Source organism: Nerophis ophidion, linkage group LG28, assembly GCF_033978795.1.
Source record: "Nerophis ophidion isolate RoL-2023_Sa linkage group LG28, RoL_Noph_v1.0, whole genome shotgun sequence".
In the NCBI taxonomy this organism is placed as follows: Eukaryota; Metazoa; Chordata; class Actinopteri; order Syngnathiformes; family Syngnathidae; genus Nerophis; species Nerophis ophidion.
Window position 1 is genome coordinate 28753844 of NC_084638.1, and position 144179 is coordinate 28898022.

Here is a 144179-nt window from a genome sequence, read left to right on the forward strand (position 1 = left end):
CTCCTAAAACTGTAATACATTTGTATTTTATATTCCTTCTCACTTTACCTATTTCAAAAATCAATATCTCCCGTAAATGATACAAGCTGGAAGGCTGTTGTTCTTTACTCCAAACATCATTTCCATTGTTTTTAAAAACACAATGTCTGAACATTTTAATACATTTGAACTTATAAATAATGGATTGGCATGTTCATAGTAGCAGGCTTTGTGTATTATTCTAATGACTCTTTTTCGAAATGTTATTATTGGGTCTATGTTTTTTTTATAAACATTTCCCCAAATTTCAACACAATACGTTAAATATGGAAAAATAAAAGAATAATACAACATATGCAGGCATTTCTTATTCAGCATGTGTCTTATTTTATAAAGAATAGCAATAAATTTGGATATTTTTCCCTTTCTATATTCAATATGCGGTTTCCAACATACTTTATGATCAATTATTTATTCCCAAGAATTTTGTTTCATTAACTCTATAGATTTCCGCTTCATTTAATTTAAATTTTGCTTCACAATTTGTCCTTGCACCACTAAACGCCATAAATTCAGTTTTCTTATCATTTAATGATAACTTATTAATATCAAACCATTTTTTTAGCTGAATTAACTCAACCTCTATTATCCTCACCACTTCCTTCAAGTCTTCTCCTGAACAATATACATTTGTATCATCTGCAAACATAATACATTTCAATTTATTAGATACTGAACAAATATTTAAATAAAGTATAAATAACTTCGGTCCCAATACTGAGCCTTGTGGAACCCCACAAGTTACTCTTCTTGGCTGTGATTTAGTCTTATTCATTTCCACATATTGAGATCTGTTACTTAAATAACTACTTAACCATTGTTGTGAAACACCTCTTATGCCATAGTTTTACCATGTTTGCAGAAGTAAGGAATGATGGATTGTGTCAAAAGCTTTACATAAGTCAATAAATACTGTTTCTATTGCTGTAGCTATGTTTTCTACAAAGTCCATCACTGCTAGAGATGTAGATGGATTACTCCTGAAGCCACACTGATGCTCATTCAATAGCTCATGTTTGTCAATCCACTTATCAAGTCTATTTACAAATCATTTCTCAAGAATTTTTGCAAGTTGAGGTAGTAAGGACACAGGTCTGTAATTTGAGACCATATGTTTATCACCATTTTTATAAAGTGGAATAACTTTAGCGATGTTCATTTGTCAGGAAAAATTCCAGTTGATAAAGATTTATTGCACATATAATATAAACGGCTTCAGGACACAATCCATCACTTCTTTAACAAGTGACATATCCACTTTGTTACCATCCACACCTTTTTTGTTTTTCAACTTTCTGACCACTTCTGACACATCACTTTCACAAACTCCACCAAGAAACATTGAATTTTTTATGTGAGATATACGCTTTAACTTTTTCTCATGCTTCATTTTTAAATTAATATTTTTTGTCAAATTCGGGCCAACATTCACAAAAAACTTATTGAATTCCTCAGCTATTTCTTCTATATTTTCATTAATTGAGTTGTCATCTCTTACCAGATATGCTGTAAAATAATTTTTGCTCGATTTTTCAATCATAGTATTAAGCACATGCCAGGTTTCAATGATATTATTTTTATGTTTATGCAGCAATTGTTCATAATAGTTTTTTTGTTGCAGCCTCATGATACATGTCAATCTGTTTTTATACTTGTTATATTTGTCCTCATTTTCCTTTGTTCTATTCTTAATAAATTCCTTGTAAATCCTTTTTTTTTTTTACAGGCTTTTACTAAACCCCATGTTATCCATGTTTTTTCCCTCGTTTTAGTATTTTGCTTATATTCTCTCAATGGACAATGATGGTCATAAAGTGTCAGAAATATATCCAGGAATGTATCGTATGCTTCATTAGTATCCTGCACAAAAACATTTTGCCAATATTGATTTAAAAGATCAGCCTTGAATGCATTAACTGCTTCTGGTGATTTTATTCTAACAAAAATATTTATTTGTCTTTTTGATTGTAAGTTTGGCTGGTTGTTCATTTGGATCACTGTAAAAACAGGCAAGTGATCACTTATATCAGTCACAAAGAGTCCACTTTTTCTCTTCCCATCAAGTACATTTATGAAAATATTGTCAATTAGTGTCAAGCTGTCCTTTGTTATTCTGCTGGGTTTTACAATTAGTGGAAAGAAACTCAAGCTAAACATAAGATGAACAAAATCAGTGGTTTTCATGTGATCATTAAATTTCATCAATTCAATGTTAAAGTCACCACAAATCAAGATCATCTTATCATTATGTCTTTCATAGAACTCAAACAATTTCTTATTAAATTGATGAATGCATGTTTCCCACGATTCGATAATATATGGATTTTTTTCGATTCGATTCTCGATTCAAAAACGATATTTTTCCGATTCAAAAGGATCGTGTATTCATTCAATACATAGATTTCAGCAGGATCTACCCCAGTCTGCTGACATGCTAGCAGAGTAATAGATTTAAAAAAAAAAAAAGCTTTTATAATTGTAAAGTACAATGTTTTATCAAGTGATTGCAATAATGTAAATTTGTTTTAACTATTAAAACTATGACTTATTTTATCTTTTTGAAAACATTGGACACAGTGTGTTGTCCAGCTTATGAGATGCCATGCAAGTGTAAGCCACTGTGACACTATTGTTCTTTTTTTTTATTATTATAAATGTCTAATGATAATGTCAATGAGGGATTTTTAATCACTGCTATGCTGAAATTATAACTAATATTGATACTGTTGTTGATAATATTCATTTTTGTTTCACTACTTTTGGTTTGTTCTGTGTGGTGTTTGTGTCTCCTCTCAATTGCTCTGTTTATTGCAGTTCTGAGTGTTGCTGGCCCAGCTTTGCTTTTGGAATTGGATTGCACTGTTATGGCATTGCTGTGTAGTGGTTTGTTGGATTGATTAAAAAAAAAAATCGATAAAAAAAAAAGAGAATCGATTCTGAATCGCACAACGTATTCGATTCGATTTGTATTCGAATCATTTTTTCCCCACACCCCTAATATATATATATATATATATATAGCCAAAAGTATGGTTGCCAGCCATCCAAATGATGAGAATTGGGTGTCCTAATCACTAAACCCGGTGTATCAAATCAAGCACTTAGGCATGCAGACTGTTCCTACAAACATTTGTGAAAGAATAGCCACTCTGGGATTTCCAGCATGGAACTGTCATAGGATGCCACCTGTGCAACAAATCCAGTCGTGAAATTTCCTCGCTCCTAAATTATAAATCAAAGTCAACTTTATTATAAGAAAAGTGAAGAGTTTGGGAACAACAGCAAGTCAGCCACCAAGTGGTAGGCCAGGTAAACTGACAGAGAGGGGTCAGCGGATGCTGAAGCGCATAGTGCAAAGACTTTCTGCACAGTCAGTTGCTACAGAGCTCCAAACGTCATGTGACCTTCCAATTAGCCCACGTACAGTTCGCAGAGAGCTTCATGGAATGGATTTCCATGGCCAAGCAGCTGCATCTAAGCCATATGTCACCTAGTCCAATGCAAAGTGTCAGATACAGTGGTGTAAAGCACGTCTCCACTGGATTCGAGAGCAGTAGAGACGCCTTCTCTGAATTGATGAATCACACTTTTCCATCTGGCAATCTGATGGACCAGCCTGGCTTTGGAGGTTGCAAGGACAATGCTACCTTTTGGACTGCATTGTGCCGAGTGTCAAATTTGGTGGAGGAGGAATTATGGTGTGTTTTTTAGGAGTTGGGCTTGGCCCTTTAGTTCCAGTGAAATGAACTCTGAATGTTCCAGGATACCAAAACATTTTGGACAATTCTATGGGATGGGACTTCAAGTTTATATGTGAGTAAAGGCAGGTGGCCAAATACTTTTATCAACATAGTGTGTATATATTATTGTTCATGTATGAGATCTAGGGCTGCCAACTATGGCCAAAGTAATAATTAAGGTTATTGTTATCAATATTGAAACCATGATTGTTGATTGTTAGGTGAAGCATTGTTGGGGTGTGAACGTAATACCATCATGTCATTTGTAATGTCTAATAAAAAGACTAGATAAACGTTAACCATATATTTATGGACAAATATTAGTTTTTTTATTCTTTAATTACATCAATTGGTCAGCTGTTTGTCATTACATGATGCCTTTATCTCTATCTTTACATTTTGATACAGAGACTATTTCTATTTGTTGTTTAAAATGATGTACATCATATAAATGATGTATTGGGACAGATTCATTGAGTTTGAGCAGAAGTATGTCGTAGAGAAATTAACTATATGCAATAACGCATTAACAAAATGATTGTTGAATTAACATGAAAAAAAACAAGTAATGTAAAGAAAAGCTGGTGTTTACTTTTTGATATCAAAATAAAACACAAAGCTTTTTGGCTCATGAAGATGAAGTCTAATAAACAAGCTTTGTTTTTCTCTAAGGCCTCCATAGTGTTTCAGTACAACACTTTGGCCAACAACAACAACAAAAAAACTGTGATACCTCTCACATCAAATAAACAATCTTCACCGCCTATGACAAAACATTTGAGCTAGTATTGATGTTATTTGAACATTGATCCAGTTTACAGTTAAATACTGGAGAAGTGAACATCCCAGTAAACAAAGTAAAGACTTTCTTAACAAGTTGTAACAACCTTCACAACACATCAGCTGCTGCAAAACATCAAACAGTTTTCTCCTTCGCTGTATACTTTTAGTGTGGGGACAAGTGTCTCCAATATTGTCCACACCTGTCTCCATCCAAACACAGATGTGTCTCTTTAAAGTGGGAAGTGAGGGAAAATGAGGTTAAACCAAGCGCTGGGCTCCGTTTACTCTGAGGGGAAATCTCCGCAGCAAAGTCTGTGTCGTTGGTCCGCCTTTTATTATCCAGCCAAACCACGCTAGTGCACATGCGCCTTACTGTGTTGCCAAAAATGCATTAATATCATTATTATTATTATCCAGCCAAACCACGCTAGTGCACATGCGCCTTACTGTGTTGCCAAAAATGCATTATCATTATTATTATTATTATCCAGCCAAAGCACGCTAGTGCACATGCGCCTTACTGTGTTGCCAAAAATGCATTAATATCATTATTATTATTATCCAGCCAAAGCACGCTAGTGCACATGCGCCTTACTGTGTTGCCAAAAATGCATTAATATCATTATTATTATTATCCAGCCAAAGCACGCTAGTGCACATGCGCCTTACTGTGTTGCCAAAAATGCATTAATAAACAACGTTTTTTTGGTCATTCTAAAAAATTAAACGGTATTACTAACCGTTGGGAATTGTCGCAAATGATCATTATACTGTTCACTGTTACATCCCTCCTCCATTAACAAGTTAAAAAGTCAAGGGCGGTCACGGCATGTTCTTGCCGCGAATGTTGGTCAATTTTTGGGGCATTACAGCAAATGACAAGCGTGGTAGCGGCTTTTGTTGAGGTGCCGCGGTAAGATTTGAGCGCTACATAGATGCATGAAAGATAAACTTGAGTTAATGAAACATGTAGAATAGATTGTTTTACACCCTCTGTTGTTTAAAAAGGCTACAGTTAGGGCTGGACCATTATTAGATTACATTAGATTAGATAGTACTTTATTTATTCCTTCAGGAGAGTTCCTTCAGGAAAATTAAAATTTTCAGCACAATCCAATTCAAGATCAGACAAACGTTACAGGGAGACAGAACAGGATCGCTGACAGGTCTGCCGGCTTCCAGCGCCCCTTACAAAAAAGGTGAGGTACAGGTAAACAAGTGGGGGGAATGGGAGAAAAAAATTGAAGATTAAAATAAAATAAAAAAATTGGTCTAAGGCTGGGTCCCTGGAGAGGGGGTCCAGACTGAGGCCAAGGGAAAGAACAACAACAACTCATAGCCATAGCACACATCCCTCTCACATGTGTGTGTAAGAGGGAAACATCAAACACTAAAGAACACAAAAGACATTAAAGCAGCGGATACAACCAGACACTTCTACATACACACATGAATAAAAATGTAAAAGAAACATATACACTGTGGCAAAAAATAATAATCTTGATTGATATTGTAATCACGATTACACCATTTAAAAATAATTTAAAAACACCAGTATTTATTTTACCAGCAAAACTCAACTTTAACTATAGTTTAGAAAAGCGGATATTAGTTAGTAACAAATAAACCACAACAAGTAAAATAATAGTACAAATGCATTTAAATAAGAATGGCAAAATAAAAAAAAAACCTATAAAATGAAGTTTGATCTTTTAATTTTTTTAGTTAAATTTTTCACCTATTACACTTATTTGGCTACCTTTTTGTGTCAAATACAAATGTATAAAATGTTAATTAAATGCAGAATCTCTCACATTTATTTGTGTAATACATCTTTGGACAATTTTGACCCGTACTTTGGGTCAAAGCATAATAATTGTGTAAATGCATCAATAAGTTCATTATGCTTGTGTGAGGTGCTTTTTTGAAACTTTTTTTTGTTAGCGCAGTCAGACCTATTATTGTGAAGGGGGAAGTGTGCCGCTGTTCTCAGCTTGATGTGTGGAGGCCACTTGAGGCTCCTTGAAAAAAGGAGAGAGAAGGAGAAACTCTCAAGTTTTGACTCCTGTCCTGTTTATACATGAATCCAACATTGATGATGTCGTTCACAACAACACAAGCAGATGAGATGTGTTGTGGCTTTATGGATTTTCCTTGCTAGCTTTAGCTTCATGGTTTAGTCGCTATTTTGAATGACCGCCTCAAGGACGGGACGGTTGCGTGTTTAGAGAATGAATGAGTGGTCCAGAACACATTATTTTCCCCAACCAATGCTGTTTTTTCCTCACAATGACAACATTGCTCTTACATTTATGTCAATTTCCCTGATATTCTGCAGTGAACAGCAGATTTTCTTATATTAGCCAATTCTGTGACTCCTTAAGTCATTTTTGAAATAATATGCCTTATTTTTTTGTTGAGTTCAGTGATTATTGACTAGATTATTACTTTGGGAAGGTGAGAGAAGAAGACTTGTGGTCTTTTGAGAATTGTCTGGTTTGTCCATCCTAGACCACCTTAGGTCACGTGCGGTGCATCACCAGACCTGCTAATGTTAGCCAAGTTAGCTGCTCATGCGTGTTGGAGTGGAGACGGCTGAGGGGAGTCCTTCAGGAGGGTTCCTTCAGGAAAATTATGAAACAAGCTCAGCTTCCTCATGAAGGTGAGGTGATGATGTCACATAAGGACTACACGCCTACACTCTCAAAAGAATGCCAACGTTTGGGCCCCCAGACCTGCTTTATTTTGGCCGTATCGAGGCAGCGCTTTTTCACGCTTTGGGACCAAACGAACAAAAGAAGACCTTTTGTATGCAGTTTGAGAGCCGCAGCCGGAGAAAATAAACACAGAGTGTATCCATGACTGCAAAGTTCATTGATTGATTGACTAATGTTTTAATACCTCCGGACATTGACTTGAAATATTTCTGTCAATCACACAAACATGCTTGTGGGGGAGTTTCCTGTGTCTACGTACCTTCCACACATACGTACACCCACCGGAGTGACATTTGTCCAGGTTGCACCATCCCCAAGTTTCCTGTGTCTACGTACCTTCCACACATGCGTACACCCACCGGAGTGACATTTGTCCAGGTTGCACCATCCCCAAGTTTCCTGTGTCTACGTACCTTCCACACATGCGTACACCCACCGGAGTGACATTTGTCCAGGTTGCACCATCCCCAAGTTTCCTGTGTCTACGTACCTTCCACACATCTATACACCCACCGGAGTGACAAGTTGCACCATCCCATCATTTTTCCTACCTATTCAAACCATTTCAACATCAACACATTCCACTCATCCTGGACATTCAAACTAAAATGTTCCCAAGTTCCAAACCAAATTCCCGTTTTCCTGGAAGTTCAAACTCTTCAACTTTTAAACCATTCCAACATTCAAACTATTCTTACATTCATACTACATTCTGTCAACATTTCGGTTCAATTTGAGCATTCACGCGCAATTCCTTGAACAATTCCCTCATTTACATATTATCATTATTATTATTCTTCTTCTTGAGGGTGCATGGGAGTTTGCCTAACCAGTCTACATGTGCTTTGTGGACTTGGAGAAGGCATTCGACCGTGTCCCTCGGGAAGTCCTGTGGGGAGTGCTCAGAGAGTATGGGGTATCGGACTGTCTTATTGTGGCGGTCCGTTTCCTGTACGATCAGTGCCAGAGCTTGGTCCGCATTGCCGGCAGTAAGTCGAACACATTTCCAGTGAGGGTTGGACTCCACCAAGGCTGTCCTTTGTCACCGATTCTGTTCATAACTTTTATGGACAGAATTTCTAGGCGCAGTCAAGGCGTTGAGGGGTTCCGGTTTGGTGGCCACGGGATTAGGTCTCTGCTTTTTGCAGATGATGTGGTCCTGATGGCTTCATCTGACCGGGATTTTCAGCTCTCGCTGGATCGGTTCGCAGCCGAGTGTGAAGCGACCGGAATGAGAATCAGCACCTCCAAGTCCGAGTCCATGGTTCTCGCCCGGAAAAGGGTGGAGTCCCATCTCCGGGTTGGGGAGGAGACCCTGCCCCAAGTGGAGGAGTTCAAGTACCTAGGAGTCGTGTTCACGAGTGAGGGAAGAGTGGATCGTGAGATCGACAGGCAGATCGGTGCGGCGTCTTCAGTAATGCGGACGTTGTACCGATCCATTGTGGGGCAGAAGGAGCTGAGCCGGAAGGCAAAGCTCTCAATTTACCGGTCGATCTACGTTCCCATCCTCACCTATGGTCATGAGCTTTGTGTCATGACCGAAAGGATAAGATCACGGGTACAAGCGGCCGAAATGAGTTTCCTCCGCCGTGTGGCGGGTCTCTCCCTTAGAGATAGGGTGAGAAGCTCTGCCATCCGGGAGGAACTCAAAGTAAAGCCGCTGCTCCTTCACATCGAGAGGACCCAGATGAGGTGGTTCGGGCATCTGGTCAGGATGCCACCCGAACGCCTCCCTAGGGAGGTGTTTAGGGCACGTCCAACCGGTAGGAGGCCACGGGGAAGACCCAGGACACGTTGGGAAGACTATGTCTCCCGGCTGGCCTGGGAACGCCTTGGGATCCCCCGGGAAGAGCTAGACGAAGTGGCTGGGGAGAGGGAAGTCTGGGTTTCCCTGCTTAGGCTGTTGCCCCCGCGACCCGACCTCGGATAAGCGGAAGATGATGGATGGATGGATGGCATTATTATTATTATTATTATTATTATTATTAAATGTAGCTTACCATATTGCTGAAAAAAAATCATTTCTCCTTGGGAATTAATAAAGTATTTCTGATTCTGATTCTGATTGAATGTGTGGACTGCATGAATGATGCTTTCTCAATTCTCACTCTAACGTAATTTGACTGTCTAGAAACGCACTAAATTAATCCACTATTAATATTATTAATAAGATAGAAAAGTTATCTTTTGAAGGAGTAGTCAGTAATCTGATTACTTCTTGCGAGTGTAACTGTGGCGACACTATCTAAATAAAAGCAAACAGATGTCATGTTTTTTGGCCAACATGCGTGACCCCGAACGGGACAAGCGGTAAACAAATGGATGGATGTTGATTATGCTCATGCTATTTTTAGAGCAGACATGTCTCTAAAGATGAATGTAAAAATGACAATAATTTTAGTCCACCAGCAGGGGGTGCTCATCACTAGTACTACTGCGTGGAGGCTGGCATGTGGTACATTATTTCCTGTGTGTGTATGACTTATTCAGAGGGAGAACAGCACAATTTCACGTATGGCGTCTACCATTAAGGATTGCAGGAATGACTTTTAGGATGTTTTTATATGAATAAGGTGGATTGGACGTTGGCCTGGGAAGGCATTCCCCTGAAGGTCTTCTTCATGTGTCAGCTGGAAGTAACCTGACTGCTGTGAGGGGAAACTGATGGGATTGTGAGATCATATGTTGGTGCAGGACAATGTCTCATGTGACTGAGCAAAGCTGGACTTTTCTCAAGAATGTTTGTTTTCTCCTGTCTCGCAGATGTCGAAGAAGAACATCTTTCTCGTGAGCAGGAAGCGGAGCCACAGTCCCACCGCATTAAAGAGGAAGAAGAGAAACCACATTCACAACACATTAAAAAGGGAGGAGAGGAGCCACAGTCCCCCCACATTAAAGAGGAAGAGGAGGACCCACTGACCCTTCACATTAAAGAGGAAGAGGTGGTGCACATTAAAGAGGAAGAGGAGGAAGAGGGCATCAGTCAGCCTAAATGGTTGGAGGAGTTCCCAGTGAGTGTGAAGAGTGAAGATGGTGAAAGTGAGGAGAGGGGAGGGGGGGAGCCTCCAAGCAGCAGCTCAACACAACACATGACAACAGAAGCTGATGGAGACCACTGTGGAGGATCACAAGCAGACAAGCTCTTAGCTCCACTATCAGATAGTGAGGACACAACCTCACACTCTCCTCACACTGATGATGAAGATGATGCAACATGTCACACTGACAACACTCACTTCACATGTCCTACCTGTCACAAAACTTTTAAATACCATAGTCTTCTGAAAAGACACATGAGAACACACACTGGAGAAAAAACTTTTTCTTGTTCAACCTGTGGTAAAGGTTTTACACGAAGTCATGATTCTAAAGTACACATGAGAACACACACTGGTGAGAAACCTTTTTCTTGCTCAGAATGTGGTAAAGATTTTGTTCTAAGTAAACATTTGAAAGTACACATGAGAACACACACTGGTGAAAAACCTTTTGTCTGTTCAACCTGTGGTAAAGGTTTTGTACAAAGTCCCCATTTAAAAGAACACATGAGAACACACACTGGTGAAAAACCTTTAGTCTGTTCAACCTGTGGTAAAGGTTTTACACAAAGTCGATGGTTGAAAGTACACACGAGAATACACACTGGTGAAAAACCTTTTGTCTGTTTAATCTGTGGTAAAGGTTTTACACAAAGTCGATGTTTGAAAATGCACATGAGAACACACACTGGTGAAAAACCTTTTTCCTGTACCACCTGTGGTAAAGGTTTTACACAAAGCCAATATTTGAAAGGACACATGAGAACACACACTGGTGAAAAACCTTTTTCCTGTTCAACCTGTGGTAAAGGTTTCACAGAAAATCGGTGTTTGAAAAGACACATGAGAACACACACTGGTGAAAAATCACATTCCTGTTCAATCTGCAACAGAAGCTTTGGTGAACGATCAAACCTTGTAAGACACATGAGAAGACACCCAGGAGAGAAAGTGTTGAGTTGCAGTGTGTGTGGTGAAAGATTGTCTTCTAAGTACCAGTGTAAGAAACACAAGTGTGCTGGTGAGAACAGCAGCAGCAAATGAAACTGCAGGATTTGAAATAAACTGTCCAGACTTTCATTTGGACTTTCTAACATCAGCACATATAACATGTGTGACATTGTTGTTTGTCTAACAATCTCTTTAATTAATTTAGCATTAAACAGGCACTGAGTGAGCACAATATGTCCATCATGTCCTCATGTGTAATGTTTACATTCTTTTTCTATTTTTTGGGACTACAATGTGCAATAATGTTATATGTATGTGTGTATATATATTCATATGCATGCAGATATGCATGTGTGTGGATATATATATACATATACAGAGATACATCTCTCATCTCATATCTTTTTTTTTTTACTATTTATACTACCATATTGTATATGCACCTTAGGAGGATCTGCTCCAATTTCGTTGTTCTTTGAACCTGTTCATTGCAATAATGACAATAAAACTATTCTATTCTATTAATATGCTTCTAGATTTATAGATTAGATATTTTATATTAATGCTTTTTTCAGTCAAGTACATGCATTAATATACAACATTGTGTACTTTTATTAAAAAATGGACAGCGATTTGAGTAAAAAGGTGAGAGTAAACAGTAAAATACAAATTTTACATGCAATAAACATTTTGTGCCATCGAAGACGGCGCTGGCTGAGAAGAGAGTTCATGCTATGGCTATTAGCCCACTGAAGAATGACACTGTGTGGAATATAGTCCTGCCAACTACTACCAAGTATACGTTTGATACACCGCATGTGGAAAGCGTTAAGTCGACGCTCTTGTCTCATATCAAACGTATCCTTGGTATTAGTTGGCAGGACTATATTCCACACAGTGTCATTCTTCAGTGGGCTAATATCCATAGCAAGAACTCTCTTCTCAGCCAGAAAATAAATATAAAAACAAGTTAACTCATATTATGAGGTCAAATAAGAGAGTTTATTATAAGAAATTACTAGATGATAATAAAATAATATCAAAGGAATATGGAATTTATTAAATAGTATAAGAAACAGAATACCTCTTCAAATAACTATCCAACGTATTTCATGAATGATGGTAAAGAAATGATAATATTGAAGATGTGGTTAATGCCTTCAATACATTCTTTGTAAGTATTGGATCCGAACTTGCAGCAAGAATCCCAGATCCACGGACAACTGGTAAAAATATGGAGGGATTGTTGGAGAGAAATCTTAATTCTATGTTTTTAAATTTAGAGGGTGAAGAAGAAGTGTTGGATGTTGTAAACAAATATATGAACAAAATGTCCACAGACTCCAATGACATTAGTATGGCATCGCTGAAAAATGTCATTACAGGAATATCAAAACCATTAACATATATCTGTAATCTGTCATTTCAAACCGGCACATTTACAAACGAAATGAAAATAGCTAAAGTTATACCTCTGTTTAAAACTGGGAGCAAAAACCACTTCCATATTTGAAAAACTATTCAATAACATCTTAGATGCATTTATAGAAAAACATAATTTACGCCATCCATCCATCCATCCATTTTCTACCGCTTATTCCCTTTCGGGGTCGCGGGGGGCGCTGGCGCCTATCTCAGCTACAATCGGGCGGAAGGCAGGGTACACCCTGGACAAGTCGCCACCTCATCGCAGGGCCAACACAGATAGACAACATTCGCACTCACATTCACACACTAGGGCCAATTTGGTGTTGCCAATTAACCTATCCCTAGGTGCATGTCTTTGGAAGTGGGAGGAAGCCCACGCATTCACGGGGAGAACATGCAAACTCCACACAGAAAGATCCCGAGCCTGGATTTGAACCCAGGACTGCAGGAACTTCGTATTGTGAGGCAGACGCTCTAACCCCTCTGCCACCGTGAAGCCCCATAATTTACTCCCTGACTGGCAATATGGGTTTAGATCAAAGAGACCTACATCAATGGCAATCATTGAGACAATAGAGGACATCACAAATGCCATAGACAAGAAACAATATGCAATGGGAATATTTATTGATCTAAAAAAAGCATTTGACACAATTAACCATGATATCTTAATCAATAAAATGTAAAAGTATGGAATCAGGGGAGTTGTACTAGACTGGCTTAAAAGTTACTTAAATAAGAGACAACAGTTTGTGAAGTTGGGGGATTGCTTGTGGTGTCCCCCAGGGGTCAGTGTTGGGGCCAAAATTGTTTATCCTGTATGTCAATGATATCTGTAAAGTGTCTACATTATTGAAATTAGTCTTATTTGCTGATGACACTAATAGTTTTTGTTCAGATGATGACTTAAATCAATTACAGGAAGTCATTTGGAAGAAATGAGTAAACTAAAAGCTTGGTTTGACTATAATAAATTGTCATTAAACCTGACTAAGACTAAGTTAATGCTGTCTGGAAAGAGGACACGTGAGACAATGGTACAGATACAAATAGATGGGGTGGATATTGAAAGGGTTTTTGAACTAAAATTCCTTGGAGTTACAATTGACTATCAAATGAACTGGAAAGCACATATAAAACATGAACAGTCTAAGCTGTCAAGAAGCATCTCAGTAATAAATAAAGCAAAGCAGGTTCTGGATCACAAATCACTCCACATTCTCTACTGTTCATTAGTTTTACCATACTTAACCTACTGTGTGGAAGTTTGGGGGAATAATTTGAAAAGCTCATTAAAGTCAATAAGTATACTTCAGAAAAGAGCTGTACGCATCATCAACAAGGTTGGATATCTGGACCATACTCATTCACTATTCTTACACTCAAGAATATTGAAGTGTAATGAGATGATTTTGTATCAAACTGCACAAATAATGTATAAAGCCAAAATAAATAAACTCCCAGGAAGCATTCAAAAATTGTTCAGCACACGAAAGGGGGATTACCATGAATTGATTAACGTGGACCCCGACTTAAACAAGTTGAAAAACTTATTCGGGTGTTACCATTTAGTGGTCAATTGTACGGAATATGTACTGTACCATGCAATCTACTAATAAAAGTATCAATCAATCAATCAAATTATAATTTCAAAATGCTTAGTTGTAGAACAAACATCAAAAGTTTTTGTATTTCAATCTGTGGAGGGAAACTATGGGATGGTTTGAATGTGGAGTTAAAGCAATGTCCAAACATAAAGCAGTTTAAAAAGAAGTAGATGTACATGGTCTTCCAGAGGTACACACATGAAGAAGGGCTTTCATGTTGGCTCTCTTGTGTTACGAAAGAGTTTGGGGCTGCCCATTGAGGCACTGGTACTGCTGTTTAGTGCATACCACCTTTTCCAGCAGCACTTGGGGTAACGGTGTGCACATGTATGTGTGTAGTGTGTATATGTATGTATATATTTATCATGTATGTGTGTAGTGTGTATATGTATGTATATATTTATCATGTATGTGTGTAGTGTGTATATGTATGTATATATTTATCATGTATGTGTGTAGTGTGCATATCTATGTATATATTTATCATGTATGTGTGTAGTGTGCATATCTATGTATATATTTATCATGTATGTGTGTAGTGTGTATATGTATGTATATTTTTATCATGTATGTGTGTAGTGTGCATATGTATGTATATATTTATCATGTATGTGTGTAGTGTGCATATGTATGTATATATTTATCATGTATGTGTGTAGTGTGTATATGTATGTATATATTTATCATGTATGTGTGTAGTGTGCGTATGTATGTATATATTTATCATGTATGTGTGTAGTGTGTATATGTATGTATATATTTATCATGTATGTGTGTAGTGTGTATATGTATGTATATATTTATCATGTATGTGTGTAGTGTGTATATGTATGTATATATTTATCATGTATGTGTGTAGTGTGCGTATGTATGTATATATTTATCATGTATGTGTGTAGTGTGTATATGTATGTATATATTTATCATGTATGTGTGTAGTGTGCGTATGTATGTATATATTTATCATGTATGTGTGTAGTGTGTATATGTATGTATATATTTATCATGTATGTGTGTAGTGTGTATATGTATGTATATATTTATCATGTATGTGTGTAGTGTGCGTATCTATGTATATATTTATCATGTATGTGTGTAGTGTGCGTATCTATGTATATATTTATCATGTATGTGTGTAGTGTGCATATGTATGTATATATTTATCATGTATGTGTGTAGTGTGCGTATCTATGTATATATTTATCATGTATGTGTGTAGTGTGCATATCTATGTATATATTTATCATGTATGTGTGTAGTGTGCATATGTATGTATATATTTATCATGTATGTGTGTAGTGTGTATATGTATGTATATATTTATCATGTATGTGTGTAGTGTGCGTATCTATGTATATATTTATCATGTACGTGTGTAGTGTGCATATGTATGTATATATTTATCATGTATGTGTGTAGTGTGTATATGTATGTATATCTTTATCATGTATGTGTGTAGTGTGCGTATGTATGTATATATTTATCATGTATGTGTGTAGTGTGCGTATGTATGTATATATTTATCATGTATGTGTGTAGTGTGTATATGTATGTATATATTTATCATGTATGTGTGTAGTGTGCGTATCTATGTATATATTTATCATGTATGTGTGTAGTGTGCGTATTTATGTATATATTTATCATGTATGTGTGTAGTGTGCGTATGTATGTATATATTTATCATGTATGTGTGTAGTGTGTATATGTATGTATATATTTATCATGTATGTGTATAGTGTGTATATGTATGTATATATTTATCATGTATGTGTGTAGTGTGCGTATATATGTATATATTTATCATGTATGTGTGTAGTGTGCGTATTTATGTATATATTTATCATGTATGTGTGTAGTGTGTATATGTATGTATATATTTATCATGTATGTGTGTAGTGTGCATATGTATGTATATATTTATCATGAATGTGTGTAGTGTGTATATGTATGTATATATTTATCATGTACGTGTGTAGTGTGCATATCTATGTATATATTTATCATGTATGTGTGTAGTGTGCGTATCTATGTATATATTTATCATGTATGTGTGTAGTGTGCGTATCTATGTATATATTTATCATGTATGTGTGTAGTGTGCGTATCTATGTATATATTTATCATGTATGTGTGTAGTGTGCGTATTTATGTATATATTTATCATGTATGTGTGTAGTGTGTATATGTATGTATATATTTATCATGTATGTGTGTAGTGTGCATATGTATGTATATATTTATCATGAATGTGTGTAGTGTGTATATGTATGTATATATTTATCATGTACGTGTGTAGTGTGCATATCTATGTATATATTTATCATGTATGTGTGTAGTGTGCGTATCTATGTATATATTTATCATGTATGTGTGTAGTGTGCGTATCTATGTATATATTTATCATGTATGTGTGTAGTGTGCGTATCTATGTATATATTTATCATGTATGTGTGTAGTGTGCGTATCTATGTATATATTTATCATGTATGTGTGTAGTGTGCGTATCTATGTATATATTTATCATGTATGTGTGTAGTGTGTATATGTATGTATATATTTATCATGTATGTGTGTAGTGTGCGTATCTATGTATATATTTATCATGTATGTGTGTAGTGTGCGTATCTATGTATATATTTATCATGTATGTGTGTAGTGTGTATATGTATGTATATATTTATCATGTATGTGTGTAGTGTGTATATGTATGTATATATTTATCATGTATGTGTGTAGTGTGTATATGTATGTATATATTTATCATGTATGTGTGTAGTGTGTATATGTATGTATATATTTATCATGTATGTGTGTAGTGTGCGTATGTATGCATATATTTATCATGTATGTGTGTAGTGTGTATATGTATGTATATCTTTATCATGTATGTGTGTAGTGTGTATATGTATGTATATATTTATCATGTATGTGTGTAGCGTGCGTATGTATGTATATATTTATCATGTATGTGTGTAGTGTGTATATGTATGTATATATTTATCATGTATGTGTGTAGTGTGCATATCTATGTATATATTTATCATGTATGTGTGTAGTGTGTATATGTATGTATATATTTATCATGTATGTGTGTAGTGTGCGTATCTATGTATATATTTATCATGTATGTGTGTAGTGTGCGTATCTATGTATATATTTATCATGTATGTGTGTAGTGTGCGTATCTATGTATATATTTATCATGTATGTGTGTAGTGTGTATATGTATGTATATATTTATCATGTATGTGTGTAGTGTGTATATGTATGTATATATTTATCATGTATGTGTGTAGTGTGCATATCTATGTATATATTTATCATGTATGTGTGTAGTGTGCGTATCTATGTATATATTTATCATGTATGTGTGTAGTGTGCATATGTATGTATATATTTATCATGTATGTGTGTAGTGTGCGTATCTATGTATATATTTATCATGTATGTGTGTAGTGTGCATATCTATGTATATATTTATCATGTGTGTGTGTAGTGTGCATATGTATGTATATATTTATCATGTATGTGTGTAGTGTGCGTATCTATGTATATATTTATCATGTATGTGTGTAGTGTGTATATGTATGTATATATTTATCATGTATGTGTGTAGTGTGCATATCTATGTATATATTTATCATGTATGTGTGTAGTGTGTATATGTATGTACATATTTATCATGTATGTGTGTAGTGTGCGTATCTATGTATATATTTATCATGTATGTGTGTAGTGTGTATATCTATGTATATATTTATCATGTATGTGTGTAGTGTGTATATGTATGTACATATTTATCATGTATGTGTGTAGTGTGTATATGTATGTATATATTTATCATGTATGTGTGTAGTGTGTATATGTATGTACATATTTATCATGTATGTGTGTAGTGTGTATATGTATGTATATATTTATCATGTATGTGTGTAGTGTGCATATGTATGTATATATTTATCATGTATGTGTGTAGTGTGCGTATCTATGTATATATTTATCATGTATGTGTGTAGTGTGCATATGTATGTATATATTTATCATGTATGTGTGTAGTGTGCATATGTATGTATATATTTATCATGTATGTGTGTAGTGTGCATATGTATGTATATATTTATCATGTATGTGTGTAGTGTGCATATGTATGTATATATTTATCATGTTTGTGTGTAGTGTGCATATGTATGTATATATTTATCATGTATGTGTGTAGTGTGCATATGTATGTATATATTTATCATGTTTGTGTGTAGTGTGCATATGTATGTATATATTTATCATGTATGTGTGTAGTGTGTATATGTATGTATATATTTATCATGTATGTGTGTAGTGTGCATATGTATGTATATATTTATCATGTTTGTGTGTAGTGTGCATATGTATGTATATATTTATCATGTATGTGTGTAGTGTGCATATGTATGTATATATTTATCATGTATGTGTGTAGTGTGTATATGTATGTATATATTTATCATGTATGTGTGTAGTGTGCATATGTATGTATATATTTATCATGTTTGTGTGTAGTGTGCATATGTATGTATATATTTATCATGTATGTGTGTAGTGTGTATATGTATGTATATATTTATCATGTTTGTGTGTAGTGTGCATATGTATGTATATATTTATCATGTTTGTGTGTAGTGTGCATATGTATGTATATATTTATCATGTATGTGTGTAGTGTGCATATGTATGTATATATTTATCATGTTTGTGTGTAGTGTGCATATGTATGTATATATTTATCATGTATGTGTGTAGTGTGTATATGTATGTATATATTTATCATGTATGTGTGTAGTGTGCATATGTATGTATATATTTATCATGTTTGTGTGTAGTGTGCATATGTATGTATATATTTATCATGTATGTGTGTAGTGTGTATATGTATGTATATATTTATCATGTTTGTGTGTAGTGTGCATATGTATGTATATATTTATCATGTTTGTGTGTAGTGTGCATATGTATGTATATATTTATCATGTATGTGTGTAGTGTGCATATGTATGTATATATTTATCATGTATGTGTGTAGTGTGCATATGTATGTATATATTTATCATGTATGTGTGTAGTGTGCATATGTATGTATATATTTATCATGTTTGTGTGTAGTGTGCATATGTATGTATATATTTATCATGTATGTGTGTAGTGTGCATATGTATGTATATATTTATCATGTTTGTGTGTAGTGTGCATATGTATGTATATATTTATCATGTATGTGTGTAGTGTGTATATGTATGTATATATTTATCATGTATGTGTGTAGTGTGCATATGTATGTATATATTTATCATGTTTGTGTGTAGTGTGCATATGTATGTATATATTTATCATGTATGTGTGTAGTGTGTATATGTATGTATATATTTATCATGTTTGTGTGTAGTGTGCATATGTATGTATATATTTATCATGTATGTGTGTAGTGTGCATATGTATGTATATATTTATCATGTATGTGTGTAGTGTGCATATGTATGTATATATTTATCATGTTTGTGTGTAGTGTGCATATGTATGTATATATTTATCATGTATGTGTGTAGTGTGCATATGTATGTATATATTTATCATGTTTGTGTGTAGTGTGCATATGTATGTATATATTTATCATGTATGTGTGTAGTGTGTATATGTATGTATATATTTATCATGTATGTGTGTAGTGTGCATATGTATGTATATATTTATCATGTTTGTGTGTAGTGTGCATATGTATGTATATATTTATCATGTATGTGTGTAGTGTGCATATGTATGTATATATTTATCATGTTTGTGTGTAGTGTGCATATGTATGTATATATTTATCATGTATGTGTGTAGTGTGTATATGTATGTATATATTTATCATGTATGTGTGTAGTGTGCATATGTATGTATATATTTATCATGTTTGTGTGTAGTGTGCATATGTATGTATATATTTATCATGTATGTGTGTAGTGTGCATATGTATGTATATATTTATCATGTTTGTGTGTAGTGTGCATATGTATGTATATATTTATCATGTATGTGTGTAGTGTGTATATGTATGTATATATTTATCATGTATGTGTGTAGTGTGCATATGTATGTATATATTTATCATGTTTGTGTGTAGTGTGCATATGTATGTATATATTTATCATGTTTGTGTGTAGTGTGCGTATGTATGTATATATTTATCATGTATGTGTGTAGTGTGCGTATCTATGTATATATTTATCATGTATGTGTGTAGTGTGCGTATCTATGTATATATTTATCATGTATGTGTGTAGTGTGCATATGTATGTATATATTTATCATGTATGTGTGTAGTGTGCATATGTATGTATATATTTATCATGTATGTGTGTAGTGTGCATATGTATGTATATATTTATCATGTTTGTGTGTAGTGTGCATATGTATGTATATATTTATCATGTATGTGTGTAGTGTGCATATGTATGTATATATTTATCATGTTTGTGTGTAGTGTGCATATGTATGTATATATTTATCATGTATGTGTGTAGTGTGCATATGTATGTATATATTTATCATGTTTGTGTGTAGTGTGCATATGTATGTATATATTTATCATGTTTGTGTGTAGTGTGCATATGTATGTATATATTTATCATGTATGTGTGTAGTGTGTATATGTATGTATATATTTATCATGTATGTGTGTAGTGTGTATATGTATGTATATATTTATCATGTTTGTGTGTAGTGTGCATATGTATGTATATATTTATCATGTATGTGTGTAGTGTGCATATGTATGTATATATTTATCATGTATGTGTGTAGTGTGCATATGTATGTATATATTTATCATGTTTGTGTGTAGTGTGCATATGTATGTATATATTTATCATGTATGTGTGTAGTGTGCATATGTATGTATATATTTATCATGTTTGTGTGTAGTGTGCATATGTATGTATATATTTATCATGTATGTGTGTAGTGTGCATATGTATGTATATATTTATCATGTATGTGTGTAGTGTGCATATGTATGTATATATTTATCATGTTTGTGTGTAGTGTGCATATGTATGTATATATTTATCATGTTTGTGTGTAGTGTGCGTATGTATGTATATATTTATCATGTATGTGTGTAGTGTGCGTATCTATGTATATATTTATCATGTATGTGTGTAGTGTGCGTATCTATGTATATATTTATCATGTATGTGTGTAGTGTGCATATGTATGTATATATTTATCATGTATGTGTGTAGTGTGCATATGTATGTATATATTTATCATGTATGTGTGTAGTGTGCGTATCTATGTATATATTTATCATGTATGTGTGTAGTGTGCATATGTATGTATATATTTATCATGTATGTGTGTAGTGTGCGTATCTATGTATATATTTATCATGTATGTGTGTAGTGTGCATATGTATGTATATATTTATCATGTATGTGTGTAGTGTGCGTATCTATGTATATATTTATCATGTATGTGTGTAGTGTGCATATGTATGTATATATTTATCATGTATGTGTGTAGTGTGCATATGTATGTATATATTTATCATGTATGTGTGTAGTGTGCATATGTATGTATATATTTATCATGTATGTGTGTAGTGTGCATATGTATATGTATATATTTATCATGTATGTATATACAAGTTCAATAAGTTTGTACATAGGGTGAACAGGTAGTTCTAGCTCAGGGTAATTTATGATTTAAAGAAAAGGAGTGGGATTAAAAGAGTGTATACTTATTGTCACTCCTTTTCAAATATGTAAGGGAAAAAAAAGAGAAAGTCCAATGCTCATTTGCTTTCGTTTTTCTTTTTTAATTCTCAATTGTTTTCATTTTGTTATACTGGCTGTTAACGCTATAGCACTGTATTGGATCATGCCTGCTCTTGTTTTGTTTTTTGCATATTTAAAAAAATATATATCAATCAATTCTAGCCGTCCGCATGGCGACATACACCACTTCATGGGGCTACCGCGCATGCTCGTCATTACTGTTGCATGCTGGGTAGTGTAGTTCTCATACTCCCTAGCTCAAAACTTCACAGCTGTGACTCATTGGCCCCGCCCCTAAGTGACGCATGCGTGGAGGATATGTTCCCCGCAGCAAAGTCCTCCTTTACTCCACACACGCTTCTAAGCCTTGGCACATCTACTAACTACACTTTATTCATCCTCCGTGTCAGCATCAACTCCACTCGTCGCACTCAACTTTGGACATTGTTAGGCCCGCTTAGCTTGCTCCTTGTTTTAGTGCACTAGTTAGCTTAGCATGCTAGTTAGCTTAGCTGGTTAGCCGCTAACAAAGAGACGCGGATTTGATCAACACATCGCTTAGTTCAGATCAAGTGTGAGTGTAAAGTGTTGAGATTGTGTGAAAATGTGTGAAAGAACCATAGCAGAGTACGAGGAGGAACTTTGTTGTGTGAAAATGTGTGAAAGAACGATAGCAGAGTACGAGGAAGAACTTTCTCGGACAAAAGAGGAGAACAAGAGACGACGTCAACTATTGGAGGCTGTTTTCAAGAAACCTCAAGTTGTGTTACACAGAACAGGTTTGTTTACTCTCACATCTTTACTAACTTTATATTTCATCATGAACATGACGTGTTAGACTAATAATTTATCAATAGGTGTACTCAGACACATGATTGTTATTGTGTTATTAATGTGATTATCAGACAACAGTCAGGATAATGTTCAAATATACATGTTTTGGCAAACTTATAATCAACAAAACAAAATGAATGTTGTTTTTCATCAGATATGTACTAGTATTGTATATGTGGATGGGGGCCCTGCTTTGGAAATAATGTGTACCCCTTTCAGAGATCACTTTTAGTTCCACTTCAAACATTCACATGTTGCACAGTGAGATGAGATGGTATAACGTGAACACTTCTGGAACTTTCTAACTCGGGGGAAAGAACGGGGTCTCGTCGGAAGCGCTTTGTATGAGCAGACGCCGTTTGGTTATAACAAAATGGTGGCTGCCAATGTACTTTACAATGTCACTACGTCAGTAGTAGTCAAACTTTTTTCACCAAGTACCACCTCAGAAAATACTTGGATTTCCAAGTACCACCATCATGTACAGTATTAAAGTACAGTAGCATAGTAGGCCTTAATTATTCATTAAAAACAAGGAAGACACATTATTTAACAAGTATGTTTAAAGCCCTACTGAAAGCCACTACTACCGACCACGCAGTCTGATAGTTTATATATCAATGATGAAATATTAACATTGCACCACATGCCAATACAGCCTTTTTAGTTTACTAAATTACAAATATGAATTTCCCGGGAGTTTCGTCTTGGAAACATGGTGTATTGTTCCCTGTGACAGTTTTTTGGAGATGTGTGTTGCTGAATCTTTTACAATTTGTTCAATTAATATTGGAGAAGTCCCAGTAGAAAGATGGAGTTGGGAAGCTTTAGCCTTTGGCCACACAAACACACGGTGATTCCTTGTTTAAAATTCCCAGAGCTGAAACTTTAATATGGATCAGAGCGCGGTCAAGCAGACATGAATCCTAACCGAATGTCAACCAGCAGGTTTCGATGAGAAAATCGTGGTTAAAAAGTCGCTTCTTACCGGATATTAGCGGAGCTTCTTTCCTGCTGCAGCTGCATGACTTCCCTCAGAGACACTCGCAGTCAAGACACCTGTGGACAACACTTCCGACTATCAGGTAATATTAAACTCACTAAAACACTAGCAACACAATAGAAAGATAAGGGATTTCCCAGAAGTATCCCAGTAAATGTGTCTAAAAACATCGGAATACGTCCCAATGACACGCATTTTTTTTTTTTTCCAAACACGAATCTTTCATCCTCGTTCAAATTACTGGTGACATTGTCGTTTTCTCGGTCCGAATAACTGTTTTTGTCGGAGGCTTCCATTAAAATCAATGTGAATATTGTGAGGAGCCCTCAACATGTGACGTCAACGTCTGCAACTTCCGGTAAAGGCGAGGCTTTTTCAGGAAGTACTAAGTTGCGAACTTTATCGTCGATTTTCTCTACTAAATCCTTTCAGCAAAAATATTTCAATATCGCGAAATATTCAAGTATGACACATAGAATGGACCTGCTATCCCCGTTTAAATAAGAAAATCTCATTTCAGTAGGCCTTTAAAGGGGAACATTATCACCAAACCTATGCCCATCCATCCATCATCTTCCGCTTATCCGAGGTCGGGTCGCGGGGGCAACAGCCTAAGCAGGGAAACCCAGACTTCCCTCTCCCCAGCCACTTCGTCTAGCTCTTCCCGGGGGATCCCGAGGCGTTCCCAGGCCAGCCGGGAGACATAGTCTTCCCAACGTGTCCTGGGTCTTCCCCGTGGCCTCCTACCGGTTGGACGTGCCCTAAACACCTCCCTAGGGAGGCGTTCGGGTGGCATCCTGACCAGATGCCCGAACCACCTCATCTGGCTCCTCTCGATGTGAAGGAGCAGCGGCTTTACTTTGAGTTCCTCCCGGATGGCAGAGCTTCTCACCCTATCTCTAAGGGAGAGCCCCGCCACACGGCGGAGGAAACTAATTTCGGCCGCTTGTACCCGTGATCTTATCCTTTCGGTCATGACCCAAAGCTCATGACCATAGGTGAGGATGGGAACGTAGATCGACCGGTAAATTGAGAGCTTTGCCTTCCGGTTCAGCTCCTTCTTCACCACAACGGACCGGTACAACGTCCGCATTACTGAAGACGCCGCACCGATCCGCCTGTTGATCTCACGATCCACTCTTCCCTCACTCGTGAACAAGACTCCTAGGTACTTGAACTCCTCCACTTGGGGCAGGGTCTCCTCCCCAACCCGGAGATGGCACTCCACCCTTTTCCGGGCGAGAACCATGGACTCGGACTTGGAGGTGCTGATTCTCATTCCGGTCGCTTCACACTCGGCTGCGAACCGATCCAGCGAGAGCTGAAGACCCCGGTCAGATGAAGCCATCAGGACCACATCATCTGCAAACCTATGCAAGCGTCCCTTTTTAGACCAGTTGATCTGCCGTTTCTTTTCTTTTTCTTCTATGTCCCACTCTCCTTTGTGGAGGGAGTCCGGTCCGATCCGGTGGCCATGTACTGCTCGCCTGTGTATCGGCTGGGGACATCTCTGCGCTGCTGATCAGCCTCCGCTTGGGATGGTTTCCTGCTGGCTCCGCTGTGAACGGGACTCTCGCTGCTGTGTTGGATCCGCTTTGGACTGGACTCTCGCGACTGTGTTGGATCCATTATGGATTGATCTTTCACAGTATCATGTTCTCATATGTTCTCATAGTCATCAGTATCATCAGTATCACAGTATCATGTTCTCATAGTCATCATTGTCACCGACGTCCCACTGGGTCATTATCGTCACCGGTGTCCCACTGGGTGTGAGTTTTCCTTGCCCTTTTGTGGGCCTACCGAGGATGTCGTAGTGGTTTGTGCAGCCCTTTGAGACACTAGTGATTTAGGGCTATATAAGTAAACATTGATTGATTGATATATACCTTGATGTTGCAGAAAAAAGACCATGTATTTTTTTAACCGATTTCCGAACTCTAAATGGGTGAATTTTGGCGAATTAAACGCCTTTCTGTTTATGGGTCTTGTAGCGATGATGTCAGAACGTGACGTCACCGAGGTAATACAGCCGCCATTTTCATTTTTACATTACAAACACCGGGTCTCAGCTCTGTTATTTTCCGTTTTTTCGACTATTTTTTGGAACCTTGGAGACATCATGCCTCGTCGGTGTGTTGTCGGAAGGTGTAACAACACTAACAGGGATGGATTCAAGTTGCACCACTGGCAAGAAATCTGTCGCCAACCCCCATTGAATGTGCCAGAGTGTCTTCACATTTGACTGGCGATGCTAAGACAGACATGGCACAGAGATGTATGGATAACCTGCAGATGCATTTGCAACCATTAAGTCAACCAAATCACAAAGGTGAGTTTTGTCGATGTTGTTGACTTATGTGCTAATCAGACATATTTGGTCGCAGCATGACTGCCAGCTAATCGATGCTAACATGCTACGCTAATCGATGCTAACATGCTATTTACGCTAGCTGTATGTACATTTGAAACTAGATACCCACATTTAATGAAAAAAAAACACTTACCAATCCACGGATTTAAGTTGCTCCAGTGTCACAAGATGCGAAAGTCCTGATCGTTTGGTCCACACATTTTACCGCCGATGCTAATAAGGCCGCCATGCTATGGGCCACTTTATTAGGTACACCCATGCTACGGCCGAATAGCGTCAATAGCTATTCGCTCAGTAGCTTCAGTTTCTTCTTCAATTTCGTTTTCGCTATCTGCCTCCATACTCCGACCATCTGTTTAAATACATGCGTAATCCGTTGAATCGCTTAAGCCGCTGAAATCCGAGTCTGAATCCAAGCTAATGTCGCTATATCTTGCTGTGGTAACCGCCATGTTGTTTGTATTGGCAGCCCTGTATGACGTCACAGGGACATGGACAGTCGCATCGCAAATAGCGAAAATCAAGAACTTTAAAGCTTTTTTTAGGGCTATTCCGGGACGGGTAAAGTTTTGAAAAAAACTTTGAAAAATAAAACTAGCCACTGGGAACTGATTTTTATTGTTTTTAACCCTTTTGAAATTGTAACAATGTTCCCCTTTTAACATTCTTAGTTACTGTAGCATTACACACAGTTTGAACAGTAGCACTGTGTTTGCATGTAAGAAAATAAAACACTGTACTTAAATAATGAAATAATATTTGGCGTACCACTGGGTGATGCCCAAATACCACTAGTGATACAAGTACCACAGTTTTAGAATGCACGGTGGGTTCAGGAAAGATAAGGTCACTTCCTTTTTACTTGTTTTACGTCAGTTATGTTCCTGCATGTTGTCACTACCATAGTTTTTTTTTTTGCTATCTTTATTTGAATAACAATGTCATATAAATGATGACATACTGATCATTTAAAAAATAAGTAAGTGGCTTGTTTGAAAAAAAATCAACATTTAAAAAATAAGTCACATGATGGGAGTCAATGGCGCCCCCTTGCGTCATTCATTGCAATGACAGAAGAGTGAAAGTGATTGAAATTGTGGCCATAATACTCCCTGATTTTTTAAATCATGTTTATATTCTTGTTCCCTTTTACTCCAAGGTAAGTTAATTCTTATACAAAACACTGAATATGTAGTTAGTGCTTATGCATTTTCAGATATCACAGAATGTGAGGTTTCAAAATCACCTTTGTTAAAAATGTGTAAGTCTAGGAAGTGACGTAGTCTTCCGGTACCTAGGGAGTAGTGACATTGACCACCACCACCGGAATATGTTTGATTTATTTCATTACAGCACGTCCTAAACGTTCAAGCATAATCTAGTCTAGGAAGTGACGTAGTCTTCCGGTACCTATGAAGTAGTGACATTGACCACCACCACCGGAATATGTTTGATTTATTTCATTACAGCACGTCCTAAATGTTCAAGCATAATCTAGTCTAGGAAGTGACGTAGTCTTCCGGTACCTAGGAAGTAGTGACATTGACCACCACCACCGGAATATGTTTGATTTATTTCATTACAGCACATCCTAAACGTTCAAGCATAATCTAGTCCAGGAAGTGACGTAGTCTTCCGGTACTTATGAAGTAGTGACATTGACCACCACCACCGGAATATGTTTGATTTATTTCATTACAGCACGTCCTAAACGTTCAAGCATAATCTAGTCTAGGAAGTGACGTAGTCTTCCGGTACCTATGAAGTAGTGACATTGACCACCACCACCGGAATATGTTTGATTTATTTCATTACAGCACGTCCTAAACGTTCAAGCATAATCTAGTCTAGGAAGTGACGTAGTCTTCCGGTACCTATGAAGTAGTGACATTGACCACCACCACCGGAATATGTTTGATTTATTTCATTACAGCACGTCCTAAACGTTCAAGCATAATCTAGTCTAGGAAGTGACGTAGTCTTCCGGTACCTATGAAGTAGTGACATTGACCACCACCACCGGAATATGTTTGATTTATTTCATTACAGCACGTCCTAAATGTTCAAGCATAATCTAGTCTAGGAAGTGACGTAGTCTTCCGGTACCTAGGAAGTAGTGACATTGACCACCACCACCGGAATATGTTTGATTTATTTCATTACAGCACGTCCTAAACGTTCAAGCATAATCTAGTCTAGGAAGTGACGTAGTCTTCCGGTACCTATGAAGTAGTGACATTGACCACCACCACCGGAATATGTTTGATTTATTTCATTACAGCACGTCCTAAACGTTCAAGCATAATCTAGTCTAGGAAGTGACGTAGTCTTCCGGTACCTATGAAGTAGTGACATTGACCACCACCACCGGAATATGTTTGATTTATTTCATTACAGCACGTCCTAAACGTTCAAGCATAATCTAGTCTAGGAAGTGACGTAGTCTTCCGGTACCTATGAAGTAGTGACATTGACCACCACCACCGGAATATGTTTGATTTATTTCATTACAGCACGTCCTAAATGTTCAAGCATAATCTAGTCTAGGAAGTGACGTAGTCTTCCGGTACCTAGGAAGTAGTGACATTGACCACCACCACCGGAATATGTTTGATTTATTTCATTACAGCACATCCTAAACGTTCAAGCATAATCTAGTCCAGGAAGTGACGTAGTCTTCCGGTACTTATGAAGTAGTGACATTGGCCACCACCACCGGAATATGTTTGATTTATTTCATTACAGCACATCCTAAACGTTCAAGCATAATCTAGTCTAGGAAGTGACGTAGTCTTCCGGTACCTATGAAGTAGTGACATTGACCACCACCACCGGAATATGTTTGATTTATTTCATTACAGCACGTCCTAAATGTTCAAGCATAATCTAGTCTAGGAAGTGACGTAGTCTTCCGGTACCTAGGAAGTAGTGACATTGACCACCACCACCGGAATATGTTTGATTTATTTCATTACAGCACATCCTAAACGTTCAAGCATAATCTAGTCCAGGAAGTGACGTAGTCTTCCGGTACTTATGAAGTAGTGACATTGACCACCACCACCGGAATATGTTTGATTTATTTCATTACAGCACGTCCTAAACGTTCAAGCATAATCTAGTCTAGGAAGTGACGTAGTCTTCCGGTACCTATGAAGTAGTGACATTGACCACCACCACCGGAATATGTTTGATTTATTTCATTACAGCACGTCCTAAACGTTCAAGCATAATCTAGTCTAGGAAGTGACGTAGTCTTCCGGTACTTATGAAGTAGTGACATTGACCACCACCACCGGAATATGTTTGATTTATTTCATTACAGCATGTCCTAAACGTTCAAGCATAATCTAGTCTAGGAAGTGACGTAGTCTTCCGGTACCTATGAAGTAGTGACATTGACCACCACCACCGGAATATGTTTGATTTATTTCATTACAGCACGTCCCCAAACGTTCAAGCATATTCTAGTCTAGGAAGTGACGTAGTCTTCCGGTACCTATGAAGTAGTGACATTGACCACCACCACCGGAATATGTTTGATTTATTTCATTACAGCACGTCCCCAAACGTTCAAGCATATTCTAGTCTAGGAAGTGACGTAGTCTTCCGGTACCTATGAAGTAGTGACATTGACCACCACCACCGGAATATGTTTGATTTATTTCATTACAGCACGTCCTAAACGTTCAAGCATAATCTAGTCTAGGAAGTGACGTAGTCTTCCGGTACCTATGAAGTAGTGACATTGACCACCACCACCGGAATATGTTTGATTTATTTCATTACAGCACGTCCTAAATGTTCAAGCATAATCTAGTCTAGGAAGTGACGTAGTCTTCCGGTACCTAGGAAGTAGTGACATTGACCACCACCACCGGAATATGTTTGATTTATTTCATTACAGCACGTCCTAAATGTTCAAGCATAATCTAGTCTAGGAAGTGACGTAGTCTTCCGGTACCTATGAAGTAGTGACATTGGCCACCACCACCGGAATATGTTTGATTTATTTCATTACAGCACATCCTAAACGTTCAAGCATAATCTAGTCCAGGAAGTGACGTAGTCTTCCGGTACTTATGAAGTAGTGACATTGGCCACCACCACCGGAATATGTTTGATTTATTTCATTACAGCACATCCTAAACGTTCAAGCATAATCTAGTCTAGGAAGTGACGTAGTCTTCCGGTACCTATGAAGTAGTGACATTGACCACCACCACCGGAATATGTTTGATTTATTTCATTACAGCATGTCTCTAAACGTTCAAGCATATTCTAGTCTAGGAAGTGACGTAGTCTTCCGGTACCTATGAAGTAGTGACATTGACCACCACCACCGGAATATGTTTGATTTATTTCATTACAGCACGTCCTAAACGTTCAAGCATAATCTAGTCTAGGAAGTGACGTAGTCTTCCGGTACCTATGAAGTAGTGACATTGACCACCACCACCGGAATATGTTTGATTTATTTCATTACAGCACGTCCTAAATGTTCAAGCATAATCTAGTCTAGGAAGTGACGTAGTCTTCCGGTACCTAGGAAGTAGTGACATTGACCACCACCACCGGAATATGTTTGATTTATTTCATTACAGCACGTCCTAAACGTTCAAGCATAATCTAGTCTAGGAAGTGACGTAGTCTTCCGGTACCTATGAAGTAGTGACATTGACCACCACCACCGGAATATGTTTGATTTATTTCATTACAGCACGTCCTAAATGTTCAAGCATAATCTAGTCTAGGAAGTGACGTAGTCTTCCGGTACCTAGGAAGTAGTGACATTGACCACCACCACCGGAATATGTTTGATTTATTTCATTACAGCACGTCCTAAACGTTCAAGCATAATCTAGTCTAGGAAGTGACGTAGTCTTCCGGTACCTATGAAGTAGTGACATTGACCACCACCACCGGAATATGTTTGATTTATTTCATTACAGCACGTCCTAAACGTTCAAGCATAATCTAGTCTAGGAAGTGACGTAGTCTTCCGGTACCTATGAAGTAGTGACATTGACCACCACCACCGGAATATGTTTGATTTATTTCATTACAGCACGTCCTAAACGTTCAAGCATAATCTAGTCTAGGAAGTGACGTAGTCTTCCGGTACCTATGAAGTAGTGACATTGACCACCACCACCGGAATATGTTTGATTTATTTCATTACAGCACGTCCTAAATGTTCAAGCATAATCTAGTCTAGGAAGTGACGTAGTCTTCCGGTACCTAGGAAGTAGTGACATTGACCACCACCACCGGAATATGTTTGATTTATTTCATTACAGCACATCCTAAACGTTCAAGCATAATCTAGTCCAGGAAGTGACGTAGTCTTCCGGTACTTATGAAGTAGTGACATTGGCCACCACCACCGGAATATGTTTGATTTATTTCATTACAGCACATCCTAAACGTTCAAGCATAATCTAGTCTAGGAAGTGACGTAGTCTTCCGGTACCTATGAAGTAGTGACATTGACCACCACCACCGGAATATGTTTGATTTATTTCATTACAGCACGTCCTAAATGTTCAAGCATAATCTAGTCTAGGAAGTGACGTAGTCTTCCGGTACCTAGGAAGTAGTGACATTGACCACCACCACCGGAATATGTTTGATTTATTTCATTACAGCACATCCTAAACGTTCAAGCATAATCTAGTCCAGGAAGTGACGTAGTCTTCCGGTACTTATGAAGTAGTGACATTGACCACCACCACCGGAATATGTTTGATTTATTTCATTACAGCACGTCCTAAACGTTCAAGCATAATCTAGTCTAGGAAGTGACGTAGTCTTCCGGTACCTATGAAGTAGTGACATTGACCACCACCACCGGAATATGTTTGATTTATTTCATTACAGCACGTCCTAAACGTTCAAGCATAATCTAGTCTAGGAAGTGACGTAGTCTTCCGGTACTTATGAAGTAGTGACATTGACCACCACCACCGGAATATGTTTGATTTATTTCATTACAGCATGTCCTAAACGTTCAAGCATAATCTAGTCTAGGAAGTGACGTAGTCTTCCGGTACCTATGAAGTAGTGACATTGACCACCACCACCGGAATATGTTTGATTTATTTCATTACAGCACGTCCCCAAACGTTCAAGCATATTCTAGTCTAGGAAGTGACGTAGTCTTCCGGTACCTATGAAGTAGTGACATTGACCACCACCACCGGAATATGTTTGATTTATTTCATTACAGCACGTCCCCAAACGTTCAAGCATATTCTAGTCTAGGAAGTGACGTAGTCTTCCGGTACCTATGAAGTAGTGACATTGACCACCACCACCGGAATATGTTTGATTTATTTCATTACAGCACGTCCTAAACGTTCAAGCATAATCTAGTCTAGGAAGTGACGTAGTCTTCCGGTACCTATGAAGTAGTGACATTGACCACCACCACCGGAATATGTTTGATTTATTTCATTACAGCACGTCCTAAATGTTCAAGCATAATCTAGTCTAGGAAGTGACGTAGTCTTCCGGTACCTAGGAAGTAGTGACATTGACCACCACCACCGGAATATGTTTGATTTATTTCATTACAGCACATCCTAAACGTTCAAGCATAATCTAGTCCAGGAAGTGACGTAGTCTTCCGGTACTTATGAAGTAGTGACATTGGCCACCACCACCGGAATATGTTTGATTTATTTCATTACAGCACATCCTAAACGTTCAAGCATAATCTAGTCTAGGAAGTGACGTAGTCTTCCGGTACCTATGAAGTAGTGACATTGACCACCACCACCGGAATATGTTTGATTTATTTCATTACAGCATGTCTCTAAACGTTCAAGCATATTCTAGTCTAGGAAGTGACGTAGTCTTCCGGTACCTATGAAGTAGTGACATTGACCACCACCACCGGAATATGTTTGATTTATTTCATTACAGCACGTCCTAAACGTTCAAGCATAATCTAGTCTAGGAAGTGACGTAGTCTTCCGGTACCTATGAAGTAGTGACATTGACCACCACCACCGGAATATGTTTGATTTATTTCATTACAGCACGTCCTAAATGTTCAAGCATAATCTAGTCTAGGAAGTGACGTAGTCTTCCGGTACCTAGGAAGTAGTGACATTGACCACCACCACCGGAATATGTTTGATTTATTTCATTACAGCACATCCTAAACGTTCAAGCATAATCTAGTCCAGGAAGTGACGTAGTCTTCCGGTACTTATGAAGTAGTGACATTGACCACCACCACCGGAATATGTTTGATTTATTTCATTACAGCACGTCCTAAACGTTCAAGCATAATCTAGTCTAGGAAGTGACGTAGTCTTCCGGTACCTATGAAGTAGTGACATTGACCACCACCACCGGAATATGTTTGATTTATTTCATTACAGCACGTCCTAAACGTTCAAGCATAATCTAGTCTAGGAAGTGACGTAGTCTTCCGTTACCTATGAAGTAGTGACATTGACCACCACCACCGGAATATGTTTGATTTATTTCATTACAGCATGTCCTAAACGTTCAAGCATAATCTAGTCTAGGAAGTGACGTAGTCTTCCGGTACCTATGAAGTAGTGACATTGACCACCACCACCGGAATATGTTTGATTTATTTCATTACAGCACGTCCCCAAACGTTCAAGCATATTCTAGTCTAGGAAGTGACGTAGTCTTCCGGTACCTATGAAGTAGTGACATTGACCACCACCACCGGAATATGTTTGATTTATTTCATTACAGCACGTCCCCAAACGTTCAAGCATATTCTAGTCTAGGAAGTGACGTAGTCTTCCGGTACCTATGAAGTAGTGACATTGACCACCACCACCGGAATATGTTTGATTTATTTCATTACAGCACGTCCCCAAACGTTCAAGCATATTCTAGTCTAGGAAGTGACGTAGTCTTCCGGTACCTATGAAGTAGTGACATTGACCACCACCACCGGAATATGTTTGATTTATTTCATTACAGCACGTCCCCAAACGTTCAAGCATATTCTAGTCTAGGAAGTGACGTAGTCTTCCGGTACCTATGAAGTAGTGACATTGACCACCACCACCGGAATATGTTTGATTTATTTCATTACAGCACGTCCTAAACGTTCAAGCATAATCTAGTCTAGGAAGTGACGTAGTCTTCCGGTACCTATGAAGTAGTGACATTGACCACCACCACCGGAATATGTTTGATTTATTTCATTACAGCACGTCCCCAAACGTTCAAGCATATTCTAGTCTAGGAAGTGACGTAGTCTTCCGGTACCTATGAAGTAGTGACATTGACCACCACCACCGGAATATGTTTGATTTATTTCATTACAGCACGTCCTAAACGTTCAAGCATAATCTAGTCTAGGAAGTGACGTAGTCTTCCGGTACCTATGAAGTAGTGACATTGGCCACCACCACCGGAATATGTTTGATTTATTTCATTACAGCACGTCTCTAAACGTTCAAGCATAATCTAGTCTAGGAAGTGACGTAGTCTTCCGGTACCTATGAAGTAGTGACATTGACCACCACCACCGGAATATGTTTGATTTATTTCATTACAGCACGTCCCTAAACGTTCAAGCATAATCTAGTCTAGGAAGTGACGTAGTCTTCCGGTACCTATGAAGTAGTGACATTGGCCACCACCACCGGAATATGTTTGATTTATTTCATTACAGCACGTCTCTAAACGTTCAAGCATAATCTAGTCTAGGAAGTGACGTAGTCTTCCGGTACCTATGAAGTAGTGACATTGACCACCACCACCGGAATATGTTTGATTTATTTCATTACAGCACGTCCCTAAACGTTCAAGCATAATCGTCACGATTGAACCCAGCATCCAGCAGTGGAAACATGGCTTTATTTACTATCAAGTTCCTATTTTTCATTGTTGAAATGAAATCAGCAGTGACGGACTAGTTGTTTTTTGATAGCGGCTAAATTAGCATGTGGCGATATTTGTAGATGGGATCAGGTCTGCGCCGAGTGCATGCGCAAAGGTTTGAAACAGGGCTTGTGTCTTCTAGATGGAAGTGTTGGGTCTTTATCAGGCTTTAGCAAGAGACTGATCATGGCAGAGTTCATATTTGGAGGAAGGAATGAGTTTTCTTTAATCTCTAAAGCCATTTTTGTAAATATTGGAGAAAGCAGTGACCAAAATGTTTTGTAGAACTCCACAGGGAACCCATCAGGCCAAGGGCGTAGAATTGGGTAGGGACGCTAGGGACACGTCCCTACCAATATCCAGCCGCTACTGTGTAGTCACTATCAATACAAGCGCTGCCCGTAATGTTTAGTCAATGATTATGGCACAGAAAGGGTTAAATGTCCGTCTCTGCTAGAAGTCCCTCCTCTAACCTAAATATCGCTCCCTGATTGGTTGCCGCTTTCAAGCTAACTTACGTGTGATTGGCTGTCCCCGCTGTCACTCCTTCTGCTTGTAAAAGCTAGCCTACATGCTAGTTGCTAGCGAGGTACCAGAAGCAGTTAATGCATTCAAGGCTGATCTTTTAAGGCAAGACTGGGAAAATGTTTTTGTGCAGGATACTAATGAAGCATACGATACATTCCTGGATATATTTCTAACACTTTATGACCATCATTGTCCATTGAGAGAATATAAGCAAAATATTAAAACCAGGGAAAAACCATGGATAACAAGAGGTTTAGTAAAAGCCTGTAAAAAAAAAAAAAAAAAAAAGGCTTTACAAGGAATTTATTAAGAATCGAACAAAGGAAAATGAGGACAAATATAAAAAGTATAAAAACAGATTGACATGTATCATGAGGCTGCAACAAAATAACTATTATGAACAATCGGGATGGCGTGGCGCAGTGGGAGAATGGCCGTGCGCAACCCGAGGGTCCCTGGTTCAAATCCCACCTAGTACCAACCTCGTCACGTCCGTTGTGTCCTGAGCAAGACACTTCACCCTTGCTCCTGATGGGTGCTGGTTGGCGCCTTGCATGGCAGCTCCCTCCATCAGTGTGTGAATGTGTGTGTGAATGTGGAAGTAGTGTCAAAGCGCTTTGAGTACCTTGAAGGTAGAAAAGCGCTAATCAAGTACAACCCATTTATCATTTAATTGCTGCATAAACATAAAAATAATATCATTGAAACCTGGCATGTGCTTAATACTATGATTTAAAAAATCTAGCAATAAGGATTTTACAGCATATCTGGTAAGAGATGACAACTCAATTGATGAAAATATAGAAGAAATAGCTGAGGAATTCAATAAGTTTTTTGTGAATGTTGGCCCAAATTTGGCAAAAAATATTAATTTAAAAATGAAGCATAAGAAAAAGTTAAAAGCGTATATCTCACATAAAAAATTCTATGTTTCTTGATGGAGTTTGTGAAAGTGATGTGTCAGAAGTGGTCAGAAAGTTGAAAAACAAAAAAAGGTGTGGATGGTAACAAAGTGGATATGTCACTTGTTAAAGAAGTGATGGATTGTGTCCTGAAGCCGTTTATATTATATGTGCAATAAATCTTTATCAACTGGAATTTTTCCTGACAAATGAACATCGCTAAAGTTATTCCACTTTATAAAAATGGTGATAAACATATGGTCTCAAATTACAGACCTGTGTCCTTACTACCTCAACTTGCAAAAATTCTTGAGAAATGATTTGTAAATAGACTTGATAAGTGGATTGACAAACATGAGCTATTGAATGAGCATCAGTGTGGCTTCAGGAGTAATCCATCTACATCTCTAGCAGTGATGGACTTTGTAGAAAACATAGCTACAGCAATAGAAACAGTATTTATTGACTTATGTAAAGCTTTTGACACAATCCATCATTCCTTACTTCTGCAAACATGGTAAAACTATGGCATAAGAGGTGTTTCACAACAATGGTTAAGTAGTTATTTAAGTAACAGATCTCAATATGTGGAAATGAATAAGACTAAATCACAGCCAAGAAGAGTAACTTGTGGGGTTCCACAAGGCTCAGTATTGGGACCTAAGTTATTTATACTTTATTTAAATGATATTTGTTCAGTATCTAATAAATTGAAATGTATTATGTTTGCAGATGATACAAATGTATATTGTTCAGGAGAAGACTTGAAGGAAGTGGTGAGGATAATAGAGGTTGAGTTAATTCAGCTAAAAAAATGGTTTGATATTAATAAGTTATCATTAAATGATAAGAAAACTGAATTTATGGCGTTTAGTGGTGCAAGGACAAATTGTGAAGCAAAATTAAAATTAAATCAAGTGGAAATTGATAGAGTATATGAAACTAAATTCTTGGGAATAATAATTGATCATAAACTGTGTTGGAAACCGCATATTGAATATAGAAAGGGAAAAATATCCAAATCTATTGCTATTCTTTATAAAGTAAGACACATGCTGAATAAGACATGCCTGCATATGTTGTATTATTCTTTTATTTTTCCATATTTAATGTATTGTGTTGAAATTTGGGGAAATGTTTATAAAACAAACATAGACCCAATAATAAAACTTCGAAAAAGAGTCATTAGAATAATACACAAAGCCTGCTACTATGAACATACCAATAAATTATTTATAAGTTCAAATGTATTAAAATTTTCAGACATTGTGTTTTTAAAAACAATGGAAATGATGTTTGGAGTAAAGAACAACAGCCTTCCAGCTTGTATTCTCAGGCTATTTCATTTAAGAGGAGAAAACTATCATTTACGGAAGATATTGATTTTTGAAATAGGTCAAGTGAGAAGGAATATAAAATACAAATGTATTACAGTTTTAGGAGTTAAATGGTGGAACAAGCTCAGTGATGAGTTGAAGACATGCACTTCTTTGGTAAGGTTTAAGAAAACCTTGAAAGGTGAAATAATTGAAAATTATAAAATATAGTAACAGTTACTTTCATCCCATTGATTTTTTTAATTTATTTTTTTTACGTTGATGTTCCAGGCAATCTAATCTTCAGTGAAGGTATAGGATAGGCAAATATAAACTTTGGCTTCAGCCTATTCCTTTTTTGGTCATTCTTTTTCTTTTCTTTCGTGTGTAAATGTGCATAATTGTATACATATAACATGTACTGTAAAACTGATCACACAAAATGGTTGATTGATTTGATTGATTATATGACCGAAATAAACTTCTTTCATTCATTCAGTTCATTTATGTTTATTTATATTGTTGTATTGCATGAATGTATATCCGATGTTGTTGATGGACAGTAGGCTATGTTGATTGACAGTAGGCTATGTTGATTGACAGTATGATGCACAGTTGCACTACAGCCCTACACTAAAGAGTAAAGAGGAGAACTCTTCCAAGTTGTCTCCTTTGCTTTCATTTTAGTTGCTTTACCTTTTATAACATCTGCATGACCTGAAATTATGATTGCTAATCTAAAAAAAAAAAAAAGTAAACTTTCAGAGTGCTGCCTTGGAGCACCTTTGTGTCCCCACCAATCTCAAAATCAAACATACTCCCTTGCATCAGGCCCTGGTGCTTTATTGTTTGGCATCTGTTGAAGTGCGTCGTGAAGTTCATCTGCAGAAATAGCAAGATCTAAATTTGATACTTGCCTTGAATTTAATTTAGGTAAGTCTATACCATTAAGAAATGTCTCGATGTCTGAAGGAGATGGGACAATCTGGGGTGTATACAAGTTCCTGTAAAAGTGTCTAAAGATGGAGTTAATTTCTTCAGGAACATGCTTAATTTTCCCAGCTGAATCCTGAATGGATGGTATAGAACTTTTTTCTTTGTTTAATTTTAATTGGCTAGCCAAATATTTGCTTGGTTTATTATCATGTTCAAATTTTTCCAAGCGTAACCTCTGAAGCAGGAATTGACTTTTCTTATCAATTATTTCTCTTAAATCCAATTTGAGTTTTCTCAATTTGTTCAGAGTTTGTTCATTTTGTGAGTTAGCATACACTATTTCTAATATTTTTATTTCATTTTCCAGTTCCTGCTCTGATAAACGTTCTTTTTTTTTTCTTGTATGATGAATAAGAAATAATTTTTCCTCGCATAACTACTTTCGCCGTCTCCCAGAGAACGCACGATGTGATTTCTGGTTGATCATTAAAGTCTAAAAAAATCTGTCCATTCTTTCTCAAAATAGTTTAGGAAGACTGGGTCCTCTTGTAATGATATATTAAGTCTCCATTGTTTCATAGGTGCAGTGATAGTTTTGTTAGTGAGACAGGTGCATGGTCACTGATGGTGATAGGATGAATGTGAATGTTTGAGATGTCAGATAGAATTGAGCTACTTGTTCAAAAGTAGTCAATGCGAGAAAATGAGTGGTGAACTGGGGAAAAATAAGTGTATTCCCTAAGAGTGCGGTGATAAGAACGCCAGGCCATAATCCTTCATATATTGCTTAAGTATTACCACTGACTGAGACTCACAATGACTCCCAGTCACTCTGGACCCATTTATATTTGGATTAAATACTAAGTTGAGGTCCCCTCCTAGAATCAAGCAGTGGTTTGAGTGAGGAGAAAGTGAAGAGAAGAAAGTGTAAAAAAAGGAGGGGTCGTCAAAATTTGGGCCATAATTGTTGGCGATACATAAGTTTCTCCCGTCAACGGAAATATTAAGAATGATGTATCTTCCCTCAGTGTCCGTAATGGAGTTATGGAGTGTAAAGTTGACTTTTCTACTAATGAGAATGGCTACACCTCTCTGTTTGGAGTTGTAACTAGCAAAGTATGTGTGTGGGTATTGTGATGAGTGCACTTTTGACTTGGAGAGGTGAGTCTCTTGTAGTAAAGCGATGTCTGCTTGCATGCTCTTGAAATGATTAAGAATTTTTATATTTTTTGCCTTAGACCCGACCCCACGCACATTCCAAGTGACAAACTGTATAGTGGACATACTAAACTAGACTGTAACTAAGTGTGTGGATGTATGTGTGTACTTTATATGTATGTCTGTATCTAAATGTAAGCCTATCATGCATGTATTGAAGTGTGCAGAGTGTGTATAGTTGTTCATGTAGTAGCTGTGACGACAAGGGGATACGCAACAGGAGAGGAAATAGAAAGAGAAAAACAAAAAAACATTAAATAAAGAGAAAAGAAGAGCGTGGCTTGTTGTATTTTTGTAATTTTTTTTCAAAATTTTACCGGTCCCGGAATATCCCTAAAAAAAGCTTTAAAGTGCCTTTTTTTCGCTCTGTGCGAAGACACTATCCATTTCCCTGTGACGTCACACAGTGCTGCCAATGTAAACAAACAATGGCTGATACCACAGCAAGATATAGCGACATTAGCTCGGATTCAGACTCAGATTTCAGCGATTTAAGCGATTCAACAGATTACGCATGTATTGAAACAGATGGTTGGAGTATGAAAGTATTGAAGAAGAAACTGAAGCTATTGAGCAAAAAGCTATTGACGCTATTCATAGCTGCGTTTGCATCGCCGACAAAATGTGCGGACCAAACGATCAGGACTTTTGCATCTTGTGACACTGGAACAACATAAATCCGTCAATTGGTAAGTGTTTTTTTCGCATTAAATGTGGGTGGAAGGAAACGTATTATAGTTGCAAATGCATCTACAGGTTATCCATACATCTCTGTGCCATGTCTGCTTTAGCACTGCCGGTAAAAAGCATGTTAGCATCGATTAGCGTAGCATGTTAGCATCGATTAGCTGGCAGTCAACATCAACAAAACTCACCTTTGTGATTTCGTCGACTTTATAGTTGCAAATGCAACTGCAGGTTATCCATACATCTCTGTGCCATGTCTGCTTTAGCACTGCCGGTAAAAAGCATGTTAGCATCGATTAGCGTAGCATGTTAGCATCGATTAGCTGGCAGTCAACATCAACAAAACTCACCTTTGTGATTTCGTTGACTTTATAGTTGCAAATGCAACTGCAGGTTATCCATACACCTCTGTGCCATGTCTGCTTTAGCACCGCCGGTAAATAGCATGTTAGCATCGATTAGCGTAGCATGTTAGCATCGATTAGCTGGCAGTCAACATCAACAAAACTCACCTTTGTGATTTCGTTGACATCATTGCAAATGCATCTGCAGGTTATCCATACATCTCTATGCCATGTCTGTCATCGCCGGTCAAATGTGGAGACACTCTGGCACATTCAATGGGGGTCTGGCGGCAGACACTTTGGCATCTTCGGGCCAGTGGTGCAACTTGAATCCCTCCCTGTTAGTGTTGTTACACCCTCCGACAACACACCGACGAGGCATGATGTCTCCAAGGTTCCAAAAAATAGTCGAAAAAACGGAAAATAACAGAGCTGAGACCCGGTGTTTGCGATGTTTTGAAATTGAAAATGGCGGCTGTATTACCTTGGTGACGTCACGTTCTGGGTGAAGTCACCCATTTAGAGTTCGGAAATCGGTTAAAAAAAGATATGGTCTTTTTTCTGCACCATCAAGGTATATATTGACGCTTACATAGGTCTGGTGATAATGTTCCCCTTTAACCGCTGATTTGTATTTTTCATGAATTAGTTGTCACGACAGCCAACTGTGTCTTCTTACATCACACCTTCAACCATCCTCCATTGCAGCAAATATATTACATTTCCTACAGGTATTATTATCACTGAAGGACTGTAGAACAGGGCTAAACATGTTACACACAAAGGACGGGCAAGCTAAGAGCTAAGCTAGCCGCTAAAGTAGCTTGAAAGAAGAATAAATAAGTGCTTAATCATTTTTCCCATTCAAAATGAATTGGCTGTTGTTTAAACTTCCACCATTTCCACTTTTTTCAAGTGATTCAAATCATTCCATCTTCAACATATTTCACTAATCCTGGATGTTCAAACTATCATTTTTTCAAGTTAAAAAAATTTCAAAGAATACCCAAAATTCCCGTTTTTTGAAACCCTTTTTTGTGTCGACCACATTTTTCAACCCACTTCAACCGTTCCACCAGCAAATCATTCCGCTAATTTGGACAAAAATCAAAGTTTTTTTTTCTCTGGAAAAATTCCTGGTTTTCCCAAAATTCCAGGAATTCCATAATACTATTTCTCAACAAAAAAATATTTTTCTACTTCAACATTTCTCGACCGATTTGAAAAATTTCAACACCAACCATTCACTCATTCAGAACATTCACATATTTGAGCATTTTCTAAAAGAATTCCGCTTTTCCCAAAATTCCCAAATTTTCCTGAAATTCTCATCGAAACTAATGGTACATTTTTCAAAGTTCCACAAATCCAATATTTTTCATCCGATTTACACCGTTTCAACTTCAAACTGTTCAGCCTATCCGGTAATCACGGGCTTCTCTGACAAATTCCCAGAATTCCACGTTTCCCCGACATTTTTCCCCATTCAAAATGAATCAGCCATTTTTCAAAATGCTACCATTTCCACATTTTCAACCGATTCAAACAATTCCACTTTCAACATATTCCACTAATTCAGGAAATTGAAATTGCAACATTTTTCAACCCACTTCAACCGTTTCATCGTCAAATAATTCCTCTTAATCAAGACCGAAAACACATTTGTTTTTTGAATTGGAAAAATTCCCGGTTTTGCCGAAATTCAAGGAATTCCATAAAACCATTTCTCCATTAAGAATGTTAAGACTTCAACATTTCTCAACCGATTTGAAAAATTCGAACACCAACCATTTCAACTCATTCAGAACATTCACATTTTTTTTTAGCATTTTCAAAAAAATTCCCGCTTTTCCCGAAATTCTCAAATTTCCATGAAATTCCCATTGAAAATAATAAAATGAAAGTTCCACAACTCCCAAATTTTTCATCGATTCAAATTGTTCCAACTTGAAAATATTCAGTGTGTTCAGGAATTGTGTGCTCCCTTTCAACACTTATTACAGGAAAATCCCGCATTTTCTGAAATTCCCATTTTTAGGGAACATTTTCCCCATTCAAAATGTATTATCCATTTTTCAAATTTCCACAATTCCCACATTTTTCAAACCATTCCACCTTCAACACATTCAATTCATCCTGGAAATTCAAACAACCAGTTTTCCACATTCAACAAATTTTCAGGAATTCCCGTTTTTTTCTTACCTTATTTCCAAGCTTCTTTAGTGCGATGACTCCTTTCACATTGTTCAACCCATTTCAACCGTTCCACTGGCAAAACATTCCTCTGAGTCAGGACAAAAGACCAAGTTGGTTTAAGAACTTAAAAAAATCCCGGTTTTCCCGAAATTCAAACTCTTCAACATTCAACCTATTCTTACATTCATACTACATTCTGTCAACCTTTCAGTTCAACTTCAGCATTGGAGCTTTCACACACAATTCTTTCAGGAATTGCTTCATCTACTTAATATTATTATAATAATTAAATGTAGCTTACCACATGGAATGTGTGGACTGCATGAATGATGTCTTCTCAGTTGTCACTCTAACGCAATTTGAGTGTCTAGAAACACACAAAATTAATTAAATATTACTACAAACCCCGTTTCCATATGAGTTGGTAAATTGTGTTAGATGTAAATATAAACAGAATACAATGATTTGCAAATCCTTTTCAAGCCATATTCAGTTGAATATGCTACAAAGACAACATATTTGATGTTCAAATTCATAAATATTTTTTTATTTTGCAAATAATCATTAACTTTAGAATTTGATGCCAGCAACACGTGACAAAGAAGTTGGGAAAGGAGGCAATAAATACTGATAAAGTTGAAGAATGCTCATCAAACACTTATTTGGAACATCCCACAGGTGTGCAGGCTAATTGGGAACAGGTGGGTGCCATGATTGGCTATAAAAGCAGCTTCCATGAAATGCTAAGTAATTCACAAACAAGGATGGGGCGGCATGGCTCGGTTGGTAGAGTGGCTGTGCCAGCAACTTGAAGGTTGCAAGTTCGATTCCCGCTTCCGCCATCCTAGTTACTGCCGTTGTGTCCTTGGGCAAGACACTTTACCCACCTGCTCCCAGTGCCACCCACACTGGTTTAAATGTAACTTAGATATTGGGTGTCACTATGTAAAGTGCTTTGAGTCACTGGAGAAAAGCGCTATATAAAATATATAGATATAATTCAATTTGTAAGCAAATTGTCGAAGAGTTTTAGAACAACATTTCTCAACAAGCTATTGCAAGGAATTTAGGGATTTTACCATCTACGGTCCGTAAAATCAAAAGGTTCAGAGAATCTGGAGAAATCACTGCACGTAAGCCATGATATTACCGACCTTCTATCCGTCAGGCTGTACTGCATCAAAAACATACATCAGTGTGTAAAGGATATCACCACATGGGCTCAGGAACACTTCATAAAACCACTGTCAGTAACTACAGTTTGTCACTGCATCTGTAAGTGCAAGTTAAAACTCTACTATGCAAAGCGAAAGTCATTTATCAACAAGACCAAGGAACGCTGCCGGCTTCGCTGGGCCCGAGCTCATCTAAGATGGACTGATGCAAAGTGGAAAAGTGTTCTGTGGTCTGACGAGTCCACATTTCAAATTATATTTGGAAACTGTGGACGTGGTATCCTCCGGAACAAAGAGGAAAGTAACCATCTGGATTGCTATAGGCGCAAAGTGTAAAAGCCAGCATGTGTGATGGTATGGGGGTGTATTAGTGCCCAAGGCATGGGTAACTTACACATCTGTGAAGGCACCATTAATGCTGAATGGTCCACACAGGTTTTGGAGCAGCATATGTTGTCATCCAAGCAACATTATCATGGACGCCCCTGCTTATTTCAGCAAGAAAATGCCAAGTTACTTGTTACAACAGCGTGGCTTTGTAAAAAAAAGAGTGCGGGTACTTTCCTGGCCCGCCTGCAGTCCAGACCTGTCTCCCATTATGAAGCATAAAATACGACAGCGGAGACCTCGGACTGTTGAAGGACTGAAGCTCTACATAAAACAAGAATGGGAAAGAATTCCACTTTCAAAGCTTCAACAATTAGTTTCCTCAGTTCCCAAACGTTTGAGTGTTGTTAAAAGAAAAAGTGATGTAACACAGTGGTGAACATGCCCTTTCCCAACTACTTTGTCACGTGTTGCAGCCATGAAATTCTAAGTTAATTATTATTTGCAAAAAAAAATTAAATTTATGAGTTTGAACATCAAATATGTTGTCTTTGTAGCATATTCAATTAAATATGGCTTGAAAAGGATTTGCAAATCATTGTATTCTGTTTATATTTACATCTAACACTATTTCCCAACTCATATGGAAACAGGGTTTGTATTATTAATAAGGGAAACAAGTTATCTTTTGAAGGAGTAGTCAGTAATCTGATTACTTCTTCCCAGTTTAGCTGTGGCGACACTCTCTAAATGAAAGCAAAACTTTGGTGGCCAACATGCGTGACCCTGAACGGGACAAGCGGTAGACGTTGGATGGATAGATGGATGTTGACTGTGCTCATGCTATTTTTAGAGCAGACATGTCGCTAAAGATGAATGTGAAAATGACAGTAATTATAGTCCACCCGCAGGGGGAGCTCATCACTAGTACTACTGCGTGGAGGCTGGCATGTGGTACATTATTTCCTGTGTGTGTATGACTTATTCAGAGGGAGAACAGCACACTTTCACGTATGGCGTCTACCATTAAGGATTGCAGGAATGACTTTTAGGATGTTTTTATATGAATAAGTTGGATTGGACGTTGGCCTGGGAAGGCATTCCCCTGAAGGTCTTCTTCATGTGTCAGCTGGAAGTAACCTGACAGCTGCGAGGGGAAACTGATGGGATTGTGGGATCATATGTTGGTGCAGGACAATGTCTCATGTGACTGAGCAAAGCTGGACTTTTCTCAAGAATGTTTGTTTTCTCCTGTCCCACAGACCTCAATGAAGAACATCTTCCTCGTGAGCAGGAGGACGAAACACAGTCCCCCCACATACACGAGGAAGTACAGGTACCACAGTCCCAACACATACAAGAGGGAGAGGAGCCACAGTCCCCCCACATTAAAGAGGAAGACGAGACGCCACAGACCCATCGTGTTAAACTGACCCTTCACATTAAAGGGCAAGCGGAGGACCCACTGATCTTACACATCAAAAAGGAAGAGGAGGACCCACTGACCCCTCACTTTAAGGAGCAAGAGAACCTGCTGACCCCGCACATTAAAGAGGAAGAGGAGGAAGAAGGCATCAGTCAGCCCAAATGGTTGGTGGAGTTCCCAGTGAGTGTGAAGAGTGAAGATGATGAAAGTGAGGAGAGGGGAGGAGGGGAGCCTCCAAGCAGCAGCTCAACACAACACATGACAACAGAAGCTGATGGAGACCACTGTGGAGGATCACAAGCAGACAAGCTCTTAGCTCCACTATCAGATAGTGAGGACACAACCTCACACTCTCCTCACACTGATGATGAAGATGATGCAACATGTCACACTGACAACACTCACTTCACATGTCCTACCTGTCACAAAACTTTTAAATACCATAGTTCTCTGAAAAGACACATGAGAACACACACTGGAGAAAAACCTTTTTCCTGTTCAACCTGTGGTAAAGGTTTTACACAAAGTAACCATTGGAAAAGACACATGAGAACACACACTGGTGAAAAAACTTTTTCCTGTTCAATATGTAGTGAAGGTTTTGCAGGAAGTCATGATTTGAAAGTACACATAAGAACACACACTGGTGAAAAACCTTTTTCCTGTTCAACCTGTGGTAAAGGTTTGGCAGACAGTCACAATTTGAAAAGACACATGGGAACACACACTAAACCTTTTTCCTGTTCAACCTGTGGTAAAGGTTTTCCACAAAGTGAGCATTTGAAAGCACACATGAGAACACACACTGGTGAAAAACCTTTTTCTTGTTCAATCTGTGGCAAAGGTTTTACACAAAGTAGTAGTTTGAAAAGACACAAGAGAACACACACTGGTGAAAAATCACATTCCTGTTCAATCTGCAACAGAAGCTTGTGTGACCAATCAAACCTTGTAAGACACATGAGAAGACACACAGGAGAGAAAGTGTTTAGTTGCAGTGTGTGTGGTGAAAGATTGTCTTCTAAGTACCAGTGTAAGAAACACAAGTGTGCTGGTGAATTAGTGAAGTGAATTATATTTATATAGCGCTTTTCTCAAGTGACTCAAAGCACTTTACATAGTGACACCCAATATCTAAGTTACATTTAAAGCAGTGTGGGTGGCTCTGGGAGCAGGTGGGTAAAGTGTCTTGCCCAAGGACACAACAGCAATGACTAGGATGGCAGAAGCCGGAATCGAACCTGCAACCCTCAAGTTGCTGGCACGGCCACTCTACCAACCGAGCTATGCCGCCCCAGCACATATAACACACATGTTATATGTTATATGTTATATGTGCTGGTGAGAACAGCAGCAGCAAATGAAACTGCAGGATTTGAAATAAACTGTCCAGACTTTCATTTGGACAGTTTATTTCATATGTATATATATATATATATATATATATATATATATATATATATATATATATATATATATATATATATATATATATATATATATATATATATACGTATATATATATATATACATGTATGTATATATGTATATATATATATATATATATATATATACATGTATGTATGTATGTATATATACATGTATATATATGTATACATGTATATATATGTATACATGTATATATATATGTATACATGTATATATATATGTATACATATATATATATGTATACACATATATATATATATATATATATATGTATACATATATATATACATGTATATATATATAATATATATACATACATATATATATATATATATATATATATATATATATATATATATATATATATGTGTGTATATATATATATATATGTATATATATTTCCAGCTTTTAACTCGCTCGACCGCTCATAAAAGCAATGGGACTCTGTCTGTGAATGGAGCTTTTAGTGGCGCAGTGGGAGAGTGGCCGTGCGCAACCTGAGGGTCCCTGGTTCAAATCCCACCTAGTACCAACTTCGTCACCTCCGTTGTGTCCTGAGCAAGACACTTCATCCTTGCTCCTGATGGGTGCTGGTTGGCGCCTTGCATGGCAGCTCCCTCCATCAGTGTGTAAATGTGGAAGTAGTGTCAAAGCGCTTTGAGTACCTTGAAGGTAGAAAAGCGCTATACAAATACAACCCATTTATTTATCATTTATATTATATAAATATGTAAATATTATACAAATATGTACATAAAGTGTTGTGATTATATTCCAACTCCGCGTTCTTCTTGTCATCGCCGCCGCCGCTACCACATTACTTTGCATACATTCTTAAAATAAACTGTTTATTGTGTTTCCCAATCACAGAACCAACAAGTGTTGTCTTGAATTGCAAAACAACATCCAAAATATTATTTTAAGTGGTCAATTCCGTCTTTTTTTTTCTTAAAGGAACTCTTTTGCCTTAGAAAGAATGGATACTTTTAAGTCATGAGTATTTTTTTGTTCCAGACAAAATAAGAAGAAGAAGAAATAGAAAAAAATGAACAAATATGGTATGAAGTAACTAGAATATTTTGAATGAAAGCCTTTTTAAATTTTGTAATGTTTTTTATTTGCAGGCTGTACTTAATGAAATCTTCAAATAATAAGATATGTTTATCAGTCAATAAGTGCATCAGTGACCAAATGCCTTTTTCAAACCATTGCCGTACAAAGATGGATTTGTTTCTCATTTGAATATAAGAACAATTCCATAGTGGAGTATTGTGTGTGATGAAGTTGTGTTTGGAAATTAGTTTCCAGTACAAAAAATAAAATAAGCCACTGGGAACTGATTTTTATTGGTTTTAACCCTTCTGAAAGTGTGATAATGTTCCCCTTTAAATAGACTCCCTTTTTAGACCGGCTGATCTGCCGTTTCTTTTCTTTTTCTCCTCTGTCCCACTGGAGGGGGTCCGGTCTGGTGGCCATGGATGAGGTACTGGCTGTCCTAAGTCGGGACCCAGGATGGACTGCTCGTCCAGAGCTGGGACCCAGGATGGACCGCTCGCCTGTGTATCGGTTGGGGACATCTCTGCGCTGCTGATCCGCCTCTGCTTGGGATGGTTTCCTGTTGGCTCCACTGTGGACTGGACTCTCACGGCTGTGTTGGATCCACTTTGGACTGGACTCTCACGGCTGTGTTGGATCCACTATGGATTTAACTTTCACAGCATCGTGTTAGACCCGCTCGACATCCATTGCTTTCGGTTCCCCTAGGGGGTGGGAGGGGGTTGCCCACATATGTGGTCCTCTCCAAGGTTTCTCATAGTCATCATTGTCACCGACGTCCCACTGGGTGTGAGTTTTCCTTGCCCTTATGTGGGCCTACCGAGGATGTCATTGTGGTTTGTGCAGCCCTTTGAGACACTAGTGATTTAGGGCTATATAAATAATCATTGATTTATTGATTGATATATATATATATATATATATGTGTGTGTGTGTGTGTGTATGTGTATGTATATATATATATATATATATTAGGGCTGGGCAACGATTAAACATTTTAATCGAAGTTAATCGCACTATTTCCGATTAATCGCGATTAACTTTATTGTATACGCAAAGCCCAATAATGAATTCAAAAGTAGTGTGTAGTGCACCTTTATTGGAATATTCTCCCACATGAACAAAAGCGCCAAAACATTTGTTGTGCAAACACAATTTAAATCAGTCCTTGTTAAACAGTAGCAGTTAAAAAGCATATTTTATGAAAATCAACTCAAAAAATGTAAATACAAACATTTAAGCTTATTGCCACTGCCAGGGTATTTAAGTTATCCTGTTTGTTATGGAATATAAATATAATCTACATACAAATCTCTGAGCCACAATCATAACATCTGAACAGGCAATTTCTGAGGTAACAGCAGAAACATTTTTTTTTATCAGGGATCTTATGTTTAAAAAACCTATATTATAGGTAGTGGGCTGTTTTAGGGAATTTTTGATCAAATGATCCGTAGTAGCAATATTAATAATGTTGTGTTTATTCTGCGTAGTGCACTTAAAATAATTATGACCATATCTAGGAATTGATATGATGGGAATTTTCCGATTGTTTGCTTGGTGCTTTGATAAACTGAAGGCATCATATACATGGTACTATATTGTGATGTTATGAGCCAGGGGAAAAAAGAACTACCCTACCCAGCATGCAACAGGAGTGACGAGCATGCGCGGTAGCCCGGTATAGGTTGTGTCGCCATCTTGTATGTTGTGATATGCACGCTCTGAAAGCAAACGTTGAGAACTCAGCCAACACTCCTGGTCTGCATTATTCATTAATAGACAGACAACACATATACTCCGCTGCCTCACAGGCCGCTGGATGTAGCCGGCAAAGTATTCCCATGCTAGCTAGCCGGTCTAGCATGCACACCTCATTCAGTCCAAAACGGCCCGATCTATCCACATCCAGAATTGTCTGGCGGTCGTAGGTGATCCCGGAGTGACCACGCTGTAAGCCAGCCATGAAATTTGCAGAATTGTCCGGTATTTTTGCCAAATGTTCCATCTTTACCAAGAGCCCCTCCACGCCGAAGTACATCCGGGAGATGCCATCTTGTTAAGAAAAGGCGTTAACAAAATAAAAGCAAATGTGCGATAAAATAATTGTCGGCGTTAATAGATTGATGAGTTAACTCGTAATTAACGCATTAATCTGCCCACCCCTAATATAGATATATATATGATATATATAATGCCAAAGGAAATTTGAAAAGAAGATGAAAACCTCCCACATTGTAAAATACATTATAAAAATGATAAGCATCAAAGACAAAATAATATCATGAGTGTAATATATATGTTTTCTTTCGTTAGTTGTTTCAATACATTGTTAAATATTTGAATATTTTTACGAAAATAAGTTGTAGGTCTTTGTTTTGAAAATGTAAAATGGACAAGTTTACTTTTATTTTCAGAATGTTGAAATAGTTGCACGGGGGGGGGGGGGGGTCCTCTCTTGTTTCTCTCGCGAGATCTGACAACACTGCGCGCGAAGCAAACACGGCGAGGATAAAACAAGATGGCGTCTGACGGTGAAGACGTTATTGCAGTCATCAGAGTTCAATGTTCTTAGTCTGTGCCTCCCGGTACACATATATGTCCTTTATTACACTCTAGGAAGTAGAGTAAACATAGTTAATAACTGTTTGCAGGCGGTTATATTAGTCTGAGCGCACTTTGATGCTTCTCGAGCTAGCTTAGCTTGCTAGTTAGCTTAGCTTGTTAGCTGCTAACAAAGAGAGGCGGAAGTGATCAAAACACATCACTAAGTAGAGATCAAGTGTGAGTGTAAAGTGTTGTGATTGTGTGAAAATGTGCCAAAGAACGACAGCAGAGTACGAGGAGGAACTTTGTCCAACAAAAGAGGAGAAGGAGCGACAACATGAAAAACATCAAGTTGTGTTACACAGAACAGGTTTGTTTACTTCTTACTCTCACATCTTTACTAACTTTATATTTATTATTAACACTATTCTTCAATAGATTGTCTATAGGAAGATGAATTGTAATTTTACATTGTTGATAAGAAGGAGACATTGTCAGACACACAATATTTATGAGAGGTTGATGTTTGTAACAATGTGTATCAACATGTTTACACAAAACTCACACAGTCACCGGGGGAATATTCCAGAGAGCAGGTTAAGTGCAAAGTCCTGAATATGTGAAGTTTGAGAGTTTTACCTCCTAAAATAAGAAAGGTAACACACATTTAGAGTCAGTTACCATGGTAACTGACACTGTAAACCTAGCCTGCTAGCTGGCAGGTTTGACAAGTTATATATGTGTGTCAAAGCTATACTGACCTGTTATTTCCCTCATATCCGCATTTGTTGGTGCAGCCATTAATGTGGCAGTGATTGTTGAAAAAACAAAGCCTGATCCAAAGATGTCATCTTGGTCTCATACCATCTCAAACCAATTGGCCGTTCATTATTAAGTGAAATGTCTTATAGCTTAAATTCGTCTTTAACCAAGCAACACTATGTTTTATCCAGTTACTCGATTAATTGAAAACATTTCCCGTAGAACACTTGATTAATAACATTTTCAATAGCCACAGCCCTATATTTCATGTACGATTTAATATTTAGCATGTAGGAGTTAAAATGTGTTTTGTTTGTGTCCTGTAGACATCCATCAGCTGATTGGACACCAAGAAGAATGTCTCCCTCATCTGCAGGGGGACAGTTTCACTTTAGAGTATCCACAGCCCTCACATTTTAAAGGGGACAAGGAGGATCCACAGCCCCCCTATTTTAAAGAGGAAGAGGAGGGAGAGTGTCCTGTAGGGCAGGAGGAGGATGATGTCAGCAAGTTTCCACTGACTGTTGTCTCTGTGAAGACTGAAGAGCATGAAGACAAAGCAGCTGAGTCCTCACAGCTTCATCACAGTCCAAGTAAGCACATCATCCACATATCATCTAATACAATGTTTGTGACACATGTTCATCCGGGGGCCACATTTATCACTCAAGATGGAGATATACTTGCGTTTTATCATCACCATTTGAAGGGGAACATTATCACAATTTCAGAAGGGTTAAAACCAATGAAAATCAGTTCCCAGTGGCTTATTTTATTTTTCAAAGTTTTTTTCAAAATTTTACCTATCATGGAATATCCCGAAAAAAGGCTTTAAAGTGCCTTATTTTGGCTATCTTTGAAACCACTATCCATTTCCCTGTGACGTCATACAGTGCTGCCAATACAACCAAACATGGCGGATAGAACAGCAAGATATAGCGACATTAGCTCGGATTCAGACTCGGATTTCAGCGGTTTAAGCTAATCAACAGATTATGCATGTATTGAAACGGATGGTTGGTGTGTGGAGGCAGATAGCGAAAACGAAATTGAAGAAGAAACTGAAGCTATTGAGCGAATAGTTATTGAAGCTATTCGCTCAATAGCTATAGCTCTAGCTGTTGAAGCTATTCGGCGATCGCCTTTTAACCAACGTTTGCATATTTTGACCACTGGAGCAACTTAAATCTGTCGATTGGTAAGTGTTTGTTTGGCATTGAATGTGGGTGGAGGGAAAGGCTGGATGCAAATATAGCTACAAATGTACATATAGCTTGCCTAAATAGCATGTTAGCATCAATTAGCTGGCAGTCATGCCGCAACCAAATATGTCTTATTAGCATATACTTATAAGTCAATAACATCAACAAAACTCACCTTTGTGATTTCGTTGACTTTATCGTTGGAAATGCATCTGCTTTGAGTGTCGCAGGATATCCACACATCTCTGTGCCATGTCTGTCGTAGCATAGCTGTCGTCGGTAAAATGTGCAGAACAAACGAGGGACTTTCGCATCTTTTGACACTGGTGCAACTTGAATCTTTTGATGGGTATATGTTTGTTTGGCATTAAATGTGGGTGAAGGGAAAGGCTGGATGCAAATATAGCTACAAATGAGGCATAACGATGCAATATGTACATACAGATAGCCTAAATAGCATGTTAGCATCGATTAGCATGCCGTGCTAATCGATGCACACTCCACGCAAGTCAACTTGAATCCGTCCCTGATGATGTTGTTACACCCTCCGACAACACACCCACGAGGCATAATGTCTCCAAGGTACGGAAAACCGTCAAAAAAAATGGAAAATAACAGAGCTGGTTTGACTTGTGTGTGTAATGTGTTGGAGAAAATGGCGGATTGCTTCCCATTGTGACGTCACGGGTGAAAGGTCATTGCTCCGACAGCGAACAATTGAAAGCCATTTAAATCGCCAAATTCACCCTTTTAGAGTTCGGAAATCGGTTAAAAAAACACATGGTCTTTTTTCTGCAACATCAAGGTATATATTGACGCTTACATAGGTGTGCTGATAATGTTCCCCTTTAAACATGAATGCTCATCAATCATCAACAGTGTAATTGCTGGGGTGTAACCATGTGACCTGGAGGCCGTCCTCCTAACCTCACGTGGTCAATTGAAGGCAAACATTCAATATGGCTACTGTTTATTTACCTTTAGCAGCACATATGTCAGCATATTTCAAGGGTTTAGTGGTGAAGATTAGGGATTTATACCGAGTACCATTTTTTTAGTACTGGTTCCTAATTATGTTGTCTATGAGGACCGTGAAGATTCTGGACTAACAACACAACTATTTGTATTTTTAATTCCAGCTGACGGAGGTAACTATGACACGTTGTAACATTGAGTTCAGCTGCCGCTGCTACACATTACAATCAGCTTTGAATAATGACAAATAAGGAAGCAACACAAGTTTGATGTGTGTGTTATTGAGAAGAAGATGACATAACTGCATTTCACCTTGCACTGCACACATAGTTGACTTCCATAAGACTTCAAATAAACAGCTGTTGATAAAAGACTTCCCTGCTGTTACAGAACATCATGTTGGAGGTGTTCAACCTCTTGTGCTAATTGGAATGCTATACAACATGCCTTTTTTACACTTTTTTATTTCCACAAATGACATGTAGTCATGTTTTGAGCAATGACAGTTTGAAAGAAAAAAAAACAGCTTTGCAACTTTTTCTAAATTACATTTAACCTCCAAGCTTTTTTATTTCACTTTTGTTATGTTTTTGTTTATTTTAATAGTATGTTCAGAATGTGCCCTGGGCCTTTAAAACATTAGCTGTGGGCCACAAATGGCCTCTGGGGCACACTTTTGACAACCCTGCTATAGATAATAAAAAAATAAATCTGATAAATCAATGGATAAAAAGCAGAGCCTGGAGACGCATGCGCGTTTATCATAACTCTCTCTCTCTCTCTCTCTCTCTCTCTCTCACTGTCCCTCCCTCACCAATGCTGCTGTTGCGTGCACAATGTCTTTTGTTTTTAACCCCTTCTTAACCCTGAATGTACATTGTTAATACACGCAACCATAACTCAAAATGCCGGACATTTGAGACATTTAAGAAACTCTGCCCTGACAGCTGCACAAAAGAGGACATGTCCGGTGAAAAGAGGACATATGGTCAGTCTATCCTAGCCCGGTCGCTGCTAGCAAAAGAGGACATGTCCGGTGAAAAGAGGACGTATGGTCAGTCTATCCTAGCCCGGTCGCTGCTAGCAAAAGAGGACATGTCCGGTGAAAAGAGGACATATGGTCAGTCTATCCTAGCCCGGTCGCTGCTAGCAAAAGAGGACATGTCCGGTGAAAAGAGGACATATGGTCAGTCTATCCTAGCCCGGTCGCTGCTAGCAAAAGAGGACATGTCCGGTGAAAAGAGGACATATGGTCAGTCTATCCTAGCCCGGTCGCTGCTAGCAAAAGAGGACATGTCCGGTGAAAAGAGGACGTATGGTCAGTCTATCCTAGTCAGGTCGCTGCTAGCATGCTAGCAAAAGAGGACATATCCGGTGAAAAGAGGACGTATCGTCAGTCTATCCTAGTCAGGTCGCGGCTAACATGCTAGCAAAAGAGTACATGTCCAGTGAAAAGAGGACATTTGGTCAGTCTATCCTAGTCAGGTCGCGGCTAGCATGCTAGCAAAAGAGGACATATCCGGTGAAAAGAGGACGTATCGTCAGTCTATCCTAGCCAGGTCGCGGCTAACATGCTAGCAAAAGAGGACATGTCCAGTGAAAAGAGGACATTTGGTCAGTCTATCCTAGTCAGGTCGCGGCTAGCATGCTAGCAAAAGAGGACATGTCCAGTGCTAGACTGACCATACGTCCTCTTTTCACTGGACATGTCCTCTTTTGCGGAGCTATCAGGGCAGAGTTTCTTAAATACCTCAAATGTCCGGCATTTTGAGTATTGTTTACGCCACTTAATATGTCCGTCTGTAAACTGGTTCGGTACAACTCCGCACCGAATCAAAACCCCCGGACTGAAACGGTTGAATACAAATACGTGTACCGTTACACCCCTAGTACTGGTACTAAAATTATTTTGTTACTTTTCTAAATAAAGGGGACCACAAAAATGGCATTATTGGTTTTATTTTAACAAAAAAACTTAAGGTACATTAAACATATGTTTATTATTGCAGTTAAGTCCTACAATAAAATAGTGAGTATATTAGACAACTTGTGTTTAGTAGTAAGTAAGCAAACAAAGACTCTTAATTAGTCTGCAGTAACATATGGTGTCATTTATACACCTATTATTTTATACACATTATTAAAGGCCTACTGAAAGCCACTACTAGCCACCACGCAGTCTGATAGTTTATATATCAATGATGAAATATTAACATTGCAACACAACAATGAACACATGAAACACTTAAAGACCTACTGAAAGCCACTACTAGCCACCACACAGTCTGATAGTTTATATATCAATGATAAAATATTAACATTGCATCACATGCCAATACGGCCGCTTTAGTTTACTAAATTACAATTTTAAATTTCCCGCGAGGTATACTGTTGAAGACGTCGCGGAATGATGACGCTTATGTTGACGCGTGCTTGTGACGTTATTGGTGGTAGCGGACATATTAGCCCAGCACCACTCACGGCTAAAAGTCGTCTCTTTTCATGGCATAATTACACAGTAATTTGGACATCTGTGCTGCTGAATCTTTTGCAATTTGTTCAATTAATAATGGAGACGTCAAAGAAGAATGCTGTTGGTGGAAAGCGGTGGATTTCGGCCGGCTGTAGCAACACAAACACAGCTGGTGTTTCTTTGTTTGTTGTGAAGCTTTAATATGGAACAGAGCGGTCAATCGAACATGTTTCTGTAGCACATGTCAACCGGCAGGTTTCGGTGAGAAAATGGTGGTAATAAGTTGGATCTTACCGTAAACATGAGTGCAGCTTGTGTGGTTCTTCCTGCAGCTGTCAAAGAGGCAGCTGCGACTTTCTTGGCTCCTCCATGGCTTCACTCAGAGACACTGGCGGTCACCACACCCCTCCGACTTTCAGGTATGACTTTATAATCTGACTAAAACACTAGTAACACAATAAGCAGATAAGAGATTTTCCAGAATTATCCTAGCAAATGTGTCTATTAACATCTGAATCGCTCTCACTGCCCTCGTCTTTTTTTTCTTCTTCAAGTCCTTCACTCTCACTATCCTCATCCACTAATCTTTCATCCTCGCTCAAATTAATGGGGAAATCGTTGCTTTATCGGTCCGAATCGCTCTAGCTGCTGGTGGCCATGATTGTAATCAATGTGTGGATGTGAGGAGCCCTCACACCCGTGACGTCACGCGCACATCGTCTACTACTTCCAATAGAGGCAAGGCTTTTTTACTAGCGACCAAAAATTGCCAATTTTACTGTCGATGTTCTCTACTAAATCCTTTCAGCAAAAATACGGCAATATCGGGAAATGATGAAGTATGACACAGAATGGACCTGCTATCCCCCTTTAAATAAGAACATCTCATTTCAGTAGGACTTTATGGACAAGTGGTAGAAAATGTGTTATTAATCCACTTGTTTATTTACTGTTAATATCTGCTTACTTTCTCTTTTAACATGTTCTATCTACACTTCTGTTCAAATGTAATAATCACTTATTCTTCTTTTCTTTGATACTTTACATTAGTTTTTGGATGATACTACAAATTTGGGTATCAATCTGATACCAAGTAGTTACAGGATCATACATTGGTCATATTTAAAGTCTTCATGTGTCCAGGGACATATTTCCTGACTTTATAAACATAATATACATTTGAAAAAACGAAAGAAGACGTTGTGATGCCCAAAAATATCGACGTAAACATAGTAGTATCGGCTAGATACGTGGCGTTTGTTTACATTTTGATGCCAGTGAGCTACAGTGTAGTGAAACATGTTTAGCTGGTCCTCGTCCTCCAGTGATAATTTACCTGGAAGAAACTTACTTTATTTGTCGCCACGGAGGCGAGGATTAGTGATTTAGAAGTAGCTGAAACACTGCCGACGGCGGATGGACGTTAGCCGCTAGCTAGCTAGCCATGTCTTAAAGCACCTCTTCCTGAGAGTGTTTCAGTGTTATAACTTCACCTTTATTGTTAGTTTTTACACCAAAATGCGTCCGTTCTCCCTTTTCTGTCTCCACACTGTGTCTGCTTGTAAGTACTCGGTGATTGTGTGCCGCCGAACATGCTCGTCTGCTCGTAAACCAGCAATGTCACGACGTGACTTTGACGCGGGAGCAAGGGTTAAGTTTCAGAGACGGCATAGTACCAAAAATGATTCATTAGTATCGCAGTACTATACTAATGTCGCTATATCTTACAACCATAATAGGTGGAATGGCACACTCATAATTCAAATAACAAAATAATGTTGTTTTTCATCAGATATGTACTAGTATTGTATATGTGGATGGGGGCCCTGCTTTGGAAATAATGTGTGCCTCTTTCAGAGATCACCTTTAGTTCCACTTCAAACATTGACATGTTGCACAGTGAGATGAGTTCTGTAGCACAAGTGTGGGATAACGTCAACAGTTGTGGAACTTTCTAACGAACACAGTGGAAAGTATTTTGAGACAAATGAAAATACGCAGATATTTTTTTCTCCTTTTCCTGTTAACTCGAGATAAAAACTGGATCTCGTTGGAAGCGCGATTTATGCACATACGCCGTTTTAGGTATAACAAAATGATGGCTGCCAATGTAGTTTACTACGTCACTATGTCAGTAGTTGTCAAACTTTTTATCACCAGGTACCACCTCATAAAATACTTGGATTTCCAAGTACCGCCTTAGTGAACTGTCAGGTTCATTCAATATAGGAAACTAAAACACTGTACTTAAACAATTAGATAATATTTGGCGTTCCAATAGTGGTACACGTACATCAGTTGTGTGTGTGTGTATATATATATATATATATATAATGTGTGTGTGTGTGTGTATATGTATATAAATATGTGTGTATGTATGTATGTATATATGTATATGTATATATATATATATATATATATATATGTGTGTATGTATATGTATGTATGTATGTATATATATATACAGGGCTGCGAATCTTTGGGTGTCCCACGATTCGATTCAGTATCAATTCTTGGGGTCGCGACTCGATTATATATCGATTTTTTAAAAATTTAACGCGATTCTTGATTCAAAAACAATATTTTTCCGATTCAAAAGGATTGTGTATTCATTCAATACATAGATTTCAGCAGGATCTACCCCAGTCTGCTCACATGCTAGCAGAGTAGTAGATTTAAAAAAAAAAAAAGCTTTTATAATTGTAAAGGACAATGTTTTATCAACTGTGTAGATTCCTAAAGTAGCCTTAGCTTGACGCTCCTCTCCTTTCTCCTTCACTCCGCTTGCTGCGGCAACAACAAACAAAACTCCAGACGTTCTTCTTCGTTTGTATGGTTTACTTGTGAACTTAATAATTCAAAACGTAAAACAATCACAATGTGGGAACAAATGAATGACAAAATAAAGAGAGTTTGTTGCAGTACGAGTTAGAAAAAGTATGAGTGAGGTCAAAAAACTGTGTGGCTCAATTCCACCGCACCTGACTGCAATTACCCATAACACCTTGCTTCCAAAAAACACCCTGCCACACAGATCCTTCCGCCATAAATGCAATTAAAACAGTTTTATCATCAAATTATTTTGAGAAATGTAATAATTAGAAATAAAGTGAGCTTTATTTCTAATTATAACCCTCACTGGTGAACAAGACTCCCAGGTACTTGAACTCCTCCACTTGGGGCAAGATCTCCTCCCCAACCTAGAGATGGCACTCCACCCTTTCCCGGTTGAGAACCATGGACTCATACTGAGGAGTACCACAGTAATGACAACAGTAAAATGCACTAGCGTAGTCGGCCTAAGTAGTCATTAAAAACAAGGCAGACACATATTTAACAAGTAGATTTTATATTTTAGGCCATTGTAACATTACATGCAATTTTAACAGTAACAGTGTGTTTGAATACAGACTCTAGAGCTCACCGGTATTTAACCACTAATATAGCTAACATATATTAGCTGTACCGGACTATAAGCCGCAGATATATACTGGTATGAAAGATTTTGTAAATTTTTATTTACATACCTTAATTGTTCCCAAACAGTGTCTGTCACAAGGCAGTAAAACGGCTGATCAAACAAAACAGAAGTCATAATTATGGACCCATTAACTGCAAAAGCAAGCTCTCCAGTCAGCTAATCAGACTCAAAAGCTCTATGGTGACAGCTTGTCGAATTTACTGAGGAATTTGCTAAACTGAAACAATTAAAAAAAAATGCCATTATAAGTTAATATTACTTGGAAACGTGTTAGCATATTAGCTAATGCTAATGATGCTGCAGTCATTATATTACAATAGCACGTAAAAAAAATGCATGAAAATGCTCCTAATGAAAACACATGGGACGGTCTAGTATGTATAAACAGTTTTACTCATGCTGTAAAATTTACAAACGTTGCTTGAAGTTATGTACAAAAAAATCGATACGAGCAGAAACGCTGTGGACGGCTAGAAGACTGAACACCACTCTACTTCCGGTTGTAGGCACTAAATGGAAGAACACTGCAGAACCTGCAGTGAGCGATTTTGTCCAAAAGATTGCCATAGCACAAAGAAAAAAAACAGCCTCTCAGTACATTTGTTTATTAAAAAAAAAAAACTATTTTCGTTATGACCGCCAACGAAGAAAAATCCATTCACTAGCTACACAGTTTTATAAGCTGCAGGGTTCAAAGTGTAAGAAAAAAGTAACGACTTACAGTTAACGATCGGTGATTATTTGTCGTATGTTACTAGTACCACTAGTAATGCAGTTTGAGAATAAATGGTCTAGAATAGTCAAGTTGCAAGAAAATGCCATCCATCCATCCATTTTCTACCGCTTATTCCCTTTGGGGTCGCGGGGGGCGCTGGCGCCTATCTCAGCTACAATCGGGCGGAAGGCAGGGTACACCCTGGACAAGTCGCCACCTCATCGCAGGGCCAACACAGATAGACAGACAACATTCACACTCACATTCACACACTAGGGCCAATTTAGTGTTGCCAATCAACCTATCCCCAGGTGCATGTTTTTGGAGGTGGGAGGAAGCCGGAGTACCCGGAGGGAACCCACGCATTCACGGGGAGAACATGCAAACTCCACACAGAAAGATCCCGAGCCTGGATTTGAACCCAGGACTGCAGGAACTTCGTATTGTGAGGCAGACGAACTAACCCCTCTGCCACCGTGAAATGCATATTGCAAAAAGTTTTTTTTTCATATGGGATATATATTGTAATAATATATTTCCTATATTGTGTTTTGGCGACTGAGTTACCAAGTTTTTAGCGTAAAGTCTAAGCCATTTTTTTCCAGTGTACATTCGAAAAATATTAAATTTTGTTTAATAATATCATGAGTCAATTTCTTCGACATTAATATTCATATATTAGTCACTGTTACAAGCGGCCTTTCTTAAGGCCCTCGATAAAAACAATTCATATTTTTAAAGCGCGACACAAATCGTTATATTTGTTTTATTCAGCCATTTTGTAAGGCGTCCAACAGCTATAAAATTATAAAATGATATTGCTGAATAGACAATATGTCTATTAATTTTTTAGTCATAACAGTCCTTATGTGTTGACACAAACACGTCGGATGGAGGATCCTGTGTTCATGGTCTGCCTTTGCGGCGCCAGTGCCTCCTTTCTCACAGCCGTTTATGCACACATATTTCAAACGTGCTAAGTATGAACACAAAACGACAGTTGCGAGTGTTAAATGATTATATTTGCATCTCCTCCTCGCAGCATTGTGGCCATTCTGCAAATCAGCGCATATATATATATATATATAAATATATATATATATATAAATATATATATATTTGATGTCATGGCTGTCTTGAGTTTCCAATCATTTCTACAACTGTTATTTTTTTGTGATGTAGTGATTGGAGCACATATTTGTTGCTCACTAAAAAGCATTCATGAAGTTTGCTTCTTTTATGAATTTATTATGGATTTACTAAAAATGTGAAGAAATGTGCTGGGTCAAAAGTATACATACGGCAATGTTAATATTTGCTTACATGTCCTTTGGCAAGTTTCGCTGCAAAAATGCGCTTTTGGTAGCCATCCACAAGCTTCTGCTTGAATTTTTGACCACTCCTCTTGAAAAAATTGGTGCATCCATCCATCTTCTTCCACTTGTTCGAGGTCGGGTCGCGGGGGCAGCAGCCTAAGCAAGGAAGCCCAGACTTTCCTCTCCCCAGCCACTTAGTCCAGCTCTTCCCGGGGGATCCCGAGGCGTTCCCAGGCCAGCCGGGAGACATAGTCTTCCCAATGTGTCCTGGGTCTTCCCCGTGGCCTCCTACCGGTTGCACGTGCCCTAAACACCTCGGTAGGGAGGCTTTCAGGTGGCATCCTGCCCAGATGCCTGAACCACCTCATCTGGCTCCTCTCCATGTGAAGGAGCAGCGGCTTTACTTTGAGTTCCTCACGAATGGCAGAGCTTCTCACCCTATCTCTAAGGGAGAGCCCCGCTACCCGGCGGAGGAAACTCATTTCAGCCGCTTGTACCCGTGATCTTATCCTTTCGGTAATTACCCAAAGTTCATGACCATAGGTGAGGATGGGAACGTAGATCGACCGGTAAATTGAGAGCTTTGCCTTCCGGCTCAGCTCCTTCTGCCCCACAATGGATCGATACAACGTCCGCATTACTGAAGACGCCGCACCGATCTGCCTGTCGATCTCACGATCCACTCTTCCCTCACTCATGAATAAGACTCCTACGTACTTGAACTCCTCCACTTGGGGCAGGGTCTCCTCCCCAACCCGGAGATGGCACTCCACCCTTTTCCGGGCGAGAACCATGGACTCGGACTTGGAGGTGCTGATTCTCATTCCAGTCACTTCACACTCTGCTGCGAACCGATCCAGTGAGAGCTGGAGATCCCGGCCAGATGAAGCCATCAGGACCACATCATCTGCAAAAAGCAGAGACCTAATCCTGCGGCCACCAAACCGGCACCTCTCAACACCTTGACTGCGCCTAGAAATTCTGTCCATAAAAATTATGAACAGAATCGGTGACAAAGGGCAGCCTTGGCGGAGTCCAACCCTCACTGGAAATGTGTTCGACTTACTGCCGGCAATGCGGACCAAGCTCTGGCACTGATCGTACAGGGAGCGGACCGCCACAATAAGACAGTCCGATACCCCATACTCTCTGACCACTCCCCATAGGACTTCCCAAGGGAAATGGTCGAATGCCTTCTCCAAGTCCACAAAGCACATGTAGACTGGTTGGGCAACCTCCCATGCACCCTCAAAGACTCTGCTGAGAGTATAGAGTCCACAGTTCCACGACCAGGACAAAAACCACACTGTTCCTCCTGAATCCGAGGTTCGACTATCCGGCGTAGCCTCCTCTCCAGTACACCTGAATAAACCTTACCGGGAAGGCTGAGGAGTGTGATCCCCTGATAGCTGGAACACAGAGGTACCGCACCCGATGTCCACGCGATGCTGCAGAGTCTTGTCAAGCAAGACAGCCCCACAGCATCCAAAGCCTTTAGGAACTCCGGGCGGATCTCATCCACCCCTGGGGCCTTGCCACCGAGGAGCTTTTTAACTACCTCAGCAACCTCAGCCCCAGAAATAGGAGAGTCCACCACAGATTCCCCAGGCACTGCTTCCTCATAGGAAGACGTGTTGGTGGGATTGAGGAGGTCTTCGAAGTATTCCTTCCACCTATTCACAACATCCGCAGTTGAGGTCAGCAGAACACCATCCGCACCATACACGGTGTTGATAGTGCACTGCTTCCCATTCCTGAGGCGGCGTATGGTGGTCCAGAATCGCTTCGAAGCCGTCCGGAAGTCGTTTTCCATTGCTTCCCCAAACTCCTCCACGACCGCTGAAGCTGCACACCGCATGGCCTGTCGGTACATGTCCACTGCCTCCGGAGTCCTATGTGCCAAAAGAACCCGATAGGACTCCTCCTTCAGCTTGACGGCATCCCTCACCGCTGGTGTCCACCAATGGGTTCTAGGATTACCGCCCCGATAGGCGCCAATTACCTTGCGGCCACAGCTCCGATCAGCTGCCACGACAATAGCGGTGCGGAACATGGTCCACTCGGACTCAATGTCCAGCACCTCCCTCGTGACATGTTCAAAGTTCTTCCGGAGGTGGGAATTGAAACTTTCTCTGACAGGAGACTCTGCCAGACGTTCCCAGCAGACCATCACAATGCGTTTGGGCCTGCCAGGTCTGTCCGGCATCCTCCCCCACCATCGCAGCCAACTCACCACCAGGTGGTGATCGGTAGAAAGCTCCGCCCCTCTCTTCACCCGAGTGTCCAAAACATGAGGCCGCAAATCCGATGACACAACTACAAAGTCGATCATGGAATTGCGGCCTAGGGTGTCCTGGTGCCAAGTGCACATATGGACACCCTTATGTTTGAACGCGGTGTTTGTTATGGACAATCTGTGACCAGCACAAAAGTCCAATAACAAAACACCACTCGGGTTCAGATCCGAGCGGCCTTTCTTCCCAATCACGCCTCTCCAGGTTTCACTGTCGTTGCCAACGTGAGCGTTGAAGTCCCCCAGCAGAACAAGAGAATCACCTGAGGGAGCACTTTCCAGTACTCAAATAGGGTGGGTACTCTGAACTGTTGTTTGGTGCGTGAGCACAAACAACAGTCATGACCCGTCCTCCCACCCGAAGGCTCAAAGCCTCCCACGTGCAGGCTTTTAGCCGGGGGAAAACAAGAATTGCCACCCCAGCCCATCGCCTCTCACTGCCGGCCACGCCAGAGTAGAAGAGAGTCCAGCCTCTTTCTAGAGAAGTGGTTCCAGAGCCCTTGCTATGCGTCGAAGTGAGTCCGACTACATCCAGCCGGAATTACTCTTCTTCGCGCACTAGCTCAGGCTCCTTCCCCCCGAGTGAGGTGACGTTCCACGTCCCAAGAGCTAGCTTCTGTAGCCAAAGATCGGACTGCCAAGAGCCCTGCCTTCGGCTTCCGCCCAGCTCACATCGCACCCGACCTCTATGGCCCCTGCTATGGGTGGTGAGCCCATTGGAGGGGGGACCCATGTTGCCTCTTCGGGCTGTGCCCGGCCGGGCCCCATGGGAACAGGCCCGGCCACCAGACGCTCGCAATCGTGCCCCACTTCCGGGCCTGGCTCCAGAAGGGGGCCCCGGTGACCTGCGTCCCGACGAGGGAAATCTGGGTCCTTTGTTTTTACTTTTCATAGAGGTCTTCGAGATGCTCTTTGTCTGGTCCCTCACCGAGGACCAGTTTGCCTTGGGAGACCCTACCAGGGGGCTTAAGCTCCCAGACAACATAGCTCCTAGGATCACTAGGTAAGGTAAGGTGGCAGCTCAGAGAGGAAAAAAAAAAATGGTGTAGTTCAGCTAAATATGTTGATTATCTGACATTGACTTGTTTCTTCGGCATTGTCCACACCTTTAAGTCAGGACTTTGGGAAGGCCATTCTAAAACCTTCATTCTAGCCGGATTTAGCCATTCCTTGACCACTTTTGAGGTGTGTTTGGGGTCATTGTCCTGTTGGAACACCCAACTGCACCCAAGACCCAACCTCCAGGCTGATGATTTTAGCTTGTCCTGAACAATTTGGAGCTAATCCTCCTTTTTCATTGTCACATTTAAAGCAGCAGTTCCATTGGCAGCAAAACCGAGCCAGAGCATAACACTACCACCACCATGCTTGACTGTAGGATGGTGTTCTTGGGATTAAAAGCCTCACCTTTTCTCCTCCAAGCATATTGCTGGCTATTGTGGCCAAACAGCTCCATCTGTGTTTCATCTGACATCACATGGACAAAGATAAGACCTTCTGGAGAAAATAAAATACAATAGTGTCGGATTGAGTTTGTGATGAACCCCAAGATGCGGAGAAGGCGGCAGGCATTGTAAAGGAAAACATGATTTAATTTATCACTAAAACAAAACAAAAGCGTAGAAACAAAAGGCGCGCACGAGGCGGATAACAAACTTGGCTACGAACAAAAACACTTACTCTGACACGAAGGAACTACGGCATGAAGAGAGTAAACAGAAGTAGACACAGCTACAAGGATAAGTAATTAGGACATTGACAGGGAGTGGTGACAATAGTCCAGCACTGACTGGAGGAGAAAACAGGTCTAAATAGTGACTGGCTGACACCAGGTGTGGCCAGGTGCCAATCAGCCACAGCTGAGGGGACACAGCACTCAGGGAGACAAACAGGAAAATGGACCAAAATAAGAGTGCTGACAAGAACTAAAGACAGGAAACAAAGACAAATGCAGAGAAAAAACTAAGCCATAGACCAAACTGTCAGGTACAAACCTGACAAATAGAATAGAATAGAAAGTACTTTATTGATCCCCGGGGGAAATTCGGTGTTCTGAAAAGTTCTGTGTAATACCACAAAATAACGTGTTGTCTCTTCTTAATTTATAACCAAAAATATTGTTATTTTACCGATATTTTCAAAGCAGAATATTGTCCTTAGGGCCCTCTGACACCCCATGGGGGAACCGTAAGGTCTGGGCCTCTTAAGACCTCACTGTTGGTGCTAATCAAAATGTTTATTCTCCTTTTTACCAATTTTGAAAGCAAAAATGAGTCCACAAATAACCGAATCGTAAAGCAGAATTGAAAATGAAATCTGAATTGGTAAAATCTTACCTATATCGCTCCTAAGATGTGACTGAAGAAAGATGGACTCCTCTCGAGCATGTGTGTCTTCTTGTGTCCTGCAGACGTCTGTGAAGAACATCTTCTCTCTGAGCAACAGAAGTGGAGCTTCAGGATGGGCAAGGAGGAGCCACAGCCCTTCTACATTAAGGAGGAAGAAGCGGCGCCACATACATTGCGAATGCAGAGGGAAGAAAATAACCCACTGACCTCCCATTTTAAAGAGGAAGAGGAGGAACACAGCATCAGTCAAGAATGGTTGGAGGAGTTCCCAGTGAGTGTGAAGAGTGAAGATGATGAAAGTGAGGAGAGGGGAGGGGGGGAGCCTTCAAGCAGCAGCTCAACACAACACATGACAACAGAAGCTGATGGAGACCACTGTGGAGGATCACAAGCAGACAAGCTCTTAGCTCCACTATCAGATAGTGAGGACACAACCTCACACTCTCCTCACACTGATGATGAAGACTCTAAAGATGATGCAACATGTCACACTGACAACACTCACGTCACATGTCCTACCTGTCACAAAACTTTTAAATATCCTAGCTATTTGAAAAGACACATGAGAACACACACTGGAGAAAAACCTTTTTCATGTTCAATCTGCGGTAAAGATTTTACTCAAAAGTTCCATTCCAAAGGACACATGAGAACACACACTGGAGAAAAACCTTTTTCTTGTTCAATCTGTGGTACAGATTTTACTCAGAGGCAAAGTTTGAAAATACACATGAGAACGCACACAGGAGAAAAACCTTTTTCATGTTCAATCTGCAGTAAAGATTTTACTGGAAGGCAATCTTTCAAAAGACACATGATAATGCACACTGGAGAAAAACCTTTTTCCTGCTCAGAATGTGGAAAAAGCTTTGTAACAAATCAAAGGTTAAAAATACACATGAGAATACACACTGGAGAAAAACCTTTTTCCTGCTCAGAATGTGGAAACAGCTTTGTAACAAATCAAAGTTTAAAATTACACATGAGAACACACACTGGTGAAAAACCCTTTTCATGTTCAATCTGCAGTAAAGATTTTACTGGAAGACAATCTTTCAAAAGACACATGAGGATACACACTGGTGAAAAACCATACTCCTGTTCAAGATGCAACAAAAGCTTTCATGACCGACAAGCTTGTACAGCACACATGAGAACACACACAGGAGGGAAAGTGTTGAGTTGCAGTGTGTGTGGTGAAAGATTGTCTTCTAAGTACCAGTGTAAGAAACACAAGTGTGCTGGTGAGAACAGCAGCAGCAAATGAAACTGCAGGATTTGAAATAAACAGTCCAGACTTTCATTTGGACTTTCTAACATCAGCACATATAACATGTGTGACATTGTTGTTGTTTGTCTAACAATCTCTTTAATATGATTCTAACATTTATAGATTAGACACTTCAGATCAGTGCTTTTATTTCAGTCAAGTACATGAGTTAATATACACATTTAAAATGAACATAACAGTTTGACTGAAAAGATGAGAATAAACAGTACATAAAATATGTTACATACAATAAAAAAGTTATGTGTATATATCCATAATTCACTTTTATACCTATTCATAACAGTGGGGGGTTTTTTTTTTGAATAATGAAGTGTTACATATTTTATTTTGTAATTGTAGATGATTCCATAGATGAACTCCTTTATATGATGTACATATTTGTTTTACATGTGTTCATACCTTTGCTTTTGAGTACACATAAATCCCTCTTAGTTCATATTTACTGGTTCACATCTGAAACATCTTCTGGACCACTTCTGGAAGCATATTATTATTTACTTTATACATCATTTGAACAATTGTCTTTCATACAAGAGCATTTACTTTTAAAATGTGTGACTTAATGAATCATTTGTTGGGTCTCTATAATCCATTCTATGAATTATCTTTATTACTCCCTATTATAATCTGAATATTGTTGTGTGATTGTTTTATATATAGTTCTCCAGACCTTTATGCAATAAACAATGTATGTTTCAACTGAGTACAATAATTGTAGTTAATATTTGTGAGTATGTATTTTATTTTAATCTATTTTTTTGCACTCCATTTTTTTATGTTTTCTTTACATGACTTACATGTAGTGTCCAGCTTACTTTATCATCTATATTAAACATGTGACTACCTTTATTATTTTTATTTCAATATTATCCACCATGAATTGTGTTTTTCATTTTTACAATCTCCAGATATGATAGATTTAGTTTTATTGAAGTTTAGTGACACTTTATTGATGTGCAGCCATCTTTTTATGGTCAAGTTCTCTCTGGATAAAATAAGATGAGAGTTAAATCAAGCGGTAATGAAGGTGAAGAATGGAAGATTATTATATACATAATCATATATAATCACACTCAGTAGTGACAAAGACACTTTCATCCTGTTCATTTGAGCAAAGAAAAAGAGTAAAGACGGCGTGGCGCAGTGGGAGAGTGGCCGTGAGCAACCCGAGGGTCCCTGGTTCAAATCCCACCTAGTACCAACCTCGTCACGTCCGTTGTGTCCTGAGCAAGACACTTCACCCTTGCTCCTGATGGGTGCTGGTTAGCGCCTTGCATGGCAGCTCCCTCCATCAGTGTGTGAATGTGGAAGTAGTGTCAAAGCGCTTTGAGTACCTTGAAGGTAGAAAAGTGCGATACAAGTACAACCCATTTATCATTTATTTGTTCCAAACAATAGAAGAATGTTAATATCAGCAGTCAATATTCCAACATTGTGAAGCTGAGCTATGGTAAAAAAAAAAAACATATTCAGCTTTAAAGGCTTTATGAGAGTGATGTAATTGTCAGAATCAGAAATACTTTATTAATCTCCGAGGGGGAATTAAAATCTTCAGCACTGTTTTAAACATGTGAATATTCAATATAATAATATATGATATTAATACAATAGTAAAATGGTACGTTTGGGGATGTGTAATATTGTGTGTATGAACATCCTGAATGTTTTCATGGTAGAATAGTTTTAATTAGTAGAGAGTGGAAAAAAATGAGGCAGTAATGATAATAATGGTTTGTTTTAAGCCTGTTTATGAATAATTAAAGATAATTGAAATACCAAAAATGGAGATTACATCCTCAGTGAGCTGAACTCCAGCAGTAAAGACATACTTGCCAACCTTGACACCTCCGATTTCCGGAGGTGGAGGGTGGGGGCGGAGGCGTGGTTTGGGTGCATGGTTGGGGCGGGGGGCGTGGTTAAGAGGAGAGTATATTTACAGCCAATATTTTTATATTGGCTGTAATTAAAAAAAAAAAAAAAAAAAAAATATATATATATATATATATATATATGTATGAAATACTTAACTTTCAGTGAATTCTAGCTATATATATTTATTTTATTATATATATAAATAAAATAAATAGTTGAATTTCAGACGGCACCTATCAAAAACACAGTTGTTCTACTAACTGTACTGTGCTTGCTGGGTACTAAAAAAAACAACACTTACCTTTCACAATTTGAGTATCGTCATTTCCGAGTTTCCAGAAGATGACGCCAGTATGTGCTTTGCCCAGCCGTCTCTCGCTGTCAGCTCTGTTCATTTTTGTGTTGTTTGCGTCTATTTTGGTCTCTGTGTGTCGGGCCCGACCTGGATTAGCTGCGCCCTTGGACGTGCTGGCCACCGCCAGGTTCGGTCTTGTGAACGCAAGATTTTTGACAAACAAAACATTTATCCTGAAGGATTTCTTCACTTCCCGCGGGCGGCGTACTTGACTTCCTCTGTGTGACGGAAACATGGCTGAGAGCCGGTGAGTCCGCCCCTCTTAATGAACTTCTGCCTCCGGAGTGTTCCTACTTTAATTCTCCGCGGTTGTCCGGTCAAAAAGGAGGAGGATTAGCTGTCGTTTTTAAAAATGACTTTAAATGCCGTCAGATCCGCCTGCAATCCTCCTTTTCAAGCTTGGAACTGTGCATGTTTGAGCTGGAGGGGCGTGGCCTCCAGCTCCATCAGAGTTTTGGGAAATTTTGGGGAGAAAATTTATTCCGCGAGGTTTTCGGGAGAGGCGCTGAATTTCGGGAATCTCCCGGAAAATCCGGGAGCGTTGGCAAGTATGAGTAAAGATGAGATAAATAATTTGGAAAGGTCAGAAGTCAAATGTTTCTTCAGGTAATACATGGAGCCTCTGTTGCCACCTAGTGGCCGTTGGAAAGAATACATACATTTTGTTTTGACGTCCTCAAAGCTGTTTTTTTTACTTTCTGTCCTGTTTGTGTCCGAGTCTGTAGTGTGGGACATAGGACAGAAGGAGGACATTCTGTTAATAGCCTATGGAGGGCAGCAGTGCACCTAAGATGTTCTTCTAGTCTGCTGGAAATAGAAAGAAGACATACGTAATAAACTGTACAGAACAGGCAAGAAATAAGAGTGAGAAGATGAAAATAATGGTCAAAGCAGCAGGAAAGTTTTTAAATGTAAAAGAACTATCTTGGGAACAGGTGCAAGAGAGGAAAGAAAACAGTCATGTGACCACAATCCAACGCCATGTTGCCAGAAGTCTAATAGCAAAAAATTGTTTTTATTTAGTTTTCTTGGCTTCAGTTCATGCTGAATTTTCCTTTCGGAAGGTTGCTCCGCCCATTTCCTGTTTAGAACCAGGAAGTGTGGACAGGTATGGGACCGTTGCTATGGTGCGGTTGCCATGGTAGCCTCCTTTGATTGGCTTCAGCTGGGAACCCTCGGGGCGATTGCATGGAGGACAAACAGTTTTGGAGCGTGTGGTCAGGTCTCGCTGCTGTGACAATGTTCCATTCAAGCCAAGGTCAGCATACATCATGCTGTGACAATGTTCCATTCAAGCCAAGGTCAGCATACATCATGCTGTGACAATGTTCCATTCAAGCCAAGGTCAGCATACATCATGCTGTGACAATGTTCCATTTAAGCCAAGGTCAGCATACATCATGCTGTGACAATGTTCCATTCAAGCCAAGGTCAGCATACATCATGCTGTGACAATGTTCCATTCAAGCCAAGGTCAGCATACATCATGCTGTGACAATGTTCCATTCAAGCCAAGGTCAGCGTACATCATGCTGTGACAATGTTCCATTCAAGCCAAGGTCAGCGTACATCATGCTGTGACAATGTTCCATTCAAGCCAAGGTCAGCGTACATCATGCTGTGACAATGTTCCATTCAAGCCAAGGTCAGCATACATCATGCTGTGACAATGTTCCATTCAAGCCAAGGTCAGCGTACATCATGCTGTGACAATGTTCCATTCAAGCAAAGGTTAGCGTACATCATGCTGTGACAATGTTCCATTCAAGCCAAGGTCAGCATACATCATGCTGTGACAATGTTCCATTCAAGCCAAGGTCAGCATACATCATGCTGTGGCAATGTTCCATTCAAGCCAAGGTCAGCATACATCATGCTGTGACAATGTTCCATTCAAGCCAAGGTCAGCATACATCATGCTGTGACAATGTTCCATTCAAGCCAAGGTCAGCGTACATCATGCTGTGACAATGTTCCATTCAAGCCAAGGTCAGCATACATCATGCTGTGACAATGTTCCATTCAAGCCAAGGTCAGCGTACATCATGCTGTGACAATGTTCCATTCAAGCCAAGGTCAGCGTACATCATGCTGTGACAATGTTCCATTCAAGCCAAGGTCAGCGTACATCATGCTGTGACAATGTTCCATTCAAGCCAAGGTCAGCATACATCATGCTGTGACAATGTTCCATTCAAGCCAAGGTCAGCGTACATCATGTTGTGACAATGTTCCATTCAAGCCAAGGTCAGCATACATCATGCTGTGACAATGTTCCATTCAAGCCAAGGTCAGCATACATCATGCTGTGACAATGTTCCATTCAAACCAAGGTCAGCGTACATCATGCTGTGACAATGTTCCATTCAAGCCAAGGTCAGCATACATCATGCTGTGACAATGTTCCATTCAAGCCAAGGTCAGCATACATCATGCTGTGACAATGTTCCATTCAAGCCAAGGTCAGCATACATCATGTTCTACAACCTACATTTCATTTCATTTTCATAGCTTGGAATGAAGGGATTGTCATATCCAAACACATTTCTACAGAAGTGGACATTCAATCATGTGCACGCGTCAAAGTGGTCAACAGGGTGGCCCTCAGTATCGGCCCAAAGGTAAGGGCTGTACAATGAGAATAAAATGCCTCATAGCCCATCATACAAATGTGATTAAATCATCTTGATACTGTCCTGCCACAGTGAATAGGTTTCTCTTTGAAAGGGCAAATTCCTCCCAGGGTCTTTTGTCCTATGTGTGTGTGACAATTGGTACTTTTACTTAACTTAACATAAATCCCTCTTAGTTCATATTTACTGCTTCACATCTGAAACATCTTCAGGAAGCATATTATTATTTACTCTGCACATCATTTGAACAGTTTTCTTTCATACAATTTTAAAATGTGTGACTTTATTAATCATTTGTTGGGTCTCCATAGTCCATTGTATTTATTGTCTTTATTACTCTCTTGTGTAATATGATGATTGTTGTTGTTGTGTGATTGTTTTATATGTATATCCCCAGACCTTTATGCCACAAACAATGTTTGCTTCCACTAAAGTTGGGTACAATAAATGTAGTTAATATTAATAGACTTCATTTGACATACTCAGGAGTTTGCACTTAACCTGCTCTCTGGAATATTCCCCCGGTGACTTTTGTGTAAACATGTTGATACACATTGTTACAAACTGAGAGGAACATCAACCTCTCATAAATATTGGGTGTCTGAAACTGTCTTGTCGGCCTGCCTATATTATCGGCCGATAAATGCTTTAAATGTAACATCGGAATTTATCGGTTTCAAAAAGTAAAGTTACTGGCTTTTTAAAATGCCGCTGTACGTCGCCGTACATATCCAGTAAAACACGGTCGTAGGGCATGCTTGCCAAATCGGGAACTTGCCGACTTTCCCAATTTTCACGGGGGAGCCCAGAATTTCAGTGCCCCCCCCCCCCCGCCCCCCCAAAATCTCCCGGGGAAACCAGAATTTCAATCAATCATCAATCAATGTTTACTTATATAGCCCTAAATCACTAGTGTCTCAAAGGGCTGCACAAACCACCACGACATCCTCGGTAGGAAAACTCACACCCAGTGGGACATTGGTGACAATAATGACCCAGTGGGACGTCGGTGACAATGATGACTATGAGAACCTTAGAGAGGAGGAAAGCAATGGATGTCGAGCGGATCTAACATGATACTGTGAAAGTTCAATCCACAATGGATACAACACAGTCGCGAGAGTCCAGTCCAAAGAGGATCCAAGACACAGCAGCGAGAGTCCCGTTCACAGCGGAGCCAGCAGGAAACCATCCCAAGCGTAGGCGGACCAGCAGCGCAGAGATGTCCCCAGCCGATACACAGGCGAGCAGTACATGGCCACCGGATCGGACCGGACCCCCTCCACACGGGAGAGTGGGACATAGAAGAAAAGAAAAGAAACGGCAGATCAACTGGTCTAAAAAGGGAGTCTATTTAAAGGCTAGAGTATACAAATGAGTTTTAAGGTGAGACTTAAATGCTTCTACTGAGGTGGCATCGCGAACTGTTACCGGGAGGGCATTCCAGAGTACTGGAGCCCGAACGGAAAATGCTCTATAGCCCGCAGACTTTTTTTGGGCTTTGGGAATCACTAATAAGCCGGAGTCCTTTGAACGCAGATTTCTTGCCGGGACCCGAAAATCTCCACGGGCAACCATTCTCCCGAATTTGTAGAGATTTCCAGCGGAATATATTGGCGGTGTGCCTTAAAGGCACTGCCTTGAATCAATAAAGTACTATCCATCTATCTTTAGCGTCGTCTACCACCTGTTTCCTGCATGGCCCGCTCACATAATACATGCATTTTTTACACACACTTAAGTGAATGTAAGGTGTGGAGTTACTTAATTAAGTTAACTTAATTAAGTCAATTAGTTAACTAATTGTTGGTCAGACCGAGGAGAGCTGATTGGTCAACACTCACACTGATTAATTATTCATGTTCCTATTCCCAGCCAGGAATTACCGATGGTACACTTACCAACTTTAGCCTCAGGAGGCGCTAACCCCCGAAATTACCCTTAGACTATTTATTGTTATTATTTCCCATACTTACCTTTTTAACTATAAGTTAATTAAGCAGCTACCACTTAGCTTTACTTTGTGTGGGGGAGGTGATGCACCCCCACATTTTCCGGCGTTCCCTCTCTTTGGCTTGGCAAGCCGACGGACCTGACTAGGATTTGAACCCAGGACCCTTTGATTGGGAGCTAGCTGTTTAACCATTCAGCTATCCTTGGTCTGCTTAAGGACAGATTTCGGGCCCATCCATCATCCATCCATCATCTTCCGCTTATCCGAGGTCGGGTCGCGGGGGCAACAGCCTAAGCAGGGAAACCCAGACTTCCCTCTCCCCAGCCACTTCGTCTAGCTCTTCCCGGGGGATCCCGAGGCGTTCCCAGGCCAGCCGGGAGACATAGTCTTCCCAACGTGTCCTGGGTCTTCCCCGTGGCCTCCTACCGGTTGGACGTGCCCTAAACACCTCCCTAGGGAGGCGTTCGGGTGGCATCCTGACCAGATGCCCGAACCACCTCATCTGGCTCCTCTCGATGTGGAGGAGCAGCGGCTTTACTTTGAGTTCCTCCCGGATGGCAGAACTTCTCACCCTATCTCTAAGGGAGAGCCCTGCCACCCGGCGGAGGAAACTCATTTCGGCCGCTTGTACCCGTGATCTTATCCTTTCGGTAATGACCCAAAGCTCATGACCATAAGTGAGGATGGGAACGTAGATCGACCGGTAAATTGAGAGCTTTGCCTTCCGGCTCAGCTCCTTCTTCACCACAACGGATCGGTACAACGTCCGCATTACTGAGGACGCCGCACCGATCCGCCTGTCGATCTCACGATCCACTCTTCCCTCACTCGTGAACAAGACTCCTAGGTACTTGAACTCCTCCACTTGGGGCAGGGTCTCCTCCCCAACCCGGAGATGGCACTCCACCCTTTTCCGGGCGAGAACCATGGACTCGGATTTGGAGGTGCTGATTCTCATTCCGGTCGCTTCACACTCGGCTGCGAACCGAACCTGTCTCAGTAAACTATGATACAAAACAATAGCTTTCCTAGTTATGGATGGTCATGACTGGGATTTGAACCCTGTACCCTTTGATTGGGAGGCAGCTGCTTCCACTACTTAGCTATCCTTGGCCCACTGAAAGTGAGATTTCAGGCCCCAATAACATATTTAATTGCGAAGCGTTCACGGTAAAATATGATATAAAAGTGTGAGTGGAGATTTCCAAGTTAGCGATGGATGGACCTGACTGATGACTCATGAACTCCCTTCCCTTTGATTGGAAGATAGCTGCTTTAACCACTTGGCTTCAGACACTAAACCACAATGATAGTGAAACAAAACACTTACTCTTTACCAGAGGTGGCTAGTAAAGCGCTACATTTACTCCGTTACATCTACTTGAGTAACTTTTGGGATAAATTGTACTTCTACGAGTAGTTTTTATGCAACATACTTTACTTTTACTTGAGTATATTTATAGAGAAGAAAGGCTACTTTTACTCCGTTCCATTTATCTACATTCTGCTCGTTACTCGCTACTTTTTTTAATCGATTTATTAATGTTTGTTTTGGTTAATGACATTTGGTTAATCTAGTAATTTCTTATAATAAACTCTCTTATTTGACCTCATAATATGAGTTAACTTGTTTTTATATTTATTTTCCGCTTCTTTTGTTTTCAATCTTATAAATTCCCTGTAAAAAGTGTTTTCCTTTTTGCTAGCATTTTGCCATACCTTTGTGATCCAAGGACAATTAGTATACTTTCTTTTGCTGATGCATTCTTTTATTGGGCAATTTTTTTTATCATATAATGATCTACATATTCTCAAGACTATATTGTAAGCACTATTAACATCACCATTTTCATAAATGACATCCCAATTCTGCTCCAGTAAATCATGTTTAAATGAACTAATGGATTCTTCTGATCTCGTTCTTCTGTGTTGGGTTGGCTTTTATCATTTTTTTGTCCTGTAGTTACCATCAAATATCAGAAAAACTGGAAGGTAGTCAGTGATATCTTTGATCAACAGCCCACTTACGGTCTTATTCTCAATATCGTTGGTGAATATGTTGTGGATTAGAGTGGCAGAGTGGGATGAAATTCGACTAGGTCTGGTGATTTTGGGATATAAACTTATACTGTACATTGTGTCAATGAAATTAACTATAAAATTATTTTTACTGGGATTTAATAGTGTGACAATCTGTCACTTCATTTCTGTTATTTTTTTGTGTTTTTGTATTAACTTCCTGTTCAGTGCTCTTATTTTGTTGTATTTCCTGTTAAATTCACGGAGCACTGTTGTTTTCTCTTTCCGTTGATTTGCAGCGGTTCACACCTGCTGTCAATCAAACATTTGCCTGATTACGTTTCACTCGAGCACTCCTCAGGGCTCGAAGACAATTTCCTGTTTGGAACGTTACCATGCAAGACTGCTTTCTCTTTATTTTTGTGACGTCGATGATAACAATAAAATCATTTTACCTGCTCTCCTCTCTCCTGGAATCTTGCATACTGGGGGTCACACAACTGCAGCCATGCCAGTTCCCGACAAATAGGCCAATATTAAAGTCTCCGCAAATGAAGACAGCTTTATTATCATTACTCTTTTTTGAAAACAGGCATTCCATCCAATCTGTAAAACGTGCAATGCTTGTACCTGGCTTGTTGTTTGTCCCTCTCCTGGGCAAAAGGTGACATGCTTGGATGCTTTTACAGTCCGGTTGTATGTCCTTGGACTGCATGAAGACCGCTACCTGTCGCTGCATTGAAATGACATCCAACCCCGCCGGCTCCCCTCCATTTGCTGGGGTTACAGTTCGTGCATAAGACCGGGGTTTGATGCTAAGTCCGGTGATGATCACGTCATTGATCCGTGTATACTGCTCAATATCAGCAACTCTGTTCTCCACAATTGCCATTTTCTTGTCTTTCTCCAGATTGTCAGCTCTTATCTGACCCAGCTGCACAACAAGGGCCATGATTGTTTTCTGCTGCTCCTGGATTGTAGCAACTTCCTCCATCAGAGTGTCGATTGACTTTTTAAGTTGACTATAATCAGCCTTGGGCGCCATCTCGTCCTTTTGACAGCGCACCGGCTAGTTACTCCAGACATTCACTTGTTGGGTTAACTGCAAAAATTCCTCCTTACATTATTAAAGCTAAATGTTTTGGAGTAAAATTCGCGAGCGCCAGTTCAGCTACCGGAGTGAATGTGGTTATGAGCACGCTGTGTGAGTCAACGTTGAGAACTCAGCCAACACGCCTCGTCTGCCAAAACAGTTCTAGTTAATTATTTTCATACATGCATGATTTAAAGGCCTACTGGAATGAGATGTTCTTATTTAAACTGGGATAGCAGCTCCATTCTATGTGTCATACTTCATCATTTCGCCATATTGCCATATTTTTGCAGAAAGGATTTAGTAGAGAACATCCACGATAAAGTTTGCAACTTTTGGTCGCTAATAAAAAAGCCTTGCCTGTACAGAAGTAGCAGACGATGTGTGCGTGATGTCACGGGTTGCAGGGCTCCTCACATCTAAACATTGTTTACAATCATAGCGTCCAGCAGCAAGAGCTATTCTGACCGAGAAAGCGACAATTTCTCCATTAATTTGAGCAAGGATGAAAGATTTGTGGATGAGGAAAAAAAAAAAAAAAGAAAAAGCGACAGCTGCGGGCGGCGGCAGTGAGAGCGTTTCAGATGTAATTAGACACATTTACTAGGATCATTCTGGAAAATTCCTTATCTGCTTATTGTGTTAATAGTGTTTTAGTGAGATTATAAAGTCATACCTGAAAGTCGGAGGGCTGCGGTGAACGCCAGTGTCTCTGAGAGAAGCCGAGGAGCCAAGATCACAGCTGCCTTTTTGACAGCTACAGGAGGAGGTCCCATTATCCATTGAAGTCTCTGGTAAGAGCCGACTTAATATCCCAATTTTCCCATCCAAAAGCTTGCTGGTTGACGTAGAGAAACATGTTCGCTTGACCGCTCTGTGTTAAAGCTTCACAACAAACAAAGAAACACCGGCTGTGTCTCGGTGCTAAAGGCAGCTGCAATCCACAACTTTCCACCAACAGCATTCTTCTTTATAGTCTACATTATTAATTGAACAAATAGCAAAAGATTCAGCAACACAGATGTCCGAATTACTGTGTAATTATGTGGTTGAAAGAGACGACTTTTAGCCATAGGTGGTGCTGCGCTAAAATGTCCGCTACAACCCGAGACTTCACAAGCATGAGTCATCATACACGTCATCATTCCGCGACGTTTTCAACAAGAAACTCAGCGGGAAATTTAAAATTGCAATTTAGTAAACTAAAGCGGCCGTATTGGCATGTGTTGCAATGTTAATATTTCATCATTGATATATAAACTATCAGACTGTGTGGTGGCTAGTAGTGGCTTTCAGTAGGCCTTTTGTCTTTGGCTTGGTAGGCGGGTACGAGGCTGCCAAGCCAGGTGGTACGAGTACGAGGTTACCAAGCTAGGTGGTACGAGTACGAGGTTACCAAGCCAGGTGGTACGAGTACGAGGTTACCAAGCCAGGTGGTACGAGTACGAGGTTACCAAGCCAGGTGGTACGAGTACGAGGTTACCAAGCCAGGTGGTACGAGGCTACCAAGCCAGGTGGTACGAGTACGAGGTTACCAAGCCAGGTGGTACGAGTACGAGGTTACCAAGCTAGGTGGTACGAGTACGAGGTTACCAAGCCAGGTGGTACGAGTACGAGGTTACCAAGCCAGGTGGTACGAGTACGAGGCTACCAAGCCAGGTGGTACGAGTACGAGGAACCTTTGTGGTCGTGTCGTCAGGTAACACCAGGAAGGTTCCTTCTGTGCGATATTGACTGCTGCTTTTTTCTCCCTGGACTCCGACTTCACGGCGTGGCGCAGTGGGGAGAGTGGCCGTGCGCAACCCGAGCGTCCCTGGTTCAATTCCCACCTAGTACCAACCTCGTCACGTCCGTTGTGTCCTGAGCAAGACACTTCACCCTTGCTCCTGATGGGTGCTGGTTGGCGCCTTGCATGGCAGCTCCCTCCATCAGTGTTTGAATGTGTGTGTGAATGGGTAAATGTGGAAGTAGTGTCAAAGCGCTTTGAGTACCTTGAAGGTAGAAAAGCGCTATACAAGTACAACCCATTTATCATTTATATCTGGTGTTGTCCTTCAGAGCTCGGCCAAGAAGCCACGTAAAGTGTGTGAAGAATGTGGGCGATAAGAGTGTGTGTGCGTGGGCATCAACTAGCCCACACTTTCAACTGCAACTCAGGACATATGATTATTATTCTAATCTATGTAAAACATTTCTTAATCACTTCATCCTTCATTATCTTAATTATATCTCAACTTGAGCTACCTGTAAAAATGAGTGACTTATTCTAGTCCATTAGTAAATAAATAGTTTTCCTAAATCATAGTCTCCTCACTTGAAGCAGACCATTTAAGAGGGAAAGCCTGAAAAAAAGGAAAGTATGAGGATGAATTCATCACATTTACTTTGAGGCATTTTATTATTGATAGATTATGTTCTTGTTACTTGGGGCGGCATAGCTCGGTTGGTAGAGTGGCCGTGCCTGCAACTTGAGGGTTCCCGGTTCGATCCCAGCTTCTGCCATCCTAGTCACTGCCGTTGTGTCCTTGGGCAAGACACTTTACTCACCTACTCCCAGTGCCACCCACACTTGTTTGAATGTAACTCAGATATTGGGTTTCACTATGTAAAGTGCTTTGAGTCACTAGAGAAAAGCGCTACATAAATATAATTCACTTCACATGATATCTTGTTTTTCTAATTTCAAGGGGAACTGCACTTTTTGGAATCCTTCACAGTCTGATGCTGAGTGCCAGGCAAGGAGGCAATGGGTCTGTTTAAAAATGGTTCTATTAGTAATTCTATATGAAATTATATATCGTAAAATCCATTTCAAACCATATCGTCCATCCATAGTAAAAATTCCTGTCGTCCAGGTTTGTTATTCTTTTCCTATGAAAAATGTTGTAAAGATCAGCGTGTTTGTGCGTCACTGAGATTTCAAGACAGTTCATACGATAACTTGTTGTTCCCAAGTGCATGTAAAAGTAGTGAATGCATTGTGTGACTGAGCAGAGATGCTGTGTTTGTCTTGCAGACGTCTGTGAAGAACATCTTCACCCTGAGCAACAGAAGTGGTGCTTCAGGTGGCAGACGGAGGAGCCACAGCCCTCCCAAATTAAGATTGAAGAGGAATACTCACTGATCCCCCATTTTAAAAAGGAAGAGGTACATCAATCAATCAATGTTTATTTATGTAGCCCCAAATCACAAATGTCTCAAAGGACTGCACAAATCATTACGACTACAACATCCTCGGAAGAACCCACAAAAGGGAAAGGAAAACTCACACCCAGTGGGCAGGGAGATTTCACATCCAGTGGGACGCCAGTGACAATGCTGACTATGAGAAACCTTGGAGAGGACCTCAGATGTGGGCAACCCCCCCCTCTAGGGGACCGAAAGCAATGGATGTCGAGCGGGTCTAACATGATGCTGCGAAAGTTCAATCCATAGTGGCTCCAACACAGCCGCGAGAGTTCAGTCCAAAGCGGATCCAAGACAGCAGCGAGAGTCCTGTCCACAGGAGACCATCTCAAGCGGAGGCGGATCAGCAGTGTCGAGATGTCCCCAATCGATACAGGCGAGCGGTCCATCCTGGGTCCCGACGAGCGATCCATCCTGGGTCTCGACTCTGGACAGCCAGTACTTCATCCATGGTCATCGGACCGGACCCCCTCCACAAGAGAGGGGGGGACATAGGAGAAAAAAAAGAAGCGGCAGATCAACTGGTCCAAGAAGGAGGTCTATTTAAAGGCTAGAGTATATGGATGAGCTTTAAGGGCCACCGATCCCCCATTTTAAAGAGGAAGAGGAGGACCCACTGACATCCCCATTTTAAAGAGGAAGAGGAGGACCCACTGACACCCCATTTAAAAAGGAAGAGGTACATCCACCGACCCCCCATTTTAAAGAGGAAGAGGAGGACCCACTGACACCCCATTTTAAAGAGGAAGAGGAGGACCCACTGACACCTCATTTTAAAAAGGAAGAGGAGGAACACAGCATCAGTCAGCAACTGCAGAATGGGAACAAAAAATGTGATTATTTACAATTTGGAACAAATGACATTCTTGCTAAGATACATCACCAAAATATGAAAACTTACTGAACATTTTTTTATTTAAAAAAAAAAATGTTATTGCTGATAAAAGAGACGTGTGTATGTACATATGATGTATAATTGTGTGTAATCAATCAATCAATGTTTATTTATATAGCCCCAAATCACAAATGTCTCAAAGGACTGCACAAATCATTACGACTACAACATCCTCGGAAGAACCCACAAAAGGGCAAGGAAAACTCACACCCAGTGGGCAGGGAGAATTCACATCCAGTGGGACGCCAGTGACAATGCTGACTATGAGAAACCTTGGAGAGGACCTCAGATGTGGGCAACCCCCCCCCTCTAGGGGACCGAAAGCAATGGATGTCGAGCGGGTCTAACATGATACTGTGAAAGTTCAATCCATAGTGGCTCCAACACAGCAGTGAGAGTCCCGTCCACAGGAAACCATCTCAAGCGGATCAGCAGCGTAGAGATGTCCCCAACCGATACAGGCGAGCGGTCCATCCTGGGTCCCGACGAGCGGCCCATCCTGGGTCTCGACTCTGGACAGTCAGTACTTCATCCATGGTCATCGGACCGGACCCCCTCCACAAGGGAGGGGGGGACATAGGAGAAAGAAAAGAAGCGGCAGATCAACTGGTCTAAAAAGGAGGTCTATTTAAAGGCTAGAGTATACAGATTAGTTTTAAGATGAGACTTAAATGTAAGAGAAGAAGAATGTGTTGTGTCCACATGTTGTGTGCTCACTATGTGTGTGTGTACACAATAAGAGAAGAAGAATGTGTTGTGTCCACATGTTGTGTGCTCACTATGTGTGTGTACACAATAAGAGAAGAAGAATGTGTTGTGTCCACATGTTGTGTGTTCACTATGTGTGTGTGTACACAATAAGAGAAGAAGAATGTGTTGTGTCCACATGTTGTGTGCTCACTATGTGTGTGTACACAATAAGAGAAGAAGAATGTGTTGTGTCCACATGTTGTGTGCTCACTATGTGTGTGTGTACACAATAAGAGAAGAAGAATGTGTTGTGTCCACATGTTGTGTGTTCACTATGTGTGTGTGTACACAATAAGAGAAGAAGAATGTGTTGTGTCCACATGTTGTGTGCTCACTATGTGTGTGTGTACACAATAAGAGAAGAAGAATGTGTTGTGTCCACATGTTGTGTGCTCACTATGTGTGTGTACACAATAAGAGAAGAAGAATGTGTTGTGTCCACATGTTGTGTGTTCACTATGTGTGTGTGTACACAATAAGAGAAGAAGAATGTTTTGTGTCCACATGTTGTGTGTTCACTATGTGTGTGTGTACACAATAAGAGAAGAAGAATGTGTTGTGTCCACATGTTGTGTGTTCACTATGTGTGTGTGTACACAATAAGAGAAGAAGAATGTGTTGTGTCCACATGTTGTGTGTTCACTATGTGTGTGTGTACACAATAAGAGAAGAAGAATGTGTTGTGTCCACATGTTGTGTGTTCACTATGTGTGTGTGTACACAATAAGAGAAGAAGAATGTGTTGTGTCCACATGTTGTGTGTTCACTATGTGTGTGTGTACACAATAAGAGAAGAAGAATGTGTTGTGTCCACATGTTGTGTGTTCACTATGTGTGTGTGTACACAATAAGAGAAGAAGAATGTGTTGTGTCCACATGTTGTGTGCTCACTATGTGTGTGTACACAATAAGAGAAGAAGAATGTGTTGTGTCCACATGTTGTGTGCTCACTATGTGTGTGTGTACACAATAAGAGAAGAAGAATGTGTTGTGTCCACATGTTGTGTGTTCACTATGTGTGTGTGTACACAATAAGAGAAGAAGAATGTGTTGTGTCCACATGTTGTGTGTTCACTATGTGTGTGTGTACACAATAAGAGAAGAAGGATGTGTTGTGTCCACATGTTGTGTGTTCACTATGTGTGTGTGTACACAATAAGAGAAGAAGAATGTGTTGTGTCCACATGTTGTGTGTTCACTATGTGTGTGTGTACACAATAAGAGAAGAAGAATGTGTTGTGTCCACATGTTGTGTGTTCACTGTGTGTGTGTACACAATAAGAGAAGAAGAATGTGTTGTGTCCACATGTTGTGTGTTCACTGTGTGTGTGTACACAATAAGAGAAGAAGAATGTGTTGTGTCCACATGTTGTGTGTTCACTATGTGTGTGTGTACACAATAAGAGAAGAAGAATGTGTTGTGTCCACATGTTGTGTGTTCACTATGTGTGTGTGTACACAATAAGAGAAGAAGAATGTGTTGTGTCCACATGTTGTGTGTTCACTATGTGTGTGTGTACACAATAAGAGAAGAAGAATGTGTTGTGTCCACATGTTGTGTGTTCACTATGTGTGTGTGTACACAATAAGAGAAGAAGAATGTGTTGTGTCCACATGTTGTGTGTTCACTATGTGTGTGTGTACACAATAAGAGAAGAAGAATGTGTTGTGTCCACATGTTGTGTGTTCACTATGTGTGTGTGTACACAATAAGAGAAGAAGAATGTGTTGTGTCCACATGTTGTGTGTTCACTATGTGTGTGTGTACACAATAAGAGAAGAAGAATGTGTTGTGTCCACATGTTGTGTGTTCACTATGTGTGTGTGTACACAATAAGAGAAGAAGAATGTGTTGTGTCCACATGTTGTGTGTTCACTATGTGTGTGTGTACACAATAAGAGAAGAAGAATGTGTTGTGTCCACATGTTGTGTGCTCACTATGTGTGTGTACACAATAAGAGAAGAAGAATGTGTTGTGTCCACATGTTGTGTGCTCACTATGTGTGTGTACACAATAAGAGAAGAAGAATGTGTTGTGTCCACATGTTGTGTGCTCACTATGTGTGTGTACACAATAAGAGAAGAAGAATGTGTTGTGTCCACATGTTGTGTGTTCACTATGTGTGTGTGTACACAATAAGAGAAGAAGAATGTGTTGTGTCCACATGTTGTGTGTTCACTATGTGTGTGTGTACACAATAAGAGAAGAAGGATGTGTTGTGTCCACATGTTGTGTGTTCAGTATGTGTGTGTGTACACAATAAGAGAAGAAGAATGTGTTGTGTCCACATGTTGTGTGCTCACTATGTGTGTGTACACAATAAGAGAAGAAGAATGTGTTGTGTCCACATGTTGTGTGCTCACTATGTGTGTGTACACAATAAGAGAAGAAGAATGTGTTGTGTCCACATGTTGTGTGTTCACTATGTGTGTGTGTACACAATAAGAGAAGAAGAATGTGTTGTGTCCACATGTTGTGTGTTCACTATGTGTGTGTGTACACAATAAGAGAAGAAGAATGTGTTGTGTCCACATGTTGTGTGTTCACTATGTGTGTGTACACAATAAGAGAAGAAGAATGTGTTGTGTCCACATGTTGTGTGTTCACTATGTGTGTGTGTACACAATAAGAGAAGAAGAATGTGTTGTGTCCACATGTTGTGTGTTCACTATGTGTGTGTGTACACAATAAGAGAAGAAGAATGTGTTGTGTCCACATGTTGTGTGTTCACTATGTGTGTGTGTACACAATAAGAGAAGAAGAATGTGTTGTGTCCACATGTTGTGTGTTCACTATGTGTGTGTGTACACAATAAGAGAAGAAGAATGTGTTGTGTCCACATGTTGTGTGTTCACTATGTGTGTGTGTACACAATAAGAGAAGAAGAATGTGTTGTGTCCACATGTTGTGTGTTCACTATGTGTGTGTGTACACAATAAGAGAAGAAGAATGTGTTGTGTCCACATGTTGTGTGTTCACTATGTGTGTGTGTACACAATAAGAGAAGAAGAATGTGTTGTGTCCACATGTTGTGTGTTCACTATGTGTGTGTGTACACAATAAGAGAAGAAGAATGTGTTGTGTCCACATGTTGTGTGTTCACTATGTGTGTGTACACAATAAGAGAAGAAGAATGTGTTGTGTCCACATGTTGTGTGCTCACTATGTGTGTGTACACAATAAGAGAAGAAGAATGTGTTGTGTCCACATGTTGTGTGTTCACTATGTGTGTGTGTACACAATAAGAGAAGAAGAATGTGTTGTGTCCACATGTTGTGTGTTCACTATGTGTGTGTGTACACAATAAGAGAAGAAGAATGTGTTGTGTCCACATGTTGTGTGTTCACTATGTGTGTGTGTACACAATAAGAGAAGAAGAATGTGTTGTGTCCACATGTTGCGTGTTCACTATGTGTGTGTGTACACAATAAGAGAAGAAGAATGTGTTGTGTCCACATGTTGTGTGTTCACCATGTGTGTGTGTACACAATAAGAGAAGAAGAATGTGTTGTGTCCACATGTTGTGTGTTCACTATGTGTGTGTGTACACAATAAGAGAAGAAGAATGTGTTGTGTCCACATGTTGTGTGTTCACTATGTGTGTGTGTACACAATAAGAGAAGAAGAATGTGTTGTGTCCACATGTTGTGTGTTCACTATGTGTGTGTGTACACAATAAGAGAAGAAGAATGTGTTGTGTCCACATGTTGTGTGCTCACTATGTGTGTGTACACAGTAAGAGAAGAAGAATGTGTTGTGTCCACATGTTGTGTGTTCACTATGTGTGTGTGTACACAATAAGAGAAGAAGAATGTGTTGTGTCCACATGTTGTGTGCTCACTATGTGTGTGTACACAATAAGAGAAGAAGAATGTGTTGTGTCCACATGTTGTGTGCTCACTATGTGTGTGTACACAATAAGAGAAGAAGAATGTGTTGTGTCCACATGTTGTGTGTTCACTATGTGTGTGTGTACACAATAAGAGAAGAAGAATGTGTTGTGTCCACATGTTGTGTGCTCACTATGTGTGTGTGTACACAATAAGAGAAGAAGAATGTGTTGTGTCCACATGTTGTGTGTTCACTATGTGTGTGTGTACACAATAAGAGAAGAAGAATGTGTTGTGTCCACATGTTGTGTGCTCACTATGTGTGTGTACACAATAAGAGAAGAAGAATGTGTTGTGTCCACATGTTGTGTGTTCACTATGTGTGTGTACACAATAAGAGAAGAAGAATGTGTTGTGTCCACATGTTGTGTGCTCACTATGTGTGTGTACACAATAAGAGAAGAAGAATGTGTTGTGTCCACATGTTGTGTGTTCACTATGTGTGTGTGTACACAATAAGAGAAGAAGAATGTGTTGTGTCCACATGTTGTGTGTTCACTATGTGTGTGTGTACACAATAAGAGAAGAAGAATGTGTTGTGTCCACATGTTGTGTGTTCACTATGTGTGTGTGTACACAATAAGAGAAGAAGAATGTGTTGTGTCCACATGTTGTGTGTTCACTATGTGTGTGTGTACACAATAAGAGAAGAAGAATGTGTTGTGTCCACATGTTGTGTGCTCACTATGTGTGTGTACACAATAAGAGAAGAAGAATGTGTTGTGTCCACATGTTGTGTGCTCACTATGTGTGTGTACACAATACGAGAAGAAGAATGTGTTGTGTCCACATGTTGTGTGTTCACTATGTGTGTGTGTACACAATAAGAGAAGAAGAATGTGTTGTGTCCACATGTTGTGTGTTCACTATGTGTGTGTGTACACAATAAGAGAAGAAGAATGTGTTGTGTCCACATGTTGTGTGCTCACTATGTGTGTGTACACAATAAGAGAAGAAGAATGTGTTGTGTCCACATGTTGTGTGCTCACTATGTGTGTGTGTACACAATAAGAGAAGAAGAATGTGTTGTGTCCACATGTTGTGTGTTCACTATGTGTGTGTGTACACAATAAGAGAAGAAGAATGTGTTGTGTCCACATGTTGTGTGCTCACTATGTGTGTGTGTACACAATAAGAGAAGAAGAATGTGTTGTGTCCACATGTTGTGTGCTCACTATGTGTGTGTACACAATAAGAGAAGAAGAATGTGTTGTGTCCACATGTTGTGTGCTCACTATGTGTGTGTACACAATAAGAGAAGAAGAATGTGTTGTGTCCACATGTTGTGTGCTCACTATGTGTGTGTACACAATAAGAGAAGAAGAATGTGTTGTGTCCACATGTTGTGTGCTCACTATGTGTGTGTGTACACAATAAGAGAAGAAGAATGTGTTGTGTCCACATGTTGTGTGCTCACTATGTGTGTGTACACAATAAGAGAAGAAGAATGTGTTGTGTCCACATGTTGTGTGCTCACTATGTGTGTGTACACAATAAGAGAAGAAGAATGTGTTGTGTCCACATGTTGTGTGTTCACTATGTGTGTGTGTACACAATAAGAGAAGAAGAATGTGTTGTGTCCACATGTTGTGTGTTCACTATGTGTGTGTGTACACAATAAGAGAAGAAGAATGTGTTGTGTCCACATGTTGTGTGTTCACTATGTGTGTGTGTACACAATAAGAGAAGAAGAATGTGTTGTGTCCACATGTTGTGTGTTCACTATGTGTGTGTGTACACAATAAGAGAAGAAGAATGTGTTGTGTCCACATGTTGTGTGTTCACTATGTGTGTGTGTACACAATAAGAGAAGAAGAATGTGTTGTGTCCACATGTTGTGTGCTCACTATGTGTGTGTACACAATAAGAGAAGAAGAATGTGTTGTGTCCACATGTTGTGTGCTCACTATGTGTGTGTACACAATAAGAGAAGAAGAATGTGTTGTGTCCACATGTTGTGTGTTCACTATGTGTGTGTGTACACAATAAGAGAAGAAGAATGTGTTGTGTCCACATGTTGTGTGTTCACTATGTGTGTGTGTACACAATAAGAGAAGAAGAATGTGTTGTGTCCACATGTTGTGTGTTCACTATGTGTGTGTGTACACAATAAGAGAAGAAGAATGTGTTGTGTCCACATGTTGTGTGTTCACTATGTGTGTGTGTACACAATAAGAGAAGAAGAATGTGTTGTGTCCACATGTTGTGTGTTCACTATGTGTGTGTGTACACAATAAGAGAAGAAGAATGTGTTGTGTCCACATGTTGTGTGTTCACTATGTGTGTGTGTACACAATAAGAGAAGAAGAATGTGTTGTGTCCACATGTTGTGTGTTCACTATGTGTGTGTGTACACAATAAGAGAAGAAGAATGTGTTGTGTCCACATGTTGTGTGTTCACTATGTGTGTGTGTACACAATAAGAGAAGAAGAATGTGTTGTGTCCACATGTTGTGTGTTCACTATGTGTGTGTACACAATAAGAGAAGAAGAATGTGTTGTGTCCACATGTTGTGTGTTCACTATGTGTGTGTGTACACAATAAGAGAAGAAGAATGTGTTGTGTCCACATGTTGTGTGTTCACTATGTGTGTGTGTACACAATAAGAGAAGAAGAATGTGTTGTGTCCACATGTTGTGTGTTCACTATGTGTGTGTGTACACAATAAGAGAAGAAGAATGTGTTGTGTCCACATGTTGTGTGTTCACTATGTGTGTGTGTACACAATAAGAGAAGAAGAATGTGTTGTGTCCACATGTTGTGTGTTCACTATGTGTGTGTACACAATAAGAGAAGAAGAATGTGTTGTGTCCACATGTTGTGTGTTCACTATGTGTGTGTACACAATAAGAGAAGAAGAATGTGTTGTGTCCACATGTTGTGTGCTCACTATGTGTGTGTACACAATAAGAGAAGAAGAATGTGTTGTGTCCACATGTTGTGTGTTCACTATGTGTGTGTGTACACAATAAGAGAAGAAGAATGTGTTGTGTCCACATGTTGTGTGTTCACTATGTGTGTGTGTACACAATAAGAGAAGAAGAATGTGTTGTGTCCACATGTTGTGTGTTCACTATGTGTGTGTGTACACAATAAGAGAAGAAGAATGTGTTGTGTCCACATGTTGTGTGTTCACTATGTGTGTGTGTACACAATAAGAGAAGAAGAATGTGTTGTGTCCACATGTTGTGTGTTCACTATGTGTGTGTACACAATAAGAGAAGAAGAATGTGTTGTGTCCACATGTTGTGTGTTCACTATGTGTGTGTACACAATAAGAGAAGAAGAATGTGTTGTGTCCACATGTTGTGTGCTCACTATGTGTGTGTACACAATAAGAGAAGAAGAATGTGTTGTGTCCACATGTTGTGTGTTCACTATGTGTGTGTGTACACAATAAGAGAAGAAGAATGTGTTGTGTCCACATGTTGTGTGTTCACTATGTGTGTGTGTACACAATAAGAGAAGAAGAATGTGTTGTGTCCACATGTTGTGTGTTCACTATGTGTGTGTGTACACAATAAGAGAAGAAGAATGTGTTGTGTCCACATGTTGTGTGTTCACTATGTGTGTGTGTACACAATAAGAGAAGAAGAATGTGTTGTGTCCACATGTTGTGTGTTCACTATGTGTGTGTGTACACAATAAGAGAAGAAGAATGTGTTGTGTCCACATGTTGTGTGTTCACTATGTGTGTGTGTACACAATAAGAGAAGAAGAATGTGTTGTGTCCACATGTTGTGTGTTCACTATGTGTGTGTACACAATAAGAGAAGAAGAATGTGTTGTGTCCACATGTTGTGTGTTCACTATGTGTGTGTACACAATAAGAGAAGAAGAATGTGTTGTGTCCACATGTTGTGTGTTCACTATGTGTGTGTGTACACAATAAGAGAAGAAGAATGTGTTGTGTCCACATGTTGTGTGTTCACTATGTGTGTGTGTACACAATAAGAGAAGAAGAATGTGTTGTGTCCACATGTTGTGTGTTCACTATGTGTGTGTACACAATAAGAGAAGAAGAATGTGTTGTGTCCACATGTTGTGTGTTCACTATGTGTGTGTACACAATAAGAGAAGAAGAATGTGTTGTGTCCACATGTTGTGTGCTCACTATGTGTGTGTACACAATAAGAGAAGAAGAATGTGTTGTGTCCACATGTTGTGTGTTCACTATGTGTGTGTGTACACAATAAGAGAAGAAGAATGTGTTGTGTCCACATGTTGTGTGTTCACTATGTGTGTGTGTACACAATAAGAGAAGAAGAATGTGTTGTGTCCACATGTTGTGTGTTCACTATGTGTGTGTGTACACAATAAGAGAAGAAGAATGTGTTGTGTCCACATGTTGTGTGTTCATTATACATCCATTCATTGTTAGTTCAGCGAACTTGATGCCAAATACTCGCAGATGTTTTTGAGAACAACAACGACTGAATGTCTGACGACAAACACAAATAGAACTTTTGTATCAGTACATGTCAGTACATTCTTTGTCCAGCAGATGGCGCCCTTGTATTCTGCAAATGATCAAAGAGGAAGACAAGAGGCCTGAAGTCTTGTGACTGACATCTTTTCTGCTGGACTGGATCACACTTGGGAGAGTTCGGCATCATAATAAAGTACATCCAATACTTCTTGGAATTCCCTTTTAAAAGATTTCAAAATGCCAAAAAGTAATTTGGAGTAACAAACAAAACGTAATGAACTTCAGTATGATTTATGTCATTAAAATAACTGAGATGTAGGTTTCTTTGTTTTTTATCGCAGAAAAGATGTGTCAGTAAGTAAATATTTTCCACATCACTTTATGTTAAGTTCCATAATGTTTACTTATGGGCTGATTTTAGCTTTTAAAAAGGTATTTCAACAAGTCAACAGTAATAAATTGTATTATATTTTTAACTTTTCCAATTTCGATCCAGGAACTATAAAGCAGAAAATATGTGTCGATCATTTTAAAACGTACTGCAAGTCACTTTTTTGCAGGCATCACGTTTTAATTTCGGGGTTATATTTACCACAAAGTCTATTTTTTAATATGTTAAGAGTACTTACTGCGCTATAAAATGCTTGTTTTAGAGGACAAATATTTTAATATATTTATGAAAGATATAAAAATGTATAATATAAGACTACTAGATAATGTAACAATACAAACAATTAATTCAATTTATTATATCGCTTTTTTAAAGTTTTTTAAAGCACGAGACATCTCGCGAGAGCAGAGCAGCGCTGTCTCGTGACGTCAAGTGTGCCAACTGTCGTAAAAGCAGACGGAAGAAGGACAAAGAAGTGAAGGCGGACGCTAATAAGTCAGTGTTGTTTTTTGTTCGCTATTATGTCAATATTTATGTCGTAAAGAGACATATTTAATTATTTATTTCAGGGCAGAACGTCTCGGTCCGCAAGAATCTTTGCGTTGCTTTGCTAGTCAGGACTGTAAAGCTGAGAAGCGTCACGTGCTAGTTAGCTTAGCTTGTTAGCTTAGCGTGTTAGCTGCTAACAAAGAGACGCGGACGTTATCAACAAATCACTAAGTAGAGATCAAATGTGAGAATAAAGTGTTGGGATTGTGTCAACATGTGCCAAAGAACCATAGCAAAGTACGAGGAGGAACTTTCTAGAACAAAAGAGGAGGACAATCAACTACTGGACGCTGTTTTCAAGAAACATCAAGTTGTGTTACACAGAACAGCTTTGGTGACTTCTTACTCTCACATCTTTAATAACTTTATATTTATTATTAACACTATTCTTAAACATATTGTGTACAAGAAGGTAAATTGTATTGTGGGGATGATGCACTGCCTACAACTAGTACCTTTTTTAATGTCTTATACTTTGCCTCTCAATTTATAGCGTGTAAATATTAAGAAGTTTACAGAATATGTTTTCTTATTATTATTCTTATTCCACAGATATTATTACATGTCAAATTTAGAATAAAAAACCCCAGCATGTTTAAAAGAGATCAAATAAAAAAACTACAGGGTATATTATGTTAATCGACTCATTCTAAATTGGATGTTATTCTAGAATGCTTAAGGGCAGTTCCCCTCTAATAATTTTGATTGACGGAACAGTTTGATGATTGATAGGCGGAACCTTTTAATTGGCTATTGTCTACAGACGTCCACAAATTCAGAACACTCGAGGTTACCACAGACAAATCAATATAAATTCTCAGATGAAACAGTCTTGAGAGCCAATTATAATCCACTAGATAGTCCAAGTTAAAGTAAACTTCTCAACTATTCAACATCATCATTGTCAAAAGCTTACAATTATATGTGTGTTTATATATCTTATATAGAATAACCATATGGGGTCAGACATGGGCATTATATGTATTTTTGGGCATTAAAAAAGCATTAAATTATATTTGCTGATACTTGTAGAAACCCTGATGTAATGATGCTAACATGTTAAAAGGGCAATTTCGAGGTTATATGATTTGTAATAAAAAAAAAAATCTCCAGAAATATAATTTTGTATTTCAACTATTTTCCCTCAAAGAAGCTTTGAGGCTATAATGTTTGTTTTTTTATTATTCGATTAATTAAGCAAATAAATCAATGGATTACTTGATTACTAAGATAATGGATAGTTGCAGCACTAATTACATGTGATCATGTGGGATCTCTTTGTGCAGCCCTTTGAGACACTCGTGATTTAAGGCTATATAAGTAAACATTGATTGATTGATTCATGAAAACGAGGTTCATGTCAGTGGCGTGTAGACTTTTTTGAAGCAGTGTAACATTTCATCTGGTCTGGTTTTATTATTTAAGTATGGAAAGTCTGGAATCTATACCAAAATGTATGTCGATTCTTTTCAGTACTTTTTGATACTTTTCTAAATAAAGGGGACCACAAAAAATGTATTACTGGCTTTATTTAAACAAAACAAAATATTAGGGTACATTAAACATATGTTTATTATGCAAGTTTGTCCTTAAATAAAATAGTGAACATATAAGACAACTTGTCTTTAGTAGTAAGTAAACAAACAAAGACTATTAATTCGTCTACTGACATATGCAGTAACATATTGTGTCTTTTATATTCTATTATTTTGTCAAAATTACTAAGGACAACTGGTAGAAAATGAATTATTAATCTACTTGTTCATTTACTGTTAATATCTGCTTGCTTTATATTTTAACATGTTCTATCTACACTTGTGTTCAAATGTAATAATCACCTATTCTTCTGTTGCTTGATACTTTACATTAGTTTTGGATGATACCACAAATTTGGGTATCAATCCGATACCAAGTAGTTACAGGATCATACTTTGGTCATATTCAAAGTCCTCGTGTCCAGGGACATATTTTCTGACTTTATAAACATAATATGAAATAATTGAATACTTTAAAATATTACAAAGTGTGCCTTTAAGAGTTTGCGTTTGTGTTTATTTGGAACATGCATGCATACAACATGATACATCACACATACAACATGATGCATCACACATGCATGCACGCAACATGATACATCACACATGCATGCATACAACATGATACATCACACATACAACATGATACATCACACATACAACATGATACATCACACATGCATGCATACAACATGATACATCACACATGCATGCATACAACATGATGCATCACACATGCATGCATACAACATGATACATCACACATGCATGCATACAACATGATACATCACACATGCATGCATACAACATGATACATCACACATACAACATGATACATCACACATGCATGCATACAACATGATACATCACACATGCATGCATACAACATGATGCATCACACATGCATGCATACAACATGATACATCACACATGCATGCATACAACATGATACATCACACATGCATGCATACAACATGATACATCACACATGCATGCATACAACATGATACATCACACATACAACATGATACATCACACATGCATGCATACAACATGATACATCACACATGCATGCATACAACATGATACATCACACATACAACATGATACATCACACATACAACATGATACATCACACATGCATGCATACAACATGATACATCACACATACAACATGATACATCACACATGCATGCATACAACATGATACATCACACATGCATGCATACAACATGATACATCACACATGCATGCATACAACATGATACATCACACATGCATGCATACAACATGATGCATCACACATGCATGCATACAACATGATACATCACACATGCATGCATACAACATGATACATCACACATGCATGCATACAACATGATACATCACACATGCATGCATACAACATGATACATCACACATGCATGCATACAACATGATACATCACACATGCATGCATACAACATGATACATCACACATGCATGCATACAACATGATACATCACACATGCATGCATACAACATGATACATCACACATGCATGCACGCAACATGATACATCACACATGCATGCATACAACATGATACATCACACATGCATGCATACAACATGATACATCACACATACAACATGATACATCACACATACAACATGATACATCACACATGCATGCATACAACATGATACATCACACATGCATGCATACAACATGATACATCACACATGCATGCATACAACATGATGCATCACACATGCATGCATACAACATGATACATCACACATGCATGCATACAACATGATACATCACACATGCATGCATACAACATGATACATCACACATACAACATGATACATCACACATGCATGCATACAACATGATACATCACACATGCATGCATACAACATGATGCATCACACATGCATGCATACAACATGATACATCACACATGCATGCATACAACATGATACATCACACATGCATGCATACAACATGATACATCACACATACAACATGATACATCACACATGCATGCATACAACATGATACATCACACATGCATGCATACAACATGATACATCACACATACAACATGATACATCACACATACAACATGATACATCACACATGCATGCATACAACATGATACATCACACATACAACATGATACATCACACATGCATGCATACAACATGATACATCACACATGCATGCATACAACATGATACATCACACATGCATGCATACAACATGATACATCACACATGCATGCATACAACATGATGCATCACACATGCATGCATACAACATGATACATCACACATGCATGCATACAACATGATACATCACACATGCATGCATACAACATGATACATCACACATGCATGCATACAACATGATACATCACACATGCATGCACGCAACATGATACATCACACATGCATGCATACAACATGATACATCACACATGCATGCATACAACATGATACATCACACATACAACATGATACATCACACATACAACATGATACATCACACATGCATGCATACAACATGATACATCACACATGCATGCATACAACATGATACATCACACATGCATGCATACAACATGATACATCACACATACAACATGATACATCACACATGCATGCATACAACATGATACATCACACATGCATGCATACAACATGATACATCACACATGCATGCATACAACATGATACATCACACATGCATGCATACAACATGATACATCACACATGCATGCATACAACATGATACATCACACATGCATGCATACAACATGATACATCACACATGCATGCATACAACATGATACATCACACATGCATGCATACAACATGATACATCACACATGCATGCATACAACATGATACATCACACATGCATGCACGCAACATGATACATCACACATGCATGCATACAACATGATACATCACACATGCATGCATACAACATGATACATCACACATACAACATGATACATCACACATACAACATGATACATCACACATGCATGCATACAACATGATACATCACACATGCATGCATACAACATGATACATCACACATGCATGCATACAACATGATACATCACACATGCATGCATACAACATGATGCATCACACATGCATGCATACAACATGATACATCACACATGCATGCATACAACATGATACATCACACATGCATGCATACAACATGATACATCACACATACAACATGATACATCACACATGCATGCATACAACATGATACATCACACATGCATGCATACAACATGATGCATCACACATGCATGCATACAACATGATACATCACACATGCATGCATACAACATGATACATCACACATGCATGCATACAACATGATACATCACACATACAACATGATACATCACACATGCATGCATACAACATGATACATCACACATGCATGCATACAACATGATACATCACACATACAACATGATACATCACACATACAACATGATACATCACACATGCATGCATACAACATGATACATCACACATACAACATGATACATCACACATGCATGCATACAACATGATACATCACACATGCATGCATACAACATGATACATCACACATGCATGCATACAACATGATACATCACACATGCATGCATACAACATGATACATCACACATGCATGCATACAACATGATACATCACACATGCATGCATACAACATGATACATCACACATGCATGCATACAACATGATACATCACACATGCATGCATACAACATGATACATCACACATGCATGCATACAACATGATACATCACACATGCATGCACGCAACATGATACATCACACATGCATGCACACAACATGATACATCACACATGCATGCACGCAACATGATACATCACACATGCATGCACACAACATGATACATCACACATGCATGCATACAACATGATACATCACACATACAACATGATACATCACACATACAACATGATACATCACACATGCATGCATACAACATGATACATCACACATACAACATGATACATCACACATGCATGCATACAACATGATACATCACACATGCATGCATACAACATGATGCATCACACATGCATGCATACAACATGATACATCACACATGCATGCATACAACATGATACATCACACATGCATGCATACAACATGATACATCACACATGCATGCATACAACATGATACATCACACATGCATGCATACAACATGATACATCACACATACAACATGATACATCACACATGCATGCATACAACATGATACATCACACATGCATGCATACAACATGATACATCACACATACAACATGATACATCACACATACAACATGATACATCACACATGCATGCATACAACATGATACATCACACATACAACATGATACATCACACATGCATGCATACAACATGATACATCACACATGCATGCATACAACATGATACATCACACATGCATGCATACAACATGATACATCACACATGCATGCATACAACATGATGCATCACACATGCATGCATACAACATGATACATCACACATGCATGCTTACAACATGATACATCACACATGCATGCATACAACATGATACATCACACATGCATGCATACAACATGATACATCACACATGCATGCATACAACATGATACATCACACATGCATGCATACAACATGGTACATAACACATGCATGCATACAACATGATACATCACACATGCATGCATACAACATGATACATCACACATGCATGCATACAACATGATACATCACACATGCATGCATACAACATGGTACATCACACATGCATGCATACAACATGATACATCACACATACAACATGATACATCACACATACAACATGATACATCACACATGCATGCATACAACATGATACATCACACATACAACATGATACATCACACATGCATGCATACAACATGATACATCACACATGCATGCATACAACATGATACATCACACATGCATGCATACAACATGATACATCACACATGCATGCATACAACATGATGCATCACACATGCATGCATACAACATGATACATCACACATGCATGCATACAACATGATACATCACACATGCATGCATACAACATGATACATCACACATGCATGCATACAACATGATACATAACACATGCATGCATACAACATGATACATCACACATACAACATGATACATCACACATGCATGCATACAACATGATACATCACACATGCATGCATACAACATGATACATCACACATGCATGCATACAACATGATACATCACACATGCATGCATACAACATGATACATCACACATGCATGCATACAACATGGTACATAACACATGCATGCATACAACATGATACATCACACATGCATGCATACAACATGATACATCACACATGCATGCATACAACATGATACATCGCACATGCATGCATACAACATGATACATCACACATGCATGCATACAACATGGTACATAACACATGCATGCATACAACATGATACATCACACATACAACATGATGCATCACACATGCATGCATACAACATGATACATCACACATGCATGCATACAACATGATACATCACACATGCATGCATACAACATGATACATCACACATGCATGCATACAACATGATACATCACACATGCATGCATACAACATGATACATCACACATGCATGCATACAACATGATACATCACACATGCATGCATACAACATGATACATCACACATGCATGCATACAACATGATACATCACACATGCATGCATACAACATGATACATCACACATGCATGCATACAACATGGTACATAACACATGCATGCATACAACATGATACATCACACATACAACATGATGCATCACACATGCATGCATACAACATGATACATCACACATGCATGCATACAACATGATACATCACACATGCATGCATACAACATGATACATCACACATGCATGCATACAACATGATACATCACACATGCATGCATACAACATGATACATCACACATGCATGCATACAACATGGTACATAACACATGCATGCATACAACATGATACATCACACATGCATGCATACAACATGATACATCACACATGCATGCATACAACATGACACATCACACATGCATGCATACAACATGATACATCACACATGCATGCATACAACATGATACATCACACATGCATGCATACAACATGATACATCACACATGCATGCATACAACATGATACATCACACATGCATGCATACAACATGATACATCACACATGCATGCATACAACATGATACATCACACATGCATGCATACAACATGATACATCACACATGCATGCATACAACATGGTACATAACACATGCATGCATACAACATGATACATCACACATGCATGCATACAACATGATACATCACACATGCATGCATACAACATGATACATCACACATGCATGCATACAACATGATACATCACACATGCATGCATACAACATGATACATCACACATGCATGCATACAACATGATACATCACACATGCATGCATACAACATGATACATCACACATGCATGCATACAACATGGTACATAACACATGCATGCATACAACATGATACATCACACATACAACATGATGCATCACACATGCATGCATACAACATGATACATCACACATGCATGCATACAACATGATACATCACACATGCATGCATACAACATGATACATCACACATGCATGCATACAACATGATACATCACACATGCATGCATACAACATGGTACATAACACATGCATGCATACAAGATGATACATCACACATGCATGCATACAACATGATACATCACACATGCATGCATACAACATGATACATCACACATGCATGCATACAACATGACACATCACACATGCATGCATGCAACATGATACATCACACATGCATGCATACAACATGATACATCACACATGCATGCATACAACATGATACATCACACATGCATGCATACAACATGACACATCACACATGCATGCATACAACATGATACATCACACATGCATGCATACAACATGATACATCACACATGCATGCATACAACATGATACATCACACATGCATGCATACAACATGATACATCACACATGCATGCATACAACATGATACATCACACCTGCATGCATACAACATGATACATCACACATGCATGCATACAACATGATACATCACACATGCATGCATACAACATGATACATCACACATGCATGCGTACAACATGATACATCACACATGCATGCGTACAACATGATACATCACACATGCATGCGTACAACATGATACATCACACATGCATGCATACAACATGATACATCACACATGCATGCATACAACATGATACATCACACATACATGCATACAACATGATACATAACACATGCATGCATACAACATGGTACATCACACATGCATGCATACAACATGATACATCACACGTGCATGCATACAACATGATACATCACACATGCATGCACGCAACATGATACATCACACATGCATGCATACAACATGATGCATCACATGATGATACATACAACATGATACATCACACATGCATGCATATTTTATTAAACTAAGTATGATCATATGTGGCTGGACATGGGCATTGATTATTTGAAGTGGTATTAAAAGTGGCATTAATTAATAGACAGAAACATTATATTTGCTGATACTTGTAAAAACCCTGCTGCTGCCCGTTAACAAAAAGTTCCACCTCCTCTCTGTAGTGCTTCTCCTTGTCGTCATGTATGAGACCCACCACTGTTGTGTCTTCCACATACCTAACCAAGTGGTTTGTGTTGTACTGAGCACAACAGTCATGGGTCATCAGGGTGTAACAAGTAGGGGGCTGAGCACACAGCCCTGTGGAGAGGCTGTGCTCAGCATAATGGTGTCTGATCTGTTATTCCCTCTCTGTACAAATAATTAAAAAGTCCTTTATTTAGTTTTGCAGGGTTGTGTTCAGTACTAGTGAGCCCATTTTGTTGATCAGGAGCTGAGGGATTATGGTATCATAGTCCAAACTGAAATCCACAAACAGCTTTCGGACCATTGTGGTCATTCTTTCTTGTGTTTTTATTAACTACACACTTTTAACACAATACACAAAAGAACACATTGTGCTAACAGTGTCAGTCCAAAACTATTTATATTCTCTCTTAATCGTATTGACTTATTTACCCAACAGTTGTCCATCAGCCCCCCCACATTAAAGAGGAAGAGGAGGATCCGCAGCCCCCCCACATGAAAGAGGAAGAGGAGGAAGTGTGGATGAGTCAGGAGGAAGAGTGTCCTGTAGGGCAGGAGGAGGCTGATGTCAGCAAGTTTCCACTGACTGTTGTCTCTGTGAAGACTGAAGAGCATGAAGACAAAGCAGCTGAGTCCTCACAGCTTCATCACAGTCCAAGTAAGCACATCTTTTTATTCTCAGGGCATTCAATCCATCACAACTGGACTCTTCAGTTTCTCTTACAAGACCTGTGAAGTTGGCACCGTGTGTAATTTGTTCATAAAAAGAGAATACAATGATTTGCAAATCCTTTTCAATTTATATTCAATTGAATAGACTGCAAATATATTCTTTCATAGCGACAGCCATCAGACTGTAAAATGCATATGTTCCTTGCCTGCACTTAAATGTTGAATATATTTATATTATTCATATATTATATATATAATATATGTTATATATTATTTATTATTATTATTGTGTATTGTGAGCAAACAGTGGTGCTGAATTTCCCCCAGGGATCAATAAAGTACGTTCTATTCTATTAATTTCCAAACTGAGAAACTTTTTTTTTTTTTGTGCAAATAATCATGAACTTGGAATTTAATTGCAGCAACAGATCACAAAAAAGTTATCACGGGGGCATTTTTACCAGTGTGTTACATGGCCTTTCCTTTTAACAACACTCATAAAACGTTTGGGAACTGAAGAGACACATTTTTGAAGCTTTTCAGGTGGAATTCTTTCCCATTCTTGCTTGATGTACAGCTTAAGTTGTTCCACAGTCCAGGGTCTCGGTTGTGGTATTTTAGGCTTCATATTGCACCACATATTTTCAATGGGAGACAGGTCTGGACTACAGGCAGGCCAGTCTAGTACCCACACTCTTTTACTATGAACCACGCTGTTGTAACACGTGGCTTGGCATTGTCTTGCTGAAATAAGCAGGGGCGTCCATGATAATGTTGCTTGGATGGCAACATATGTTGCTCCAAAAGTTGTATGGACCTTTCAGCATTAATGGTGCCTTCACAGATGTGTAAGTTACCCATGCCTTGGGCACTAATGCACCCCCATACCATCACACATGCTGGCTTTTACACTTTGAGAAACAGTCTGGATGGTTCTTTTCTTCTTTGGTCCGGAGGACACAAAATCGACAGTTTCCAAAAACAATTTAAAGGTGGACTCGTCAGACCACAGAACACTTTTCCACTTTGCATCAGTCCATCTTGGATGAGTTCGGGCCCAGCGAAGCTGGCAGCGTTTCTGGGTGTTGTTGATAAATGACTTTCGCTTTGCATAATAGAGTTTTAACTTGCACTTACAGATGTAGCGACAAACTGTTGTTACTGACAGTGTTTTTTTAAAGTGTTCCTGAGCCCATGTGGTGATATCCTTTACACACTGATGTCGGTTTTTGATGCAGTACCGCCTGACGGATAGAAGGTGGGTATTATCATCGCTTACGTGCAGTGATTTCTCCGGATTCTCTGAACCTTTTGATGATATTACCAACCATAGATGGTGAAATCCATTAATTCTTTGTGATAGCTCGTTGAGAAATGTTGTTTTTATGCTGGTCGACAATTTGCTCACACATTTTTTACAAAGTGGTGACCCTCGCTCCATCCTTGTTTGTGAATGACTGAGCATTTCATGGAAGCTGCTTTTATAGCCAATCATGGCACCCACCTGTTCCCAATTAGCCTGCACACCTGTGGGATGTTCCACATAAGTGTTTGATGAGCATTCCTCAACTTTATCAGTCTTTATTGCCACTTGTGCCAGCTTTTTTGAAACATGTTGCAAAAAATAACGTTTTCAAGTTCGAACATTAAATATTTTGTTTTTGCAGTCTATTCAATTGAATATAAGTTGAAAAGGATTTGCAAATCATTGTATTCTTTTTTTATTTACCATTTACACAGCGTGCCAACTTCACTGTAGAATGTATAACCATGGAAATGTGTCAGGAAAAACACAAAAATAAATTGATCAGTTGTATATATAGGTCACCTAAGTCAAGTATATAAAGATTTGAAGATTGGATCAAGGCAAATTACATGGACAATGGTCAAAAAAATAATGTTCTTATGTGGTGACTTTAATATTGACTTTTTGAACCCTAACTAACAAAAGTCCATTGATGACTGTGTAACATCTGTTTGTATCCTAAAATCACAAAGCCAAGCAGAATCACAGGACACTGAGCCATGTTTATTGATCATATTTTTACCAATGATTTAGATAATATTTCAGCAATCTTCACATAAAACAAAGAACAACAACAAGAAAAGAAAAAAAAACCCCAAACACTCATTTGAGCAATGATTGAGCCGAAAGGGTGTAGGTTGAGGCAACGCTTATATAAACCTACCCCATCACAACAAGAACAAGGTTCAAAATATATAAAATCTAAAACATGCTTCACTTATATGACTTTTTTTTTTTTAAACAATATATAAGCAACATATATGTAGCACACGTCTCATATACACAGTTTAACATTTAAATCAAACATATACATTTGTACACTTATATATAACACTACAAGTGGTCTACTTATAACCTACATTAGTGATCATCAATATATGATGGAAACTACAAGAAGAAGAACATGGAAGATAAAAATACATTTCAAAGACTCGGCACAGAGAGGAGGATGATTGCTTTAAAAATGAGCTAGAAAAGCAAAATTGGGACAATGTGTCCAATGGAAATTATGTTGAAGTATATGAATATTTTTTTAAACATGTTCATAAAACTTTGACAAACATTGTCCATGGAAACTACTCAGTAGAAAGCAGGGTGAGAACAATCAATAATGGATGACAAAAATATAAAAACATGCTTGTAATAAGAATACATTATACTGTGTAGAAAATGTATAACACAAATAGCTACAGAGGCAGAAATTAAGTTAAAAACGTATCAAAACAAGCTAACTAGCATACTACGAACATGTAGAAAATAATATTACAGTCAAAGTAACAAAAACAATATGAGAGCAACAAGAGGCGTCCTCAATAGAATTATTAAAAAAGGCACTAAGAAGGACTCATACTTCTCAGACAGAAACAAAAATAATGACAACATGAAGAGAGTAGTTGAAAGCATCAATAATTATTTTGTAAATACTGGACCAAAAATGGAGGAAAGGATTCCAGACCCAGTTTGAAGTGAGGACTATAACGACACTTGGGCTGCGAATCTTTGGGTGTCCCACGATTCCATTCAATATCGATTCTTGGGCTCGCGATTAGATTACAAATCGATTTTTTCGATTCAACGCGATTCTCGATTCAAAATCAATATTTTTCCGATTGAAAAGGATTGTGTATTCATTCAATACATAGATTTCAGCAGGATCTACCCCAGTCTGCTCACATGCTAGCAGAGTAGTAGATTTTATTTAAAAAAGCTTTTATATATGGTTAGAGTGTCCGCCCTGAGATGGGTAGGTTGTCAGTTAAAACCCGGGCTGAGTCATACCAAAGACTATAAAAATGGGAGCCATTACCTCCCTGCTTGGCACTCAGCAAGAGTTATGGGTCAAATGCAGAGGACACATTTTGCCACACCTGGTGTGTGTGTGACAATCATTGCTACTTTAACTTAACGTCATAATTGTAAAGGACAATGTTTTACCAACTGGTTGCAATAATGTAAATTTGTTTTAACTATTAAAGGAACCAAAAACATGACTTAGTTTATCTTTGTGAAAACATTGGACACAGTGTGTTGTCAAGCTTATGAGATGCCATGCAAGTGTAAGCCACTATTGTTCTTTTTGATTATTTTTATAAATGTCTAATGATAATGTCAATGAGGGATTATCATTAGACATAAAACAGCACATAGTAAAACATGTTTTGGTACAAGTTCCTTTTGGCCCAGCAGACAAAATGACCACCAAAATGTATTTTGCATAATGACAAAAACATACCATAAAGGTTTTTTTAAGTGATTTTGGAATTAGGTTTTTTTTAATTTCCTTGATATTGAAGTTACGGTAATGACAAAGTCATTATAATATTATGGTTAAGTTTAGAGATAAAGAGTAGGTGTAATAGACTGTATACAGAATAAAATATTTACCCACTTTACATCAGTGAAGTTAAAAATGCTTCAATCAATGCTGCCTCGTACTTTTAAAAACTTTTCAAATTGCCCCTCATCAAATTTCCAACTTCTGTTTTTGTACTCACTGTACCACTTTTGAATTAATTTTAGGAAACAAGTAGGTATTTCCGTGTTTTTATTGGTTGTTTTGCTAAATACGTTCAGAACACAAATAATGTAAATGTGTTAACAGTGTCAGTCCAAAACTATTTCTATTCTCTCTTAATCGTATTGACTTATTTACCCAACAGATGTCCATCAGCCCCCCCACATGAAAGAGGAAGAGGAGGAAGTGTGGATGAGTCAGGAGGGAGAGTGTCTTCTAGGGCAGGAGGAGGCTGATGTCTGCAAGTTTCCACTGACTGTTGTCTCTGTGAAGACTGAAGAGCATGAAGACAAAGCAGCTGAGTCCTCACAGCTTCATCACAGTCCAAGTAAGCACATCTTTTTATTCTCAGGGCATTCAATCCATCACAAGTGGACTCTTCACTTTCTCTTACAAGACCTTTGTCCTCTCATCCAAGTAGGCTTCATCACTTCATGCTCATACACTTCAAGTCTTAAATATAATCACTGGAATTTAGAGGGGAACTGCACTTTTTGGGGGATTTTTCCATCATTCACAATCATTATGAAAGACATGATGGGGATATATTAAAACAAAACAAAAAATCACATTCAAACTAGTGCTGGGCGATATGGCTTTTTATTAATATCTCAATGTCACGATACAGCATATATATGTGGATATTTTGCCTTAGCCTTGAATGCACACATATAATGACAGCAGTATGATGATTCTATGTGTCTACATTCAAACATTCTTCTTCATACTGCACTCATATATGCTACTTTGAAACTTTCATGCAGAGAGGGAAATCACAATTAAAAGTGTATTTATGAAACAGTTATTGGCACAATGGCACAAACATTCATGTCATTTCCAAACAGAAAGTGCAAGATTGTCAGAGACATTTTGAAACAAGCTATTAGTGCACTTTTGTGCATGATGTCACACAAGATATTTCAATAAGTGTCAAATAAAAATGAGCTGCATAATAGGAAATCAAATAGTGTATGTCTTTCACTATGTGGTAGGTTCCTGCGCACGTTATCTCCTTCTGTTGTTGACAATTTTTTTCATATGATGTTGATGTGGAAATGACTGTGTGACAGTTGCTTGCTGTCATGCGGGTTCCACGTACCACCAAGGAAGGAAATTCTGTCGAGCAGGTTTAGACTTCTTTATTTTTCATTAAGAACGTCTCTTGCCGGGCTGCTTTTCAGCCTTCCCGTTCCCTGCTCGCTCGTCCCCCCCGACTTTTCAGCTTCGTGCATCGTCTTCTTCCTTGCGCTCTCAGTCTCTCTCGCTCAGAGTCAGCTTCCTTCTAGCTCCTTCTTTTCTCTCCGCCTCTTCCCCTCACGTCCACGGCTGCCGCCCTTTGACACAATGCGACAGGATTGTTTAATTGTGTCCAGCTGGGCAATCTACTCACCTGATAATATTTGGGGCGTCAATCCCGGCGCGTTCTGCCTTGCCGCTTGCTCGCCGTCTAAGCCTCCTCGCTGCCATCTTGCAACGGCTCTGCCTCGCTGTCGGACTGCCGGCTCCGCCTCTCCACAGTTTGCTTGGGCATTTTGCAGGTGTGGCACCAAACTGAGATGTTGACATGCAGATTTTCAAGCACTCCTCATTCTTTTCAAATGATGCTACACATTAGCAGTGCTGCTACTTTTTGGAGCAACGCGTTTGCCGCATACTTGACAAACTACGGTTGTCTGTTTAACATCTTCCTGCTTGAAGCCAAACCACCGCCAGACGATGGACCCTGTGCCGTTTTTCTTGGGAATTAATTATTCCTTCATTTGTTACCAGATTCGCACCTTCTTTCTCTCGTGTTACCACTAGCACCACTCCGTTAGCACCACAGCTAACGTTACCATGCCTCTACCTGTCTGCTCTCCGAGGGCGTATGACGTTGCACGCGCGACAGAATGTGACGTATGTAAGAAGGTGCGCTTGTTTTATGTCTCTGTGAGAAGGAGAGACAAGAAAGAGTGATAAGAGGATGTAGTGTAATGCCCGCAGCTAAAAGCAACTGCGTGAGAACTCACACATGCATGCATACAACATGATACATCACACATGCATGTATACAACATGATACATCACACATACAACATGATACATCACACATGCATGTATACAACATGATACATCACACATACAACATGATACATCACACATGCATGTATACAACATGATACATCACACATACAACATGATACATCACACATGCATGTATACAACATGATACATCACACATACATGATACATCACACATGCATGCATACAACATGATACATCACACATACAACATGATACATCACACATGCATGTATACAACATGATACATCACACATACATGATACATCACACATGCATGCATACAACATGATACATCACACATGCATGTATACAACATGATACATCACACATACAACATGATACATCACACATGCATGTATACAACATGATACATCACACATACAACATGATACATCACACATGCATGTATACAACATGATACATCACACATACAACATGATACATCACACATGCATGTATACAACATGATACATCACACATACATGATACATCACACATGCATGCATACAACATGATACATCACACATGCATGTATACAACATGATACATCACACATGCATGTATACAACATGATACATCACACATACATGATACATCACACATGCATGCATACAACATGATACATCACACATGCATGTATACAACATGATACATCACACATGCATGTATACAACATGATACATCACACATACATGATACATCACACATGCATGCATACAACATGATACATCACACATGCATGTATACAACATGATACATCACACATACAACATGATACATCACACATGCATGTATACAACATGATACATCACACATACAACATGATACATCACACATGCATGTATACAACATGATACATCAAACATACAACATGATACATCACACATGCATGTATACAACATGATACATCACACATACAACATGATACATCACACATGCATGTATACAACATGATACATCACACATTCATGTATACAACATGATACATCACACATACAACATGATACATCACACATGCATGTATACAACATGATACATCACACATTCATGTATACAACATGATACATCACACATACAACATGATACATCACACATGCATGTATACAACATGATACATCACACATACAACATGACACATCACAATTTGCAGTTTGTTTTTTCAACATGTTGTAAAAGGAGTAGGAAGAAGCAGAGTTTATTTAATCCTACCCCTTTTCTTTACATAACAGTTGCTAAAACTTTTGTTCACTTCCTGTTCTCAATTTATTGACAATATACTCCATAAGTAATCACAATGAAAATAAATAATAATCATTCTCTGTGAAGTAAGTTCCATTTCATAAGGTGAGATGAGTAAGAACATCTAGAAAATGAATGAATGGATGGAATAAATTCAGAATGTTTATTATCATGGTTCTTCTTCTTTCTACTTTGTAAAGACTTGAAGTCTGAAGAGTTTCTTGAAGTGGATCATATTGGTACATTCTTTGATTGCTTTGCTTAATCCATTCCATCATTTAATTCCACATCCTGATATACTGAAGGTCTTAAGTGTTGTACGTGCGTACAAATGTTTTCAATTACATTTTTCTAGAAGATTATATTTCTCCTCTTTTGTTGAGAATCATTTTTGTACATTCTTGGCTAGCAAGTTATAGTTTGCTTTGTGTATAATTTTAGCTTTTTGCAAATTCACTATGTCGTGGAATTTCAATATTTTCGATTGAATGATTAAAGTGTTTGTATGTTCTCTATATCCAACATGATCTATTATTCTAACTGATCTTTTTTGTAACACAGTTAATGAATGAAGTGTACTTTTGTCATTATTTCCCCATTTTTCTGCACAACTCAGATATGGTAACACTAGTGAGCAGTAGAGAATATGAAGGGATTTTTGGTCCAGAACATATTTTGCTTTATGCATTATTGCCGTGTTTCTTGCTACTTTATGTTGTATATTTTTTTATATGAGATTTCCAGTTCATTTTATCATCAATCATTACACCTACACATTTGGTTTAATTTACTCTTTTAATTTCTACTCCTTCAATTTGCAATTGTGTTTGACTTTCTCTTCTACTTTTACCAAATAGCAGTATTTTAATATTACTGAGATTCAAAGAGAGTCTGTTTTTGTCAAACCATCTTTTTAATTTAATAATTTCTTCTGTTATTATTTCTATTAACTTCTCTGTGTTCCTTCCTGGACAAAACAATGTTGTATCATCCCCAAATAATACTAACTTTAAATATTTTATAACTTTACAAATGTCATTTATATATAGATTGAACCATTTTGGTCCCAGTATTGATCCCTGAGGTACACCACAGGATATATTTAGTGTTGTAGAAGTGTGTTCGTCCAGCTTCACGTATTGTTTCCTGTTGGTTAAATAACTTCTAATCCAGTTTTAAGACCAAACCTCTGATGCCATACCGTTCTAGTTTTTTGATTACAATATTGTGATTAAATGTGTCAAATGCTTTAGTTAGATCCATAAACACTGCTGCCACGTATTTTTTTTACTATCTATTGCATTTGTAATTTCTTCTGTCATTTCAATTGCAGCCATCGAAGTTTAAATAGTAGCTCTGTATCCTTATTGGTTCTCATCTAATATTCTATGTTTGTTGGTAAAACTCTCTAATCTGTTATTGGACAGTTTTTCAATGATTTTAGACAATTGTGGAAGTAAATAAACCAGTCCATCCATCCATCCATCCATCCATCCATCCATCCATCCATTTTGGCTGGCGCTGGTGCCTATCTCAGCTACAATCGGGCGGAAGGCGGGGTACACCCTAGACAAGTCGCCATCTCATCGCTGGGCCAAATAAACCAGTCTACAATTTGTAAATTGGTGTTTGTCTCCAGTCTTATAAATTGGTGCAACTTTCACTTTAGCAAGTTTGGTCATTTGCCTGTTTGAGATGATAAGTTACTGAGATACATTAATGGTCCTCAGATCTCTTCAATAACCTTTGTTCCATCCATCCATCCATCATCTTCCGCTTATCCGAGGTCGGGTCGCGGGGGCAACAGCCTAAGCAGGGAAACCCAGACTTCCCTCTCCCCAGCCATTTCGTCTAGCTCTTCCCGGGGGATCCCGAGGCGTTCCCAGGCCAGCCGGGAGACATAGTCTTCCCAACGTGTCCTGGGTCTTCCCCGTGGCCTCCTACCGGTTGGACGTGCCCTAAACACCTCCCTAGGGAGGCGTTCGGGTGGCATCCTGACCAGCTTCCCGAACCACCTCATCTGGTTCCTCTCGATGTGGAGGAGCAGCGGCTTTACTTTGAGTTCCTCCCGGATGGCAGAGCTTCTCACCCTATCTCTAAGGGAGAGACCCGCCACACGGCGGAGGAAACTCATTTCGGCCGCTTGTACCCGTGATCTTATCCTTTCGGTCATGACCCAAAGCTCATGACCATAGGTGAGGATGGGAACGTAGATCGACCGGTAAATTGAGAGCTTTGCCTTCCGGCTCAGCTCCTTCTTCACCACAATGGACCGGTACAACGTCCGCATTACTGAAGACGCCGCACCGATCCGCCTGTCGATCTCACGATCCACTCTTCCCTCACTCGTGAACAAGACTCCTAGGTACTTGAACTCCTCCACTTGGGGCAGGGTCTTCTCCCCAACCCGGAGATGGCACTCCACCCTTTTCCGGGCGAGAACCATGGACTCGGACTTGGAGGTGCTGATTCTCATTCCGGTCAATAACCTTTGTTATCGTTTCCATATCAATTCCATTACAATCAGTAGAAGTCTTAGATTTGCATTTTTTTCACGATTATAACTATTTCCTCCTTTGTCACATTAATGAGGAACACGTAGTTGGGATTTCGCTCTATGGTTTCATTATAGTCCTCAATTGAAACTGGGTCTGGAATCCTTTCTTCCAATTTTGGTTCAATATTTACAAAGTAATTATTCAAGCTTCCAACTACTTCATTTATGTTGTCATTATTTTTGTTTCCGTGTAAGAAGTATTGGGACTAATCCCTCTTAGTGCCAAGGCAAATATAAGCTTTGGCTTCAGCCTATTCCTTTTTCTGTCATTCTTTTTCTTTGTTTTGTATGTGTGTAAATGTGTATGATTTTTAAATATGTATAATCTCTACTGTTAAACTGATCACACAAAATGGTTGCTGGTTGATTATATGATGGAAATAAGCTCATTTCATCAAAAACAAACATATGGGACGCAGGTTGTTTTAGGTCAGCACTGGATGTGCTCAAATCAGCTGCTCACCTGGCGGGTTTTTTGGGGATGAATAGGGAAGTCCTTCTTTAGCTGCCGTCTAGTTTGATCATGTATTGCTGCCTTTGCACTGTCAACGTTCACTTTTGTATGCACATTAAATCAACAAAAAATCTTGACTTTGGAGCAATGTTCACAGACTCTTGTGTTTGGCTGTCTATTAGACGTGACAGTGCCTACCTCTTTAGGACCACCCTTTCTAGATATATAACGATTTGTATTTACAACATTAATATTTACATACTATGCAAATATGAAAAAATTGTAAGCTTTTAGTTCATTTGAATATTTTTTTTTAAATGTTTTGTTTGTAATTGTTTTTTAATCTTCATTATTTACTTGAAGCTATTACAGTATGTCTCTGTATACATATTTATTTTGTACATTTTGGCCAAAAGAGGCACATTTCAATTTATTACTCACACTTGTTATTTCATATGTTGACCAGAGGGGGATGAAGAGGGAATTCCTTCTTTAGTCCTCCTTTAACTGCTGTCTTGTTTTATCATATATTGCTGCATTTGCACCTGTCAATGTAATTCTTTTATGCACATTAAATCAACAAACAATCCTGACTTTGGAGCAATGTTCACAGACTCTAGTATTTGGCTGTCTATTAGATGCAATGGTTTTCCGTATTGGGACCATGATTTATGTCCTAACTTGTTAACCGGTCCTCATATGGAAGTTATTTCCTTGTTGATGTCTCAAGAAGGGTACAAATACAAGAAAACACACACACACACACACACACACACACACACACACACACACACACACACACACACACACACACACACACACACACACACACACACACACACACACACACACACACATATATATATACACACATACATACACACCCACACACGTTACACACACACACACACACACATATATATATACACACACACACATACATACACACACGTTACACACACGTTTTACACACACACACACACACACACATACTGTACATTCTTGTATGTGTGACCTTATTAAGACCTCTGAAAAATGCCGACCTCTTTAGGACCACCCTTTCTAGATATATCAAGATTTGTATTTAGAACATTAATAATACATACATACTATGCCAATTTAAAAAAGGTAAACTGTTAGTTCATTTGTTTTGGATTTTTTTTTAATTGTAATTGGTTTTCAGTCTTCATTATTTAATTCAAGTTATTACAATCTCTCTCTCTTTCTCTCTTTCATCTCTCTCTCTTTCTCTCTCTCTCTCGCTCTCTCTCTCTCTCTCTCTCTATATATATATATATATAAACATTTTTTAAATTAATTTTGGCCAAAGGGGGCACATTTCGATTTCTTACATACACTAGTTATTTCATATGTTGACCAGAAGGGGAGCATTTTTAAAACCGACACACAGTCAATTTGAAAAATTCCTCCTTTTTGGGACCACCCTCATTGTGATAGATTTCACCAGCAGGGGTGCAAATGAGACATTCTCTATTAGATGCAATGGTTTTCCGTATTGGGACCATTATGTATGTCCTAACTTGTTCACAACTGCTCATACGGAAGTTACTTTTTTTTGATTGTGTCTCAAGAACGGTAGAAATAAAATAAATAAAAAAAATGCATACAGTGGATTGCTGGGACCCCTCGAGGTAGTTGTAAGGTATCCCCAGCTGAATGACAGATAGTTAACAGCATTGGGCCCTCACTGGGTCCATTTGTAAACTCTCAGTTACATTAACTTTGATATTATACATGTGGGCCAATAGATAGAAATGCTGTTAAATCTAGCTTTGATGTGGCAAGCTACTTTTGCAGTGTAGTGTGTAGTGTAGCTTGCTATAATTCTCTGAGGATAGCTTAACTACATTTAATGGAGAGTAACTTGTGGCTTAGTTTACTACATTTTCCAGGTTGCCTGCCTATCACTGTCTATTTGGCCTAGCTCACATGTCAATAGTTTGAATATTGCAAAGTTCAATACAGTAACACCTCATTTGTGTTTTATGTTCTGCAGACGTCCAGCAGGTGACAGCAGAGAGTCATGAAGAGATTCCCTCCAAGCAGCAGGAGTGGAGCTCCAGTGTGGGACAGAAGGAGCTACAGACTCCCTTCCACATTAAAGAGGAGCAGCTTCATGATGAAGATGAAGCTCAGTCCTTACAGCTTCATCACAGTCAAAGTGAGGAGAACAGAGGGGCGGAGCTTGTAAGTCAACACATGACAGAAGCTGATGGAGAGCATTGTGAAGATATCAAGTCGGAACCAGACAGCATCTTTGCTCCACTGTCAGACATGGACCACATGATGTCAGACTCCTCTGATCACAGTGACCACATCCAAAAACCTTTGGAGAGGAAAGATGACTCTAAAGGGGATACGAGACATCACACTAACAACAAACACTTTGACTGCTCTCAATGTGGGAAGTCATTTAGACGGAAGACTCATTTTACATTACACATGAGAATACATACGGGAGAGAAACCTTTTACTTGCTCTGTTTGTAAGAAGAGTTTCTCCAGAAAGGGTAACATGACCACACACATGAGAACACATACTGGAGAGAAACCTTTTACTTGCTCTGTTTGTAAGAAAAGTTTCTCCAGAAAGCTTGATGTGACCACACACATGAGAATACATACTGGAGAGAAACCTTTTACTTGCTCTGTTTGTAAGAAGAGATTCTCCACAAAGCAACAAAAGACCACACACATGAGAAAACACACTGGAGAGAAACCTTTTCCTTGCTCTGTTTGTAAGAAGAGTTTCTCCATAAAGACACATATGAACATACACATGAGAACACACACTGGAGAGAAACCTTTTCCTTGCTCTGTTTGTAAGAAGAGTTTCTCCACAAAGCAACACGTGACCACACACTTGAGAACACACACTGGAGAAAAACCTTTTCCCTGCTCAGCTTGTGCTAAAAGATTCAACACTAAAAATGAAATTAGATTACACATGAGAACACATATTGGTGATAAACCTTTTACTTGCTCTGTTTGTAAGAGGAGTTTCTCCAGAAAGCAAAACATGACCAGACACATGAGAACACACACTGGAGAGAAACCTTTTACTTGCTCAGCGTGTGCTAAAAGATTCAACACGAAAAATGAAATTATGTTACACATGAGAATGCACCCTGGAAAGAAACCATTTAGTTGCACTGTGTGTGATAAAACATTCAGGTCAGTAAACACAAGTGTGTAACAGTCATGGAAGCTGCAGGGATTTAAAAACACTTAAACAGTGATTGTGCTAAATGTACTTTAAAAACACAGCATGTTTAATATGAATGTATATTTCATGTTGTATGTAGTGCTTCTCATCTTCTACTGTGATATGTTGTCCTGGAATCACTTTTTAAGTTGTGTGCATTTATTAAATAATATATAAATAGGTACTATTTTTTTTTTTTCTCGTTGTTTAAAGACAGGACATCATATTTAAATTTGTTTTTCTTTTGGGTCTTATAAATTCACAAATGTTTTCGATTGCATTTTATTGATGGTATTATCCAATTGAAAGTATGAAAGAATGCAATTGTTAAAGGGGAACATTATCACAATTTCTGAAGGGTGAAAACCAATACAAATTAGTTCCCAGTGGCTAATTTTATTTTTCAAAGTTTTTCTCAAAATTTTACCCATCACGCAATGCCCCGAAAAACGGCTTCAAAGTTCCTGACTTTACACGTCGTTATAGCCACCCGTCTATTGTCCTGTGACGTCACCGTGTGAAGCCAACAGAAACACACATGGCGGATAGCACAGAAATGTATATTATAGTAGCTCGGATTCAGACTCGGATTTCAGCGACACAAGCGATTCAACAGATTACGCATGTATTGAAACGGATGGTTGGAGTGTGGAGGCAGATAGCGAAAACAAAATTGAAGAAGAAACTGAAGCTATTGAGCCATATCACGACAGACAGCGGCACGGAAGGAAGCAAGGACGAATTCTGCGATCGCCTTCTAACCAACGATTGGTATTTGTTTGTTTGGCATTAAATGTGGGTGGAGGGAAAGGCTGGATGCAAATATAGCTACAAATGAGGCATAATGATGCAATATGTAAATACAGCTAGCCTAAATAGCATGTTAGCATCGATTAGTGGAGAGTATCCTCACGTACTGCATCTGTATATGGTTTTGCAGCTACACAGCAGCAGAGAGGAAAGCTCTCCAGAGGGTCGTCAACTCGGCCCAAAAAATCACCGGATGCCCCCTCCCCCTCCCTGGAAGAACTGTACAACTCCCGCTGCCTGAAGAAGGCAGCCAACATACTCAAGGACCCATCCCACCCCGGCAACAGCCACTTAGCTCAGAACCATGCCAACCTGCACAAATAGACTCCAGAACAGTTTCTACCCCCGGGCCATAACTGCACTAAACGCAGCTAGAATATAAAAAAATACAAATAAAAACTCCCTCATGTGCGACATGAGGAAGCCACCGGTCAATCACGATCCGGGACTGTGCAATAAGCGTTTAGACACCAACTGGACAATATTTACCATATTTATTTAAATATTTATTCCACAATAAGACGCCTGCACAGCAGAGGAGGTAGAAAATACTGACTCCCTCAGCCTCAGCACACTGGGAATCAGCACGACTCCCCTCTAGTCAGTTTCACTAGTCACTTTATACTTTTTATTATCTCTGTTTTTTTTACATTGCCTCTTAGAGTGGTCTTAGGCCATGTTGTATATTGTGTGGTTTCTTCTTTTTTTTAAATGCAATGCACCTCAGGGAACGAACCTAAATTTCGTTGGACCTGTACATGCACAATGACAATAAAGATCATTCATTCATTCATTCATTAGCTTGCAGTCTTGCCGTGACCAAATATGTCTGATTAGCACATAAGTCAATAACATCAACAAAACTCACCTTTGTGATTTCTTTGACTTTATCGTTGGAAATGCATCTGCTTTGAGTGTCGCAGGATATCCACACATTCTTGCCATCTCTGTCGTAGCATCGCCATCATCGGTAAGGTGTGCAGAACAAACGAAGGACTTTCGCATCTTTTGACCACTGGTGCAACTTGAATCCGTCGATTGGTATGTGTTTGTTTGGCATTAAATGTGGGTGGAGGGAAAGGCTGGATGCAAATATAGCTACAAATGTACATACAGCTAGCCTAAATAGCATGTTAGCATTGATTAGCTTGCAGTCATGCCGTGACCAAATAAGTCTGATTAGCACACTCCACGTAAGTCAACTGATGTTGTTACACCCTCCGACAACACACCCACGAGGCATAATGTCTCCAAGGTACGGAAAACAGTCGAAAAAACGGAAAATAACAGAGCTGGTTTGACTTGTGTGTGTAATGTGTTGGAGAAAATGGCGGATTGTTTCCTGTTGTGACGTCACGGGTGAAAGGTCATTGCTCCGACAGCGAACAATTGAAAGCCATTTAAATCGCCAAATTCACCCTTTTAGAGTTCGGAAATTGGTTAAAAAAACATATGGTCTTTTTTCTGCAACATCAAGGTATATATTGATGCTTACATAGGTGTGCTGATAATGTTCCCCTTTAACAAAATATGGACTCTGGTAGATGAGCAGCATTGTTGCATCATGGATGTTAACTACTGCAAAACATTTCACCTCACATCTTCACTTTTTATCCCAAAGTCTTCTTCAAATATATTGTTGGAGGCTTCTAAGATTGATGTTCATGATGTGTGTGTAGTCTGTGGAAAGGGTTGTTATCCCTTGAGGATCCATTTGTTCACTTGCACATAATCATCTGAGTATACTGATCACAATTCATTAGACTTGGAATATCATCTCCATCCAGATAATATGTTTCCATCATCTGACTCCATTCACTGCAAATACTATTCAGAAAAGGAATATAATAACTCAATAAAATCAAAAGGCACATTTTCAGTCGTTCATTTTAACAGTAGAAGCATGTATGCAAATTGCAGTGCAATTCAAGACTACTTACAACATTTTGTGAATCCATTTAGCATAATTGCTATAAACGAAACATGGTTTAATGAAGCAAAAGGCATAGATTTTGAGATAAAGGATTATAATTTAAACTATGTTAACAGAACAAATACAATGGGTAGAGGAGTCGCTATGTACGTTCATAAGAAATATAAATACAAAATATTAGAAGACATGACTGTATCAGTAAATGATATAGTTGAATGCTTATCAATAGAAATCATTAATGAAAGGAAGACAAACATCCTAGTTAGCTGTATATACAGGTCAGCAGGTTCAAATGTGGAACTATTTACTGAGTGGGCTGAAAAAACTTTCTCAGAAATAGTGAATAAAACAATATTTATTTGTGGGGATTATAATATTGATCTCATGAATCCAAATAACCACATAGCAACAGAAAACTATATTAACAGGATGCACAGTATGAGTTTACACCCAACCATTACAAGACCGACTAGAATAACATCGCACAGTACAACCTTCATTGATAACATCTTCACTAATAATATGCAGTCTTCAAACATCAATATCTGGAGTACAGGGCAGGCCAGTGGGGGATCTTATGTTCGTGGATAACTCCTCTGGCAGGGGGCTCCCCTCCTCTCTTTTAATGGACAGCATAGGACACATAGGACACATAGGACACATAGCAAGAGTGGTCCTCAGGTCCTGTTGATTAGGGGCAGTAGCTCCACAGCCACAGATCCACTTTTAACCACTAATATCACAGTCAACATGAAAGCTTGTTCCCATAGGCACCATAAACTGTTAATATTGTTTAGACAAATGTGTATATTATATATACTATTATATTTATAGTATTTATATTAGGTGTGTGTGTGTGTGTGTGTGTGTGTGTATGTGATTATGTGTATGTATGTGTGTATATATATATATATATATATATATATGTATATATATATATATAAATTGTATATATGTGTGTGTCGTGTACATGTGTGTGTCCATATGTATATATGTAAGTGTGTGTGAATTTAAATGTATTATATATAGATAATATATAGCATCTACACAGCAACCACTGAATTGAATTATATGATATACATTATTGTATTTTATATTGTGTATATATATATTGTATATGTATAGGGGTGGGACCTAATAAGTTGACTTCTTCCCACTCCCTTTTGAGCCAATCTTGACATCTACAAAAGATTAGTCACATGTAATGTTTTCAATGTAGGTGTAAAAATAATGTATCTATATATTTCTTTTGTATTTTATGTCATTCTCTTGTTTTGTTTGCATGGCTCAAAATAAACCATTCATTCATTCAACATCTTCATCATCATCATCATCAGACGTTACCGGCCCTCTATTGGATCAAACATTAGCATTAATGTTATAATATAAGTGTGACTTTATTATTCCTTGATAATCAGACTACAAATACAGATTTAATGACTGTATTAGAGTTCCTCTTGTAGTACTCCAACTCGCCACACTGAGAAGTGGGGGCGGTGGTGAGCTAGCAGATGCATGTTGCTATCATGTTTTATCAGCGAGAAAGACAGCATTTGTGTTTACTTTTTTGTCAGATCCAAGTTTTATGGCTCTGCTGAATAAATGAATCACTATGGCTGCCAATATGGAGGATTATTTATATAGTTAAAGGCCTACTGAAATGAGATGTTCTTATTTAAAGGGGGATAGCAGCTCCATTCTATGTGTCATACTTCATCATTTTGCCATATTGCCATATTTTTGCTGAAAGGATTTAGTAGAGAACATCGATGATAAAGTTTGCAATTTTTGGTCGCTAACAGAAAAGTCCTGCCTGTACAGGAAGTCGCAGACGATGATGTCACATGTTGATGAATCCTCACATCTTCACATTGTTTTTAATGGGAGCCTCCAACAAAAAGAGCTATTTGGACTGAGAAAACAACAATTTCCCCATTAATTTAAGCAAGGATGAAAGATTCGTGTTTGAGGATATTGATAGCGACGGACTAGAACATTTTTAAAAAAAATAAATCAAGTTTAAAAAAAAACGCGATTACATTGGGACAGATGCAGATGCTTTTAGACACATTTACTTGGATAATTCTGGGAAATCCCTTATCTTTCTATTGTGTTGCTAGTGTTTTAGTGAGTTTAATATTACCTGATAGTCGGAGGGTGTGTCTTGACGCCAGTGTCTCAGGGAAGTCGACGGCAGCTTTATGGACGGCACAAGCTCAGCTGATCTCCGGTAAGTGGCGACTTTTTACCACAATCTTCTCACCGAAACCTGCTGGTTGACATTCGGTTAGGATTCATGTCCGCTTGACCGCTGTGATCCATAGTAAAGTTTCAGCTCCGGGAATTTTAAACAAGGAATCACCGTGTGTTTGTGTGGCTAAAGGCTAAAGCTTCCCAACTCCATCTTTCAACTTTGACGTCTCCAATATTAATTGAACAAATTGCAAAAGATTCAGCAACACAGATGTCCAAAATACTGTGTAATTGTGCGGTTAAAGCAGACAACTTTTAGCTGTGTGTGTGTGCAGCGCTCATATTCATAACAGCCCGTGACGTCACGCGTACACGTCATCATTACACCACGTTTTCAACACAACACTTCGCGGGAAATTTAAAATTGTAATTTAGTAAACTAAAGCGGCCGTATTGGCATGTGTTGCAATGTTAATATTTCATCATTGATATATAAACTATCAGACTGTGTGGTGGCTAGTAGTGGCTTTCAGTAGGCCTTTAAGAACAAATACTTTCCTTAACAGGTTGCAAAATGACAGCACAAAAAGTGAACTAGCAGCAGGACCCAGTAAATATTTTCTTAATTTACTAATTGATTATTGATTAACGATAAAGAGTAACATGACAGTGGATATTTCACAAGAGTTCACCAAAACCTGGAAACTGGGAATGCTAGTTAAAATCCTTTAGTGATTTTGAAGATGCAGACGAACGAGGTGGCACCGTGCAGTAAAAAAAGGGATATTTATTGATAAAAGAACAAAAACCGAAAGCAATAGGGACCTATGAAGAAAATAAAACTGCTGAAACATAGTGAAAGGCTCACATAAAATGTGGAGCAGACGGCGTCCACAAAGTACGTGCGTACCAGAGCTTGCTGTCAAAAAGTATAGTCGATCGTCCCAAGTGAACAACGAAGGTAGCAAGAGGATTATTTAAATAGTCTTGATTGCAAGCAGAAAAAAGGTGAGGGGAAATGCTGGGGGACAGAAGTGAAGCAGCCAAGGGAAAACACCAACAAAACCAGAAGAGCTGCCAAAATAAAAGCACGGGACAGGAAGTAAAACACTAAACAGCGGAGAACACGGACCAGATGTGAGAAATGGACTTTGAGGAACGAGCTGAGCCAAGATTGACAGGCTGGATAATGAGAGAGAAGCAATCTAGTGTCATGTCAGCACACTTTCACCCCAAAGCAGGATTGACACTATCTTCTTCTCACTTCTCTCTCAGGTGGAGGCTACACTCCACCTGAGAGAGAAGTCACCACTACTTCTATCAACACAACTACTACTATTTCATACACATCATTTGTTTTACTTAAAAATCATTATTATTATTATTATTATTATTATTATTGACATCCAGCATCAGACATTGTTATCCATGACATCATGTTTGCATGCATCATACATCTATTTTACGGCCTAAAGGTAAAAAAAATATGTTTGTTTATTTCCCAAAGATGACGACCCAAACAGTGCCCCCCCCGCCCCCCCCACACAAAAAAAACATAAGAATATTATAAAAAAAAAAAAAAAAAGCAAATGATTGCATTAATTCAGGACGAGAGTATGCTGGCTGCCAGAGGAAGACTAAAATGTCAGAGGAAGACTAAAATGTCAGAGGAAGACTAAAATGTCATCCGCATCCGGCCTATTTATACTCTCTCCCTTTGATAATAATTCCCTTAAGATGTCTCCAGTGTCTCATTTTTTTTTCTGTTATTAATAGTTTCTTCACAGAGAATCATTGTTTTTTTTACAAACTGAGTACATGAATGTTTTTTTCTTCAGTGTGCATTCTTTTGGTCATAATCAAAAGTTTCTTTGCAAATAATTATTTTATTACAAACTGACCACATCAATGTTTTTTCTCCAGTCTATAATTTGTTGTTATCAAACTTTTCTTCACAGAGAATATGTTATTACAAACTGAGCACATTTATGGTTTTCCCTAGTGTGTCATGTTTTTATTTGTTATTAATAGATTCTTCACAAAGAATCCTTGTTTACAAACTGAGCACATGAATGTTTTTTTCTTCCGTCTGCATTCTTTTGTTTATCAACTTTTTCACAGAGGGTCTTTTTTTTTTTTTTTACAATCCAAACAGTTTGTCTTCAGTATGCATTCTTTTGTTTGTTATCAAAGGTTTTTTCACACAAAATCTTGTATTACAAACTGAGCACATTGCTTTTTTTCTCCTGTGTTTATTATTTTGATTGTTATCAAGTTTTTCACAGAGCATCTTTTATTACAAACTGAGCACATTAATATTTTTTTCCGGTGTGAATTTGTTTGTTTATCAAGTTTTTTTACACAGCATCTTTTGTAACAAACTGAGCACATTAATGTTTTTTCTTCAGTGTGCATAAATTGTTTCTGTTATCAAGACTTTCTTCACAGACAGTCTTTGATTACAAACTGAGCACATTAATGTTTTTTCTTCTGTGTGTATTTTTTTAATCTGTTATCAATAGATTATTCGCGTAGAATCCTTGTTTACAAACTGAGCACATGAATGTTTTTTCTCCAGTGTGCATACTTTTGTTCATCAAGTTTTTCAAAGAAAATCTTTTATTACAAACTGAGCACATGAATGTTTTTTCTCCAGTGTACATTATTTTGTTCATCGAGCTTTTCACAGAGCAAACTGAGCGCAATAATGTTTTTTCTTCAGTGTGAATTATTTTGTCTGTTATCAAGAGTTTCGTTACAGACAATATTTTGTTACAAACTGAGCACATTAAGGTTTTTTCTCCTGTGTGCATTATTTTGTTGTTGTTAACTTATTCGCAGAGTATCTTTTTATTACAAACTGAGCACATTTATGGTTTTTCTCTAGTGTGTAATGTTTTGTCTGTTATCAAAAGCTTCGTCACAGAGAGTATTTTATTAACAACTCAGCAGATTACTGTTTTTTTTTACAATGTGTAATTTTTTTCGTCTCTTACCAAAATTGTTTTCACAGGGAATCCTTTATTACAAACTGAGCACATTAATGCTTTTTCTCCAGTGTGCATTCTTTTGTTTTTTGAATTTTTGGCAAAGCATCTTTAAATACAAACTGACCACAATCATATTTTTTCTTCGGTCTGAATTATTTTGTATGTTATCAAAAGTTTCTTCACAGAGTATCTTTTTATTACAAACTGAGCACATTAATCTTTTTTCTCCAGTGTGCTTCTTTTGTTTGTTTTCACGTTTTTACAGAGCATCTTTTATTACAAACTGAGCACTTTAATGATTTTTTTCTTTAGTTTGTAATCTTTTGTCTGTTATCAAAAGTTTCTTCACAGAAATGATGTTATTACAAGCCGAGCACATTAATGTTTTTTCTCCAATGTGCATTATAATGTTCATCAAGTTTTTAACAGAGAATATTTGATTACAAACTGAGCACATTAATACTTTTTCTCATGTGTGTATTATTTTGTTTGTTATCAATATTTTCACACAGCCTATTATATTACAAACTGAGCACATTAATGGTTTTTCTTTAGTTTGCATTCTTTTGTCTGTTATCAAAAGTTTCTTCATAGAGAATCCTTTTTTATTTTACAAACTGACCACATCAGTGGTTTTTCTCCAGTGTGTATTCTTGTGTGTGTTTTCAGATGACCTCCATGAATAGAAGATTTGACATTTCAAGTCTGTGTTGTCAGTGTGACATGTCTGTGGGTCGTCCTGTGAAGACTGTGCCTCCTCCTCTTCAGTGTGTGACGCTTGTGACTCTTCTCCTTAAATTTGAGGGGTGCTGTGGATCCTCCTTTTCCTTTTTTTTTTTTTTAAATGTGGTTGCAGTTGCTCCTCCTTCTATACTTTAATGTGAATGGGGCTGTGGATTATCATCATCATCTTTGAAAATTGAGGCCTGTATCTTCTCATTTTCCTCTTTAATTGAGGGTTGGCTTTAACTCCTCTCCCTCTATAATTTAGGGGGCTGTGGCTTCTCCTACTCTATCCTGAAAGCCCACTTTTGCTGATCAGGGAGAAGATGTCCTTCACCAATGGTTGCAGGACACAAGAAGACAAACACAAGCCTAAGAAAAGTTCCACACACGCCAAGCATGGCCGGACATTTCTTGTGCTCGTCTCACAAATGCACACGGCATGACGTGCACAACAATCATTGAGCTGCAACAATGCATTAAGGCTGACTGTTGCAATACTTTAGACATTTTCTAGCCTCCAACTTCAAACAACTATTCCAGTAAGGAAGGACTTGCATTTTGGGGACGCATCATGAGGAAAGCGGCCACATTTTCTGGGCTGCAATCAAATTGGCTTCCTCTCACCAGCAATGAGGTGCTCTGCTGGGAGTTCTGCCACATCTTCCACAAACTGTAAGGTTCCATGAGACGAGTGGCCGGTCGATACGTGCCGCCGTCAGGCCGAGGCCCGTCCGTTGGTCATGGAGCCCACCGCCATTATCATCATCGCTCGCCTGCAACAGGAAGCTATTACATACAAGCTAATAAAAATATTGTGGTGGAGTTTGCTCACTGCAAGTGCTGTGGGTTGAAAGTGTATTTCCTTTTGCTTTGTGACTTGAACCCGAAGTAAAGTTTTGTCATTGATCTCACCAAACAACGTTTGTAAGTGTAACCGGGGATTTCCACTGGATGTGGAACGGCGGCGCCACGGCGACAGATTAGTTCTGTTTTTTGTTTTCAAGTCAATGTGTCAGTTTCCACCACCTGGCTTCTATATTTAGTGGTCGACACAACAAGGCGGTTCAATTGAGCTAAAATCTGCTCGTGTGGGACAGGAAGTCACGCATAAAACTAAATAAATGATCCCGTTTACTTTCACAGTAAAATATTCTGTTTAAGGCGGATGGTATTCTACACTTTGAAAAGTCCTAATGGACATGAAGTCAACTTGTCAAAAGGTTTTCAGACCTAATTCCACCTCCTTGACACAAATGGACGAAAACATGCTGATTCTAAAAGGTCCAAAATTAAAGACTCATAAAACAGGCATATCCTGGACAGCTATATGGGGGCCTGTACTACAGCGTTGTATTAAAATGACTATTTCCATCTCCAACATGAAAGCGAGTGTCGCAACACTACTGCACACAGGAAATCATGTGGAGGAGAATTGCAAGTAGTCGAAACCAAGATTGTGAATGAGTGACAAGAGTCTCACTCTGTTCATGTAAGTCTACTGTGGAATAAACATGCTCAGAGCTGAGAGCCATGCACAGAGTGAGACCTCTTAGTCCAGTTTAAAATCAACAGACCAAGAAGGAAACACTTGGACATAGCAATTTATTGATGACGGCAAGAATTATGGTATTAGGTTTATTTTCATTTAGCGTATTTTTCGGACTCAAAGGCAAACTTAAAATGCTTAAATTTTCTCAAAAGATCGACAAGCGCCTTGTAACCCGCTGCGTCTAATGTATGTAATAATGCTGGTTGTGCTTACCGACCTCGAAGCAATTTTATTTGGTATATGGTGTAATGATTAGTGTGACCAGTAGATGGCAGTCACACATAAGAGATACGTGTAGACTGCAATATGACACCAGTAATCAACACCAAAATGTTGAATGTTCCATTAAAAATAAAGAACATTACATACGGCGCTCAAGAATCTGTCAAAATATTTTAGTAGGACTTTGAAGCTGCAGCGCTTGATGGATTGTTGGCCCATTACGGCTACCGTGGTCAGAGATACAAGTATTACTATGTTGTGTGTATTTGAGGACCGCAACATGGCACCCATTAGCAGACATTTTATCTGGTGTTTTGTTTCACAATCTTATGCAAAACCCACTTTTCTTACTTTCTGGTACCTGCTGATGTGTATTTGGGATCTGCATAAATCCTGAAAATGTTCACACATCCGCCACTGTAGTCTGTACCGATACCATAGTCCAGCTAAGCTTCTTCTTTTTCTCCATCTTCTTGTTATGGGACATTCATCCTCTGCTGTTGCCATTTCTAATATAAAGTAATGTAAAGTTCTAACTTATATTTCGCTATTGAAGTATTAAAAACTACCAGCATAGTGAGTTTGCGTAATTCACCCAAGGAACTTTAATTATTAGAGTTCCGGTTGGACGGTTTTTCACGAGACACATTCCCGGCGTTGTTGTTGCACTATTTAGCCACAGAATAGGAGATGCTGCTCATTGCTCATTGACACTTCTTCCACTACCGTCCTTGCATGCTACACGGTTACAACAAAGATGACGGAAAGACGAGACTGTCGAAGGTGAGCCACGTAAAAAAGACCGCCCACAAAACGAGGCATCCTGAAGTGACTGTCAGAAAGCCACTTGCCCCCCTCACCTCCCAGGGGGTGAACAAGGGGATGGGTCAAATTTCACCACACCGAGTGTTTGTGTGACAATCATTGGTACTTTAACTTTAACTTATGCAACATTTTGACCAAAGAACCACCATCACACGTTATGTAGAACACAAGGAAGTGTTTTACATTTAGAAAAAAAATCCTTTAATGCGCCCTATTATACGATATTTTAAAAATAGAGCATTCATTGGCGGTGCGCCTTATAATCCGGTGCGCCCTATGGTCCGGAAAATACGGTAGTTCCATCTCCAACATGAAAGCGAGTGTTGCAAACACTACTGCACACAGGAAAACGTGTGGTGGAGAATTGCAAGTAGCCACAACAAAGATTGTGAATGAGTGGAGTAGTAATTAGTAAATAAATGCGATTAAAAGTCTGTTTGGAATAGAGGCTACTAGAGTTGCACTTTTCGCCTAAAAAGGACTTAAAACACATCCAAACACCTCAATTAATACGTAGTTTTAATCATAAGCGCATTAATTTAAAAACGCATCACAACGTTTGCTTTTTTTTAAAACAACATCACTGAATATTACACACTGCAGACTTCCTGCGAGCCAACAAACATAATAAAACATCACTTACTGAACAAGATCTGCTGCCATCATGACACAGACGAATAGAATCGTGTTATATTCACATTTAGATGAAGAATCATTCATAATCGTCACAGAGGAAAGGGGGGCGAAGCCAAGCGTTTTTTGTGTCTTTCGCCATTTCCGGGTCTAAATTGGCTGTCAAACAGTACCAAAGTGCAGTGCAATATGTTTATATGTACAGTAATCTATTTATTTATATCTGCGCCTTTTTGCCCTTTTATGCTGCACTACCATGAACTAATGCAACAACATTCCGTTCTTATCTGTACTGTAAAGTTCTAATTTACAGTACAGGCCCCACTATGGACTGGACTCTCACTATTATGTTTGATCCACTATGGACTGGACTCTCACTATTATGTTAAATCCACTATGGACTGGACTCTCACTATTATGTTAGATCCACTATGGACTGGACTCTCACACTATTATGTTAAATCCACTATGGACTGGACTCTCACACTATTATGTTAGATCCACTATGGACTGGACTCTCACTATTATCTTAGATCCACTATGGACTGGACTCTCACTATTATGTTAGATCCACTATGGACTGGACTCTCACTATTATGTTAGATCCACTATGTACTGGACTCTCACTATTATGTTAGATCCACTATGGACTGGACTCTCACTATTATGTTAGATCCACTATGGACTGGACTCTCACTATTATGTTAGATCCACTATGTACTGGACTCTCACTATTATGTTAGATCCACTATGGACTGGACTCTCACTATTATGTTAGATCCACTATTTTGACTCGATGACAAACTTGAAATTTATTCTTAAATGTGTTTGAAATGCAAATATTTTCTACATTATTACATTACATTTATTTGAACAATTCATAGTGGATTTGACAAGATAGAAAAGAATGATTCTAAAATGTGTTACAAGTTCTTTTTTCACATTACATGTTATTATTTTAACATGTAGTGTTTCTAACAAAACATACATGTATTAAAAATGTAATAAAAATCACTCTTCCTTTCATATCACATCCAATGTGTTTTATTTTTTATTTTTTAAACAATTATGATCACTCTAAAAGCGGTATATATTAAACACGATATAAAAATAGAATAAAAAAATGTGTGCAGGTCGGCGAATCATGAGTCAGTCAGTAACAGCTTCCCCAGCGGCAGATCTTGCTGTGTGTCAGTTGGCCAACAACAAAAGCCCTCAGCCCCCAATGAAGGACACAAGCCCTCAGCACCCAATGAACGACACAAGCCCTCAGCACCCAATGAACGACACAAGCCCTCAGCACCCAATGAACGACACAAGCCCTCAGCACCCAATGAACGACACAAGCCCTCAGCACCCAATGAACGACACAAGCCCTCAGCACCCAATGAAGGACACAAGCCCTCAGCACCCAATGAACGACACAAACCCTCAGCACCCAATGAAGGACACAAGCCCTCAGCACCCAATGAACGACACAAGCCCTCAGCACCCAATGAACGACACAAGCCCTCAGCACCCAATGAACGACACAAGCCCTCAGCACCCAATGAACGACACAAGCCCTCAGCACCCAATGAACGACACAAGCCCTCAGCACCCAATGAAGGACACAAGCCCTCAGCACCCAATGAAGGACACAAGCCCTCAGCACCCAATGAAGGACACAAGCCCTCAGCACCCAATGAACGACACAAGCCCTCAGCACCCAATGAACGACACAAGCCCTCAGCACCCAATGAAGGACACAAGCCCTCAGCACCCAATGAAGGACACAAGCCCTCAGCACCCAATGAACGACACAAGCCCTCAGCACCCAATGAACGACACAAGCCCTCAGCACCCAATGAACGACACAAGCCCTCAGCACCCAATGAACGACACAAGCCCTCAGCACCCAATGAAGGACACAAGCCCTCAGCACCCAATGAAGGACACAAGCCCTCAGCACCCAATGAAGGACACAAGCCCTCAGCACCCAATGAAGGACACAAGCCCTCAGCACCCAATGAAGGACACAAGCCCTCAGCACCCAATGAAGGACACAAGCCCTCAGCACCCAATGAAGGACACAAGCCCTCAGCACCCAATGAACGACACAAGCCCTCAGCACCCAATGAACGACACAAGCCCTCAGCACCCAATGAAGGACACAAGCCCTCAGCACCCAATGAACGACACAAGCCCTCAGCACCCAATGAACGACACAAGCCCTCAGCACCCAATGAACGACACAAGCCCTCAGCACCCAATGAACGACACAAGCCCTCAGCACCCAATGAACGACACAAGCCCTCAGCACCCAATGAACGACACAAGCCCTCAGCACCCAATGAAGGACACAAGCCCTCAGCACCCAATGAACGACACAAGCCCTCAGCACCCAATGAACGACACAAGCCCTCAGCACCCAATGAACGACACAAGCCCTCAGCACCCAATGAACGACACAAGCCCTCAGCACCCAATGAAGGACACAAGCCCTCAGCACCCAATGAAGGACACAAGCCCTCAGCACCCAATGAAGGACACAAGCCCTCAGCACCCAATGAAGGACACAAGCCCTCAGCACCCAATGAACGACACAAGCCCTCAGCACCCAATGAACGACACAAGCCCTCAGCACCCAATGAAGGACACAAGCCCTCAGCACCCAATGAAGGACACAAGCCCTCAGCACCCAATGAACGACACAAGCCCTCAGCACCCAATGAACGACACAAGCCCTCAGCACCCAATGAACGACACAAGCCCTCAGCACCCAATGAACGACACAAGCCCTCAGCACCCAATGAAGGACACAAGCCCTCAGCACCCAATGAAGGACACAAGCCCTCAGCACCCAATGAAGGACACAAGCCCTCAGCACCCAATGAAGGACACAAGCCCTCAGCACCCAATGAACGACACAAGCCCTCAGCACCCAATGAAGGACACAAGCCCTCAGCACCCAATGAACGACACAAGCCCTCAGCACCCAATGAACGACACAAGCCCTCAGCACCCAATGAACGACACAAGCCCTCAGCACCCAATGAACGACACAAGCCCTCAGCACCCAATGAAGGACACAAGCCCTCAGCACCCAATGAAGGACACAAGCCCTCAGCACCCAATGAAAGACACAAACCCTCAGCACCCAATGAACGACACAAGCCCTCAGCACCCAATGAAGGACACAAGCCCTCAGCACCCAATGAACGACACAAACCCTCAGCACCCAATGAACGACACAAGCCCTCAGCACCCAATGAACGACACAAACCCTCAGCACCCAATGAACGACACAAGCCCTCAGCACCCAATGAAGGACACAAGCCCTCAGCACCCAATGAAGGACACAAGCCCTCAGCACCCAATGAAGGACACAAGCCCTCAGCACCCAATGAACGACACAAGCCCTCAGCACCCAATGAACGACACAAACCCTCAGCACCCAATGAAGGACACAAGCCCTCAGCACCCAATGAAGGACACAAGCCCTCAGCACCCAATGAAGGACACAAGCCCTCAGCACCCAATGAAGGACACAAGCCCTCAGCACCCAATGAACGACACAAGCCCTCAGCACCCAATGAAGGACACAAGCCCTCAGCACCCAATGAACGACACAAACCCTCGGCACCCAATGAAGGACACAAGCCCTCAGCACCCAATGAAGGACGCGCACAGTGACGAACGAGATCCTCAATGTGACGTCATCCTCCGCGACACAGTCCCTTCTCTGTGTCAGTACGTTCGTGAACGTGAATCACGTGATTTGCGTTCGCAACAGAGTCAGTTCCCTGCGTCAGTACATTCGCGAACGTGATTTTTTTTAAAAAATGTTTATTTATAAATTTCAACAATTACAAACAGTAAGTCAAACAACAATATAAAACATTATGAAAACAGTACAAAACAGCGCCAGGGGGTTGTAAATTCAGAATAAAAAAAATAGAATACAAATATGTATATATATATATATATATATATATATATATATATATATATATATATATATATATATATATATATATATATATATATATATATATATATATATATATATATATATATGTATATATATATATATATATATATATATATATATATATATATATATAATAAAGAAAGTGCAAAGCCATAGGCTCATTCAGATTCATTAAAACAACTTCAATTTGGAACACAGCATCATTGTTTTCACAGTAGTAGTAGTAATCACTTCCTGAACTGATTCGTTCCTTTCTCAGTTCAGTTAAGCTGCGCCGCGACCATCCCTGTATGAGTGGAACTGGCGCCAATCACGTGATTCAGTTCCCTGCGTCAGTACGTTCGCGAACGTGAATCACGTGATTCGCGCCAGTTGCACTCATACCCGCATGGTCGCGGCGGAGCTTAACTGAACCGAGAAAGGAACGAATCCTTTCAGGAAGTGATTCGGTTCGGCACGTTCACTCAAAAGATTCGTTCTTTCGAACGAATCGTTCGCTAACGACACAACACTACACGGCGAGGATAAAACAAGATGGCGTCTGACGGTGAAGACGTTATTGCAGTCGTCACAGTTCAATGTTCTTAGTCTGTGCCTCCCGGTACACATATATGTCCTTTATTACACTCTAGGAAGTAGAGTAAACATCGTTAATAACTGTTTGCAGGTGGTTATATTAGTCTGAGCGCACTTTGATGCTTCTCGAGCTAGCTTAGCTTGCTAGTTAGCTTAGCTTGTTAGCTGCTAACAAAGAGAGGCGGAAGTGATCAAAACACATCGCTAAGTAGAGATCAAGTGTGAGTGTAAAGTGTTGTGATTGTGTGAAAATGTGCCAAAGAACCATAGAAGAGTACGAGGAGGAACTTTGTCCAACAAAAGAGGAGAAGGAGCGACAACAACAAAAACATCAAGTTGTGTTACACAGAACAGGTTTGTTTACTTCTTACTCTCACATCTTTACTGACTTTATATTTCATTATCAACACTATTCTTCAATAGATTGTCTATAGCATGGGTGTCAAACTCTGGCCCGGGGGCCAAATTTGGCCCGCCATGTAATTTCATTTGGCCCTTGAGGCAACATCAAATTAACATTAAAGCTGGCCCACCGGTATTGTAGAGCGGCGGTGTCGCTGTAACACCGGATTCACCGCTAATACTCATATTTGCCAACCCTCCCGATTTTCCGGGAGACTCCCGAAAAACATTCTCCCGGACAACAATATTGGGGGCGTGCCCTAAAGGCACTGCCTTTAGCGCCCTCTACAACCTGTCGTCACGTCCGCTTTTCCTCCATACAAACAGCGTGCCGGGCCAGTCACATAATATATGCAGCTTCTACACACAGGTATGTGAATGTCAACAGCCATACAGGTCACAATGAAGGTGGCCGTTTAAACAACTTTAACACTGTTACAAATATGCGCCACACTGTGAACAACTTTAACACTGTTACAAAAATGCGCCACACTGTGAACTCGCACCAAACAAGAATGACAAACACATTTCGTGAGAACATCCGCACCGTAACACAACATAAACACAACAGAACAAATACCCAGAACCTCTTGCAGCAATAACTCTTCCGGGACGCTACAATATAACCCCCCCCAACCCCCCTCCCCCCTTATTTATTTTCAAATTTATTAGCCTGTGGAAAAAGGTAATGTTGATATTTACCTCAGAAGGCTGCAAATATAAAAACAGGCATTACATTTTTTATTAAAATTTTACTCAATATGCCATTGATGTTTTTTCTTTTGTTTTTTGAAAGTTGATTTTGCACTATTAAGTTATATTAGCGTTGCTTGTTCCATATTCAGTGTTAAAGCAAATCAGTGTAGCAAACTGAGCAATAATTATTGATATTTTTTTTATTATTATTATTGTTATTATTATTATTTGAAACTCGATTTTGCATGTCACTATAAATTTATATAAGTCTTACTTGTTCAATATTTAATGCAAAACTTGTTTGGGTCCCTATTAAAAGGTTCATTTGTTCAACCTTGGCCCGCGGCTTTATTCTGTTTAAAATTTTGGCCCACTCTGTATTTGAGTTTGACACCCCTGGTCTATAGGAAGATGAATTGTCATGTGAGGATGATGCACTGATGGTTTTACATTGTTGATAAGAAGGAGACATTGTCAGACACACAATATTTATGAGAGGTTGATGTTTGTAACAATGTGTATCAACATGTTTACACAAAACTCACACAGTCACCGGGGGAATATTCCAGAGAGCAGGTTAAGTGCTAAGTCCTGAGTATGTAAAGCTCGAGAGTTTTACCTCCAAAAACAAAAGAGGTAAGACAAAGTCAGGGTCAGTTACCATGGTAACTGACGCTGTAAAACTAGCCTGATAGCTGGCAGGTTTGACAAGTTATTTATGTGTGCAAAAGCGATATGATGATGATTTAATTTTCCAGCATGATCTGGCACCTGCCCACAGTGCCAAAGCCACCAGTAACTGGTGTATTGACCATGGCATTACTGTCCTCGATTGGCCTGCCAACTCCCATGACCTGAACCCCATAGAGAATTTGTGGGGTATTGTGAAGAAGAAGAAGCTGAGAGACACCAGACCCAATAATGCTAATGAGCTAAAGGCCGCTATTGAAGCATCCTGGGCATCCATAACATCTCAGCTGATGGCGTGGCGAAGTTGGGAGAGTGGCTGTGCCAGCAATCAGAGGGTTACTGGTTCAATCGCCACCTTCTACCATCCTAGTCATGTCCGTTGTGTCCTTGAGCAAGACACTTCACCCCTGCTCCTGATGGGTCCTGGTTAGCGCTTTGCATGGCAGCTTTTGCCATCAGTGTGTGAATGGGTGAATGTGGAAATACTGTCAAAGCGCTTTGGGCTCCTTAAAAAGGGGTTGAAAAGAGCTATCTATACAAGTACAACCATTTACCATTTATCAGCTATGTTACAGGCTGATTGCCTCCATGCCACGCCGCATTGATGCAGTATTCAGTGCACAAGGATTCCCAACCAAGTACTGAGTCCATTAATTGACATTTTCAAATGTTTGATTTGGTTTTGCTCTTATTAATCTTTTTTTTTTAACTTGGTCTGAGGAAATATTGTAGTTTTTTGAGATAGGATTTTTGAGTTTTCTTAAGTTGTATGTCATTATCAGCAATATTAAAATAATAAAAGGCTTGGACTATTTCAGTTGGTGTGTAATGAATCCAGAATGTATGACATTTTCATGTTTTTAGTTGCATTACAGAAAATAAGGGACTTTATCACAATATTCTAATTTTCTGAGACAGTCCTGTAGTAGTTAAAATGTGTTTTGTTTGTGTCCTGTAGACATCCATCAGCTGATGGAACACCAAAAAGAATGTCTCCCTCATCTGCTGGGGGACAGTTTCACACATCCACAGCCCCCCTTTTTGAAAGAGGAAGAGGAGGGAGAGTGTCCTGTAGGGCAAGAGGAGGCTGATATCAGCAAGTTTCCATTGACTGTTGTCTCTGTGAAGACTGAAGAGCATGAAGACAAAGCAGCTGAGTCCTCACAGCTTCATCACAGTCCAAGTAAGCACAACATCCACATATCATCTAATACAATGTTTGTGACACATGTTCATCCGGGGGCCACATCTAGGACTAAAGATGGAGATATATTTGCTTTTTAACACCACCATTTAAAAATCAATCATCAACAGTGTAATTGCTGGGGTGTAACCATGTGACCTGGAGGCCGTCCTCCTTACCTCACGTGGTCAAATGAAGGCAAACATTCAATATGGCTACTGTTTATTTACCTTTAGCAGCACATATGTCAGCATATTTCAAGGGTTTAGTGGTGAAGATTAGGGATTTATCCCGAGTACCATTTTTTTAGTACTGGTTCCTAATTATGTTGTCTATGAGGACCGTGAAGATTCTGGACTAACAACACAACTATTTGTATTTTTAATTCCAGCTGACGGAGGTAACTATGACACGTTGTCACATTGAGTTCAGCTGCCGCTGCTACACATTACAATCAGCTTTGAATAATGACAAATAAGGAAGCAACACAAGTTTGATGTGTGTGTTATTGACAAGAAGATGACATAACTGCATTTCACCTTGCACTGCACACATAGTTGACTTCTTTAAGACTTCAAATAAACAGCTGTTGATAAAAGACTTCTCTGCTGTTACAGAACATCATGTTGGAGGTGTTCAACCTCTTGTGCTAATTGGAATGCTATATAACATGCCTTTTTTACACTTTTTTATTTCCACAAATTACATGTAGTACCGATAAATACTGGTATCAATAAGGAATATCAATTAGGGTATCATATCGATAAATTCTCAGCGATTAACATCTCTACTGAAGATACAAGCCAGATATCTTTAAAAATATATATTCGACGTTTATTTGGATTTAGTTACTTCTCTGCTGTCCAGCAATGTCTCAATCAATCTAGTTTATTAGTACTAATTTGCAAAGTTGATTGTCCCTCTAAAGTCTTTATTTTGACAGCCCCTCGCGGTAAAGTTGTCGGAGTGCAAACTGAGGCAGTATTTGTCACTGATAAAACTTTCGGCAAATCAAAATTTAAGAAATTGCACCGAAAAAATCATTACTTTTGAAGACGGCCAATAAATACACGATCAAAATCAGAAATACTTTAATAATCCCAGAGGGGAAATTAAGGTTTTCCGCACAATCGCATTCCAGAGCAGACAAGCATTACAGGGAGACAGAACAGGATCGCTGACGGGTCTGACAACTTCCGGCGCTCCTTATAAAAAAAGGGAGAAACAGGGGAGGAGGGGGGAGAAAAAAAATTAATTCTCAGCCTGGGCCCCTGGAAAGGGGGTCCAGACTGAGGCCAAAGAGAAAAACAAACTCATAGCCATAGCACACAGAAACAAGTGTGTAAGAGGGAAACATCAAATAACACAAAGGACATTAAAGACATTAAAAGAGCAGTCACTTCTACACACAGCCACCAAATTAAACGATCCAAGATGGTGGCGCGGATGGACGCGACGTCCCAGGCTCTCCACTTAGGTGCATAGTTGTTATTGTTTTTATATACTTTATTACTAGCCCAGTCAGCAACTTGCTGGGCGAAGGTTATGTACAGCCCAAACGATTTGTTGGAGCTTGGATTGCGGTCCTAGCAGGCTATTTCAGTGGATTTTACGAGCCGACACAACATCGCGGAGGAGCTAGCATGTAGCCCTGGAGCTCCATGGCTACTGTGCCCGGCGAGGCGGAGGCGAAGACGCCGTGGCCGATGGGGCGGCGTGTTAGCCAGACTAAAAATGAACCCAAACCGACCAGCGATACCAAGTCTATTCCTGGCTAATGCGAGATCGCTCGCTCCTCATGGTGAAGAGGACAAGATGGACGAGGTGAGGCTCCGTGTAGCACAAAACACTGTGATGGACAGCTGCGCCCTATTGTTTACGGAAACCTGGTTAACGTCCTCAATCCCAGACGCTAGCATGGAGCTAACTGGTCACACAGCACACAGGACAGAAACGCAGAGTCTACCGGCAAGCGGCGTGGGGGTGGACTGTTAACCTACCTACACAACAAAGGTAGTAAACAGCCACTGTTCCCAAGATCTGGAATATATCACAGTTAAATGCTGACCCTTCCATCTAGCCAGGGAGCACTCTGCTGTCCTGATCACAAACGTGTATGTAGCTCCCGATGCTAACCCTAGCACGGCAATAGCGCTGCTGCACGATACAATCTGCACAACAGAACAAATATCCCGACGCAGTCCACATCTAAGGGGGGAATTTTAATCATGTCGACCTGAAAAAAGTGCTCCCCAAACTTCACCAGCATGTGAAGTGTGCTACGTGGGGAGCTAACACACTGGACAAAGTCTATTCCAACATAAAAAATGGATATAGAGCCAAACAACTTCCCCAATTAGGCAAGTCTGACTACATCTCCCTGCTCCTATATACTATACCAGCAAGGATAAGTGCTCCTATCACAACCAAAACGATCAAAACATGACCGGAGGGAGCCATGGAACAGCTGCAGGACTGCTTTGAAACAACAAACTGGCCAGTTTTTGAAAACTCTGACTTGGAGCAGTTCACAGAAGCGGCTCTGGGGTACATCAAACACTGCATAGACACTGTCACAGTGGACAAGCGCATCCGGGTCTACCCCAACAGGAAGCCCATGATGACAAAAATAGTCCAGGGCTTACTCAAAGAGAGAGACAGTGCCTTCACAGCGCAGGACCAGGCACTCTACGGTGCTGCCAGAGCCAATCTGAAGAGAGGTATCAGAGAGGCAAAAGCTGAGCACAGAAGGAAAATGGAAGACCACCTGCAGAGCAACAACACCAAGGAGGTATGGAAAGGAATACAAAAAATGACCAACTTCCGACCCAGTAACCCTTCAGCTGACGGCGACCCCTCTCGACCCCCGCCCGATTCGAGAGAGAAAAACACCTACAGCCGTCACAACACCCCCACCTAAAACCCACAGCAGCTGCACCCTTATACTGGAGGAGCATGAGGTGAGACGCATGCTGAGGGCAGTGAACCCGAGGAAGGCTACGGGCCCAGTTGGGGTCCCGGTACAGGTACTGAGGGACTGTGCAGACCAGCTGGCCGGAAGTATTTACTAAGATCTTCACCCAGTCCCTCTCTCAGGCCGTCATCCCATCATGCCTGAAGACCTCCACAATAATCCCGGTGCCGAAGAAGAACTCCCGTCAGCTGCCTGAATGACTACTGTCCAGTTGCACTTACACCTATGGCCATGAAGTGCTTCGAGAAGCTGGTACAGACCCATATTACCTCAGTCCTCCCTCCCAAACTCGACCCACACCAGTTTGCCTACAGCGCAAACAGGTCCACAGAGGACGCCATCGCCACAGCCCTAGAGCCCTCCCCGGGTCACCTGGAGATGGGGGGGGGGAGCTACATGCGGCTGATTTTTGTTGATTATAGTTTGGCATTTAACACCATTATACCCGATAGACTGGTGTCCAAACTGTCAGACCTGGGTCAGTCGAACTCCATATGCATGTGGATTAAGGACTTCTTATCCAACCGCAGTTGGGTCGCCACATGTCATCGAGCCTGTACCTCAGCACCTGCTCTCCACAAGGCTGCGTGCTGATCCCCCTTCTCTACTCCATCTACACATACGACTGCACACCTGCCCACTCCAGCAACTCCATCATCAAATTTGCGGATGACACCACCGAAGTGGGGCTCATCTCTGAGGGAGACGAGGCTGCATATCGGGACGAGGTGGAGAAGCTGTCGGATTGGTGCACAGTCAACAACCTGGCCCTGAACACCTCCAAGACCAAGGAGCTAGTCATAGACTTCAGGAAGAATAAAGCGGACATCCTGCCCCTGATCATCAGCGGTGACAGCGTGGCGAGGGTGTCCGACTTCCGCTTCCTGGGAGTCCACCTGGCCGACGACCTATCCTGGGGCACCAACACCACGGCTACAATCAAGAAGGCACACCAGAGACTGCACATTCTGAGAATACTCGGGAACAACCACCTCTCTCAGGAACTGCTGGTGTCCTTCTACCGGCGCTCCATTGAGAGCATCCTGACCTACTGCATCTGCGTGTGGTTCAGCAGCTGCACGGCCGCAGAGAGAACGGCGCTCCAGAAGATCATCGGATTCCCCCTCTCCTCCCTGGCTGACCTGTACAGCTCCCGCTGTCTCAGGAAGGCACAGAGCATCCTGAAAGACCCATTCCACCCCGGGCACTGCCACCTACAACTGCTACCCTCGGGCTGACGCTCTAGGGTACTAAAAGCTGGCACAAATAGACTAAAAAACAGCTTTTACCCAAGAGCCATAGTAGCATCAAACAGGCAATGAGTGAGCACAATGAGTCAATCATAACCTCATGTGTCATGTCTTTTTATTTTTATTTTTTATTTTTTTCGGACTATAACGTGCAATACTGTTATATGTGTTTGTGTGTATATATTCATATGTATGCATGTGTGTGGATGTATATAGATACATGTCTTATTTTCTATCTTTTTTTACTATTTATATTACCAAATTGTATATGCACCTTAGGGGATCTGCTCCAATGTTGTTGTTCTTTGAACCTGTTCACTGAAATAATGACAATAAAACTCTATTTTATTCTATTCTATTCTAAGAATCAGTGATTATTACATTTTAACAGAACTGTAGATAGCACATGTTAAAACAGAACATAAGCAGATATTAATAGAAAATGAACAAGTAGATTAATAATCAATTTTTTACCACTTGTCCTTAATAATTTTGACAAAATAATAGAATATAAATGACACAATATGTTACTGTATATGTCAGCAGACTAAATTAGGAGCCTTTGTTTGCTTACTTACTGCTAAAAGACAAGTTGTCCAGTATGTTCACTATTTTATTTAAGGACAAACTTGCAATAAGAAACATATATTTAATGTGCCCTAAGATTTTTTTTTTGTTTAAATAAAGCCAAATAATGCAGTTTTTTGTGGTCACCAGTATTTAGAAAAATATTGAAATACATTTTGGTACAGGTCCCGGTACCAAAATGTTGGTATCGGGACAAAACTAGTAAGAACAGAATTTGTCGGTTGATTCTTAAAGGCCTACTGAAAGCCACTACTGAATAGTTTATATAGTTTATATAGTTTATATATCAATGATGAAATATTAACATTGCAACACATGCCAATACGACCGCTTTAATTTACTAAATTGCAATTTTAAATTTCCTGCGGAGTTTCTTGTTTAAGACGTCACGGACTGTCAGGAAATATTAGCGCAGCACCAATTGCGGCTAAAAGTCGTCTCTTTTCATTGCGCAATTAAACAGTATTCTGGACATCTGTGTTGCTGAATCGTTTGCAATTTGTTCAATTAATAATGGAGAAGTCAAAGTAGAAAGATGGAGTTGGGAAGCTTTAGCCTTTAGCCACACAAACACATGGTGATTCCTTGTTTAAAATTCCCGGAGGTGAAGCTTTACTATGGATCAGAGCAGTCAAGCGAACATGGATCACGACTACATGTCAACCGGCAGTTTTCGGTGAGAAAATTGTGGTAAAAAGTCGTCTCTTACCGGAGATCAGCTTAGCTTGCGCCGTCCATGCAGCTGACGTCGACTTCCCTCAGAGACTGGCCTCAAGACACCCATGGACACACCCCTCTGACTATCACATACTATTTAATCTCATTAAAACACTAGCAACACAATAGAAAGATAAGGGATTTCCCAGAATTGTCCTAGTAAATGTGTCTAAAAACATCTGAATCCATCCCAATGCAAGCGCATAATTTTTTTTTTAACTTTATTTGTATTTATTTTGATTTTTTTTCTAGTCCTTCGCTATTAATATCATCATCCACGAATCTTTCATCCTGGCTCAAATTAATGGGGAAATTGTCGTTTTCTCGGTCCGAATAGCTCTTACTGCCGGAGGCTCCCATTTAAAACAATGTGAGGACGTGAGGAGCCCTCACCCTTGTGACGTCATCGTCTGCGACTTCCGGAAAGGCAAGGCTTTTTTTATCAGCACCAAAAGTTGTGACCTTTATCGTGGATGTTCTCTACTAAATCCTTTCAGCAAATATATGGCAATATCGCGAAATGATGAAGTATGACACATAAAATGGACCTGCTATCCCCCTTTAAATAAGAACATCTAATTTCAGTAGGCGCCCTGCGATGAGGTGGCGACTTGTCCAGGGTGTACCCCGCCTTCCGCCCGATTGTAGCTGAGATAGGCGTCAGCGCCCACCGCGACCCCGAAAGGGAAAAAGCGGTAGAAAATGGATGGGATGGATGGATTTCAGTAGGCCTTTAAACTACCTTTAGTAGTCATTTTTTCACTGGAGAGATTAGTCTCTACGATGCAGCCAAAATAGGTAATCACATTTTTGTTTGTTAATGTATTGTCACCCACTTTGACTGTGAAGTTATCTACTTTTCTGAGGTTAGGAATTGACACAAACACATGTGTACTTGCAAGCACCAAGGCCAGTCTTAATTTGGCTGTTTGTCATTAAAAGCCTTTCTAGTCTAGGTCTTGAGGATTGTAGCTTTGCTTGTTGTGTGGCCGTCATCCTCGGTTCTATGTTCTTTATAGGTACAAAAAATCATGGAATGATCACTTAAGCGGCACACTTGTGGTGTTCTTAGACTGGTCAGAAGTAACAACGAGGTCTATGAAGGTTTAAAAGGACTAACTCACCCTGGTAGTGTCAAGGCTTGGTAAAAAAGATAGGACTCAGATGCAGAGTAGGGAATTTTGACAGGCTTTTATTTTGATAACTTCCTTTCACCTCCAAAGTCAAGGAATGACAATATCTATAATAACCACAAAAACCAATCTGCGAAAAAGGTTCCAAAAAATAGGAACAACCGAAAATCCCTCCGAACAGAGGAAAACACAAAAGCAAAGACGAACTACAATTGGCGCCGTATATGCTATAAAAAGTATTAACAAAAAACGCTCCAACAGGAGGAAAAAACAACAGCTATAAAAAATTCTACACTATCTAATCTAATAACGTTTTAACAAAAAATGTCACTCAAAAATTTGAGGAAAGAATGAAAAAAAATAACTGATAACTTACCACTTCGGCTGAATAAATGAAATAACCAAAATCACTCTGCTGAGGAGGAAGAAAGGAAAACTCAAAATAGTAACACAGGGATTCAGGATCAAGGAACATAAACACGAGACGAGGCCAGGTAAGGCAAGGCATGGACATGGACGTTGGAGAGCACGAGTAAATGAAACAATCTGGCACAGAACAAAAGGAGGACCAGGCTTATAAAACACATGAGGGGAATAGGTAACAGGTGGAAACAATCAGGGAACAGGGATGACGTCAGACTGATGACACAAAAGGAAAGGCAAGTGACCTGAAACGAGAGTCGAGTTACTTTTCAAACTAAAACATGCAAATCATAAGACAGAAAAAAGCAAGACAAGACATCCTTCACTGCGGTGTGACAGGTAGTTTGCTTAATGAGCTAAGTGAGACAATGTTGGTGGCACAGCTTAGTGAAGGTTTTAAAAATGGGTGCATCCTTTCGGGACATATCTGTGTTCCAGTCCCCAAGAAGATATAAACCTGTATCAACATGTTTACACAAAACTCACACACTCACTAAATACATTTGATATTGGAATCAAATCCAATTAAAATTATAATTTCACTTCTTGATTCTGACCTACATGCATCAATAGGTGAAAGTAAACATTTATGTTCAATAACCAAAGTAGTCAACACTTGATTTATTAAAAGAACTTAAAGGTGACTGACTTTCCTTCAGCATGTCTTAGATGGTCTCCAATTCCTAAAGAGGAATTGTTGATGGAGATACTCCATAAAAAAACACATAATAAAACATGTTTTTGGTAAAAGTTATTTTTGGCCCAGCCAACAAAATGACCACAAAAAAAGTAATTTGCATGATGACAAAAACATACCATGAATGTTTTTTAATTGACTTTGGAATTAAGATTTTTTTTTTCCCAAGATATTGAAGTTATGGTAATGACTATGTCATTACAGGATCGTGGTTAAGTTAACAGTTAAATTGTAGGTGTCATAGACCATATACAAAATAAAATATTTACACACTTAGAAAATGGATTGATGGACATCAGTGAGTGTAAAGTTAAGAATGCCTCAATCAATGCTGTCTCGTACTTATAAAAACGTTTCAAATTGCCACCCATCAAATTTCCAAGTCTGTTTTTGTACTCACTGTACCACTTTTGAATTAATTTTAGGAAAAAGGGAGGTATTTCCTGTGTTTTTATTGGTTGTTTTGCTACACACTTTTAACACAACACACGGAAGAACACAAATATGGTCATTGTGTTAACAGTGTCAGTACAAAACTATTTATATTCTTTCTTTATCTTATTTACTTATTTACCCAACAGATCTCCAGCAGCCCCCTCACATTAAAGAAGAAGAGGAGGATCCACAGTCCCCCCACATGAAAGAGGAAGAGGAGGATCCACAGTCCCCCCACATTAAAGAGGAAGAGGAGGATCCGCAGCCCCCCCACATGAAAGAGGAAGAGGAGGAAGTGTGGATGAGTCAGGAGGAAGAGTGTCTTCTAGGGCAGGAGGAGGCTGATGTCAGCAAGTTTCCACTGACTGTTGTCTCTGTGAAGACTGAAGAGCATGAAGACAAAGCAGCTGAGTCCTCACAGCTTCATCACAGTCCAAGTAAGCACATCTTTTTATTCTCAGGGCATTCAATCCATCACAACTGGACTCTTCACTTTCTCTTACAAGACCTTTGTCCTCTCATCCAAGTAGGCTTCATCACTTCATGCTCATAGATAGGGATGATGTTTGTTAAGAAATTATCGATTTTGATGCCATTATCGAATCCTCTTATCGGAACGATTCTCATCGAATCCAGATAGGTTGTTCTATAGCATGGGTGTCAAACTCTGGCCCGGGGCCCAAATTTGGCCCGCCGTGTAATTTCATTTGGCTCTTGAGGCAAATTAACATTAAAGCT

The 144179-nt window shown here is 39.4% G+C and overlaps 3 protein-coding genes across 7 annotated transcripts in view; all 3 read left to right on the forward strand.

The window, feature by feature from the left end:
- The window catches only part of LOC133545173 (zinc finger protein 501-like), a 15178-nt gene extending 3385 nt beyond the window's left edge, over nucleotides 1-11793 (forward strand). Inside the window, exon 2 of the mRNA XM_061890551.1 lies at nucleotides 10043-11793. Within this exon, the coding sequence (XP_061746535.1) occupies nucleotides 10043-11361 (1319 nt within the window). The 3' untranslated portion in view covers nucleotides 11362-11793. The remainder of the gene's footprint in view (nucleotides 1-10042) is intronic.
- A 10601-nt stretch (nucleotides 11794-22394) lies between these two features.
- Nucleotides 22395-47632, forward strand: LOC133545174 (zinc finger protein 771-like). 3 transcript variants are annotated; one of them, XM_061890554.1, is made up of 3 exons: nucleotides 22395-22875; nucleotides 23876-24015; nucleotides 46082-47632. In XM_061890554.1, the coding sequence occupies exons 2-3, from the start codon at nucleotides 23955-23957 to the stop codon at nucleotides 47314-47316; spliced, it is 1296 nt and encodes a 431-aa protein (XP_061746538.1). In that variant the 5' UTR covers nucleotides 22395-22875; nucleotides 23876-23954; the 3' UTR covers nucleotides 47317-47632. The 3 variants fall into 3 exon arrangements, with proteins under 3 accessions (XP_061746538.1, XP_061746537.1, XP_061746536.1); XM_061890553.1 differs by having other exon boundaries at nucleotides 23879-24015; XM_061890552.1 differs by lacking the exon at nucleotides 23876-24015.
- Nucleotides 47633-51249: 3617 nt separating this feature from the next.
- On the forward strand, nucleotides 51250-116005 carry LOC133545172 (gastrula zinc finger protein XlCGF57.1-like). Of its 3 annotated transcripts, XM_061890547.1 has the most exons (5): nucleotides 51250-51667; nucleotides 52386-52652; nucleotides 102012-102230; nucleotides 106430-106612; nucleotides 114616-116005. In XM_061890547.1, exons 1-5 carry the CDS (start codon nucleotides 51565-51567, stop codon nucleotides 115812-115814), a joined length of 1971 nt encoding a protein of 656 aa, XP_061746531.1. In that variant the 5' UTR covers nucleotides 51250-51564; the 3' UTR covers nucleotides 115815-116005. The 3 variants fall into 3 exon arrangements, with proteins under 3 accessions (XP_061746531.1, XP_061746533.1, XP_061746534.1); XM_061890549.1 differs by lacking the exons at nucleotides 102012-102230; nucleotides 106430-106612; nucleotides 114616-116005 and adding exons at nucleotides 57021-57128; nucleotides 66925-68865; XM_061890550.1 differs by lacking the exons at nucleotides 102012-102230; nucleotides 106430-106612; nucleotides 114616-116005 and adding exons at nucleotides 57042-57128; nucleotides 66925-68865.
- The last annotated feature ends 28174 nt before the right edge of the window (nucleotides 116006-144179 follow it).

What these genes read in the sequence shown, in the direction of transcription:
- LOC133545174 (XM_061890552.1), top strand. Translation starts at nt 22,701, where the DNA reads ATGTGTGAAAGAACCATAGCAGAGTACGAGGAGGAACTTTGTTGTGTG. An exon ending in AGTTGTGTTACACAGAACAG is followed by an intron (nt 22,876 to 46,081) that starts GTTTGTTTACTC and finishes CCTGTCCCACAG; the next exon opens with ACCTCAATGAAGAACATCTT.
- LOC133545172 (XM_061890547.1), top strand. Translation starts at nt 51,565, where the DNA reads ATGTGCCAAAGAACGACAGCAGAGTACGAGGAGGAACTTTGTCCAACA. An exon ending in ACAGCTTCATCACAGTCCAA is followed by an intron (nt 52,653 to 102,011) that starts GTAAGCACATCA and finishes TTTACCCAACAG; the next exon opens with TTGTCCATCAGCCCCCCCAC. An exon ending in ACAGCTTCATCACAGTCCAA is followed by an intron (nt 106,613 to 114,615) that starts GTAAGCACATCT and finishes TATGTTCTGCAG; the next exon opens with ACGTCCAGCAGGTGACAGCA.